This window comes from Gymnoscopelus microlampas (assembly GCF_963454915.1).
Source record: "Gymnoscopelus microlampas genome assembly, chromosome: 13".
Classification (NCBI taxonomy): domain Eukaryota; kingdom Metazoa; phylum Chordata; class Actinopteri; order Myctophiformes; family Myctophidae; genus Gymnoscopelus; species Gymnoscopelus microlampas.
The window spans coordinates 16493682-16619085 of NC_139950.1; the positions used below are offsets into that span (position 1 = coordinate 16493682).

General features: G+C 40.6%; 5 protein-coding genes across 10 annotated transcripts; all 5 read left to right on the plus strand.

Annotated features, from left to right (window-relative positions):
- The first annotated feature begins 8474 nt into the window (after window positions 1-8474).
- Window positions 8475-18184, plus strand: fas (Fas cell surface death receptor). Its single transcript, XM_084077272.1, has 9 exons — window positions 8475-8667; window positions 9737-9858; window positions 10876-11007; window positions 11946-12063; window positions 12452-12534; window positions 12732-12833; window positions 13622-13683; window positions 15036-15054; window positions 15142-18184. Exons 1-9 carry the CDS (start codon window positions 8609-8611, stop codon window positions 15432-15434), a joined length of 990 nt encoding a protein of 329 aa, XP_083933398.1. The 5' UTR covers window positions 8475-8608; the 3' UTR covers window positions 15435-18184.
- A 3821-nt stretch (window positions 18185-22005) lies between these two features.
- Window positions 22006-23283, plus strand: LOC311058999 (proteasomal ubiquitin receptor ADRM1-like; the record flags this gene model as incomplete). Its single annotated transcript, XM_084076569.1, has 1 exon — window positions 22006-23283. The coding sequence occupies one exon, from the start codon at window positions 22006-22008 to the stop codon at window positions 23281-23283; it is 1278 nt and encodes a 425-aa protein (XP_083932695.1).
- Window positions 23284-25661: 2378 nt separating this feature from the next.
- On the plus strand, window positions 25662-32783 carry itprip (inositol 1,4,5-trisphosphate receptor interacting protein). Its single transcript, XM_084077267.1, has 4 exons — window positions 25662-25802; window positions 29573-29868; window positions 30834-31208; window positions 31594-32783. Exons 2-4 carry the CDS (start codon window positions 29644-29646, stop codon window positions 32659-32661), a joined length of 1668 nt encoding a protein of 555 aa, XP_083933393.1. The 5' UTR covers window positions 25662-25802; window positions 29573-29643; the 3' UTR covers window positions 32662-32783.
- A 2432-nt stretch (window positions 32784-35215) lies between these two features.
- Window positions 35216-51434, plus strand: LOC311058833 (transcription termination factor 2-like). Its single transcript, XM_084076348.1, has 25 exons — window positions 35216-35244; window positions 35391-35459; window positions 37270-37341; window positions 38450-38555; window positions 39093-39179; window positions 39800-39869; window positions 40231-41136; window positions 42110-42230; window positions 43149-43322; window positions 43912-44063; window positions 44534-44615; window positions 44985-45089; window positions 45322-45472; window positions 45595-45700; window positions 46392-46576; window positions 46860-47013; window positions 47127-47218; window positions 47353-47438; window positions 47945-48084; window positions 48428-48607; window positions 49014-49072; window positions 49254-49407; window positions 50083-50165; window positions 50612-50686; window positions 50886-51434. The coding sequence occupies exons 3-25, from the start codon at window positions 37314-37316 to the stop codon at window positions 51028-51030; spliced, it is 3441 nt and encodes a 1146-aa protein (XP_083932474.1). The 5' UTR covers window positions 35216-35244; window positions 35391-35459; window positions 37270-37313; the 3' UTR covers window positions 51031-51434.
- Window positions 51435-52433: 999 nt separating this feature from the next.
- slka (STE20-like kinase a) lies at window positions 52434-97629 on the plus strand. 6 transcript variants are annotated; one of them, XM_084077255.1, is made up of 24 exons: window positions 52434-53073; window positions 60257-60421; window positions 66202-66250; window positions 68119-68268; window positions 70578-70650; window positions 72234-72428; window positions 74153-74234; window positions 74339-74470; window positions 74619-74850; window positions 75541-75740; window positions 76852-77077; window positions 77279-77589; window positions 77923-78306; window positions 79043-79173; window positions 80111-80234; window positions 80754-80933; window positions 84019-84111; window positions 85740-85811; window positions 87051-87180; window positions 88185-88309; window positions 88936-89127; window positions 90546-90671; window positions 91078-91191; window positions 91460-97629. In XM_084077255.1, the coding sequence occupies exons 1-24, from the start codon at window positions 52924-52926 to the stop codon at window positions 91607-91609; spliced, it is 3786 nt and encodes a 1261-aa protein (XP_083933381.1). In that variant the 5' UTR covers window positions 52434-52923; the 3' UTR covers window positions 91610-97629. The 6 variants fall into 6 exon arrangements, with proteins under 6 accessions (XP_083933381.1, XP_083933382.1, XP_083933383.1 ...); XM_084077256.1 differs by having other exon boundaries at window positions 77282-77589; XM_084077257.1 differs by having other exon boundaries at window positions 77306-77589.
- Window positions 97630-125404: the final 27775 nt, after the last annotated feature.

Here is a 125404-nt window from a genome sequence, read left to right on the forward strand (position 1 = left end):
GTGGTTAAGTGGTTATAGCTACACTGTAGCCTATAGCACTGTTATTCTGTGAATAGAATGTTATTTTGACCAATCTGTATGGTAGAGTATGTTAATACAATGATATGGTTGTATTTGGTCTCCCTTCTTCTATTGAGACATTTAGATCCTGCATGTGGTCAGGTTTGACCCCTGGTTGACAGGAGGTATTCTACCTGAAGGTCAAAATTATATTTCTCCCCTGAGCAAGCAAGCTGGCAGGCTCTATTAGCTCAGTGTTAAAAAAAATCTGCACTTTGCAGGGGAGAATCCATGGGTAGAACATGAAATTTACAGAGCGTATAGCTTTATTTTAAATAATGCACAGATAACATCACGTCTCTGTTGGGTGGAAACCAAATTTTGTCCAAAATTGTTACTCTTCAAGATTCAAATGAAAAAATAGCAAAAGTAGCAGATCTACAAGCTTGTAGGTCTGCTACTTTTGATGCTTTTGTGTGAAACTTTAGTATGATCAAGTAGGGCATTCATTTGACGAAAAAACACGAAAAGTTTAAATATGAAGATATGAAGGTTTCTGCCTGACAACAACGATCAGCTCTACTTAAATGAGCAGTGTAAACAGTTTGTCCTCTTTGTGTCCTATATTTATCCAGTTTGCTATGGTGCATGCTAAACCATTAGCAGTGTTTATGTTGAAGTGCACCGACTGAGATAACATTTCATCAGCTCAAAAAAGCACCATGCTGCCATAAATACTCACAGTGGGATCTGGGGACTCCCCCCCAAGGGTCCTAGAAAAGGGGTTCCAGGGGGTCCCCGGCTAAATTATTTAATATATAGCATCACAGGCGGGGGTGTTGAGCTGTAATGCAGATTTTAGATGTGTCATGGATATGTACTGTTTGACTGATGTTGTTTTGTTCTGTGTTTTTTTTAGATATTTGTTTTACTATTTTATTTAACCTGTATTTCCTGTATGTTTTGTTTTTTTTGGGTGATAATTCAATCTGTAATCTGCTATATATAGCATCACAATCAGTTTAAGGGTCCACTTTAACCCTATTTTATACTTCAGTTATCCAAAAAGTAGGCGATCTACAAGCTCACAACATGTCACAATGCCGACACGACACGTTGTGAGCGATCACCTATTTTTTCAACATTCTGATGTTTGGTGATAATTTTGAAATTCTTTGACACAAATGTTCTCTTATCCCAGCCACAAAATGTTTTGAGATGGGGGTCCATGGCCAAACATGGGGGGTCCTTGACATGAAGATGTTTGAGAACCACAGACTTACCAGCACACGATAAACCCACTGCTACACTTAACAAAGCAGCATGCAGATCAAAGAGTTGATTTGCCACAGTCAGGGTATTTCTTATAGACGGCTGATTCGACACAACAGCAGGTAAAAAGCTGGCAAACAGCTAGAGGGTGAAACATTTAATTCACTCACTGGTTTTGGCAAAACTTGATAATAAGGCAACTTTGCAAATTTTGTGTTAAATCCTCCCATAATGTAGCCTTCATCAGTCCTTCTGTGCAGAACAAAGCAGCATGGTGTTTGCTTATTCGCCGTGATGATGGCATCAAATCAACTTCTTCAATAATAGTCCAGGGGCCAACACTGATATTCAACACAAATTGGTACCACCTAAGGTGACCGTAAAGTTTTTGTATTTTTGTCTTCCTACATGTCTCTAGTTTATATTTTGGTATGATAACCCTTCCAATCTTGTAGCTTAATGGCAGTTATCACTACCTACCGGCTAATGTATCCGGTAGGAGACACAAAGTAGAATCTTTGTGTCTCCTACCCCGGGCATCAAATTATTGCGACAAAAAACAAATATATCCATGTATTCAAGGCTTCATGGGGTGTGCAATTGATAGAAAATAAATATTATTTTGGGTGAATTCCTCCTTTAAGTTTTTCAGGGGGACTCTCTACCCATTCAGCTATGACCACCCCAGACCGAAGGAGGGTCAACTTTTACAAGCTTATGGAAAGCAGTCTTTTTGCAAACACCAAAAATCTGAGAAGTTATCAATTGCACACCCCATGAAGCCTTGAATACATGGATATATTTTGTTTTTTTGTCGCAATAATTTGATGCCCGGGGTAGGAGACACAAAGATTCTACTTTGTGTCTCCTACCGGATACATTAGCCGGTAGGTAGTGATAACTGCCATTAAGCTACAAGATTGGAAGGGTTATCATACCAAAATATAAACTAGAGACATGTAGGAAGACAAAAATACAAAAACTTTACAGTCACCTTAGGTGGTACCAAAATATGGCCTGGCCCCTGGACTATAACAAGTGGATTGATGCTTTACAGCATCAATCCTGTACACTCTAGATCAGCAATTCCCAAGCTGTGGGCCGCGGCCCACTGGTGGGCCATGAGGGTATTGCGAGTGGACCCCCAAATAATTGTCAGTGTTTCCCAAACAATGGGTCGGGACCCATTTTTGGGTTGCAGACCAATTTTCATGGGTTGTCAGTAAATATCCCATAATTAGCGTTTCCTACAATTTTGTTAAAAAAGAATCCTAAACTTTTCTAAAGAATCAAACTTTTTTTTTTTTAAATAGTGACAATAGGGCTTGTTTGATTAATTAATCATGTATTTTTGTAAGTTTGGGTCCCCGGGATAAGACACTAAATGTATCTTTTGGGTCGTGAGCTGAAAAACAGTTTGAGAAGCCCTGTGCTAGAGAGACGGTCCATCATTTCCTTCTCCATGTTCTCTCTTCCTCCATGCAGCTGATTTCAGGAACAGATTATGAATTCAGGCTCAGGGGAGAGTCACTGATTCTCATTTCCTGTTGTGTGTGTGTTTAAAAGGGCCGTCCACACCAAGCACTGTAAATAATAACTGTTCGTCTCTGTTCGGCTGGAAACCTCATATGTCCAAAACTGACTTTTCAGCATTCAAATTCAAAAGTATCAACAGTAGCCGATCTACAAGCTTGAAACGCGCCGCTTCGCACCGCGTTTCGAGCTTGTGGATCTGCTACTGTTGATACTTTTGTGTGACGTTGTAGCATGATCAAGTAGGACATTCATTTACGAAAAACAACACAAAAAGTTGCACCAAAGGTGTTTGTTAGAACTAATAGTTATAGTCATATAGTTACTCTACACTACAGAGTATGGATGCTGGGGGTTCAAGTGGTTAAGGGCCTTCCACACACACTATATATAAAACACTATAAAATAGCAACCTGTGTTCCAATTGATCCAATGTAGTTAGCCTATTAGTCACAAGCTATTGTTAATGATTTTCATTTGCAAAAATAGCGGTTCCACAAGTGATTTTTGCACTTGTATCAGCTAATGTGTGACATTCTTGTACAACGAAGCAGGGCATTCATTTATGAAAAGTTTAAATATTATGGAGATATGAGGTTTCTGCCCGACAGCAACGTTATGTTCTTGTATGTGCATCTGCATGCCATGTGTCTGTGTCCTACATATCGCTGCTGTTGTCGGGCAGAAACCTCTTATCTCCATACTTGAACTTTTTGTCTTTTTTTCGTAAATGAACGCCCTACTTGATCATACTGCACACAAGAGCATAAAAAGTAGAAGATCCACAAGATCTGATACTTTTGATGCTTTTGAATTTGAATCCTGAAAAGTAACAGTTTTGAACATATGAGGTTTCCACCCGACAGAGTGTGTGTGTGTGTGTGTGTGTGTGTGTGTGTGTGTGTGTGTGTGTGTGTGTGTGTGTGTGTGTGTGTGTGTGTGTGTGTGTGTGTGTGTGTGTGCGTGCACGTAGTTAGATGAGCAGGTGATACGTGATTGAAAAGGTTAATATTTTCCGAGCTAGTAGGTGGGTGGTGATAGTTGTGTGTGTGCGTGCGTGTGCGTGTGGTTTTGTGTTGTGCCTTGCAATAGAGTGTTTATCTTTGTGTGTTTTCTGCGTGGGTGGATGAGAAAGAGAAAGAATCACCAACCCCAGAGAGAGGAGGAGGTAGAGAATGCAGAGAGGGGGGGAAAAGGCTTGCAGCTTTTTTTTTTTTGCAGAAAAGCGCAAAGAGAAACTGAAAAGTTGTGTTGTAACTAGTTCAAGGGTTCTCAAAGTGGGGTCCGGGAACCCACGGGGGTCTTTGACGGGGTTCCAATATTGCTAACAAAATTTGTTAAAGCTGCACTATATAACTTTCCTTTTCTACCCCGGATTTGAACCCTGTGCACGTGGCAAGCGCTGACATTTTTACCATTGAGCAGCAGTAATAGCCTGCATGCTTGCTCAGGGGAGAAACTTTGTGTCAGATCCTGTGTCTAGGTGAGACATGACCTTTGACACGATCTAAATGTCTCAATAGAAGAGCAGGGAGACAAAAAAAACACCCCAATTGTATAAGTTATATTGTATTAACATACTCTACAGATTGGACAAAATTACATTTTATTCATGAAAAAAAATTACATAGTGAGGCTTTAACTTGAAATATGTACATTATGCTCACGTTTACCTGCAGGCCTGGCTTAATGCCTTGGTTCTACTTCTCTTAAGAAGTTGCACTGTACAATTTAATTAATAACAAACCTCAAGGCGTTGAGAGCAGAAATATGAAGTGCTGGTGGAACGTAACTAAATACATTTACTCAAGTACTGTACTCAACTGGTACTTTTAATTGACTTGAGTATTTACATTTTTGGTCAGGGTATAAATGTAATCTTGACCATCAGGTCAAAAGTCGTGTCAGATCCTGTGTCTAGGTGAGACATGACCTTTGACATGATATAAATGGAAGAGCAGGGAGACAAACTTAACATATACTCTACCATACAGATTGGACAAAATTACATTTTATTCCATAGTGCCGCTTTAAGTAAAAAATATCGGAGTACTTTTTCAAACCACTGGAAGAAGTCAACCTCACGGAGAGCAGAACTATGGAGCGCTCCACTACAACGTGCATGATGACATTTTGAATGAATGAACACTCTGGAATCTACTTGAGGGGAAACGTTTCATCAGCTCCAGAATGTAATGTTGATCTACAGTGTGCTGCTGTGCACTTTTTCAGCTCTTCATAAAAAAAACATATTCAATGTCACTTTCCAAGTGACACTTTCACAAGAGTTTGTACATGTGCTGGTTTAGATCAGGGGTTCCCAGACAACTTTTTCAGCTCGAGAAGACCCAAAAGATGCATTTGATGATTTTGGTCCCAGGACCAAACGTGAATGATCCACTTAACCCATTCAATACAAATCTGTGTCATTTTAGCTCATAGCATGGCACTCGGTAGATCTGCTATTTTGGAAAAATCTTGAAAATGTGTGCAAATTATATATATATTTTTTACCTAAAAAACATTTCTACCAATTACCTGAATAACCCCGCCCCCCAGTAAAAAATCGCTATAACGATAGAAAGCAATAAATGTTTTTTTTAAAACACTCGTCTTTTAATTATCATCATTTAATACAAACTAAAAAAAGAACCCTTGTTGTAAAAAAAACAAAGTTGTCCTTTAAGTATTAAGTAGCCTTGGTAACCAACAGTTCCTAAGCCATAGGCCCACTGTAGTGGGCTATGGCAGTTTCTGTAGTGTGAGGCAGCTTGATGTAACTGATGCTTCGTTTCTTCTTGGTTCTTGGTTTACCTGTGATCCTATAGTTTACTGAGGCACTGCACTGTCTCTCTGCATTTGATGTGTGTGTGTGTGTGTGTGTGTGTGTGTGTGTGTGTGTGTGTGTGTGTGTGTGTGTGTGTGTGTGTGTGTGTGTGTGTGTGTGTGTGTGTGTGTGTGTGTGTGTGTGTGTTTACAGTATTGCTTCTTGTAAGTCGTTCTGGTTAAGAAGTGTCTGCAAATTATGCCTAAATTGTAAAGTACACCCCCTGGACATGATGCTAGTATGTGATTTATTTACCCCCCAATTCAACCCTTGATGCTAAGTGCCTAGCAGGAAGGCATTGGGGTCCCATATCTATATCTTTGGTAACCCGGATTGAACTCTGACTGCCCAGTCTCAGGACAGACACTCCAACCACAAGGCCACTGAGCTGGTTATGTTTGGCCTACCTTTGTTGATATCATAAGTGCTTTGTCCTGCTTTTCTTGAAGGTGAAGTTGCATCAGTCGGCATCAGTTGGTAAAATCCAGCTGATGCAACGGATCATATTCAATGGACATCAAAGGTAGATAGATGGTTTGGTCTGTTTTCGTGCATCAGTGTCCTCAGTTTACTTTTGATTACTCCTCTCAGCTTGGAAAATAATCTCTCCCCACTGACATATGGAATGGAAAGAGAAAGGGAAAGAGAGAGAGTGTGCAATGTCAACATTAGGAAATTAACTAAGTATATTTACTCACGTGCTGTACTGAAAAGTACCATTTCTGAAGTACTTTTACCTTCGGCCTACTTGAATATTTTTTATACATTATTTTTTTGTTGATAGTTTTTCTTTTTCTTCTCGCTACATCTCAGAAGCAAATATTTTACTTTTTACTCCACTACGATTAAGACTTTAGTTACAAGTTACTTTGCAGATTTGATTATTATTACAAAACAAGGAATCATACATTAGCCACTATTCTATACTATTGTCTACTACTAAGGGGTGAAATGCGATACACTTGCAAAAAACAACAAAATCCCACCACAGCTTTCATTCAAGTAAATTCATTTTCTCCCGCCAAAAACGCCTTTTTCTTGACTTTTTATGAAACACAAAAATCATTCTCTTGATGTTGATCAAACAAGCATGCTTGCCTGTGTGATGTTATGTGGGGTAAGAAGACATACATTTTTCTGGGAAGTGTTGCGGACAGAAAGGGACACCCCTGCACACGTAAGAGAGAGACTCGTATAGCATCTAGAAGCCTCATGTGCACATGCACTGCTTGAGGACATTCAGTGAAAGAATGGCTTCAATTGTATTCATTCTTATACTATTATGTGGTTCTTGTAGGCTTGTAGATCTGCTGAGATTTTCTAAAAAATCTTGAAAGTTTGTGAAAAATCAACAGAAATCTTGTATGGGGTCCCCTGGCACAAAACGCTTTCAGATGGGGCTCAAATACATATTAATTTGGGGGTCCTAGACATGAAAAAAGTTTGGGAACCAGTGTTATATAGAAGTGCTCTGAGGGCCATGAAGGGATCTCTAAACCAGTGGGAGGATGGAGCATCTTTAACCAATGTTTGGTATCCTCACATCACCGGTTTATTGGACAACCAAGAAGCCAATCACAGTGTGAAGATAAACCTGCTCTCTAGACTCCAGAACACTGGTTCTCAATGTCTGGTCCGGGGACCACCAGGGGTCCTGGTGGGGGTTAACTCCAAAGGTGGGCAAGAAATCTGAAATAATTTCTCCATTGACAAAAAAATTGATCATTCAAAATATGCTCCTCATTGACTTACATTGTATGGCAAGACCACTCTGCAGGCTCTTTTTCAGCCTGTAAACGAACACAAACAAAGCTGATTCAGACAATATATAGAACATCACAAACCCGGCCAGTAGGCCTACTGTTTGTTTTTTAAATAAAAATGTCAACTTCCTGTTAATTTTACTATTTGAAGATCCGGATCCAGATCCACGGATCCAGTCCGGGTTTTCTTCCTAATAAAAATAGCTAAATCAATGGAAGTTGACATTTTTATTTAAAAAACAAACAGTAGGCCTACTGGGTTTGAGTCTGAATCAACTCTGTTTGCGTTCGTTTACAGGCTAAACGAGCTCCTTCTGAGCCTCTTCACTGTATAATGCAAGTAAATGAGGAGCATATTTTGAATGATCAGTAGGCTCTATTCACAGCAGCCATATTATGAAGACATTCACAGGTGTTGCCAATGCTACTAATTAAGGCTCTGTTCCATTCTGGTCAAACAGAGTCAGGGTGCTGATATTGTTGCATGTTGGCTCACTGGAAACACTCTGCTAGACCAGTGGGTCTAAAGTTGGGGTCCAGGGACCCTCATGGGCTTCCAAATGGCCCCTTACGGGTGTGTAACTCGGGTCCATTTGGTTCCATTTGTACACTCTCAGAGTTATGGGGGTCGTGGAAACCACTGTGCTACACTAAATGGAACAGAGCCTTCATTAGTATCATTGGTAACACCTGTGATAAGGAAGTGTTAATTATGGCTGCTGTGCATAGAGCCAATGGAGAAGTTATTTTTGATTTCTTGTCGTTTGCCCTATGAGGCTAAACGGATAACAGGGACTTGTTTACATTGTGGTCCTATGTATTCAATTCATCAACATCAACACAATAATACATGTGATCAACAAATACAAACACAAGATGGGAAAACTACATTTACCTTGTGGTCTCCTGATAGGTGTTTTTTCAGGCCATGAGATAATCGCTGCTCTAGTCTAATGCCTTCAAAGCAGTCAGTGATCCTATACCGCCACCTAGTGGTTCGTTATGTACAGTGAGACCAGGGCCAGAGAAAAGAGGATCGTGAAATAATGTAGAAGAAGAAAGAAACGAAAGTAAACTCTCTTCCTCTTCCAACAAAACACTTTAAGCGTCACTTTGGAAAGTACTGTACTTTACTGTACTGTACTGTGTTGTTCTGTACCGTAGTGTAGTTTAGGAGTGTGTAAGTCATTTCCACCAGGTTTAACAGCAAACGATGTCTTTCTCATCCAACAACGTGTTACTTATGATGGTGTTGATCTGGTGTTGTGTATGGTGAGTAACATCTCTGATATATCTAAGCTGTGACTGTGATGTTGTTATAACCACTAATGTTATGGCAAAGGCGTTATTTTTAACACAGAAGTGTTGTCACCTTGATCATGTTGACAGATTTATAGGGTCATGACATTATAAGGCAAAATGATCGATCTTTATTTGGAAATCCAATATTATAATTACACTGTTATAAACCGTTTTGGGGACTGCGCACTCACACACGCACCCACGCTCACACGCACTTAAGTGTGAAGTGCAAGTGTAAAAACAAAAAAATGATATGCCACACCTGACACTTGAGTAAATAAATCAGTCAACAAAGCTATACACAGTAATTCTGCTTTTACTGTTCAATCAAAACCCGCCTCTTCAATATTGCTTTACTCAAATGCATGTTACTCAATTATTTGTGCTTTTTCCTAATTAAGTTGATTATTTTTGTTTTGCTTTCTCTCCCTTAAGCGACTTTGAATACCTAGAAAAGTGCTATGTCAATCTGAGATATATTATTATCATCATTATTATTTTTATTGTTATTATTAACAATGTATATAGCCTACACCATTGGTTCTCAGAGTGGGGTCCGGGGACCCCCAGGGGTCCTTGAGGGAGTCCCAGGGGGTCCCCAGCTAAATGATGGATAGTTAGGAACCAAATGGACCCTTATGGGTCTGTAACTCTGAGAGTGTACAAATGGAACCAAATGGACCCGTTAGGAACCAAATGGTTCCATTTGTACACTCTCAGAGTTAAATTTACATAGATTTTACAATATAAATTGAGGTCCCAGAGATAGAAATGTCATTAAATGGGGGTCCGTAGCCTAATGCATGTCAAACTGGGGGTACTTGTAATGAAAATGGTTGAGAATCACTGCTAGAGCCGTAAAAATCTTCTCTTATGGGGGTCCCTGGCATATCTCATCTAATGGGGCTCCGTGGGCTAATAAGTGTCAATTTGGGGGTCCTTGACATGAAAAGTTTGAGAACCACTGGCCTACAATCTCTCTCTCTCTCTCTCTCTCTCTCTCTCTCTCTCTCTCTCTCTCTCTCTCTCTCTCTCTCAGGACCCTGTCAGAATCAGGACCAGTATACAGCCCTTGGTCTCTGTCACGCGTCAAAAGGCAGCAGGCTTGTCAAGATGGAACCTATGATCATGATGGGAGGAAGTGTTGCAGCTGTGCTGCTGGTATGTGTGTGTTGGTCTTTCCCTAAAGACTTTCTTTTAGTTTTATTAGGTCTAATGTGACCTCATTCAATCAGCGTTGATGTTTATTGTAATATCACCATAATGCCAACCTGTTACATTCTGTCAACTCAACTCAAATCAACGTTTATTGTCACTTCACTGGTTTACAAAAAAAGTGGGTGAAATCCTTTGTCACAGAAGCTCCACTATTTTCAAGAAAGTGTAGAGAGTAAGAGAAAAACAGAAACACTGGTCGGATACTGTATCTCAATATGAGCAGTGTAAAATATATCGTTGCTGAAACCGCTTATCTCCATATTTAAACTTTTTGTGTTTTAATTTTGTGATTTAATATTAATTAATGCCGTAGTTGATCATACTACAGCGTCACACAAAAGTGTCAAAAGTAGCAGATCCACAAGCGCTTCGAGCTCGTAGAGCTGCTTCTTTTGCTATTTTTGAATTTGAATCCTGAAAAGTAACAGTTTTGGAAATTTCCACCCGACAGAGATGATATACATATGGTACATGATATTTACATAAGTTCTCTTCCTCTCTTTAACTTTCACTTCCTTTGACACTCAAAGCTGCCCTCACGTCTTTGTTTTCCACTACAGAAAAGACCTAATAGAAATGTTAGTTTATTGTTATTGTTGCTCGGTTCCAACCTTTTTAACCTCTTAAACCCTAGCATCCATATACTGAGGGAAATCTTTCGCAGAAAATAGGCGATCGACAAGCTCACAATGCGTTGCAACGCAACGTTCGCGTTGTTATCTTGTCGATCGGCTATTTTCAGCGAAAGCTTTCCCCACAATAACAGAAAACAGAACTGACCCTAGTATAGAGCCCTGCCGCTGGCCCTGAGGGCTCAACCATATGGGGTTTAAGTGGTTAAGCCCTACTTTATTCTTTGCAACACGCATTGTGATGCTTGTAGATTGGCTATTTGAGGAAAAAAATAATTCTGCTATAAAAAAATCTGCTATAATGAAGTTCTTCAATGTGTTTTCCCAGGTCAGCGGCTGAAGCAGCACTGCACTGATAGTGCAGAAAGAGTGTGTGAGTTGTGTGATACTGGGACATACAATCTGCACCCTAATCACAAGGATACCTGCGAACCCTGCACCTCCTGCTCACACGACAATGGTACTGTATACTGTATGCATGTGTTATTAGTGATTCTCAACCTGTGGGCTGTGAGGATATTGCAAGTGAGGATATTTCTACGATTTTAATGATAATAATAAATAACAAAATTAAAATAATGTTAAAGAAAATGTCATGCTATTTTTTTTTTTTAAACCTTGGACCTACCGATAAATAGGAACTTACAGGAGTAAAGTATACAACGTTACTACCATTGATCGGAGCCGTAACACAGCCGATTGATTGATCATTCAAATAAACATGCTCTAAAAAGGCACGTGGCCCACCCACCTCGAAAACGCTTTGGAGATTTTCAAGTGCGCCCTGATCCAGAAAAAGTTGGGAAGCGCTGATCTAGGTTTATCTGTGTTGTAGTTGGGAGACCAGGAAAGGATTCCTCACACATTTGATTGTGAGAAAATGTTGGGAAAATCTGTCTATCTTTCTACACTACACTAAAATCCTGAGTGTTATTTTAACTGTGAGAGATAGTTAGGGCTGTCAGTCACCATTGTGACATTTCACTTGACGATTAATTGTCACTCAAATAATTGCGATTAACAATGTAATTGCATTTTTGTCGTTAAACACTGGAACATGAATGAAAATTCCATCTCTGTTTGGCTTATAGGCGTTGAAGTTGCACAGGGCAAATTTGACAAATAACTTTTCTTGAAAACCTTAATAGTGGAAATAGCCGATGCGACGCGTTGTGAGCTTATAGATCTGCGATTTCCACTATTTTTGAAAATGTTTGAAGATGCGGTATATCAACATTTTTCAACATGGAAACGATTATGACGACTATGCAAAAATAATTGCGATAATTTCAAATAATTGTGATTAGGCGATTATGTGTGTATTGATTGTGAGATAGAGATAGTACAAATGAAAGCAAATGGCAGTGGATCTATTATGTTTTGTCCTTCTCTGTGCAGCCAATCTAGAGTTAGTGGAAGCCTGTACCCCCCTCAAGGATGCTGTATGTCGATGTAAACCGGATCACTACTGTGATAATGTCAGGGGAACATGTACCGTCTGTCACCTTTGTGATGAGTAAGTTCCTCTTCTCTGTTACCTGTCTGTCAGTCTGTCTGTCTGTCTGTCTGTCTGTCTGTCTGTCTGTCTGTCTGTCTGTCTGTCTGTCTGTCTGTACTTACATACAGTATGCAGCATGCATGAATTTTTGCTTTACTTAAAAATGTAATTGAACTCTTTATTTAACCAGTAATCTCACTGTGATTAGAAATCTCAAGATAGGGAGCGGCCTAAGAAACAAGTTTAGACACATGATATATAACACAGTTACATAGCATATAATACAACAAATACAGTGGAAAATAGTCATACCAGCATAATAATAGTCCAGAGCCATTAATGATTCATTCTATTGCCAAGTGTTTTACAAAAGGTAGCAAAAGAAAACTTGTTGTGTTTGTTCAAGTTGTGGTGGTGCTGAAAACATCAGAGTGGCCTGTTCATCGCCCAACAACACGGTTTGTTCTGACGAGAAGGAGAAGCCTCAAGGTAAGTTAAAACAAAAGTTGCATTCTTTTATTTTAATGTATTTAAGAGGGCTTCGGGGACAAAATACTAGCAGTTTATAATAGCAGTTTGAATCAAGTACATTTATAATTTCTGTATTTCTGGCTTTAATATTGTAATAATGTTTAATATTGTAGTGTGACATATATCTTTGTCTATTTACCATTTTTATCTTCCAGGTGGAACGAATGTGGCGCCGGCTATTATTGTCCTAATAGTCATACTTTTACTAGCAGGAATAGCTATTGGTGTACTCCTTTATAGAAGAAAGAATAACAAAGGTAATTGTGAGCACTTTTCAGTTACTATTATGCTACACCTAAAGTGACAGTAAGGAGGCACCAGAACCTCTTGGTTTCCTCACCTAAACATTAATAATACCAGCTGTCAAATCGTCTCTGTCAATGGAAACCTCATATGTCCAAAACTGTTACTTCTCAGGATTCAAATTCAGAAGTATCAAAAGTAGCAGATCTACAAGCTCTAAACGCGTCGCGCCGCGCTTCGAGCTTGTAGATCTGCTACTTTTGATGCTTTTGTGTGACGCTGTAGTAGGATGAAGTAGAGCTTAAATTTACGAAAAAAACACTAAAACTCATAATATGGAGATAAGAGGTTTCTGCCCGACAACAACGAAATATCCCTTCAGTAATTGGTTTTGCTCACATTCATAACACTGCTGTCGGGCGGAAACCTTGTATGTCCAAAACTGTTACTTTTCAGGGGAAATGGGGAGGGGAGTGGGGGGGGGGGGGGGGGCTTGTTCCATGTGTTCCAATGGTTATTAGTTACTCACAAGCTCTTGTTAATACTTTTCATTTTCATATAAAATAAAAGCCTGGTGTCCCTATTTTGGACATGTCATTATAGGTGAAAATATTCAGTATATTTGACATAGTATAAAATAGGGTATTAATTTATGAAGAAACATAAAGAGATGAAATATGTTGATACTGTGCAAGGTTTCTGCCCGCCAGTGATGATGTAATGACACTTCAAAGTACTCTATTCATTATGTCTAAGTATTTCCATGTGTATGTAATTTAACTTTGCATATCATTTGAAAAAGGACGCTTAACTCTACAAGAAGACGAAGGGACAGAGATGAAAGAGAGACAGGCTGAGCCTGAGGTGAGTTCTTCTCCAGGGCCATTGTAATGCTGTCTGTCCTTCATCATTCTATGACACCCAGAAGCCTCTGCGAGATTTAGACCAGAGGAAAAGATCTGAGCTCTCAGAAAAAAACTGGAGGAAAGGATGCAAAATTAAAAGAAACTTTAATGTGTTGCAGAGATTACAATTGCCAACATGTTTCGACCGGACCATTCATCAGGTCTTCATCAGGGCGAGAACTAAAATTTGTCTAAACATACAGACCCATTAGATGGTGTAAAATCACATGAACCATGCAAATGAACAGTCAATTAGTTACAATGAACACATCCAAAAACACTTGTGTGTGCATGAAAAACATACTGATTATAATCAGATAGGAACATGAGCATAACACATGGGCAATCAGTCAATTAACACATTAAGGAACTCACGTGAGCCTCTGCAAGATGTTGAACATTGAACCTGCTATTGACTATTATATAGTCACTATATAAACTAACCTCACACACTCAGCCTATGCTTATCTGCTTTTCAGACGTAGAATTGCCTCTTGTAAATACTTATTTTTGTCTCTCTCCTAATATTGGCATAGCTGGCCAGTTTTGTTCAAGGAGGTAGGTTAGTTATATTAATGCCTGGTGTCCTAGTAGTGAATGTGCTTGTGCTACTGCATGTATCTGTATCCATCATTCATTGAACTTATTACATGGCTTGAATACACAATTCTGATTGGTCAGTCAAGGCAGTCTGTTATACAGTTGCAAAGTATGCTATTGTGTATAACAGACCACTGTCCTGCCTGTTTACATTGCTATGGAAGCTTGTAAGTCCATTTTTACATCAATATTGTGTGCTAGGCCCGGACCGCTGGCCTAGCGGTCCAGGCACTTAGGCTGTGATGTAGCCTGACAGCGCATCGTGGGTTCGAGTCCCGTTCCTGACAATCTTTGCTGCCTCTCCCGGTTTCCTGTCCATCTCCACTTAGACTATCAATAAAGGCAGAAAAGCCCCAAAAATATCTATATTGTGTGTGAAAATATAGATTTTGTTTGTAAGTAGCCATGTAATAAGTGGTATAAAGTTAACTGTGGTCATTGTTGGCTCCATAGCTCCACGCTGTAGATCTGTGATTCTAGATGTATTGTAGATTGTAGATGCTTGTATCTTGAAGCTGATCTACAAGCTCACAAAACATTTAATCTCGATGCGAACTTGTGAGCTTGAAGATCATATGCTATTTTAGCATTTTTTCAAAACAAAACAACAACAAACAAACAAACAAACCCCCAAAACGATTGTTATCCCTTACATGTGTCAATCAACCTGTCTCACTTTTCTCAATTATTTTCTTCCCCTTTTTTTTGCAGGAAATTGAGCCTCTTACAGGTACGTAGAGTTCTTGATAGTTTTATATGCATCAGTGCATATGCACCACACCCAAGCTTTACCATTCGTTCTTCTTCTCTGGGTCAGGTTTGGATCTGTCTCGCCACCTCCCGGACATTGCAGAAGAGGTGGGATGGAAGGCTATGAGGGATCTGGCCCTCCGGAGCGGGATCTCACAACCTGCAATTGAATCTCATGAGCTGAACCATCCAACCGATTCTGGGGAAAGGACATTACAACTACTGGCACAGTGGGTGGAGAAGCAGGGTGCCAAAGCCCCAGAAACCCTGGTACGGCTGCTAAAAGACGGCAGCCAAAACGTAAAGGCAGAAAAGGTGATGGAAATAATTAAGAAGAATGCACTACCTGGGAACAACTAGGCTCTACCTCAACCAGGTAGAGCCTAAGTATGTACCTTGAGAACTTTAAAACTTACAATCCGGAACCTATTTTAGTGAATACATTTTCATTTTTAAACAATTTGTATGGTATGTTAAAACAATATAACTAGTACATCTGCAGTGGTTGGAGGTAGTCTTCCTCTCTTCCATTGATACATTTAGACCCTGCGTTAAGGCAGGCAGACTCTTTAGTCTTCGGTTGTGGTGAGATGAGAACACACGGCTGCCAAACAGATTGATTTGAACTGGATGTTTGAACATTGGGTTCTAATAGTAAGAAAGTGGATCATGGGGCGCCAATAGCCTAGTGGTCAAGGTGCATACCACATTTAGCCTCTAATCCGAGCCCGAGACCATTGTCATTCTCAACTGTACTATCCAATGAAGGCAGAGAAGCCTAAAAAAGAGAAAAGAAAGCGGATCATATCTCTCCAGTTCTCACATCTTTACGCTGGCTCCCTGTCTGTCAAATACTTGATATAGAAATGCTGTTGGTTTATAAAGCTCTGAAGGTTTTAGAGCCAAAATAGATTTTTGATATTGAGCTACTGAACCGCCCAGACCTCTCAGGTTGACTGGGAAAAGTCTTCTTTCTAAACCTAGAGTCAGAACTAAACATGTAGAAGAAGCGTTCTGTTTTCATGCACTGGAATAAACTCCCAGAAAGCTCAATGTTTTGTCTTGAGCTTGTTGTAATGTCAGTGGCGGAACAACTGAAAGCCGGGCCGGTAGGCACGGCCCACTGATCAGGCCCCCCGCCCTGCGCGCGTGTGTGTGTGCCCAGCCCGAAAATGTGCGGGTTTTGGGCGGATTGTGTTCGTTTTAGTGTTACTTTATTTCGGTTTTAGGGTTAGCGTGAGCTTCCAACAGTGTATTGGGGTGCCTCGAATATATTTGCAGTTCCATGTAAGCTGGTGAATCTCTGGGAAAGTTGGCGGCCGCGGAGAGGCAGAGAGGCGGAGCATGCAAAGTGCGTCTAATTCTAATAAAATAAAGGTCCATGTGATCTGACGGCCCGGGCCCGTAGGCGGCCACCTATCTGGCCTACCCGGACGCTCCGCCACTGTGTAATGTGCTACGAACAAACATGCCTTGCCTTGCCCTGTCTGGGTAGTGTGTGTCAACCATATAACCACTGGTTCACACTGGATCAACCCCCCCAGCCTCCTGTCCTGTCCCTCTACTACATTTTCCTCTGTCTAGATAAAAGCAAAAGATAATATGCATTTGAACATGTTGCTTTCTTGCTGTCTTGTCTATGAATTGTATGTTTGTGTTACAGTACCGGGCAACCATTCTTTGCCCATGAAACCGTTTGTATTATGCAACAATTATTACAGATGATAGCGTGATATAGGTTTAAGGCATTGGTTCTCAAACTTTTCAGGTCACGACCCCCAAAATAATGATATTTGAACTGGGGACCTGACAAGCACTTGAAATGTAGTTGAGGCATTTCATTTGTTTTGACTTGGTTTCACAGATAAATTATGTGAAAATAGCAGATCTTTGCGAGGCGTTGTGAGCTTGTAGATCGGCTATTTTCACAATTGTTGCCTCTTTCTTATATTATTTGACAATTTGGCCAATCTTTGACCCGTTTTTATTGTATAGTTTGTTGATTACTTTTGATGCAATAATGGTCTTTTTCTTTTCTTTCATTTTTTTGTTTTTGAGGTCTTAAAGTCCTTAAATTGTCACCTCACTGTCATATGGGGGACCCCCCCCCCTTCCCAAATCACGTGGGGACCCCCCTGGGGGTCCCAACCCACAGGCTGAGAACCACTGGTTTAAGGAATGGTTTTATGAGTTGTTTACAAATTTGAACAACTTTGGATTTTTTTTTACTAGAACCAACTCATGGTGGTTGTATGTTTACATCCACATCATATAATATAATATAATATATTTGACATGACTTTGAAGCTATTTCTCCAGGGGATTTAGCCTCATCTGTCCTTTTTCTCTTAGTCCCTCTTTGTTTGTTGTCTCCGCCAGGAGACATTGTTTTCACTTTCCGCCAGGAGACATAACATTGGTCAAGCCTCACGTGACACGTGACAATACGGTGAAATAGTGTGATCTGATTGGCTAGTGACGTATAGCGGCCTATAAATACATGTGTCACTTTGAAAGAGTCTTAGCCTCTTTCAAAGTGAGGTAAGACAGGAATAATCACGAAATGGCTGAGAAATGGCGGATACTGTAACAATTGGATAGGACACTTACACAGACAGGACAGATAGGACACTTACACAGACAGGACGGATAGGACACTTACATAGACAGGAGTGATAGGACACTTGTGTCATGTTACTATGACACAGTAACATGTTCTATTTTTTGTAAGAATTAGAACATTCCCAACATTCCCAACACAAGTCTGCTGGCGGAGACTTGTGCTCCGAGGAGCACTTTTTCTAGTTTTTTGTTTGTTTGTGATGTAAGAGGGTTTTTGAAGATTTTTTCATTTGTGCTATGAATGAAATTGTTTTGACTTGACTTAAGCTGTTGTTCTTGTTCTGTTGTATTTATATTTTTAACATGATTTCCCATGTACTATACAGTCCATGTTTCCTGTAGTATTTGGGTGCAAAATTGTCGAAGTGCCCCTTTAAAATCTGCTTCTAATGGTTGTAGCCATGACATGGAAATATATGAGTGTTATAGTGTTGTTTGTATAATATGGATGTTGTGCAAAGCTACAAATTAAAAAGACGTGAATGCTTCACACTCATTTTATTTTTTTAGATTAGCCAATTATTATTACCCAATTTAGTCGTTATGCCAATTAATTACTCCCTACATATTTCTGTGTTGCCACTGCTGTTTTACCCTACTCAGTGGTGGAAAAAGTACCTCATTTCTTTACTTAAGTAAAAGTATCAATACTGGAATGTAAAAACAAGTAAAAGTGGGCCTACATTAATCACACAAGGACGGTAGTCAAGTAATATCATAATCATAAAATCATAATTCAGGTCTGGTCTTTAAGGATGCTGAATACTATAAATTGCCTAAAAACTTTATACTACCAGCCAACTGCCAGAGTTAAAATAAACGGCAGTCTATCAGGAGTAATCAACCTGGAACGGGGATGCCGTCAAGGTTGTAACTTAAGCCCCGCCCTCTTTGCGCTATTTATAGAAGCACTAGCTCAGACAATAAGAGAAGATGACTCCATATCGGGGGTCTCACTTAACGGTAAAGAACACAAGATATGCCTTTACGCGGACGACGTGTTGGTCACACTTTCCGATCCTGATACCAGTCTACCAAAACTCATGAACTGTCTTGAAGAATATGGTTCATACTCTGGATACAAACTAAATGTAAACAAAACTCAAACCCTTTCCTTTAATTACTCACCCCACGAGAATATACGTAAAAAATATAACTTCAAATGGAACTCAGATGTTGTTAAATATTTGGGCATTAATATACCAAAAGATCTAGTCAACATTTATAAAGAAAACTATGACTCAATCACAAAAGAAATACAAAAGGATTTGGACAGATGGGTACCGGTGATATTTGGTATGTATGACCGAATAGAGACCATAAAAATGAACATTTTGCCACGATTGTTATTCCTATTTCAATCTCTACCTGTGGAAATCCCAAAGAAACAATTTGATAACTGGAATCGGATGATCTCCAGGTTCATTTGGAGAGGTCGGAAACCTAGGGTACGTTTCAAAACTTTACAACTACCGAAGGATAAGGGAGGCATGTCACTTCCTTGCCTGGAAGATTATTATAAAGCGGCACAACTAAGATACCTAGTCTGTTGGTGCAATAATGAATATGATGCAAGATGGAAAGACATAGAATTGGACCAACTGAACATCCCTCTCCAGGCCATACTGGGTGATAAAACTCTCATGAAGCAGCACACAAAAGAAATAAGCAATTGGACAAAGGTTCCCCTAAATATCTGGTTCAAAGAATGCAAAGTCCAAAAAATAGAAAGAGAGGCACGTTTATTAAAATGGGTGGCGTATGATAAAGACTTTACACCAGCACGGCTGGATTCTAGGTTTAAACGTTGGAATCGGTATGGTATTACAGCATACTGTCTGATCTCATCCAGTACAGGCTTGGAAAGCTTCCAATATCTCATTGATAACCACAACCTAGAAAAACAGGACTTCTACAGATATTTGCAGTTAAGGCATCATTTTGACAAAAACATAATGGCTGTGGGAAACAAAACAGACCTCATCAATATTTTCATTGATGCCTACAAAGGCATCACCACCAAAAAACTGGTATCAAGAATATATTCAGGTATACAGACAGCTAGGAACCACTCCACTTCCTATGTTAAACTTAAATGGGAAAAAGAAGCAGGCATAACCTTAACAGAGGAGGAATGGCTGAATATATGTGATATGATAACCACCACCACTAGTTCCGGCCTTTGGAGGGAGTTCTCATGGAAGAACATGATTAGGTTCTTTATTACCCCAAGGAGAAAATACTTACAAAATGGTACACCAGAATCGGGGAATTGTTGGAGAGACTGCAGTAATACAATGGCTGACCACTTCCATATATTCTGGGACTGTCCAGTAACCCAAAACTACTGGCTTGAGATTGTATCAGATATTAACGAAATAATGGGTTCTGAGCTTGAATGTACTTTTACCAAAATGTACCTGAGTAACATACCACCCGAATTTAGCACCGCAGACAAGTACCTTCTCAAAATATTATTGGTGGCCAGTAAGAAGGCTATAACCAGGAGGTGGCTCGACAAAAACCCACCAACAAAGGGGGAGTGGATAGCCATTGTACAGAACATATACGAAATGGAGAAACTCACATATTCTGTAAGACTCCGTATGGATACTTTTTGTAAATACTGGTTAAAATGGATATTACATATGAAAATAGTTCTGTGAAAGACCTGTAAAGAAGTGGGGTTTTTTGAATGTATATCTGTATGTATGTACAAGTATGTGAATCTGTACTATGCGTGGGGATACCTTGCTTGATTTAATACCTCTATGTTATATACTTTTTATTTTTGTACACTTTACTGCTTGTTTTTTATTTCTATGTATATCTCTCAACGAAAGGACTGAAGTTGCTTCAAATAAGGATCCCTCTCATTTCATCTGGACTGAATAGCCCTTAACATGAGAATGTTAACTTTGCCAGAAATGTACTAATTTAATTTAATGTATATGTGATGCCCAACATGACCTAACCTGCTCTAAGAAAAATAAAATAAAAAGAAAGTTTAAAAAAAAAAAGGATGCTGAATACGTTCTGATGTTGTTTAATAGACAGTTAATGGAGGCTTAAATGGGTGATTAATGATTACCTATTTAACTTTTGGTAGGCCTACCTAAGACTGAATATGCTGTCCGTGAATGATTTGTCTGAACATTTAAAAAAAAGAAGAAGCTTTTGTTAGATATATGCTTTTTTGGGTCACTGTGAATAGGCCTATGTGACCTTTGACCTATACATCAGTGGTTCTCAAAGTGGGTCCTGTGACCCCCAGAGGCCCTTGAGGGGGTTCCAAGGGGTCCCCAGCTAAATTATTGATTGTAACTTAGGAACCCTTACAGGTCTGTAACTCAGAGACCGTAGATGGAACCAAATTGACTTAGTTATGGGTCACTCTTAGTCCATGATTGTAGATCTCTGTAGAAGTCAGAGGGTTCGGGATGTTGAGGACAGCAGGGCTTCACCCTTGACCAGAGGTCAAAGCAGCTCTTATGGTACACACAGAGGCAAGCCAACCGGGCGATGGTCTCTCCCTGCACCAGATCCTCCAGACAGATACAGCACTCCCCGCTGTCTTTGCAGAGCACGTCTGTGTTGTGAGGCAGCGGGGGAGGTGTTACACAGCTCAACAGGTGGTCCTCAATCGTGCCCTCCGGGAAAGGCTTGGTGCAGAAAGGACAGGGCATGGTGGCATTGGCGGTGGTTGACAAGAGTATAGACCGATCCAAGCCTCTGACACCAGTGTTGGTGCTGGAAAATCTCTCTTCTCTTCTCTTCGATTCTCTCTTTTCGTCTCTTCTCCTCGCTTCTCTTCTCCTCTCCTCTCTTCTCCTCTCCTCTCTTTTCTCCTCTCTTCTCTTCTCTTCTCTCTTCTCCTCTCTTCTCCTCTCCTCTCTTTTCTCCTCTCTTCTCTTCTCTTCGATTCTCTCTTCTCTTCTCCTATCCCGTCCACTCATTTCTTGCTGGCTTTCACACTGACAGCTGCGACGGGTCCTTTACTGAACAAGGTCAGATTCCACCAATAAAGCAATGATGACAGTGAGCTTAACCAATCAGAGACGTCACAGTTACTGTGTAACGTCAAACACTGCAATGTCACCACTACGTCACAAGTTGTGGCGATGCATCGCTGACAGAGGGATCGCTATGAAAACGTGTAACTCCATAAATGGCATAGCTGGTGACGTCACATGCGTCACAAATTATCGGTATATATAATGGACCCCTGAGCACTTGCCAAGAATAAAATACCTTTATATTTTATGCTCAGCACTCTAGATTTTACCATTGTCAGTGTTGAGATTCAAACATGTCAGGCCCTCTCTTCCCCAGCTTAGTGTCGGGGTCCAGGGGACCCTCCAGTAGACATCTGGTGGAGTTCCGTGCTGGTAAAATGATGCAGAAGGGGGGAACTGTGTACCCCGACAAACGCAAAGGCCTGGTCTACGTGCAGCACTCGACCGACGACTCTCTCATCCACTTCTGCTGGAAGGACAGGAACACAGGCGACGTGGAGGACGATCTGATCATCTTCCCCGACGACTGTGAGTTCCAGAGGGTGGCCAAGTGCACCACGGGACGGGTCTACGTTCTCAAGTTCAAGACCGGGACCAAGAGGCTGTTCTTCTGGATGCAGGAGCCCAAGGTGGACAAGGACGAGGAGCACTGCCGCAAGGTCAACGAGTACATCCACAACCCTCCGGGGGCGCCGGGGGGCGGCGGGAGCCACGAGCTCTCTGCCCTCGGAGGGGAGGGCGTCCTGCAGAACTTCCTCGAAAACATGGACCCCAACCAGCTGATGCAGCTGATATCGACGGGGCAAGGCGGCCTGGCTCTGGGGGCTCTAGCAGGGCCCGGCGGCCTGGCCAGTCTGCTGGGCAGTGGAGGTCCAGCCTCCAGCAGCAGCAGCAGCAGCAGCAGCAGCAGCAGCTCCTCATCCTCGTCTCGCAGTGCGTCCGAGGCGGCCTCCCAGTCCTCGGGTGCCACTCCCTGGCTGAGCGTCCAGACCTCCACCTCTCCGCCTGCGGCTCCCACTGCCTCTTCTACCAGCTCCCCTACAGGAGGAGGCCTTACTCCCTCTCCACCCGCTGCCTTTCCCTTCGCCCAGAGCCCCAACACCCCCAACCAGCCCATCCAGCTCAGTGACCTGCAGAACATCCTGGCCACCATGAACAACAACGGCGGTTACGCTCCGGCGGCTGCCGCCGCAGGCGCCCAGGGATCGTCCGGGGTGGACCTGACCAGCGTGTGCACTCCGGAGATGATGGCTCCGATTCTGTGCAGCGCCGAGGTGCAACAGATCCTGCTGCCTCTCCTCCCGTCGGGGGAGTCTCTGCCGCAGAGCCCCGAGGAGATCAACGACACCTCGACGCCACAGTTCCAGCAGGCTATGAGCTTGTTCGCCGTGGCGCTGGCTTCGGGCCAGCTGGGTCCTCTGTTGGGTCAGTTTGGTCTTCCGCCGGAGGCCGTGGACGCCGCTAACAGAGGAGATCTGGATGCTTTTGCCAACGCTGTGGAGAACAGTAATAAGGGAGGGGCTTCTAAGGACAAGAAGGATGATGATGAGGACAACATGAGTCTGGATTAGGGCGCGATCCATCCAGTCTCAATATGCTCTCTGCTTCCTCTTAACTTTTAACTTTCTATTTCAGCGCTTCCCACTTTTATCTTGACACCCAGAATAGGAAAAAAATTAAAAAAATAGATTCTGAATACATTTTCAAAAATAGTGAAAATAACCAATGTTTTTTAATTATGAAAATCGTTCAAAGCTAAATCTTAAATTTAGAATTGTTACCCTCTTCTATTTTAACATGTCTGGAAATCTTAAAAAAACAACAGAAGAAGTAATTGTGGGATTTTTTTTTACCCAGAAATGGGTCATTATGATGATCATGATGACCCTAAGTTTGGGAAACGCTGTTCTATTTGTTTTCTCCCATCTCCTAAGGAAGTCTCCCGTTGCCCCAGAGCGCTCAGTATAGTGTTGCTGCCAACTCTACAAGATGTATTTGGCTGCAATAGGAATGCCGTCTGTTGGCAGTGGGCGCCATGTTGTTCTTTCTTTTCCACTAGAGACAGACAACACTGCAAACCGCTGACAGACTTACAAAGACATTGTAAACATTTCAAGTGGCCAGCCTGTGATGTCAATCATCTTTGACGTATCTATGAAAATGACTTCAAATTTGGGTAATGTTTTGGGCCCATTGTTGTCCATTATTATATTATAGTATTATTATTATTATTATTATTATTAAAGTGAAATATTTCAAAATGTACAGAGAACTTTGAGGAATCTGAGAGGCATTATAATCCAGGGTCTTCAACGCTTTTCAGGCCAAGGACCCTTAACTGGGAGAGAGATGAAGCAGGGACCCCCACTACATATTCTATACAATTGTGTTGCAGATTAAACTTTTTCATAGATGGCATAGATAGCTTCAGAGACTTATTTGACTGCACTATCAGAAGGATTTACTATTGCGTAAATGTATCTTTTTGTTAATGTATATTTTCAGACATTTAACCAATAACCACTTAAACCTTAATACTTAGTAAACTTGACCTTTGGCTCTGCACCTATTGGTCTGCTCTTTTTTCCCACTACACTATAATCTCTTAGCTGAAAATAGCTGATCTACAAGCTCACAACGTGTCGCTTTGTGTGATCTAATCTTGATAAAAGTTTGATAAAAGTCCTCACAGCTTGCAGATTTACCACAGAAGGACCAGATAAGAAAAATAACATTTTCTTGTAGTGTTGATTAACTGACATTTCACAGACTAAATTAATGTTGTAGATGTAGAGTAAACCTATGCCATGTATTTGCTTTAGGGCCACAAACCCCCATAAAACTCTACTGTCAAGAGAGTTACAGAACAAGTTACAGAACTCTAAATGTCCATTTGGTACCTATCAATACTTTAGCTGGGGACCCCCTAGGTGGATGGACCCTTATACGGGTCTGTAAAAATGGAACCAAGTGCACTCTCCGAGTTAAATAAATGAGGACAATGGACGCTTATGAACTTTCAATACATGTAGCCTACAAGAAATGATTAATGAATCAATTGAACATGATGTCATGTAAACATTTAGCTAGAAGCTAATTTCCATCCTAGTCCCACATAAAAACATAACATGACAAAAACAGAAAATATGACATACTGTACAATATACAACTACCCACAAATAAATATTTAAAGAATACCATAGGCTATAATTTAAGCCTAACTAACAACCTAAATACCTAAATACCCACTATAAAGTCTAATACCTAACCAATAGAATATCTAAAGCCTACTTTGACATATCTAAGACAAAATTTAAATTAAATAATTGAGGGCTGTGGCCTAGAATCAAACTGGGGGTCCTTGAATTTCAAAAGGTTGAGAATCACTGACCTAAAAAACACAGGACTGGTATAGTAGCCTAGTTAACAGTTGGCCAATAAATATTGGATAAAAAAGAGAAAAGTGTAATTCCAAATATGAACTGTGGGAGGCGTCAAGTCTGCAGTAAGAAGGAAGTGGACTGTGCTTATGGGCAGCGTTGCCATGTCTGCTTATTATAAGCGACTTTTAAGTGTTTTTTGGGCTTGTTTCTAAAAGTGTAGTTGTTTATTTGGTCTTGCTTCCTAATGTTATTTAAACCAGTGGTTCTCAAACCTTTTCATGTCAAGGACCCCCAAAATGAATATGTATTTGTCCGCGGACTCTCATCTGAAAATATTTTGAGCCAGAGACCCAGTCCCCAGTACAAGATTTGTTTATTTAAAATGTTTAATTTGTTCAAATTCAAAACGTATTCAATATTTTGTTTTAAAACAACGCGTTGTTGTGAGCTTGTAGATCTGCCTACCGGTGTCCAAGTCACTTCTTTGGGGCTGTTTTTGTAGACCTGGCTGCTTGTTTCTTTCGCAACATCTGGCAACACTGCACATGGGTGGAGAGAGAGGAGAGGAATGTGTGAAGTTCTGAGAACTTCTTGGTACTGGACAAGTATGCTGCTCCACCTACAGTGAAACAGTGATTCTTTCTGCTCAACTGTGGCGGGTGGTAAAACATCATGATCAGTCTAATCTCTCGAGCAACATCACAAGGGTAAGAACTCTTTTTATATAAACGTTCTTCCAAAAGTCATCCTCGGACTTATTTAAAATCCATCTATTTCAGCCTGTGAGCTGCTGTGCATGTTTGTCCAGAGTAGAACATTGTAACGCCTAGTTGTTCATGTTTACCTCATGAATCATCAGCCTAAAGGAGACTAGAGGAACATTATTATGTTCCATGATGACTAACTAACTATGTCTTTATTTTGTTTCTAAGACAACCAAGCATAGCAGCCACCCTATGGTTGGCATGTTTGTGATGATGATGACAAAACATCTCACCTCAGAAAAGATCATTGTTGTTGTTGGATCCTATTCATTCATTTACTTACTCTTTCTTGGAGTATGTTCCTACTCTCAATACTTTATACTTCTACTGCACTAGTACTACATCTCAGGCAAATATTGTACTTTTACTCAACTACAATTATTTGAGAATTTGAGTTACTAGTTACTTTGTAGATTTATATTACTAATTATTATTACAAAACATGCATTTACCACTTCAGCCCTATATATATATATATATATATATATATATATATATATATATATATATATATATATATATATATATATATATATATACTTCAGCTATGTATATCTGAAATGGGACATTATGCATAATGATTGCTTTTAACTTTTTGTACTTTAAGTATATATTGATGGCAAATTTGCCAATACTTTTGTACTTTTACTCAAGTACATGTTGAATACAGGAATTTTACTTTGATACTTTAGACAGTCTTGTATCAAGGCTAGGTTGACCAGAGCCATGCCATTACTGGGAAGCAGCCATGGGAGAGAACCAGAGAATGTTTGGTTTATTGCAATTGGCTCTTGTCTGTGTGGCCTCATGTACCCTCATGTGTCACTCTTCTGTTCCTGGAAGAGAAACCTCCACCATAAGAACTGCTCATTACAACAGGCCTATTACAAGCTTATAACGATGTATTCATCATTTCATGAAAAGCATCATCACAGCCCAATGCATAGGCTAGCAGTTGCAGTGGCAGAAAGTGTACTTAAGTACAATTTATGAGGTGCTTTTTCTTTACTTGAGTATCTCCAATTTTCAATACTTTATAGTATAGTGCTTCTACTCCACTACATCTCACAGGCAAATATTGTACTTTTTACTGTAGTCCAATTATTTGAAATCTTTAATTACAATTGTTACTTTGGCTATTTGAAAATAGCTGATCTACAAGCTCACAACAGGTCACATCACAGCGCGTTGTGAGCTTGTAGATCAGCCTTTATCAGCATTTAAAAAAAGAAAGTTTGACAAATTTCAGTACTTTTACTTTGGTACTGTAAGTATATATTTTATATAAAGTATTGGCATCAAAACTTTTTTTTTTTTTTTTTTTTTTGAATGCCAATACTTTTGCACTTTTACTCAAGTACAACTTTGAATACTGGCCTACTTGTGACAGAGTATTTCTGTATTGTGCTATTGATACTTTTACTCAAGTAAAATAAGTACTTCTTCCACCACTGCAAGGGTGTAATCTAATGCAAAGGCTAGCAGTTGTTTGTAGTGTTAACAGGAGGGAGGAGGAGGGACCTTCTTATGTCATTTCCTCCTTTTACAATAGCCTATATTGCACTATATATGGCTTTCCTTCTGAATATGAAACGTAATACAGGCGATGTTGACATTATCTCACTTATACACAGCTTTTGAGACCGATATAATCATCAATAATCTCATACTGAAATGACTGACCTCGTTGTTTTAGGCCAATAAGAAACAGAGGTGGAAAGTAACTTAAGTACATTTGCTCAAGTTTGAGGTACTTTTACTTTACTTGAGTATTACCATTTTTAAATACATTTTTACTCAAGTAAAAAAGGGGAGTTAGCTTCTTCCGGCCACTGATGAAATGTTAACAGGAAGTAAAATGTTGATAGGCATAAATTGTGCTTTGTGGGAACTTCTTGAACAGGGCTGGTTCCTTATTCTTCCTTCCTGTCATGCTGCGCAGTTTGATACGGGCACAAGAATGCGTCACACAGCCCACTGCCTCTATTTTTAGAGGCGAGGTCTACGCCCCCCCCCCCCCCCCCTTGACAGGGTGGAGAGAACTATACAGAAATAGCTAGACATTATTTTAATTCTGCAGTTTTTTTCCCACATACTTGGTAATAGCCGTGGGCATGGAAACCGTCAGTTCCGGAGCCATGTGGCCCATAGGTCAGGGGCCTACCTCCTGTTTCTGTAGCGTGAGGCAGCTTGATGTACCAGAAGTACACCCTCTGGACATGACTGTAGTATGTCACATGATGTACAACTACACCCTCTGGACAGGACTCTAGTACAGTGGTTCTCAACCAGTGGTCCTTCAGGGGGTTCCAGGTGGTCCCCAGCTAAATGATGGAAGAGTTGGTAACCAAATGGACCCTTATAGATCTTTAACTCTTGAAAGCGTAAAATGAAACCAAATGGACCCTTACGGGTCCAATTGGTTTCATTTAACACTCTCAAAGAGTTAAATTATTGTTAAACATCTGCATTACTTAATCAAAGAATTGTTATTTTGATCAATGTTTGTCTGTTATCTCTCCTATGGTACTAACATCAATACAGCATGGAATTGTGGACAAAATTGTATCCAACGATAACAAAATATACTAAGTCTTGGGTCTGAGAGTCTAAATCTCATCAAATGGTGGTCTGTGGCTCAAATGCCGAATAAATAATGGACCTTGACATGAAAAAAGTTGAAAACCACTGCTCTAGTATGTCACATGATGTACAGTACAAGTACTCTCTGGCCATGACACTAGTATGTCGCAGGGACTTATCCCCAATCCAACCCTTGATGCGGAGTGCCAAGCAGGGACGCATTGGGTCCCATTTTTATAGTCTTTGTTGAACTCCAACCTCCCAGTCTGAGGGTGGACACTCTTAACCACCAGGCCACTGAACTGGTGTACACATCTTTTTGTACATCGAGATAAATGTGTGTGACGCTGTACTATGATCAAGTAGGCCAGTGGTTTTCAACCTTTTTCGTGTCAAGGACCCCCAAATTGACACATATTAGCCCACAGACCCCCATTTGAAAAGACATGCCAGGGACTCAACCATTTAGGTTTATTGGGGGTCCCAATCTACACTGTATCATCATCATTAGTGTTCATTTAACTCTGAGAGTGTACAAATGGAACCAAACGGACCGTTAGGGTCCGTTTGGTTCCATTTGTACACTCTCAGAGTTACAGACACTAGACCATACCCGGTCGACGCATCCGTGGCGGGATATGCGCACATGATCTGGCAACCCGGGAGGCGACATTGTTTGACACATAAACGCTAATAAGAAGCTGAGATTTGATGAAATTGAAAAACGGGCTTCACAGTTGCGTTCAGATGGTAATGGTCAATGGCTGTGTGCAAAATCAGAGCAATTGGTCCAGCCAGTGAGGAGAACCGGGTGGTGACACCACTACAGACGGACACCACTACAGACAGACAGACAGAGGTTACTAGAATTATAGTATGATAAGGGTCAATTTGGTTCCTAATTTGGTTCCTAACTATTAATTTGGCTGGGGACCCCCTGGAAGCCCCTCAAGGACCACTGGTTGAAAACCCCTGAAGTAGGCCATTCATTTTACGAAAAAACACACAAAGTTTGAATATGGAGACAAGAGGTTTCTGCCCCGACAGTGACGATATAGGGTGTAGATATAGAAGTGTAAAAACAACACTTGAGTTGCACTGTAATGCCTACTTTCACTTTTGTTTTTCAGATACAGTACGTGTTGACCGTTGGGATTCCACGATGAGGCACCTCTTGGTCATGTAAAAAAGAAGCAGAAGCATGCAGGGAGCCATAGTGCGAGTGTGCATGGTGGTGGCGGCCGCCATCCTGAACCACCCGCTGCTCTCGCCTCAGGAGAACGCCACCCTCCCGGAGCAGGACCAGGAGCTCATCGCTCGCATGAAGGAGCACGAGGAGAAGCTGGAGAAGGAGCAGGCCCGCCTGGAGGCGGAGCTCGCTCTGCTGGACTCCAAGCAGCAGCAGCAGCAACAGGCATGGATTACAGTTTTCTGTCATTTTGGATTCCATAGAGTCCATCATGTCTTTCTCTTGGCTAACTCTTAGTTTTCTCTAAAGCAGGGGTAGGCAACCTTAGGCATGGGTGCCAACATTCATTGGCACGGGGGAGGGACTGGGGAGGGAGTCTGGGAGATCGGTGGGTTATTGAGTAATGATCATACATCTTGATGTGAAAGAAAATATTTCTAAAGAAGAAAAGGTTGTTATGTCCAATCCAATCCACTTTATTCATAGAGCACATTTAAAACAACAGTGTTGAACCAAAGTGCTGTACACTCAGTTATGTATCTATGGACAATCAAAATCAGTTGGAAATATAACATTTTGATGTGGTGTCAAATAAAAACTTAATGTTGATATGGCATCAAAAACATGACAACATGGCACTTCATGTCAAAAAGGTTGCCTACCCCTGCTCTAATGATTTATGCAGCCGATCTGCAAGCTCAACACTATGCTGTGCGACGCATTGTGAGCTTGTTGATAGGCTATTTTCATTATGCAACACGCCACACAAACAAGTATTGTATAAATCAGGCATAACCATAATAACCCATGTGGCAGGTAAAGTAAAGCCCTACAGTAATATTAGATATTATTTATGTTAAAATTAAAGAGTACTTGAATTGATCAAACTAGCAATAGAATACGTATTTAGAAGCATCTTCCATAAAAACCCAATGGTCTCTGATTTTTCATAAAAGTAAAGGTTAAAGACTCAATCTGCGATTTCTTCAGCAGATTGGCTGTATGTAGAACAGCAGTAACATAGGTTTAGAACGATAATACCAAGACATCATAAATCATTTTACATATCGTGCTAATTCGTTTAGGAGACAGAGTGCTAGTATTGGAGGACTCCTTTCACACTGTTCCACAAATCACAGATTGGAAGGAAAAAAAAACATTTGAGTCATCAGATTATTTTTCTTGCTTTAATCCAGGAGCAGGAGACGGACTCGGACTCGGACTCGGACTATGGCTGGTACTTCTGGAGCACCGTGTCCATGGTCATCTTCTTCACCATTGAAGTATGCAGGGTGGATCTGGCTGACATGGAGCACTGGCCCGTGGACGATGAAGACGGCACGAGTGGCTCCGGCAGCAGCAACAGCTCCAGGACTCTGGTCTTAGATAAAGGGGTCCTGAGCGGCTTCTGCGACCGATGCGTCCACACCGTGGCCCACGATAACTGGAGGGTGAAGGAGTTCGCGGAGGGCTTCACCGACGACCTGCTCGAGTCGCTGAGGAGCGTGTGCAACAGGGAGTCCGACATGGAGGTGGGCGACTTCGTGGGAGTCGGAAGCATGTTTGAGTCCTGGAAGGTGAGCTAGGCCTGTCACAATTGTTACACAGACGCCCTTTTGCAGTTATTTTGGGTAATCGTCAGATTTTTTTCCATTTATCTTTTAATGGAGTCTGCTGAAAATATTCAATCTACTAAATAGGTAATAGATCAGTTATTTCTGTTATTTAAAAAAAAATGGAAGGGTAAAATGATTAAGCATATTGCCTATTTTGGCCATAGTACATTGTTCATTTGGATTATTGGCAGTGGTCATTGTCATTTCTTTGTTTAAGTTATTTGTCACAGCTGGCCTGTGCAATTGTTGCTTACAAGAGCCTAAAAGGCAATTATTTACATGATAATTAATCATCATATCATTATCTTACTGCAAATGAATATTTCATGATCATCTCAACCCTAAGGTGAGCAAGCCGCTGACGTGTGACCTCATCGTGCCGTTCTCTCCGCCGGAGCCCTACTCCTTCCAGTTCCAGCTGTGGTGCAGTCCCTCCAGTGACATCATGCCCCCAGACACGCATGGCTACGGCAGGATCAAGGTGACGACAGCCAGGCCCGGGGAGAACGATGGTGTGTGCGTGTGCGGTTCCGTTGACCTGGGAGAGGACGTGCTTTGTCTCCTGCACAGCAAGACGAACGACCGGCCCAGAGCGACCCACAGCCCCGAGGAGCTGCTGTGCTCCAAAAACACCTCCTATTTAGCCAAAGATCAAGTCATGAAGTGGTTTCAGATTTCCGTCACCAAAGCGTGGGGGCGCGTCTCTCACAAGTACGAGTTCGAGCTCGCTTTTCGCAACCTTGACGCCGCCGGGGCTCTGAAGGTCCGGTTTCGCTCGGGCAAAGTCGTCGTGATGAACATCATCCCCGCCGTCCAGCTGGACGACACCGATGTTTACTTTGTCTCGCATTTCCCCTCGGACGGCAGCGGCGGCTCTCCGGACCCGTACTGGCCCCTCTCCTTCGCCGTGTACGAGAGGAACCTGCTCAAGCACGTGGCTAAAAGCCTGCCGCAGAATTCCTGTCACTTGCACTGTCTTCAGATCGTCACGTTCCTGCACAGAAAGCAGACGGGACTCACGGGAAAGAGCGCGCTGACAAACTACCACGTGAAGACCGCCGTGTTGCACCTGCTGTTGACCGAGAAGCCCTCTTCTCACTGGGGCGTTGAGAACGTGGAGCACAGGCTTCGGGACGTGCTCGGCTTCCTGCAGAGGAGCCTACAGGAGAAGAGACTGCATCACGCGGTGGTCGGGAACCGCCACTTGCCCGCGGAGATCCGCGTCCCCGAGGTGTTCCGGACGTCGGAGCCCGTCAACCTGTTCCGCTCTCTGGTGTTGCAGAGCGAGACTTACACGCACGCGGTCAGACATCTGCAGGAGATGCTGAGGAACGCGCCGGCGCTTTTACAAGAGTACACGCCTCCCTCACCCAATGGAGACGCCTTCCACAGACTACATCAAGGCCTACATTAGGCCTGATTTATACTTGGTTGCGCGCTGGTGTTGCATGGCCTGTAAATAGCGGATCTACAAGCTGCAATTGTGAGCTTGTAGATCTGCTATTTACGGAGCATGACACCGGCACACAACTAAGTATGAATCAGGCTTTAGGCACTGGTTGCTTTTGGATAGATCAGTGGTTCCCAAACTTTTGACATTTTTAGGGACCCCCATTTTGGTATGCATTAACGCCACGGACCCCCCCATCACTCAGAGTGTGTACAAATGGAACCAAATGGACCCGTAAGGGTCCATTTGGTTCCATTTGTACTCTCTCTGAGTTACAAACTTACAGTAGGCTATAAGGGTCTATTTGGCTCCTAGCTATCAACAATTCAGCTGGGGACTCCCTGGAACCCCTTCAAGGATCCCTTCGGGTCCCCGGTCCCCACTTTGAGAACCACTGGGATAGATGGCCTACTGTTGAGTAGGGAAATATTTACACACACGGCAGAGCATACCCCAAGCACTGAAATAAAATACAAAATGAGTTTATAGGCTAGCTATTTCTATTTTTAGATGTTAATATCGAGACATATCTTATGGTTTTGCTGCAGCAGGTTGACAAGGTAACCAAAGGGTTACTGCAAAGCTTAGAAGCGATACACCAAGCATCACATTTAACATATTAATTTTTGTTTGAATTATACTCTTATATATTTATATTTGGACGATATATAGTACATGCACATCCAGGCAGGTCCAGGACAGAAACACATAAGCAAAATGAAGAATAGATTTTTGTACATTTTGTAATCTATGCCTTCTTCAGTTGACCTTTATTTAAAGGAGGGGATGTCTGTTTTAGGAGCCACGCCTGTGCACTCTGTTTTTCAAATTGCATAATACTGTTACATAGTTTTGACATAAAAGACATTCCATAAGTGACACTGTTTTTGAAGGTTACAAATACTAGGGCTGGGTGATGTTGACTGACGATATTTTTGGACCACATATCGCATATCGGTATTGCATTGTGACGGTAATGTCTGTTTTCTTTATCATTTTTCAAACATAACTAATAAAAATGAGTGAAAACAGCAGATCTACAAGCTGCAACGCGTTGCCATCTGGTAGATCGGCTATTCTTCCACTATTTTGAATATACTTAAGTATTAAGTATTTGTATTAAGTGATTAAAACCAGGAAAAGACAACATTTACGCCATATCACAACATGCTAAATCCCTGACGATATGTACTGTACAGTAGTCGTATTGCCCAGCCCTAACAAAGAATACTGCTTCTTAACCCATTCAATCCGGTAACGCATCTCTGTCAGATGGGTGGGCCAAAGTATGCTTATTTTAATGATCATCAATCAATCCTTTGTGTTCCAGCTTAGATCAATGGAACTAACAGAGTATACGTTACATTCGTATTTATCTGTATCACAATGAAAGCTTGTTTTTCCAGTTTTAAAGAAAACATATGATATTTGTTAGTATATCGTCTCTGTCGGGTGGAAACCTCATGGCCAAAACTGTTACTTTTCAGGATTCAAATTCAAAGATAGCTAAAGTAGCAGATATACAAGCAAGACTGCAGATTTGCTACTTCTGATGCTTTTGTGTGACCTAGTATGAGATCAAGTGGGGCTGGCATTAATTTACGAAAAAACACAAAAAGTTAAGATATGGAGAGGAGAGTTTTCTGCCCGACAGCAACGATATATTATCAATAAAACCTTAGTGATTGGCTAATTATTTGAGGGCCCACAGGTTGGGAATGGCTGTTTTATAAGTTCCTATTACCAAACATACCTCTCATACTGTGCCTAAAATAAAAGGTTACTGTACAATGTCTCATTAGTTTGTGTTGTTTCTGATGCTGATCCATATTTGCAAACTGTTAATAAGCAGTGGTGTAAAGTAACTATGTAGTTACATTTACTCAAGTGCTGTACATATGTACAATGTTGAGGTATTTTTGCTTTACTGGAGTATTTCCAATTTTCAATAATTTTACTTCTACTCCACTACACCTCAAAGGAAAATATTGTACTTTTTACTCCACTAGAAGTATTTGAAAACTTTAGTTACTAGTTACTTTGTAGATTTTGATAATTATTACAAAACTACTTCAGACCTATATACTTTGGCAATTTGAAAATAGCCGATCTACAAGCTTACAACGGGTCGCTTTGGTTGTGAGCTTGTAGATCGGCTATTTTCAAAGGATTTTCATACATTTATACATTTGAAAACTTGTGAAATGGGGACCTTCTGCCTAATGAACACTTTTACCTTTGGTACTTTAAGTATATTTTGATGCCATTATTTTTGTACTTTTACTCAAGTAAATTTTGAATACCGGACTTGTACTTATAACAGAGTATTTCTACAATAGGGTATTGATACTTTTACTCAAGTAAAACATGTGAGTACTTCTTCACCATTGTCAATAAGGTATCCAATCAATCAATCAATCAATCAATCAATCAAGCCCGGAAGGAAGTGCGCGGAACTGCTTATTTAGTGCCTGTGTTGTTAGAGGGACACGTTAGTCGTTGCACACACCTGGGTTTAAGCGGGAGTAAATGTTTGTTTAGTTGCGGGTATGTTTATATTCTGTGTTTTCTTCTTTAAGACGTTTATCTTGGTTGTTACAGTGTGCAATACACACTGTGTATATTTACACTTATAGCTTGTGTGCTTGATGATGTGAACGCTTTATTTATGTTATATTTCATTATGTAAACAGTTCCCAGAACTTCTTACCAGTGGGTGGATGGTGAAGTGAAACAATAAGCCAGAAGTTAAAGGTCTAAAGGTGAGTCAATGGCAGTATGGCACTGATGGAAGAAGTACTCGCATGTTTTCCTTTTAAGTTAGAGCAGTGGTTCCCAAACTTTTTCGTGCCAAGGACCCCCAAATAGACACTTTTAGACTGCTGACCCCCATTTGAAAAGAAGCCAGGGACCCCCATAAGAGAAGATTTACGGCTCTCTAGCAGTGATTTCAACCATTTTAATTTCAAGGACCCCCAGTTTGACATGCATTAGGCTACGGACCCAAATGTAATGGCATGTATGTCTCTGGGACCCCAATTCATATTGTAAAATCAATGTTAATGTAACTCTGAGTGTACACATGGAACCAAATGGACCCGTTAGGGTCCATTTGGTTCCATTTGTACACTCTCAGAGTTTCAGACCCATAAGGGTCCATTTGGTCCCTGTCCATCATTTAGCTGGGGACCCCCTGGAACCCCCTTAAGTACCCCAGGGGGTCCCCGGACCCCACTTTGAGAACCAATGAGTTAGAGTATCAATACTGCAATAATCAAAATCTATAAAGTAACTATTAACTAAAGTTTTCAAATAATTGTAGTGGAGTAAAAAGTGTAATATTTGCCTCTGAGATGTAGTGGAGTAAAAGTGCTGAAAACTGGAAATACTCCAGTAAAAATAACTCAAGATTGTACTTAAGTGCTGTACTTGAGTAAATGTACTTCCTTTACACCACTGCTCGGTTGTACAGTGTGTATTTACACTTATAGTTGGGTTTGTGCTAGCTCTGGTTCAGAGCGTTAGTGAGTTCCCTCTAACGCTCTGGAAGACCCCTCGCTCTGGCCATGTACAAGGAATTCCACCTCGCCGCCAGCGCTCAACTATAGTGAAAATAAACTAAACCATTTCGCTACTTTGGGCAGAAAATAAAATATGTCAGCGAGACGGACATTATTTGTATTTACTCCACAGTGCCCTCTACAGATCTGGAGGATTTGGGGACTTACCATTAACCAAAATGTAGAGGGCACTGTGGAGTAAATACAAATAATGTCCGTCTCGCTGACATATTTTATTTTCTGCCCAAAAAGTGTATTTTACAGAGTAGGTGGGGTGCGATTAGGCGTGCGCAGTTGGAGAATAGACATTCAACAACCCAAAACAGCCTTTGCTTCGGTGAGTAGCGAAATGGTTTAGTTTATTTTCACTATAGTTGAGCGCTGGCGGCGCAGTGGAATTCCTTGTACATGACCAGAGCGAGGGGTCTTCCAGAGCGTTAGAGGGAACTCACTAACGCTCTGAACCAGAGCTAGGTTTGTGCTTGATGATGTGAATGCTTTGTTTTATATTTCATGATGAACCTTTATGCTGATAATTCAAACCCGAAAACGTTTCCTGCTTACATGTGATTGGTCAATGTAATATGAAATGACTACTAGTGTTGCCATGTCCCCTTATTATAAGCGACTTTGGGCTTGTTTTTCTGCAAAGTTGCTTGTAAAATATTGGTGTTAACTGTTTTTTGGTCTCGTTTCTAAAATATAGTTGCTTATTTGGCCTGTTAACTAATGTCGTTTAAACCAGTGGTTCTAAAACATCTAATGTCAAGGACCCCCAAATGAATATCCCCATCTGAAAATAATGTTATGACAGGGACCCCCATACAAGATTTGTGTAAATGTTTCAAAAAGGTTTTATCAAAACTTGTTCCAACATATTTTTTGGGGGAAATGGCAGTTCTACAAACTCACAACACGTCGCATTGGTCATTTTCAAATAGCCAATGGTATAGCCAGTTCACACTGCTTTTCGGCTTGTTTTCATAGACCTGGTTGCTTATTTCTCTCACAGAAGCTGGCAAGACTGACTGCGACAGCTGATAGAACAGGAGGATAATGGAAGAAGTTCTGTGTGATAAACATGGTAAGTAGATGAGAATGTTGTGTCTAGTTTTCCTTAATGGCATAATACATTTGGGAAATTAACCACCCTTTTAAAGTGGTGGTTTCTCAAACATTGCCAAATGACAAGGCAAGTTCTGTTTTCTGTGATTACTAATAGGCTGAAGCTAACCAATCTCTATCTGTGTATACCCTTTATGGTACCAGTGGTGTAAAGCAGTGGTTCTCAAACCTTTTCGTGTCAAGGACCCCCAGATTGACATTTGTTAGCCTGCGGACCCCCATTTGAAAAGATATGCCAGGGACCCCCATAAGAGAAGATTTTTACAGCTCTATACCATGATTCTCAACCATTTAAATTTCAAGGACCCCCTGTTTGACATGCATTAGGCTACGGACCCCCATTTGATGGCAATTCTATCTCTGGGACCCCGATTTTATATTGTAAAATCAATGTTAATTTAACTCTGAGAGTGTCAGAGTTACAGACCCATAAGGGTCTATTTGGTTCCTAATCTATCATTTAGCTGGGGACCCCCTGGAACTCTGTCAGGGACCCCTGGGGGTCCCCAGACCCCACTTTGAGAACCAATGGTGTAAAGTAACTAAGTACATGTACTCAAGTACATTTTTGAGGGATTCTTTACTTTACTGGAGCATTTCCAATGTTCAGTACTTTTGCTTCTCCACTATGTCTCAGTGGCAAATATTGTACTTTTACTCCACTACAATTAATTATTTGAAAACTTTAGTTACTTTGAAGGTTATTACAGAACATACATTAACCACTTTAACCCTATTTAGAGACTTACGAGCTCACAAGTGACGCGTTGTGAGCTTGTAGATCTGCTATTTTCAAAAGATCTTTATACATGACGAACTTGTGAAATGGGGCAAACTGCACATTTGCATAATGAGATATTTTACATTTGGTACATAAAGTATATTTTGATGCCAATACTTTTGTACTCTTACTCGGGTACATTTTGAACACAGACTTTTGCTTGTCACTGAGTATTTCTACATTGTGGTATTGATACTTTTACTTAAGTAAAACATGTCATGTCAGTACTACTTCCACCACTTTATATCACTTAATTAACATTGGAACCTTGTCAATGACTGTACAGGACGCCTGTGCATGTTGAAAACGGGCATCAGAGATGGATCCAGCAAAGGAAAAAGCTTCTATGTGTGCGTTGACAAGCAAGGTTGTGATTTCACACAAACTGCAAGGTATTAGCTTTTATTATTCCTCCTTGGCTAGGATATACCTACATTGTATTCATAGACTTCATATTACTAAATGTTTGTGTGACAGCAGTAGTTGTACAACGTTTTCATTCATTATTTAATGGAGTGAGACAGGAGGTTTTGGACTCTGCTGCTGCCAGAGTCCCTACCAATACCTAGCCTTGGATAAAGACTATCATAAATGTATTTCTTTGCTTTCGTATCATAAATACAAAAGCAAAAAAATACATCACCAATAGCAAGAAAGTGCAGCATATCACTCCAGTTCTTATATCTTTACAGCGTTTAAGAATTGATTTCAAAATACTACTGTTTTGTTTGTTTTTGAATCATTGAATGGTTTAGTGCTAAAATACATTTCTGTATTTCTGGTAACTTTTTCAACAAAACTGAAGTTAAATTGTATATCTTTTGTGAGTGGCAAAAGTGACAGTAATGACCAGCAGAGGCTGCTAAAAATCGTTATTTGTGGACCTGCATTCTTTAACTTTAACCTTTCATGTGCCTCCCTTCCTTTAGTGTGAAACCATCCCACTGCATAAACCATGAAGACTCCATGGTAGAACTTCAAGCTCTCACATGTGATCCGTGTGAACAGACCTACAGGTGTGTCTGCTTTGTTCTTATATCATTCTGAAGCATGGCTTAGAAAACGCAAGAGACAAGCACAATGGAATGTCAGAACAGCTCTGTGTGTAAGAGTTTACGGGGACACTGGATATGTGCTTGAACCAGCTCTGTTTTACAGAGGGTTATGAGTACCACCAATATTTTCACGCAGATGACACTGACTTATCCATTGACATAAATGTCTTTATGGCAATCCGTCCATTAGATTTTGAGATATCTTCTATGAAAGTGGAATGTTTGGCTTATGGGTGGTGCCATTGGGTCACAAAAATCAAGAGTTAATTTTTTTAATCTGTGTGTATATCCAAGTGGTTTGATTTTGGGTGTTCGCTATATTATTTGATTAATCAAACACATTAGAAAGTGATCCCAATGTTGTTTTTTAGTTTAGAATTACTCGAACTACAAATCTGATCCACTTGGACACCCACAATAAATCATTTGCATAAGAAGTTAGAGGTGCATAATGCCTGTATTGTATACATGTACAGTATGTATATGCACGTTTCTCTGAATATAAGTTGTGTGTGTGTGCGCCTGGATATGTGTTTGAATCATGTGGTTGTTCATGTGTAACACTGAAGCTGTCTTTACAGGTTATATTACCGTTGTGTTGTGTCGAAGAAGGCAGGAGTGAAGTGGTGTGGGAATGTTCCCTGGACTCCAGTAAGGCATTACTTGACTTTGCATTTATAGAATCAAGTATTTGTTCATCCCTCTGTAAATTCAAAGGGTCTCAGTTCAACTTCATCCTCTTAAGCAGAGCTTTTGAACATATACATTTCTGGTAAGAGTTTGACATATGGTTGAAGTAAAGTGAGCTTTCCATTGACTGCTCATACAGCCTTCATTGGTTAGATCAAGTAATATCCTTGTCATGAGTAATGCGACTGAAATCTGCATCTCACATATGCCTTTTAATATTGGCCTAATTGTTTCTCCCCTATTATTCCCTTATTTTAGTGTTTTCTTGATCACATCCTTGAAACCAACATTGACTAATGTCTGCTGTTTTCCCTCCTTGCAGCCAGAGAAGGAGAAACGGAACCCATTATCCGGCAGACCGCTTCAGCCCTCCTTCCTGCCAGAGGTTCGAAACCCTTTCAAGGCTGCGGAAAAGACGGACCACCCGGATTCTGTATGGAAGAAGATGATGAAGAAGATGACGGAGAAAAAAGCAAGGGAACAAGCAAGTGGGAGACTGACAGCAAGCCAGGAAAGCAGAAGTAAAGACTGCAATGGTAAAGAAGATGCACATAGCAAAATCGTTGAAGACGAGGACAGCGGGTGGTCGTACTCGTCAGATTCGTATAGAGGTAAACATCTTCCACCGGGAATGAAGGTAAAGAAAAGGGTTTCAAATGAGGAGAGAAACGTCTCCAAAGATGACAGTGAGAAAAACGTAGTTGGTGAAGTGAAAGAGAAAACTAAAGATGGCCATAGAGAGAGATGCCAAGAAACCAGGAACTATAGTACCGCTAGTGTCAAGTCCCCACACACCGACGGAGCATGCGAAATCCAACCGAATCCTGACAGGGCCTCCACCCAACAACCGACTGGTGCTATCGAAACCAGTCACAAGACAAAGGAGAGTGCTTCCAACTCCTCTCCTGTTGGTATCACTCAGGCAGGCCCTGAAGAAGACACCCGCACCTCCCTGTCTTCTGACAAACTCACAAAACCACATGCCACTCACTCCAAAGAACAAGATAAATCCAGATCTGACAATGCAAGCATTGGCGTTGATGATGACGACAATGATGTACTGTTGGTGTCAGTGAAGCCTGCCACTCAGAGGACTCCCCCGGTGGCTTCCGTGCAGAAGACCCTGACCACCTTCCCAGGGTTCCAGCAGTCTTCCCAGGTCAGAGGTCAACAGGAAGATCCCAGAGAGCTACACAGTCTGCTCTCAGCCCAGCTCAAACAGAAAAAGGTGAGGGATGGATGATTTTTGTGTGTTCAGTGGAAATCAAACATCTTCCTCTGTGTAGGTGGTCTACCAGATGGTGTAGTCCAGTGATCCTCAACCTTTTTGAATTTCTAGGCTCCAAAGTTTGATATGCATTAGGAGATTGACCCCCATGATTTTACTTATATCTCTTGAACCCCAATCTACATGGACCCTTTGGTTCCAAGTACGCTCTCAGAGTTACCGATCCATCCATAAGGGACCAGTAGGAGTGTCTGTATGCTCACTACAAAATGGGCTGTAATATGTGATGTCCCCGACAACAATATTGATACCTAACAGGGTCCAGGGGGTAATTTTAATCCATATTTATATGTTGGATTGGATATAATAAAATGGCAAGCTCACAAAAGATTGCTGTGCCGTGCTGCAACCTTGTACATCTGCTATTTTTTTTAAATGTATATATTTTAAATGCATCTTCTCCTCTGGGGGTCCCTGGCAAATGCATATGGATTTGGGGGTCCTTTTTACGAAAACGTTGGCAAACCACTGGTCTAGACCACCAAAACTGCAGAAGGCAGTGCAGGATATAAGACTGTTTTTGTGAGATAAGATAACTATGTATAATAGTGTAACTGTCATAGGTTCTGTGGCATCATAGAGGACCAGTGTGTAAATTGACTACTTCTTACTACTCACTGCTCTATTGAGATGCACAGGTCCATGTGTACATACCGTAACTGTTCTTTATCATTGAGATGCGCAGGTCCATATTGTTGCTGTAGAGCAGAAAAATCGCCTTATTTTAACTTATGTACCCCCCCCCTGTAAATGAATGCCCTACTTTGTCATACTACAGTGTCTCACAAAAGTAGCATTTATTATTTTGAATCCTGAAAAGTAACGGATTTGGACATACAGTAATGAGGTTTACACCCGACAGCAACAATATGTAACTATTCCTTTGTCTCTCTGTCTCTCTCCCCTCCAACAGGCCACTCTGTCTGTAGTGAATGTGTCTGCTTTGCCTGATAAGGGGGAGAGGCTGAAGAGTCAGGTCAAAGATCTGGAGGATGCACTGGAGTCTCTGAGCATCACCGCTGCCTCTCAACCTGGTAACACCTTCCAGCTGTACACCCGGATGTGGCATACCAGTGGTGCGCAAAGTGGGTTCTGGGGACCCCCAGGCATCCCTGGGTGGCTTCCAGGGGGCCCCTAGCAAAATGAGGAACAATTTAACCACTTTAATCCTAATTTGTATTTTGGCCATTTGAAAATGTTTGAACCATTTAGAAAAATCGAACATTTTGGCCACTTTGGAATAATTTAGGAATATATTTTATGGGGGTCCCTGGCAGAAAATATTTTGGATGGGGGTCCACGGCCAAATAGATATACATTTTCGGCCTTGACATGAATGTTGGCGAACCACTGTCGTATACCACCTGGAGTTATAGCCAACCCCCTGTCCCTCTTCATACTGTATATCGTTGCTGTCCGGCAGGAACCAGCTAACAACATTTTGACGCTTTTGCATTTCTTTCCATAAATCAGTGCTATTGAACACCCTTTACGTCTGTGTGTTGGTAAAACAAATATTGAACCAATGAAAAGTGATTCTGACAAAACCAGCTAACTCCATTGGATCCTCAAACATTCTGCTAAACCAGCTAAGTCCACCAAAGGGGGGTGGAGTTAGCTGGTTTTGCCGACTCCATGCTCCACCCCCTTTTGACCTCCAACCTCACTGTGAGCTTGGAGGTCCATTCAGCTGTTCTTCAATGATCAATCATCAATGATGAACAAAACCTCCTAACTCCACTTTTTTTTTTTTTTTAATTTCCTGAAAAATGAACATTTTGGAGTTAGCTATTTTCTGCCATACAGCAGAGATATATATTATATATATATAATATACCCTGCAAAACTGCATAAAAACTATAGTTTTGTTGAAGTTACCTCAGAGATGTGTGCCAGCGATAGCTGTTATTGCTACCAGTATTAGCTTTCTCAAAGGAATTTCACCCTTCCAGAGTCCCCGAGCGGAGCTAGTGGTGGCGATGCCAAGCCAGCGGCCCCTCCCTGCCAGAGCAACCCGTTCAGTCGGCAGGGGGGCACAGTCCTCCTGCCGTACCCTCCAGCCTCAGGCCCTCTCCACCTACAGGCCTCGGGCAGCTCTAGCCAGGGTTACAGCCACATGAACGGAGGTAATGAACACACTGTACAAAGAATATTGTCATGTATGCAGCTTCTTACAGGTGCTTTTATATAAAGTTTTCTCTCTGTTAAGGAGACACCTTAAAGTACCATACAGAGAGTCTGGCATGTTCAGCCCATTGACAATGACTGGCAGTAATGTCAACAATACCGTCAGTCATTGTCAGAGTCCCGACCATTTTCCAAAGCATACTGTAGTTTGCCACTGGATTCCATTAATTTCAGTACAGTATGACTCAAAACCTGCTTGAGACAGCAATCGAACACCATTACATTTCTCTTTAAGTTATGTCTGTAAGTTATGTTGTTTTTTTTATTACATTTTGAAACACGGATTTGTTCAAATGTATTTCTGAACAAAATTCAAACATTGATTACTTGATGTTTAGACGACATTAACTCAATTATTCAGGCGAGACAAGTGAATGACTCTGAGTAATTCAAGACATGACTCAATTGTACTACAAAGTAGCGTGTCAGTAAAAGTGAGTGAACAATTGATTCAATGGGTGATGCTAAATCATTGCCTTAAATTTGAAACTCATCTGCCAATTAAAATGTTTTTCTTGTGGTTTACAGCACAGTCGGCAGCATTCTACGGGGGGAGGATGACTGATGACCGCATGCTGGCTGTGAAGAACGCCACCTCGGAGGCCATCGACCACCTACACAAGTCCATGGAGTCCTGTCCTGGTCCGGAAACGGAGGTCTCAGACCCCAAGGGAATCAAGGTTAGGATGTCACATAGTTAGATAGGAATCCCTCCCACTTATTTAGATAAGCGTTTCCCAAAGATAGGGTTGTGACCCGTTTTGGGTGCTGAGTCTGACCCATTTTTATGAATCGCATAATTTTTTTCTACGTTTCCTACTAAAAAGAAGGAATAACTGAAGAGTTTTGCTGGTGGTGATTCATAATGTATTTTTGTAAGATTGGGTACTGTGGACTGTGGAGACACCACATTTCTCAGTTTTTCTCGAGCTGAAAAAGTTTGGGAACTCCTGCGTTAGATGTGTTGGTTTGTTAAGAATACCACTCAGTCAGTTGGTTCCTGTTTTGTTTTCCTTTGTTTATTCATTGTTTTAAATCTACTGTATATGTATCCTGATGCGTACTCAACCACACTGTTAGGCAGCTGCTGACGTTCTCTTGTGTTTTAATGGTTCATGTACATGACTCTGTGTTGTGATTGGTTGACCAGGTGACTCTCTTGGCCCACCAGAGGCAAGCTTTAGCCTGGTTGCTATGGAGAGAAAACCAGAAACCCTCTGGAGGAATTCTGGGTAAGATTAATCTTTTTTATCTATTTGCTCCATTTGAGTCATGAGCCTTCCCTCCTACATGCTGCCTGGCTGTGTATCATAAATATTAAGGGGGAACTTCTCATTTACTTTTGTAAAAGAGAAACTGGGGACATTATGCAAAAAAGGCATTAAATACCTTATCATGTATGTCTTGCATGATCATTCTATCTGGAGTCAGATGATTGTTGTCTACATGTGGGTGGGTCATTCTTTGGTTGAACTTGTAACTAATCTTCTCTAGATGAGAAAATAAGCCAAATTCATGTGTTTCTTATGACATTGGTGATCATTTTTGCTCAATAAATGTGCATGCTTCCTCCCGATACATTCTCCTCGACCTGCCTTTAGCGGATGACATGGGTCTAGGGAAGACCCTGACCATCATCGCGCTCATCCTGGCCCAGAAGAAGACAAAAGAGGACAAAAAACTGGACAGCTGGATATCTAAGAATGGTTGGCATCTATACTGTACACACACAGTAGATATATCTAACCTAACTACCCTAGTCAGGTAGATGACATGATACCTGATATAATGGAACATATACACCAGGTTGAGAAATAAATTGTAAAAGCTAATCAACATTGAGCCGCACGGTTATTGAAAAATAATGCACTGTGCTACAGAGGCAAAGTTTACTGGCATCTGTTTGTTTTTTAAATGATTTAAAACACTATTTTCTAGACTCCGGTCTGGTGGTCTCCACGGGCACTCTCATCATTTGCCCCGCCTCCCTGGTTCACCATTGGAAGAACGAGATTGACAGACACGTCAAGACAGGAAAACTGAGTGTATATTTGTACCATGGGCCCAACCGGCAGAGGAGCGCCAGAGTGTAAGCGCACACACACACGTGCATGCTTTTTTTGGACTATATGTTCCCCGTAAATAATAATTAATAATTCTATAAACTATTATGATTAGTGGTATTATTGAGTTCTTCTGTGTGTTCCTCAGGCTGGCTAACCATGATGTGGTGGTGACCACATATAGTCTGGTGTCCAAGGAGATCCCCGTGCAGAAGGAGGATGCTGAGCAACCCACCAAGGATTCAGACAGAGTGGTACGCAGACTCAAGAAACATCACTAACAATCAAGTTGTTATACATCTTCTGGAGCTGAAATGCCACGCTGACTTTGCTGCCAGTAGGCACCATAACGTTTTAGTGCCTCTAGTGGCGCTGCTCTAAGGAGCTCTGTCTGTCCACCACTTTGGTATAGGGTACATATCAAAAAAAAAAAAAAGATTACATCCTAGATTGCCATGTAATGTTTAACTTCATGAACCCCAGACAATGGTCAATTGGTAACCCAATACCCTTTTGGTCTAGCCTCTAGCGCTACCCTTGCACACAAATTGTCTAAAATTGAAATGGACAGATGAACCCAATTGATTTTGGTGACCCTGTGGCCATTACACTTTCCCTTTGGCCAACATTTTCAGTTTAATGAGTGTAATGAGTGTATACATGCAAAGTGTCATCAAGTCTGAACATGAAAAAAGCACGAGACTGAATGTATGAATGATGTTTTTACATGAAATTGTTTCCTTTTTATTGGACTGGACAGTTAAGAATGGCAGAATTGAGTGAATGAAGAGACTGAATTTTTGCTTTGTTGAGATGCAACAGTGAAAAGAGACGGAACTATAGACAGGGGAGGAATGACATGATGCACCACCATCCCTCAACCAGAAATCGGACTTGAGACACATTAACTGAACCCTAACAAACTTTTGTGTTCGATTTTTGTAGCCGTCAAATGCGGGTCCTCTGCTGCGTGTGGCTTGGGCCCGCGTGGTTCTTGATGAGGCACACAACATCAAGAACCCCAAGGCTCAGCAATCGCAGGCTGCATGCAGGCTCAGAGCCCAGGCTCGCTGGGCCGTCACTGGAACCCCCATCCAAAACAATCTGCTGGACATGTACTCCCTGCTTAAGTAAGAGAACATGTCTGTCATTTGGGTGAAACCAGTTTGCCTGTCTTGATGTGAATAAAAACATTAAGTGCCTGAATTGTGCATTTTCGTCTCGCTATTCCTATTTTGTATTGCCACATTAATTCTGAGTTATTCTCTCGTATAAACCTTGCAATTTGGGCCTTTTTATTCAATGGTGGAAATTATCATGAATTGTTTCTTACATTTAGGTTAATTAAAATGTTTACCCATGATGCATTACTCAAACTTAATCTCTCTCACATTCCCTGTGTCTCTCTGCCAGGTTCTTGCGTTGTTCTCCGTTTGACGAGTACAAGCTGTGGAAGGCTCAGGTAGACAACGGCTCTAAGAGAGGAGGGGAGAGACTCAATCTCCTAACCAAGAGTCTCCTGCTCAGACGCATGAAAGACCAACGGGACTCCTCAGGAAAACCACTGGTACACACACACACACACACGCACCCCCCTTAACAATATTAATGATAAGTATGAGAAAAGGAACACTTGAGAACCGTTGTTGGTGCTGACTGAAGGTACTGTATGTGCTGCAGGTGAACCTTCCTGACCGGACCTGTGAGGTTCACCGTGTCAAACTGTCAGAGGATGAGCAGGCTGTTTACAATGTGGTCTTCGCACGGTCAAGGTGTGACACACAATTATTTGTAATAAACAATCATGAATTGAAGTTAAGAAAGTAATAGAACCCCCATACCTTGTGTGTGTGAGGCATTCTATGGACATCAGTGTTGGTTAAAAATGCATGTTCTTCTTGTCCAGGTCCACTCTGCAAAACTACCTCAACAGACACGAGGGAAATGACGTGAATAAAGGAAGTACTTCCACTTCCAATCCCTTCGACAAAGGTGAGATATCAGACGGTTTATCGCTGCGGTTGAGCACTGAGATCGATGCAGACTCTCCAATGACTTTAGCTCCAAACAGAGGAATCTGGGCGTGCAACAGTTATTTGATCGAATCAATTTAATCAGCTTTCTAAAATGGCTAAATAGCCAGTCCACAAGCTCGCTAATTTTGTGACAATCATGGATAACAAAGTAGAAAATATGTCTTAAGTGTACATTTTTTGATGTATAAATAAATATACGCATGTGTGTGTGTATGTATATGTGTGTGTGTATGTATATATATATATATATATATATGTATATATATATATATATATATATATATATATATATATATATAAAATGCTTCTCAATTAATCATAAAAGTAATTGATGGAATTGGTAAGAAGATAATTAATAGTTACAGCCCTGTAGGAATTTATAACTGGCACTAATTACAAGGCAAGATTGTTGAGTTGAGGCACTAAATTCAGTTCTTTTTTGTATGTGTCTGTCCATCTCAGTGGCCCAGGAGTTTGGTCTAACCCAGTCAGAGTCTGCAGTGACATCATCGTCCCAGCAGGCCGCCAGCACTGGTGTTCACATCCTGTCTCTGTTGCTGCGCCTCCGACAGTGCTGCTGTCACGTCTCACTGCTCAAGAAGGTGCACTATATCGGGCAGACTGATATATCCGTCATTTTTTGACTGTTTTGACTACATCGTTAATGGCAATTATGCAGCCGATGTGTCCTGATTTTTAACCACTTTCACCCTGGTGTCCCTATTTTGGGCATATCTTATGTAAACATAAGCTTTCAAAGAATTTAAAAAAATGCATATCTACAAGTTCACAACACATGGTAACGTGACAATGTGTTCTCTCACACCACACGCATAGTGGCACCACTTTGCATTCAAGTTGTCTGATGAAACACTGCTATGCAATTAGTTAGTTGACTGATTCTGATTTAATCTCATTAACTGTCACTCCCCTTCTTCTCCCCAGACTCTGGACCAAACTGAACTGCAGGGTGATGGCATAATACTGTCCCTAGAGGAGCAGCTCAATGCTCTGTGCCTCTCCTCCAGTCCCTCATCATCCGATCCAGACCATAAAGACACTGTGTCGCTCAATGGCAGCCGCTTTCCCGCCCAGCTCTTTGAGAGCACCTCTGACAGCACCAAGGTCTGTGCCTAGCTGCTGTCATTGTACTTGCGTAGCTTTGAAGCTGCAATCCTTAGGATTTATGACCGAGGGCTGAAATTTCTACTGCTGAGCTAAGACGGAATGCCCGTTTGGGCAGAGGAAATATTGCACTTTGAGCTTAAAGCAATACCTCTTGTGAACTAGTAGTGTTCCTACCCTACCACACAATCTATATGTCTCAGTGGAAGAGCAGGGATACCACCCCCAGCCAGTTGTGTTAGTTGTATTATATTAACATACTCTACTATACCGATTGGTCAAACGTTTTATTCACTAAATAACATTTGGGAGGATTGCAGCTGTATTGGCAAGACTTAGAACTTAAAAAATAAATAAAAATTAACTCATGAGGATAAATGTCTTATGTGTTAATCTTTCAAACCAGATCTCTGCTGTTATGACTGCACTCAAGGACATCAAACAGAAAAGCAATGATCAAAAAAGGTAACCCCTAAAAGTACCTAAAATATATCATGCTCATTGACGCTGTAGTGGTTCTTCACCTCCAGAACCACACACTTGTTGGCCTGGGATCGAATTCCACTAGTGCCATCTGTGTCTTCACTAAGCTATCTCCCTCAATGTGTTTCTACACACATACTGTATTTGTGTGTGTTTCCTCCAGCGTGATCGTGTCACAGTGGACAAGCATGCTTCAGATTGTGGCGGTCCATCTACAGAAGCTGGGTCTGAGTTACGGGGTCATCGACGGCTCCGTGCCCCCAAAAAAGCGCATGGACCTGGTTGAGGAGTTCAATACCAACCCTAAAGGACCACAGGTAGCCCTAGTTTACACACTCTCTAAATGTTTTAGCAGAGGTTAGGGTAGTATGGTTAGTAGGCGGCCATCGATCATGCCTGCCATTACATTAAAGTAGATTTATTTTTATTTTAAAGATTGGATATATAAAGGGATATTATTGTCTCCGCCAGGCCGAAGGCACGCCCGAGACTATGTTTTTTTGGCACTCTGGGCTTTGGAGTGAACATTGACGTGTTTTGTTTCATTGGCAATGAATGAATTAACATTGCCCTATTATTGCACCACCAGGAGGCAGATTGTTTTGCAAAACTTTTTTTAAATATTACTCCACAAATTGTGTCCAAACATCACGCAAATCAGTACACATTATCTCTATAGTCAAGTGATCAAGACGGATACATCCGATTTTCTATATTCCATCCTAATTGACAAATTCAGAATATTGCTGGCCCACAATAACCTACCTGACCTGGCGGAGACCTGTGCTCTGAGGAGCACTTTTTCTAGTTGTAAATGAATTCCTATGATTTGCATGTAACAGGCTTAGTTGTAGACAGACGACAGGCAAGGTTTTGGGTCAAAATACACTTTATTTCCTTGCTGTTATAGAATGTGATATAGAAGGTGTCTCTCACCCCACAGTGCATTTTTGTTATATTTAAACAAGTTTCTGGGGTTGGTTTTCTCCAAGGTGATGCTGGTTTCTCTTTGTGCTGGAGGTGTGGGGCTCAACCTCATTGGGGGAAACCACCTTTTCCTCATCGACATGCACTGGTGAGACACAAACAGACACACACACACACAGACACAGAGAAAGCGAGTAATTGCTTGCCAGTAATAGTACTGGCAAGCAATTCCCAGGATTAATTTTATTTTGGCTGGTGTGTTTGACAGCTACAAGCGAAGGTGGGGACATTTCAGAATGGTAAAAAAAAACTAACCCCAGGCCTGAGGTCAGTTTAGTTAAAATTCAGCCGGCTACGTCAATTGAGAAACTGAAATGACACATGCTCAAATGTTTGAAATACATTTACTTGAGTAATTGAGTTTAATTCTTACTGTCTCACATATACAATACAAATTGGTATAATGAAAATTGCAGGTAATTTATATTCTGTCACAATTGTCAACATGAACTAACACAGAACAGATCAACTCAGGTCCGATATAACATTATTTAAAAGGTGAGCTAAGCCCGGAACTCATTGTCTGTTTGACAGGAACCCAGCCTTGGAGGACCAGGCATGCGACCGCATTTACAGAGTGGGACAACGCAAAGACGTTACCATTCACAGGTAAAATATTGAATACATGAGTCCTCACAGGCAACGTAAATTACCTCACATGTGTGTTTGCAGTGTACTCACAAACGAATCGCAGATCACATACCAAATCCCAGGGGCTTCTATATTAGCTCCTTTTATGTACATTTCCCCTGACAAATGAATAAATAAATACATGTGAATTTAAGTTCTCCTGTGTTTTTGTGCTCAGGTTTGTGTGTGAGGGCACAGTGGAGGACAAGATTTCCATCCTACAGGGGAAGAAAAAGGAGCTGGCCCAGAAAGTCCTCTCTGGAACGGGAAGTTCCGTCACCAAGCTCTCCCTGGCTGACCTCAGGGTCATCTTTGGGCTTTGAGGCGATGTTGGTAGAAGACCCTGTCACACTGCAGATAACCAATACACCAACATAGCCTGTGCAAAGTTGATGCATCACACTAACGGATAAATATCAGCTATAGCCATCAGTGAATGTCAACTTCTTTGCAGGTAGCATTTTCTGCTCTGTCTGCTATTTCCATACTAGTTCCATACTGTATAGTGTAGCACAGTGGTTCTTTTTAATGTATTTTTGCAGTCCCATCTTACTGCAAAAAGGGAAACACAATTCCATGTCTGAGCTATAATCTTAATTGTAGCGTTTTTGCCCAGTCTATAAGTATTTTGTAAATGTTCTTAGTATTTTGTAAATGTTCTTAAATTGTAAATGTTTTTAAATGTTCAAAGATGAACCAGCCCATATAATAAAGCCTTTTAAACGTGCTTTTTGTATTTGTCATTATATCTGCACATTTATTTTATTGGTAAAGCCTGAAAAGCAAACATTTGTGTTCCCATGTGGAATGCAAACAACACAATTAAATGAACGCAGTTGTATCAAAATCTTTTTTCTCCCACCTCATAGCTGACTTGTTATGCATTCATATCCATGTAAACACTTTTAAAATATTACTTTGGGTTAGGGTTTCATGTTTCAATATATCTCGTTTTCAATTATAAAAATGTTAAAATTCACTCATTACATTTCCTATAATGAAGACAATGGATGATGTTATCAAGCTATAATAGACAGTCATTTATTTTTCATAAACCCACACTTTATTTTACTCCTAATAGCAAATGCAACTGAGGACAAGTTTCTCTCACACTCAAACATGAAGACATTGAATTTTAACAATTTGGGGAGAATTGAGCCACACTTCTCTGCTGGGTCAAATTTGACCCTTAACACCACAGATGTCTTTATTTATTTTTTTGAGACCATCAGAATGAACTAAAACGGTGGTAATTCATTTTGTTGCGTTAAAATAGCTGTGTCTGAGGATATGAAGCCTTAATTGTTCCAATAAAGAAATATAAAGGGTACGTTTTACCTATTTAAACTTGAAAAGAGTCAAAAATCTCTATACTATTCTGTAATCACTGATATTGCAGTGTTTGTTCAGACTATATATACCATACTATCTATATACACACACGCACACACACGCACACGAGCAAGCTAGTGGCATATTCACGCCACAAGATAGAGCCATCGGGTCAATAGCGGGCAGCAGTGAACAGATGGAGAGGAGGAGGAGGGAGTAGAACATCATTGGCTGAACAGATGGAGAGGAGGAGGGAGTAGAAGCAGTGGAACATCATTGGCTGAACAGATGGAGAGGAGGAGGGAGTAGAAGCAGTGGAGCATCATTGGCTGAGCTGCTCTTTGAGGGGAGTTGTCAGGATACAGATACCGCTAACTTCTTCTCTGGACCGGTTGGGGGGCCGAGCCTTACACAGCCTAACTAGCCGAGGCGTGCGAGAGAGAAACCTTTAAAGACTTGGTCCCTTTTCTCCAGCACTGAGGGCACTTCACTACAATGGCGGCTTGTTGCGTGTTACCAAGGATGTGAGAATATAACAACAACAACGATGATGATGATCACCGTCTAATGAATTCTCCTCAGACGGGTTCAAAAGGCACTCAGACAATGTGTGCCGCCGCTACACGGTTACTTTGTATCATCTGCGTCTAGGCGAGCTGCGTTACAATGTTACCACTTTCGTGTAATAATAACCACAGAGGATGATGTTTTCTCGCTACTAGTAGCCGCTTGGACACTGCGTTTTTGGACGATCAGAGTCAGAGGAGGCTACGTTTTTCTTGGCGGAAATAACGTGAGTCGAGGAGGAGGAGGAGGAGAAGGAGGACGCCACATCTAAACAGCTCTCCTCTCACTCCGTAAAGAGAGAAGGACAGATCATCATCATGTCTTTCTTCAATTTTCGGAAGATGTTCAAGCTGGGCCCGGACAGGAGGAAGAAGCAGTATGAGCATGTCCACAGGGACGTCAACCCAGAGGACTTCTGGGACATCATAGGAGAGCTGGGAGACGGAGCCTTTGGCAAAGTCTTCAAGGTAATGTCAACACAACATGGAACTAGGCCTCCTCCTACAGGAACTCCGAGAGAGGGTGTACAAATGGAACCAAATTTGGTTGCATTTGTACACCCTCTCTCAAAGTCTTCAAGGTAACAACACAACATGGAACTATAATAGGCCTCCTCCTGTCTCTTAAATCTAACCCAGAGAGGGTCCATTTGGTCCCATTTGTACACCCTCTCTCAAAGTCCTCAAGGTAACAACACAACATGGAACTATAGGCCTCCTCCTGTCCAGACACTATACACGTCTTCTTTTGATTGAATACTACATTAACATGGTTATTAACAGTACAAAGTCTTGAAGGTAACATTAACACAACACTACATGGAACTATACAGGCCTCCTACAGTCTCCAGTCACTATACCGTCTTCTTTTGATTGAATACTCCATTACAGTGGTGTTCAACCCTTTTCTTACCAAGGTCCATTATTTATTCTGCATTATAAGCCACGGATTTCACCATTTGATGAGATTTAGACTCTCAGACCCTAATATTTTGTCCACAATTCCATGCTGTGTTGACATGGTACCAATAGGAGAGATAACAGTGAAACGTTGATCAAAATAACAATTCTTCTGCATTCTCAGACTTCAGACTTCTTGTCAATTAAGTAATGCAGATGTTTTAACAATAATTTTAACTCTTGAGAGTGTAAAATGAAACCAAATGGCTCTATAAGGTGGTCCATTTGGTTACCAACTCCATCATTTAGTTGGGGATCACCTGGAACCCCCTCAAGGACCACTGGTGGCCCCCGGACCACTGGTTGAGAACCACTACTCTATTAACATTATTAACAGTACAGGTATAGTCCAGTCAAAGGTTATTCTAAAAAGCCCCAGGGGCTTGTTTCCATTGTGGTCCATAATATTGAACTCAATTCATGGGTTATACATATAATACTGACAATACAAAACAATTCACTACAAAACAGTGGAATAAAGCTCAGTAGGCCTAGAATGATAAGGTATATTTACAGAGAAAGGACCTTAATCCACACAAAATGCAATGTAGGTATGATATATATAGGTATATGGATTTAAAAAATCTATGTTTCATGCATGGCTAAATAATATTAATCAACATATTTCTGTAGCATGTATACACTAAAGTTAGTAGTATTCTTAAATCTACTCCGAGAGGGTGTACAAATGGAACTAAATGGACCATAGCAGGGCCATTTGGTTCCATTGTGCACACCCTCTTGGAGTTACAAATGTATTATTAGTGTGTGTGTGTGTGTGTGTGTGTGTGTGTGTGTGTGTGTGTGTGTGTGTGTGTGTCTGTGTGAATGGCCTCGATTATATGGGTTATTATGGCTTTAGGGTCATAAAGCCATATCTCATGACTTCTAGGCAGTTCTAGAGAAACAGTGATAACACTGGCTCCATAAATCATAATTTCAGTCTAACGTGTTATCTGACATTTTATTAATAACAAATGGCAGCCATTTCATTAGAAATAGCCACTTTGGCTATGGCAACTCATTGCATGTTAACCATCTTCCTGATTAGCATCTTTAGGAAATTAGAGGGAGGGACTATTATTAGCTGGCCTGTTATTTTATTCATTAAACGTGTCTCGGGGGCATTCCTGTTTCATTATGTTCTGACTCGAGTCTGGGGCTTAATTCCACTTTCAACTGTCAGTTGGAGAAGTTAGGAATTATGACTTTGACTTTGTCATTCAGTTGGAGCCGGCCTTGGTTGGTCAACATTGAGGCATTGTAGGTGTGGCGTGCTTTCAGAAAGTAAACATTGGGAATGGGAGCCACCACCTCAACCTACGACAAGTTTATCAAATATAATATACGGTAATAAGGTTCATGACCGCACACGCTCACCCAACAGGCTACGGGTGTGTGTGGGGCTGGCTGGAGAGGACAATGACTCTGATCACAAGCAGCACACACAAAAATACGATAAACCAGACAATTGTGTACTCGCAGTCTTATTGAATATTGTTTTTAACCCATTAAAGACCAGAGGCCGATTCTACAAATGCCTTCGAAATCAGTATTCACAATTTTTAAAGAATGTTCAGAAAAAGCAGATGTACAAGCTTGCAGCGCAGCAAGAAGTGATGCGCTGTGAGCTTGTATATCTGCTGTTTTTGAATAGCCAATGCAAAAATCTAAAATGACACGGATGCTTTCCTGGTTTCCTAGCAACCCCAACTTTAACAAAAATGGCTTATTCAATAAGACTGTCCAGGTACCTTATTTGCATGGAGAATGGCAAGCAGAGGATGTTTCTATGTCATGCATCAATGTATGAGTGTGTATTTGTAAGCAGGTGGAGGCGGTGCGTTTCATTGTTATGGTGATGAGTTGCAGTAAACACACAGGTGTCTGTCAGCCAGCTTGAGATTTTGCATCCTTTGATTGAATACTTTTATTAACCGTTTGCAAAAAGCACAGCGGTACTGTACAGTTATACAATAATGCTACAAGGATAACGCAAAACGCTGAGGGCTTGTTTCCATTGTGGTCCTGTGTGTTTTCAATTCATCAAGACTTATAAGACACACAATACAATGCTATACATGAAATCATTAAGACTAGGAGCAGTAAAAGTGTATTTACAGAAAAAACAGTTTTGGCAAGCTAGACGACTTGTCTAGGTCCAGTTGTAAATCGCAAGCGGGTGCTCTTTTATGTTGGTTTTGAAGGAGGGTAGGGAGTCGAACGTTTTGATGCCTGGGTGTCTTTTTGATGCCTGGGTGTAGGGGCATTCCACATTTTGGTGGCATAATAGTAGAACGAATTCATCCCCATGTTTGTGCCCAATCTGGGGGGAATGAGATCAGTGGAGCTCCCTCTGGTGTTGTGCCCTTGGGCGTTACTCCTCTTTGGAAGTAGTCTGACAGTAGTCTGACAGGTACATGGACACCATGGTACATGTTCCTTGAGTACCTTGAAAACCAGTCCCATTGCAAGCTGCTGTCCTACCCTGAGCCATCCCACCCTAGCATAATGAGCAGCGGTTAGGTTAGTCCTAGGAGTAAGGTTTAGTAGTAACCTGATCCATTTGTTTTGAGAGGTCTGAAGTTTTGCTTTTAATGCCTTCATTCTACATGCTGCTGTTGGTTGAATGATGAAGTGGGTGTCAAATGTTAAATGTTCTGTTGTTAAATTTACACCCTAGGACTATAATAAACCTATGCTCATTGAGGAATGTAGCCCTTCTGTGCCTTGCACTTAATTTGTTTGATGTGTGTTGTTTAATAATTCATATCATATGAAACAGCACTTCTGTTTAAGTCCGTGCAGTGGCTGCTGCAGACTCAGAGATCAGATCATGCTGTGTTTGCTACGGTTGTTTCCAGGATATCCAGTGATCAAAATAATGCGGCTGAATCGCCAGAAATCTTCATTTGTTGGTCTTCATTAGTTGATTAGCAAGCAGTGATGAAAGCCAAGTGAATATCGATGCCTTCCGACTAAGGTTGTAGATGCAGTGTCTGACCAACAGCATTCTCTCTCTCTTTCACGAAAGGATTACATTAAGTAGGACCAGACCGGTATATTGGGCATTTTTTTTGACTTTTTGATGACCTCTGTATCATTATTAGGGTTGGGATCCTTTAGGATTTTAACAATTCTGGTTTGATTCCAGTTCCTCAATGTTGTTATGCAGCCAATGGATCATTATGCAGCCAATGGGTGCAACACAGAGATTCAGTGCATCCTCCACAGACACAGATATTCGAGGTTTTTCGGTTCTAGGAATCTGTTGGTCTGACCAAATTCCTTGCCACTTGGCACTGCAACCCCCTGCCCCCCCACCCCGGATCCGGGAACCCCCATGCCAAGTTTGAGGTCAATCGGTCAGACAGCTCCTGAGTTATGCCCGGAACAGGCAGGCAGGCAGCCAGACAGATTCTGTTAAAGGAGTAGTTCACCCAAAAATTACTATCTATAAATTACACACGCCATGAAGCCTTGAATTCATCGAGATTTTTTTGTTTTTGTCGCATTCCTGAGCCAATATTTCAATTTGATGACGGGTCATCGGGCAATATGAGACTTTTTGAGTCTCTGAGTCTCCTACCAGAGACTCCACCGGTCATCAAACTATTGGCTTAGGAATGCGACAAAAACAAAAAATCACCATGAATTCAATGCTTCATGGGGTGTGTAATTGATAGAAAATAAGTAATTATTGGGGTGAACTACTCATTTTTAATGTATTGATAGATTTGCTCAATTGAAAGTGTTTCATCAGTTTCACATGCTGAGATGTAGTGTTAAATCAAGGCGTAGTGGCTTTATTAGGCATCTGGGCTATGAGAGAGATTACACACACACACACACACACACACACACACACACACACACACACACACACACACACACACACACACACACACACACACACACACACACACACACACACAGGCGTTGTACTCTATGCCTTCAAGAGCAGAAGTGGGTGTGAATGCTGAGGCGTGACAGTGAAAGCTAATAGAAACTGCTGATCTAATGTTACACATGCTGTAGTCTTAATACTCACACAGCCAGCTAGCTCGCATAGTTAGTTAGTAGGATATATGAAAAGTGTAACGTCAAATAATGTTACACAATGCTTACAAATAATGTATTGACATTTATGACAGCTGGATTTGTGAAGGGGTGGGAAATTGAACATATATCAAAACCAACATTTAATAAAATTGAATAAACCGACTTAATCTTGCTCATGTAGGGTAATCGAATGATTCTAATAGATTTGATTTATAGTTGACTTCATCGATTGGTCTGACTTAACCACTTAATCCCTGCATTATAGTATACTTCATTATTGCTGCACATCTGATCTGAGTGCAAACGACACACAGGTTTTCGGTGTTGCATGAAAACTTTATTCACAAGAGAACACCATACTGTACATTTGTAGCATAGACCTTGTCGGAGAACTTTTAGGGCAGTGTAAAAAAAAAAGGGTATAAAATAATCATTCATTAATCTTAAAGGTAAGTGATTTGCTTTGTTTAAAATAAGTGTTAAATGGCTCTATATTCTGATAGTACTTATTGCTATAGAGTGTTTGTTCAGTAACAGGGGTCTCCATGTCCCTCCAGCTCTTTATTAAACACAAAATGTATTTTCAGGTCGGGATACCTATTTTATCCAATCAAGATAGAGAACTCAGTCAGGATACAGATTAAACAAGCGAAATTGGTAGTGATGACAGACGCAAAGAAACGAGCATCCAAAATTGGAACTGGAACATTATAAATAAACACTGATAAATGGGTACTCTCTCCTGATTGGCTGACATGTTATCACCTACCTGAAAATGTATTTTCTGTTTGTTAAGGAGCTGGAGAGACGGGGATACCCCTGTTACTGAACAAACATTCTATATAGCAATGAGTACTATCAGAAAATAGTGATTTAACCTGTTAACAAAAACCTTTGTTTTAACCAAAACATTTCACTTACCCTACCTTTTTTAATTGAGGCAAAAGCTTGAAATAATCGTGATATTGATTTGGACTCATAATGCCCAGTCCTAGGTCTGGTGTAGCTACTGTCACACCCCTGTTTTATCTGAGGAGATGACGCCACTATCGCCCAGGCCGCCTGGGCGATAGTGGCGTCATCTAGCACACAGTCAGAGCGAGACAGGGTGTGTGTCTGTGTAAATATAGAGCTTGACACACTCTGCACTTGTTGGTGTTAAACATTCCTGTCTCCCTTTTCCACCAAACTCCCTGAGATTTTGTCTGTACTGTATCCATAAACGTTGAGAAACTGGGCGGGCTGAAAATAACTGCACCGTCCCTTGTTTTGTCAGAGGAAGTGTGGCACGGAAAACGTGCCCATCGACCCATTAACCTCTTCCTTTTCAGCTTCACCCCAGTGCGTATGGAAAGCATGCGTCGTTAATTTCATGGGGAAATTACGTTTTCAGCTTCATCTAGGCTAGCTGATTGCTGTCCAAGTGAGACAGTCAGACTAACTTGAGCGCAGGGGGTAGCCGTTATGGGTCAAGTGTCTTGCTCAGGGACACCTCGACATATTGCCGGGGCTCGCACCTGGGACCTTTTTGTTTCCCAGGCAGCCTCTCTACCCATTCAGCTATAATTACTATGAGATTGCTGGAGTGTTTGTTCGGTAACGGGGGTTTCCCTGTCTCTCCAGCTCTTTAGTGAGAGGTCAGGATACCAATTTTATCCAACCGGGAGAGATCCATACAGGATAAATGCCTGAAATTGGAAGTGATGAAACGGACAAAATTGGAATTGGGACAATATAACATTGAGGCTGATAAATGGGTTCTCTCGCTTGACTGAAATTTTTGACTCACCTGGACATTTATTTTCTGTTTATTAAAGAGCTGGAGAGACTGGGGAGCCCTGTTATTGAACACACACTCAATGATTACTATCAGAATATAGTTTTAACCTTTTAACCAAAAAAACATGTTGTGTTTACTATAACTATACTTGTCAAGTTTTAGCTTAGAAGTGAAGATAAAGTGATATACGGAAAGCAATAAAAGAACGAGAGAACTAGATCACTCGGCAAATGATGACTTTTTCTGTTTACTGTAAGTTAACTTGATCACTGCTTGGCATTTCAAGCTTTCTTCTGCCATTTCTATTTGGAAACGCAAAATCACATTTGAAATGTATCTACAGTACACAGACCAATGTGACCTTTTAGAAGATTGCCTCCGGCTGCACAAGCCGTAAAGCACTATTTATTTCTCCAACTCTACAATGGCTCTGGCCTTTCCTTGAAATTATTATTGATGTATGTTCTGTTACAGTAGCCACTGCATAGGGCCCTCGCTGGTGAAGGGAGAACCCAAATCATTTGGTAACACAGCCCAGTCATTTCATAGAAGTTTTCTGATTTATAACTTATCTCTTTGTTGTGATATTTATTATGGGTGCCACAGTTAAAAATAAAATTGATTAATAATCAATCCCTATTTTTGACATGTCATTATAGCCTAAAAGTTTAAAAACATTTTAAACGATTTAAAAAATAGTGAAATTAGCAGATCTTGTAGATCTGCTATTCTCACTTTTTGCACAACACTGTTGTGCAACAAAGTATAAAATGGCACTTAATCAATTTGCTGATGCAGTATATATATAAAAGAACATGTAGCCCTAATATTTATGGTATCTGTTTTCAGGCTCAGAACAAGCAGAATGGCACCCTGGCTGCTGCCAAGGTGATAGATACTAAGACGGAGGAGGAGTTGGAGGATTACATGGTGGAGATTGAAATCCTGGCCTCCTGTGATCATCACCGCATTGTCAGGCTGCTGGATGCCTTCTACTATGAAAGCAAACTATGGGTGAGTTAGTAGCTTCCCCACGGGGAGAGATGGCCTTCTCTGTTGTGGTCAGCTGGGAGTGGATTTGGATCAGTGTTTACCCCCAACCTGGGGTCCGGGACACCAAAGATCACAAGGGGGGCACGAGGCCATGTCTGTTTATGGAGGGGTAACCGGAACACTCGCCCCAAAACACACTTGCCCGCATTTATTTCGCGGACCGCTCACCCCCAATGGTTTTAGTTTTCTAGTATTTGTTTGTACTGAGGTTAAGGTTAGGAATAAGACGTCATGAAGTTCATTGTCAGTTTAGCTCCGAAGAGTAGGCGAAGGCAAATGTAACCAAATGGACGAGTTCCCGGAATTTTATTAATCAACTATAAGCACTAAGTAGCTCTGGATAAAGACCAGATTGTAAATGTTTAAGTTTAAGGTAAGTTTAAGTTTAAGGGAAATTCAAGCTTAGCCTACTGAACTCTATAGTGAAAGTAATAAGAACTACATTAAACATTGCATTTCAATAAACATAATTTAGTAATAAGGAAGTCAGAAGAAATAGTGAACATATTAGATTAGATATTATAAACATAGAGCTCTTCACCGGTTCAAAATGACAGATCCAAACTCTAATGGATCCCTGAAACTGGTTCGGAGATCCAAGTAGCCGAAAAGAAAGACGCACCCAGACGGCACCCATTATTTTATGGACCCGAACGAATCTAAAATGCTGTTCTAACACAGTAGGCGAGATGTCAGCTATACTCCATATGAAATGTAGCCTAACTGTAGCAGCCTACAATAAGAGACAGTCACCTCGACGAATAAGGAATCCATGATCACACGGAGGTTTGATGTGCTTTGTGCGTGCGCTCCCGGCTCTCACTTTAACTAGCCTACTGTATATTTGCGCTGCAGTAATCTGATGCCTGGTCAGTCAGTCTATCATAGCAGCACTTGATTCTTGCAGCCCGAGCCCCACGGGCATGCTTCTTCTCACACTGACAGCCAGCATACAAAGAACAACTTGTTGTGTATTCGCTTGTCTCGCACCTAGTTGATCGAGTTGAGAGAGCAACTGCACGTAGCCAGTAACAGAACGGTTATGGCAAGCATGCAGCCAATACGCAACAATTGCGCAACACAATGGGGAAAGTGGGGTGCTAGACTAGCACCGTTTTTTTTTATTATTATAAATAAATAGACCAGCGGTCGGCGAGATCGACAAGTCGATTGCTAAACAGTGGGGGGACATTCAGGCCCTTCTGACCCCCCCGGTATCTACAGTATGCCACAGTCTACTTCAGCCTGTATGTTGTCAATGTGATATCAGTCCAACCTGTTATAGAAAACATTTTACAAGCTCACAATGCGTTGCATTGTGACGTGTTGTGAGAAGTAACCACGAGAAGTACATAGGGCTTCAGTGGTTAACCCCACTTGCATGTCTTGGTGGATTTTGTCAGGTGTAAGAAGGGGGGGCTCCAAGGAATGTTTTTTTGAAAGCCACTGGTTTGGATGACAGAATCTTAAGGGTGCATTTACACCTAATTGTATGCATTTTAATGGTATCCAGTTCACCTACAATTCTATCCGATCCTAACAGGCCCTTCATATGCTACGGCCAGGTGCACAGTAAATATGAGCCAAAGATAGACAACTGCAATCAATGGATGGCAGTCGCACAGCAACACACATTTGTGTGCGGCCACAGACACACACGTTATTAATGATTACACAATAACCCACTCTGCCATTCAGTGTCATGTTGTTACGCAACAGCCTGTTGTAAATCTACCATTCATATTGTGGGTATGGTCAAACACCGGTTGTTTTAACAGTAGACCTGTTAAACCGCAGGAGCAAATACACCATAAGCCTACAGTACATTATATGCCTCCCCATTTCAACTGTTGCCCATGCTTCCTATGTCTAGCAGCGGCGTCAGGATACCAATGCGTGACAAGCTCACAATGCGTTGAGCTTGTCGATTTGCTATTTTCTGTGAAAGCTTTCCCCACAATACGGATGCTGGGGTTTAAGTGGTTTAAGTTACTTTCCAGCACTGGGAGAGGAGGAGGCCCCATAACAATGAGGTCCCAGCAGGAGGTGGTGTCTTGTGACCTCTGTGGACTGTTACATGTATGGTGAAGATAATGGAGGCCAGCTAGTGGCTGGAGAAAGTGGCAGTGAATAATTCAGAGCTGCGTTATGCATGCTGCTATGCTACGGCCTATTCCTCCGGGCTCTGAGTGGCATGACCAATGTGGTCCTGTCACAATTATTACATAATCCCTTGATCTCCATTATTTGAGATAAATCGCAATTAATTTGCATAATCGTCAGTAGGGATGTCCGATTTTATCGGCCTCCCGATATTATCGGCCGATATTAGCATAAAAATTGATATCGGGAAAATATCGGTATCGGTTTTTGAAAAAAAAAAAAAAAAATTTTTTTTTTTTTTTTTTTTTTTTGCTTTATAAATAAGTTACAGGAGTTCTTACTGTATATGGTGTGTGTGATATGAAATTTGAGCTTACCCTAATCACAATAATCCCCGCATATATCGGTATCGGTTGATATCGGTATCGGTAATTAAGAGTTGGACAATATCGGTATATCGGTTATCGGTAAAAAAGCCAATATCGGACAACCCTAATCGTCAGAATTGTTTCCATTCATCTGTATAAATTCATCTGTTGAAATATTTTCATAAATTCATTGGTTGAAATATTTTCATAAATTAATCTGTTAAAATATTTTTGTACATTTTCAAACGTGTTGGAACATTTTTGGGAAATTTCAAATGGCTGATCTAATGCGTTGTGAGCTTGTACATCTACTATTTCTGCATTTAAAAAAAAAAAAAAAATGGTAAAGTCTGTCTGTTGGGTTTTATAAATATCTAACCTATGAAAAATATTAACAAGAGTTTCTCACTAATAATAACTACATCGGATCCATTGTAACAGTATTTTCTTTTTTCTTGATTTCCTGAAAAGTGATATTATTGGACATACCGAAAACAGCCGATCTACAAGCTCCCAACACATCAGACGCGTTGTAAGCTTGTAGATCTGGTGGTATTGGTTAGTTATTTTAAAATGAAACTGAAAGAGTAATGGAAGTGTTAAAACTAGCAATAGATTATATTAAAGAGTGTTTGAATTAGTCAAACTAGCTATAGAATGCATGTTCAGAAACAGCTTCCATAAAACCCTAATGATCTCTCAGATAAAAGCAAAGGTTAAAGCCTCAATCTGTGATTTCTTCAACTGGAACATAGATAGGTTTAGAAAAATGTGAAGAAAACATCATAAATCTACGTGTTGTGCTAATTGTTTAGGAAACACTCAGTTTCACAAATCACAGATTGGGACATTGGGCCTAACAAAAGTTGTCAGTCATGAGATTCAATTTTTCTTTAAACCATGAGGACAGGGTCTCAGTCGTAGCTGCCATTGATTTTCTTTTCTAACATCTGATACCTCAAACCACAACTTAAGGGCTGGCAAAGCCAATAGAGATGATGAGATGGTGGTTTTGTACATTACATCAGCTATTGTTTCCGAGGTCAGTCAGTCACTGGGTGGTTTGACTGTCTCACTAACGCCATTAGCTCATGGTGTTGGATTCATCTAATGCACTGCAGCTGTCCAGGGATAAGTCAAATGCAGTTAAGCTACTGAAATTCAGACACTCTGCACTGATATACATCAGGTCACCTCGTTCACATGGTTCACAAATGAATTATGTTCACTTGAGAGTGAACCCTAACCTTTTTAATTTCAAGGACCCTCCCCAGTTTGATGTGCATTATTAGGCCACGGAGTCCCGACCCTCTTTTGATATGATTTCCTTTCTCTGGGATCCAAATCTACATGACACTTTGCGAGCTTGTTTACAAAGCCTAAAAGGCAAACAGAAATGTATATTTCTGTGTAAAAAAATGTATATTTTGATTGATATGTTCCAATGTACAACCCCAAAAGCACAATTAAATCATGAATCGCAATTAGTTGAATGATAATTAAATGTCAAGTCAAATGTCATGATCGTGACAGCCCGGAATGTTAACAGATACTGTTGAAGAAATTACTCCTTTTTGAAGGCCGAGTTCACGGCAGGTAAATGCAGTATGCGCATATTGATGTTTTAACTTGGTATTGTCTGCTAAACATACAGTAGTGCTACTGTAGGCAAAACAAGGAAATCCTTTTTCACTAGAATGTGTGATGAAATGAGCAGGATGTGACTCATTCTCGTCAGATTTTTTTTATTACACAAATCACATTTCCCCCGCAGGTCAAATGGAGCCAACATGAAAAGGAAGTCATTTCACCTCAAACCCTCCGGCTGCTATTTGGCTGCATGTTTTGAGTGAACTTGAAGCAGCAACGCATTGTTTTTAATAATTAAAATAACTTAAAAAATGGGGCTCAAGTGGTTAATCTGGTTTTATATTCAATTAAATCGGTTAGTTTGATTAATTGTAGCAGCCCTATAGTTTATATAGTATATCGTCTAGTGCTGTCGGGTGAAAACCTCATATGTCCAAAACTCTTACTTTTCAGCATTCAAATGAAAAAGTAGCAGATCTACAAGCTTAAAGGGGTCACTTTGCGCCCCGTTTCCCGCCCCATTTCGAGCTTGCAAATCTGCTTGTTATGGTTTTTAATTGAATCATTGGTCCCACCATTCACAAAGGGGCCACCTGGTGCTTGGTGCTACATCAGTCAGTAGTAGTAAAATCAGCTGCTCACCTGCATGGGAATATTATGAATGAAATGAAGAGGGGTGAGCGGGGGGATGTCCAACTTTGCTGACCGTTATACGCTTTGCTTTATGTTAAATGATGCCGGTAAAATGAACAGTTTATATTATTTCATGATTTTTATTAAAAATGTTTAGTAGCCAATTATAATTTTTACCCATTTTTCTCCCCAATTTAGTCGTTATGCCAATTGATTCCTCCCCACACACATTTCTGTGTTGTCACTGCTGTTGTATCCTACTGACCAGTGAGGAGCCCCCACCGGGAGGACGTAGAGCTTGTGTCCTACTCCTCCCGCCCAACACTCCCTGCTGACAGGTGCCACCCCTAGCCCGTAGGAGTACATGCAGTGACAATTATCACCCTCCCAGCCCGGCTTCCCTTCCCAGAACACGGGCCAATTATGTTCATGTAGATGCTCGACAAAGCCGGATGCACCATGGTGGATTCAAACCCACAACCTCCGCGGTGGTGGGCAGGCACTTTACTTCTGCGCCACCCGAGTGCAATTCATTTCACGATTTATTGACAACCAGCGTCTGGCAGGTAAACGTTTCCCCGACTTAGCCCCTCAGCGACTAACAGTTTGTTTTGATAGTCGCCGCACAGCGAGACATTTAGCAGATGCTCTTTTCCAGAGCAGCTTACAAACTACAAGGATGGAGCACAAGCCACAAGGCTAACAACACAACACGATAAGTGGCCGAGTAACTGGAGCACCGTGAAAAGGCTCCACACTCTCACTGCTGCCTTTCTGTGTGGAAACTGAAGTCAGTATGGCCTGAACACCGTTCGCATGTTGATTCTGACAGAAGGGAATTGGGTTGTGAGCTTGTAGATCTGCTATTTTCAAATGGCTGAAGTCTATATAGGGTTCAAGTGGTTAAATGGATTTGGATGCTGTATTATGCAATTTACCTGGGGACCCCCAGGAACCCCGCCAAGCGCAAAAAGTTTGAGAGACAAATATGGAGGTTTCTGCCCGACAACAGCAATATTATTATTTACTTTTGTCTTGTGTCTACAGATTCTGATCGAGTTCTGTGCGGGCGGGGCAGTGGATGCTGTCATGCTGGGTAAGTCCCCAACCAAACGCTTCATAGAAACAACCCCAGAAAAGAATGTCAAAGCTCTGGAGGTTTTCATTTCTCTTTTCATTTCGTCCTCCAGAAACGTCCTCTCTCTCCCTGTCTCTCTCTCTGTGTGTGGTTGTTCTTTTTCCTTCTCCCCAGTTGGAGAGAGCAGGCCAGCTGTATAATTATGTTGGCTCATATTTCCAGGAGTGGTTAGCCCACTTCTAATAGCTCAGCACTTTCTTTGTGTTGTTTGTAAGCTTTGGAGAAACACCTCGCCACTTGTTCCAAGTAACTAATATACCGTTGACCTACAGTACCCCACTGGTTCTCCACGCAGAGTCCCGAGACCACCAGGGGTCCAAGTGTGTACAAATGAGTGTTTCATTTGCGTTATGAGTTTGTGGATCGGGTATTTTCCAAATGACTGATTTCAGTGATTTGGATTCCATAGAAGTCAGCATGTCTTCTACGCATGTTGTGCAGCAAAAATAGCATATCTACAAGCTCACAATGCGTCACAGACGCATTGTGAGCTTGTAGATAGGCCATTTTTGGTTATTAATTTAAGATTGGAACATTTGAAGTGTTCTATGTTCAGAAGCATTTTCCATCAAATCTAATAGTCTTGTGATATTTCATATACAGTAAAAGCAAATATTAAAGTCTCAATCTGTGATTTATTCACCTGGTTGGGAGTATGTAGAACAGCAGGATTACCAAAACATCATAATTGTACATATTGTTCATTGTTTAGGAAACGGCGCTAGTGTGTGTGTGGGAGGGGAGGGGGGGTCTCCTTTCACACTGTTTCCCAAATAGGACTTGGTCATACAAATATTTTCAATCGTGAGATTTTATTTAGCTTTAATCCATGCATGTGACATATAGCTATAACATTATTTAAATACTGGGGAGACCCCCCCCCCCCCCCAGAACCCTCTCGAGAACCCCTGGGGGTCCCCACTCTGATAAGCGCTGCCATAAAGAGTTCTTCTTGGAGAATGCTGAGGGAGCCTGCATGATCCCCTGTAGCGATTTTTATTTCCACCCAGATGGTCCAGTCATACATTACATTCAGACTGGTGCAAGGCCACTGGTGTCTGCCAGTTGCCATGGGAAACCATGAATACATCTCTTTAAGCCGCTATGCCCAGATGACCCGCTCCGCTTATCTATTTTAAAACTGCAGCACATGAAATAAGAAAAAAAAAGAAACCCTTCATGTAGCTTCAAAGATGCTGACTTGAAGTCATCTTGTGCATATAATCCCTGTCGGGCAGAAGCCTTGTATCTGCTTATCGTAAATTAATGGCCTATTTTTGTCTCATCGTGGCGCGTTTTGAGCTTGCAGATCTGCTATTTTAGTTATTTTTAAAAATATTTTTAAAGTTATAGTGCTGTATGCATAATTTGGCTTATTGAAGCACTTGTCCTTGCCTTGACGACCATGCGGTCTTATGCAAAAGGTTAAAATGTCATTTAGATAGCATGTTATGTAGACAGATGTGCCAGGTTCATTAATTGACCTGGCATTTTTTATATTATAATGTTTTAGAGTCTATACTGATGATAGGTTCTTGGTTTACCTATGATACTGAGGTACTACACTGTGTCTATGTCTATATATTTGATGTATTCCCTTCTGTTTATCTTGCTTACTGTAAATCGTTCTGGATCAAGAGCGTCTGCTAAATGCCTAAATTGTAAATTGTGTGCCTGTGGCTTTTACAAATATATCGAAACAATGATTGAAAATAATTAACAAGACCTGTGACTAAATAATAACTGCATTGGATCCATTAGAGAACAGGTTATTTTTTCTTTCTTTCTCCTTTTTCTGAAAATGATGTATTGTAATGCATCCACAGAACTGGAGAGGCCGCTGACGGAAGCCCAGATCCGCGTGGTGTGCAGGCAGACCCTGGAGGCCTTGGCTTACCTCCACGAGAACAAGGTCATCCACCGAGACCTGAAGGCTGGGAACATCCTCCTCACCATGGATGGAGATGTCAAACTGGGTAATGGGCTCTCTTGTTTCTTTCTCTTTTCTCTTCTGCTCTCACTCTACCTCTATCCCAGGGTTCTTCAGCGTTTTTCTAGACCAAGGACCCCATTAGCGAGAGAGAGATGAAGCCGGAAGTTTTCTACAATATATAACGGGGGGGGGGACGTTATATATTGTATAAAACTGTGTTGCCGATTAAACTTTTTCATAGATAGCTTTGTAGACTTGTTTGACACACATTTTGAACCCTCAATACTTAAGTCAATTTGAGCGTTGGCTCACTTGGCCTGCTCTTTTTCCCTCTACACCATCTGTCTTTTTCCCTCTACACCATCTCTCAGAAAGTAGCCGATCTGCTATTGTCGGCTAATGTTCCCCAACACAAAGATTTGGCGGACCCCCAATAGTAACTCTGAGGAGCCTCTAGGAGTCCCATAGCCCCTGTCAAAGACCCCTGCTTCTATCCTCTTGTCACAGAATACTACAAAATGTGCGCACAGAAAAAAAAATATTTCACCCACTTCTTTACACCTGTAAACCTGTGATGTGACAATGATGCTGATTCTGATTCTCCTCTTCTCTACATCACTACTGTACCACGACACACTGTCAAATCTTCAGTGTTCATTTTTAAAGGTGGAGGAGTAAGAGAATCACAATGAAGTGAGCAGACAAAATTGGAACTGGAAATTGAAGACGATAAATAGGGATGTCCGATATTATCGGCCTCCCGATATTATCGGCCGATATTAGCATAAAAATTTATATCGGGAAAATATCGGTATCGGTTTTTGAAGTTTTTTTTTTTTTTTGCTTTATAAATAAGTTACAGGAGTTCTTACTGTATATGGTGTGTGTGATATGAAATTTGAGCTTACCCTAATCACAATAATCCCCGCATATATCGGTATCGGTTGATATCGGTATCGGTAATTAAGAGTTGGACAATATCGGTATATCGGTTATCGGTAAAAAAGCCAATATCGGACAACCCTAACGATAAATCTGTGCTCTTCTGTGATTGGCTGAAATTGGCAAACAATCTGAAAATGTTCAGTATTTTCAAGTGGGTGTCTGTGGCCTAATGCGTATTAAACTGTGGGGGTCCTTGAAGTCTTACGTGTTGAGAATCACTGATTTAAGATAATAATAAGAAGGTAATAACAAGAGACATGGGTGCTGCAGTGCATTCTGTGCTCGCGTACAACCAAGAGTGAGTCAGATGCTCATCTGGTGTTATGCAGAGCCAACTTCAACACACTCATGTTCCCAGTAAATTGCTCTTAACACATTCAACCACCAGTGGCAACTTGACAATAGGTCAATAGATCAGAGCTGCTGCTATTAAAAAAAAAAACTTTTGCACATTTTGAAACATGAGTCCTTTTCTTTGGTACTGAAAGTATGTGTTGATACCAATACTTATGTACTTTGACTCAATTAAAATGTTGAATAACTAAGGGCCTTTTACTTTTATATATATTTAGAATATTGTTGTATTGATACTTCTACTGAAGTAAAAAGAAAATCAGTACTTTTTCTACCACTGTCAACCACAAAGGAGAAGAGCAAGCAGTCCTCACTTGTGTTTATATTTCAGTCAAGTTGTTTATGCTGGACATTGGAAGCATAATATTATACATGTTCCAACATTTAATGTGTTTACTGTGAGACAGAGTAGCTTGGCATCTGTATAGCTGTAGACTTTCTGATGATTCATGTTAATGTAAGTAGGCAGAGGCTCATTAATGAGGCGTCCTGCATAGCAGTAATTAGAAAGCAGTCACTCGGAACTTAATAAAAAATGTCACAGTGCCAAATCTCATGCTCACGTGATACTGTGAGAAACGGACGGAAATAGTTACACAGGTAGGGCTGTCACGATTATGACATTTTACTTCAATAATTCAGGAGAGAGTGCTCATTTATCAGCTTGAATTTTATAGTGTTCCAATTTTGTCTGCTCCCTCCTTTGTGTCATCACATCACTTCCAATTTCACGTCACATCACTGTATCCTGTTCTCTCAGATCTCTCTCCTGATTGTTTAAAATTCTTGTCCCGACCTGAAAATGCATTTTCTGTTTACTAAAGAGGTGGGGAGACACCTGTTACCGAGCTCTTACTGCACATTTTACAGGCTTACCACAGCACTATTCAGGCATGTTTCCTGTGACTACATTGTGGCAGTTGGAGATATGCTATATGTTATTTTACATTAAAATTTGACTACCCCTTATTGCCTTTATTGTGTGACTCAAATGTATTGATGGTTCAGATTAAATCAGATTAGTTGACTTTGTGGATCTCTCTCTGCTTTCAGCTGACTTTGGCGTCTCGGCCAGAAACACCAAGACATTCCAGAGAAGAGACTCTTTCATTGGGACTCCCTATTGGTGAGTCATGTAGTGCCCTATTGGTGAGTCATGTAGTGGTTCTCAAAGTGGGGTCCAGGGACTTGAGGGGGGTTCCAGGGGGGGTTCCAGGGGGTCCCCAGCTAAATTATAGATTTTTAGGAACCCAATGGACCCTTACAGGTAGGGCTATCACGATTATGAACTTTTACTTGACGATTAATTGTCACTCAATTGTGATTAACGATTTAATTGATTACGATTTAATAACGACTTAAACAAAAGTTGCACAGGGCAGATATAACAAATGAGACATATTTAATGACTTTATACTTGTTTAAAAAAACGTTAATAGTGAAAATAGACGATCTACAAGCTCACACCGTTGTGAGCTTGTAGATAGGCTATTTCCGCTATTTCGGAACATATTTGAAAACATTTTAACATGGAAACGATTTATACAAAATAATTGCGCTTATCTAAAAGAATTGCGATAAGGCGATTATGTAATAATTGTGTCAGGCCTACTTGCCTGTAACTCAGAGAGTGTACTTATGGAACCAAATGGACCAAATGGTCAACCTAGGTCCCTGGGCTAATGCATACCAGACTGACATCAACTCTTTTCCATTCCATGCCTGATCCTGATCTGAATGAAATGAATGCTGATGATCTGAGTGATGTCTCACACAGCCGCTGGGCAGGCAGTCTTCTGTCTGTGTGGTGACACCATAATTGTTATTGAATGAGGCGTGACGGAAATGGCTCTTTCAATGCCGAATGCATTTGAGTGATCTGTAACCTCTGCTGCAAACAGACAAAAGCTATACTTTAGTTCAGAGACAGCTGAAAATACACACACGCGCGCGCGCGCACACGCACACGCACACGCACACACCAACCTACCATCCTACCATCCTAAGAGACAACATACAAACCCACATCCTGGAAGCACATACATAAAAGTTTTTTTGTACGCTCATTTATCTGCAGACTTGATCTGTTCTGATGTTGCAGCTCACACTCAAACTCCCAACAATGTGCTCATGTACTCCAGCAGACTGAGACCAAATGTCAGAACAATATACCACTATGGCACTGTAATGTGCAAATATTATTTTATTTTTATGTTTAGTTTTCACCGTTACTATACTTAAACCCCAGCATCCGTATTGTTGGGAAAGCTTTTGCAAAAAATAGCAGATCAAGTGTAGAGCCCTGAGGGACTCCGCTCAACCATATGGGTTTTAAGTGGTTAAAATATAAAACAAATGTGAACCCATAGTCATATTGTACATTGTATCGCTATCGAGAGATTTGGCACAGGCACGTGCACCCCCACTCCAGTAGCACCTAGACATATTTTGTCCTTTAGGAGACATACATATTTACATATTGTCGCTGTCGGGCAGAAACCTCTTGTCTCCATATTCTACCTTTTTTCGTAAGTTAATGCCCTACTTCAGGGGTTCTCAAACTTTTTTATACCACGACCCCATATTTTATGGGATTTATTTTGAAAAGTATCAGTTTTGGACATTATTGTACAAACTGGTTCCATTTACATTGTGCTAATTCCCGTCATTTCCTGTGTTCAAAAACTCAAACCACTTCCATTGTCCCAGGATGGCTCCGGAGGTGGTGATGTGCGAAACGTCCAAGGACCGCCCCTACGACTACAAGGCCGACATCTGGTCCCTGGGGGTCACCCTGATCGAGCTGGCACAGATCGAGCCGCCCAACCACGAGATGAACCCCATGAGAGTGCTGCTGAAAATAGCCAAGGCAGAGCCGCCCACACTGATGCAGCCGTCACGATGGTGAGATGATGACATGATACCGCTGATGATAGCCAGAGAACAGGTGGAGCAGTGAGATATGTTGGCTTGTTGACTGTGAATTTAGGATGATGAATTGAAGGATGGCTTGTTAACCCATTCAATCCGGAAACGCATCTGTGTCACTTTGGATTTCTTTGGCTATTCAAAAATAGCAGATATACAAGCTCATACATTTTTTACTCAAATCTTTGCTTCTGGGGGTCCCTGCAACAAAATATTCCGTGGCCAAATGCATATAATTTTGGGTGGTCCTTGACATGAAAAAAGTTTGTGTGTGTGTGTGTATATATATATATATATATATATATATATATATATATATATATATATATATATATATATATATATATATATATATATATATATATATATATTGTAACTGTTAGAAGACATTTGTAGAATCTCCAGAGGCAAAGATTTGAGTTGAAAATGTTTGCTTAAAAAATATATTCAAAGATTTGCGAAAATATGCAAGATTATTTCCTGTCATCTGCTTTATTAAGACGACTAGCTTGGCTGAAACAACTTTAACATGGTTCTAGTAACGATTCAACGTCAGATTACTTAACAAACATTATAGCCTTGATTGTTGTCAGAATATAGAGCTATGTAACACGTGTTCTAATCCCCCCAAAACTTTAAAAGATGCTAGAGTTATGAATACATAAATGGCTTGACTAAACTTCGCCTAACTTTTCAAATGCAGTCTCACACTTTACTTCCACTGCCGGTTCTGTCGGCTTCCACTGGTTCTGAACGTCGGGTCCGGAGAGCAACAGCGGACCCACTGGGTCCATTTTGGTTTTATTTGCACACTCTCACTTAGAACAGCGCTATGGTGAGGATGAATGAGGAATTCTCAAAAAGCTCTGTGAGTGACGCCTGATGGACAATCTTGGAAGCTGTGAAATGCTCCTTAGGGCTTCTTCCAGGTGATGAAGCTCTGTTGGATGTTTCCCCTTGTAGCCAGAGGAGGAAGCCTTTCCAGGCAAGCCTCATCACTGCTTTGTGGACGAGCATGTGCTGCTCTGTTGTACTTTCTACCTTCTATCACATGAGCTACTGACCCTGAGAGTTACAGACTCATAAGGGTTCATTTGGACCCCTGGTGTTGGTCTCCGGACACGACGGTGAGAACCAGAGATGTAATCCTCGGCCTGCCCTGTGCAAGGTTTTATAAATGTCTTTAAAAGAATTGAGATATTGTGACGGAACGCTCCGGTACCTTCCGTTCATTTGCACAGCAACTTCCTGGTTTGTGTTGGCAGTCACAGGGACGGTGGAATTGCCAATTTTTTTTTTATTGCGATATGTCTATGATATTCATGTTGCCATATTTGGTAACATTTTTAGAAATGCATAAATCGCTGAAGTCGGTAGTTTACCGTGGTCTGAAGCACTAATGCCCTACTTGATCATACTACAGTTTGATTATGATGAGAAAGAAAACAAACCAATCTATTTTATTAGAGCGGCGGTGCCGCGTTTCAAGCTTGTAGATCTACTGTAATACTTTTGCTATTTTTGAATTTGAATCCTGAAATGTTGGGTCTCTTCCCAGCTAGTTGTCCGTGGAACACCAGCCTGGGGAGGCGACCAGTAGGCATCATGGACGACTGAGATTCTTTCCCTTCGGAGTTCAGTCTGGTTCACATACATTCGATTAATATATTGATTGATTTATTTTATTTTCTAATTGGCAGGTCACCTGAATTCAGCGACTTCCTTCGGAGGGCGTTAGATAAGAATGTGGACAACAGGTGGAGCACAGCACAGCTGCTACAGGTGAGTTTACCTGCTGTTACAAACGGCATTTATTTTTCTTATCTGCCTTCAAAGAAAAGGATGGCAGTCTTTATGGTCCATTGTGTGTCTGTCTGCCCACGCAGCATCCCTTTGTCTGCAACGTAGTCGAGAACAGACCTGTGAGAGAGCTGATCGCCGAGGCCAAAGCAGAAGTCACAGAGGAGATTGAAGAAGCCAAATATGAAGAAGAGGAAGAGGAGGCAGATGTAACTCAGGTATGGATGGAGGGCTATCTATACCACGGGTAGTTCCCACCTTGCATTGTGATTCGGGCTGGGCAATTAACCGACAATATATTTAAAACGACCCCCATCACTTAATATTCTGGCGTTGTGCTCTTTTTTTAACCTCCTGTTGGTTCAGGTGACACCCGGTCACAAGCGGGCACCCTCAGATGCCAGCGTGGCCAGCAGCGAGGACGTCCCTGTTGCCTCCTCCTCCGTGGCTCTGGAGGCCGTCACGGAGAAGACGGAGGACCAGTGGTCCAGCGATAAGCTCTCTGACGAAGGCCTGGGGACCAGCGAGGCAGACCGGGCCGAGGAGGACAAACTCAACGAGGTGTCCGACTCCAGCAACGAAGACTTGGCCACAGCAGGTAGGCCAGGCTGTCACATTTTAGGTGACGATTAATTAGAATCCTGCACTCTGTCTTCACTCAAAGAGTCTCTCTATGCACAGCAGTATAATGTGAAGAAATTGGGCCTCTTCCTTACTTCCTTCACAGATGTTATTCATTTAGTGTAGCACAGTGGTTCTCAAACCTTCGACTTTCAAAGACCCCCATAACTCTGAGAGTGTACAAACGGGTCCATTTGGTTCCATTTGTACACTCTCAGAGTTACACTCACGTAACTCGCCATTTGGAGCTTGTAGATCTGCTACTGTATTAGATCCACTATTTATTTTAAAGCTGCACTATGTAACTTTCCTCTTCTACCCCGGATTTGAACCCGGTTTCCTGCCAAAAATCTATTTAATTCTGGCCATCAGGTAAAAATTTGTGTCAGATCCTGTGTCTAGGTGAGACATGACCATTGACCTGATCTAATGTCTCAATAGAAGAGCAGGGAGACAAAATACAACCACCCCAATTGTATAAGTTGTATTGTATTAATAACTCTACCACACAGATTGGACAAAATTACATTTTATTCATATAAAAAAAAGTTACATAGTTTAATTTCTGAAAATGTTTGAAAATGAATGAACATTTTTCAACAGATGAATTCATACAGATTAATGGAAACGATTTGTGACGGTTATTTTATGTAATGAATTGTGACAGACCTGGCCACAGGACCACCAGAACCCACCGAGGAGGAGTCACTCTCAAAGGAGCCCACCGAGCCTAAGCCCGGCGAGAGCCATCTGGAGGAGACCCCTGCTGGCCTGGTGGTGTCACAACCAGAAGAGGCATCACATACACCAGCTGCCCAACAAGACTCTGTGACAGTTAGTCAAGAAACGGGGGAGGAGGAAAAGGAGGTAATTGAAGCCTGTGTTGATTTTTATTTCGTTTTTGTCATAGTCTTTTGAATAAAATTCCATATTCATACAGTCATATTTTAGTAATCTGAAAGGTTTTAGTTATTGTCTAGTTTCAGTCGACTAAATGTCATAAGATTATAGTCGACTAAATCTACAGTTTATTTAGTTGACTAAAATGTATTTTGGCAGGCCTTGATGGCATCGTAATGGCTGATTTTTCACTTGGTTGCATGCTGAAAATAGCAGATCTACAAGCAACACATTGTGAGCTTGTAGATCTGCTATTTTCAGAGCGCAACACCCGAGCGCAACCAAACATAAAATGACTTGTCTTTTAGTTCTACTGGATCTCTTCTCCCCTAGTCCCTCCCTAGCATTTTAGTCTAGTTTTTATTTGTTGACGAAATTGTCTTTTGTTTTAGTCATCATAGCTTAGTTTTTATTTCGTTTTTATTTGGTTTCCATCAGTGAAAAAAGATAGTCGTCGATTATTTTTCGTCATAGTTTTAGCTGACAGAATCAACACTGATTGAAGCTCGACTGAACAAGATATGGCCGCTATGCATGCAGACACATCTTGGTCACTGTCATAGTTTTCTTAGATTTTTTTTTGTTTTCTTAGATTTGTTTTTCTCGACCACAAATGTTAAGAATGTGGCATGTTGTTTGGACAGATGTTAGATTCATTGTTTACCTAGTATCCTACAGTTTCAAATGTACAGAATGTTGTTTAGACCAGTGGTTCTCAAAGTGGGGTCTGTGGGTTCCCCAGCAAAGTTAGTAAATATAGTCACAATCATTCTAACCACTTTATCCATTTATACTTTGGCTATTAAGACATATTTTTGGGGAAAAACCTTGAAAATGATTGGAAAATTGTTATTTTTTTATTTATTTTTTACAAATCTTCTCTTCTGGAGGTCCCTGATACAAAACATTTTCAGGATGGGGTCCGTGGCCAAATGCATATCAATTTGGGGGTCCTTGACACAAAAACATTTGAGAAGCACTCGTTTAGATCTGGTTTACCCGGTCTCAAGGCTAAGATACACTGTTACATTGCTCTGGACAAGAGCGTCTTGATAAATGCCTTAAATTGTAATTGTAGGTGCAAGTTGGGGGAATGGAAGACAAGTCTTCTGGAGTAACGGGACACATGGAACCTGAAGAGGCCAAAGTAAAGGATGAAGAGGAAGAAAAAGAAGCAAGCACTGAAGACTCTGACATGCCTGTCCAACCTGCTGAATGCACAGACTCAGGGGAGCCACCACAAGTTGTACCAGAAGAACCAGGTTTCATCTCAGAAGGGACTACTGCAACGGAACAGTGCACAGGTATGTATGTAATGTATGTGTTTCTTGACAGTACTTTTGATATGGGTAAACTATTATCATATAGTAATACGCTTCCAAAAATAATTAAGCCTGTGGCCTTCTAAACGTTTCCCGCACACAATGTTTAAGTATTCCTTTTCTGTTTTTAACTCTTGTGTGTGTGTGTGTGTGTGTGTGTGTGTGTGTGTGTGTGTGTGTTAGTAGACAAAACTCAAAACTCAACTCCAGAGTGCACTGGACCGCCTGAGGTGATGTCTACACAGGAGACCGTAGAGGACAGGTCGTCACTCGTAGGTGAAAATGGCCCACATGCAAACGCAGAGACTGGAACAGAATCGAAGGTTGATGCTGATGCGAGTGTAAACGGAGCCACAGACGTCAGGTTAGATGCTGCAGAGCGTTCAACTGAGGACACGCTGGAGGAGAAGACCCAAGAGGCTGAACCTGGAGCGGAAACGGAGGAGAAGGTCCCCCAGGAGGAAGCAGAGAAGCAGACTGCACACGATGCACAGGTACATTGACCAGACGTCCCGCTTTCAAGTCCCCGACACACATCTCTACAACATTCTCTACCAAATTGCCCCGGTTTTCACCACAATTAATATATTAACACTTGTTTTGAGCTATTACATAGCACTTGGCACACCTAGCTATCACTAGGTGTGCTAAGATAATTGTCCCCCATCCTGATGAAAACATCAGGTGAAAAAATGAAAGGTAAAAATAGCAGATATACAAGCCCACATGTGTTGTGAGCTTGTAGATCAGCTATTTTTGCAACAAGAAAAATGTAAACATTTTATTTAAGTTTAGGTTTTTTGAAAATATGATCATACTATGCGCAGGCCAGCGAGGAGGCTGAACCAGAGAAACGGACGGGAGCTGAACCCACAAACGGAGTCGATGAGGAAGCCAAGGCGACCTCTGCGGTTTCGGAGACGCCGGACATTCCCGAGATGGCCCTCGACGAGATAGAGGAGGACAAAATGGCTGCTGCCGCCGGAGAGGAAAGCTCCGTTCAGGATACCGTCTCTGTCCCCGAGAGTGAAGCAGAGTCGGAAACCAAGACATGGGAACATGGAAGCCCTGCGGTGGCGGTCAAGCCAGACATAGAGAAGGACTCGGACTCCGGGAGCAGCTCTGCTGCAGACAGCAACAGCTATGACCTCAACCTGTCCATATCCAGCTTCCTGTCCAAGAGTAAAGAGCCCGGTTCAATGTCTGTACAGGTAATACCATTTTCTTAACAACATACACTTAAAATATTAAACAGAGCAAAATGTTATAGTTTGATTTTTGTTTTGTTTTTGCAGTTACGGTACGTTTTAACAGCGGGCGACTCTCGGGCGATCGCCGGGCGATGCACTATATGTCTATGAGAGCCGGCGATAGGGCGAAGTGGGCGGGGGGGCGATGAAAGATGGATTTTCTTTATCTTTTGGACGATGTCGCCCGAAGATCGCCCGAGAGTCGCCCGCTGTTAAAACGTACTGTAAGTCTTAGTTTTTGTTTTATTGCAGGTAAAAATGGTAGATTTAGAAAGATACGTCACCCTAATTGTAGCCACTGTGGCAAAATTGTACACAAATGGCATACAAATAGTCTCCTAAGTGGGCAAATCTCACGAACGTCCTATGTGTACTGTGGATAGATCTCGCGAGAGTGTGTTGCTGGAACAAAGAAAGGTCGATAATACGTTTTTTTCTCCTGATTTGTCTCTCTGAAAAAAGCTAAGTGTCAAAATGTTCTGAATATTGTGTGGCTTGTGGCGATTGGGTTCAATATTTAGTTCAGTGACCATGGGGATAAAGACTGCATCAGAAACTGTGTTCATGTTCAGTTCTCCCATTGGAATTAAGACTCCAACTTAATTCCGGTCTCCTAAAAAGGCAGCCGCCTACGTCACACAGATACGGGAATTAACCGGAGATGGCTTGTCTTTCTATTTTGTTGTCTTGGTTGCAGGATATGAAACGACAGAAGAAGACTCTGAAAAAGACCCGCAAGTTCATGGTGGATGGCGTGGAGGTCAGCGTGACCACGTCGAAGATTGTCACGGACAGCGACCTCAAGAACGAGGAGATGAGGTTCTTGAGGTAGGACCCGCCCCTAGGGCTGTCACGATTATGACATAATCGCAATTATTCATAATAATAATCATAATTATTTTGCATAATTGTCAAATGTTCATACATTTTCAAACATTTCAGTTAGACCCTTCAGCTCAGGAACAACCATTTACCATTTTATGCGTTCAGATTGGCGGTGTGACTCTGCTCCTGTGATACTACAGACACAGAATTTGACGCGTTGTAAGCTTGTAGATCAGCTATGTATTCATTTTTTTCAATCTTTTTGAAAGTATTAAATATGTCAGTCATTTTTTGTCATAGCTGCCCTGTGCAATGTTTTTATAACGAAGCCTAAAAGGCAAACAGAAATATTTTTTTTATTCATGCGTTCCAATGTTCAATGCCAAAAATACAATTCAATCGTTAATTGCAATTATTTGTATGAGAATTAATCGTCAACTTACATTTTGTAATTGTGACAAAGCCCTACCCAGTCCCCCTGGCCTGCCTAATTATGGAACGTGACCCATTTAACACGCTAGCCTCAAATAGTTCCCTGTTAACTTCACAACTCCCACAGATTCTTACCGGTGGCAGAGGGCCCATGATGGATGCCTCATATTATTATTACTGACGTCAACGTTCCATGTATTCCATTTCATTAAAGACACCGGGAACACACCGCACTTGTTACGACAAGTGCTGTCTGTTTTGTTTCCGTTGTTGTCATGATCTAATGTTCAGTCATGTTTTACTGTCAACTCTGTATTTATTTAGCCGGCGATTCATAAACTACAGATCTGAACTGGTACTTTAAAAAAAGGGAAAACTAAACCACTTTTTGTTTCATAACGAATGGAATTCTGTTTCCCCACAACGCCTTCAGTTAACTGTAATCTCTGTTGGGTGGAAACCTCATATGTCCAAAACTGTACTTTTTGTTTGTTGTGCACCTCCTCAGGCGCCAGGAGCTGCGGGAGCTGCGTCTCCTGCAGAAGGAGGAGCAGAGGGCTCAGCAGCAGCTCAGCAACAAGCTGCAGCAGCAGAGAGAGCAGATCTACCGGCGCTTCGAACAGGAGACCACCGTGAGTCAGAGGGGCAGGGAATTAGCCCAGTGATTCTCAAACCTTTTTAAAGACTTAATGAAATGGGGAAAAAAAAGTTTTTAACACTTTTGGAGGTCATAATGAGGACATTCCTAACAATAGATTTCAATCTTAATTTCTATCTTAATTACTTCTTGTCAAATGCCAACGTACTGTGTGTGCACATCAGCAAGCTCTTATGAATAATTATAAATCATAATTACATTCACCTATGTGACTCCCATTGCTCATGTTCCTCGGACCTGATTTAAATTTCATCACGTCTTTAATTTCAAGGATCCTCAGTATGGTATCCATTAGGGCCACAGATCCCCCCCTCTATAACTCAAAGTGCACACATGGAACCAAATGGACCCTTATGGGTCCATTTGGTTCCAACAATATCATAAGTGGCCTTTTCCAATGCGACGCTGCCACTACTACCCAGAAATACATTTTTGGTTGTGTTGATGTCCTGATGATTCGGCCTATTAATCCATTTGATCTATTATGGATTAGGGGAAGAAGCGTCAGTACGACCTGGAGGTGGAGAACCTGGAGAGGAAGCAGAAGCAGACCATCGAGCGTCTGGAACAGGACCACACCAACCGGCTGCGGGACGAGGCCAAGCGCATCAAGGCCGAGCAGGACAAGGAGCTGTCCAAGTTCCAGAACATGCTCAAGAACCGCAAGAAAGAGGTAAGGAACAAGCTCCGCTAATATGGGATTTCTTAAAAGGCCAATTTGCTTGCTTGGAGCGACAAAGTGGCTGAAAGTGACGTCTAAACCAGTAGGTTCTGAAACTGATAGGACCCCTATCTGAAAATGTTTTGTGCCAGCGACCCCCAGAAGAGACGTTTTATGTTAAGAAAATTCAAAATTATTCCAAACATTTTCTAGATTTTTCAAAGAATTTCAAAAAATTAGATGCGCTGTGAGCTTGTAGATCTGCTATTTTTGAATAGCCAACAAATGCATGGATAATGTGGTTAAAATAGCATTGTGATGCTTTATTAACTACTTTTGCCCGGACCCCACTTTGAGAATCAATGGTCCAAATGACAAAGAAATGTGTCGCAATGTCGCGTCCCCCCTGGGAAAAATTAAAGGTCACAGACGCTTCCTAAAATGTCACTTACTCTAAACCATGGAGGTGCGTGACGAGACACGTTCACATTTTTTGTTTACATTTTCTGGCGAGGCTGTCAGTGAGTCGCAGACAGGAAGAATGCTCAAATCTCAGAACCACGTAGCGTGACGCCTCGTTCGACACTTGTCACTCCAAGCATGAATTGTCCTTTTAAGGGTTGCTTTGCATGGGATTCTCTGCGAAAGTGCCTTTTATTGGGTGTCTTGCTGGTGGAGGTCGGGCTGGCAAGTACTAGACGCCAAAATGTTATTTGCTTGTGCGCAGGTGCTGGGCTCAGCTATGACATGCTGTAGGATGCCATATGAATTCCATTCCATACTTAACATTGTCTTGCTGTGTACTGCTAATGATAGTAATTGACAGATGGTTCTATCCCTCCCTAGCTGCTGCTGCTAACTCCTTGTTGTTTAATTCATTATTGATCTTCCCTGAGGGCGGTGGTTGCTTTCCAAATGGCCTTGTGTGCTACTTAATCCATTTATTTCTGTTGAACCGTATAGATGAAAGTACCATCATAAGGAAAAGTGGCAGGGGTGCAACTATCCATTATTTTCTTAGCGATTATTCTATCAAGTATTAATTAATCAAGTAATCATTTTACTATTTTTAATATTCTTTTTATTTTTATGTATTAACAAATTGATTAACCACTTAATCGTAATTCTTTTCTTTGTCGCAAAATGTGTCATGCAAAAAATATTTTAGTTTTTTACTTGAAGCCTACTGTATAATTCATTACATGCCCAAAATCAATTATTACCGTAATCAATTAATTTATGAAATGATCAATTCTTCTTTTTTTAATAATCGATCAGTTGGATTAGCCCTAGATGCATGCTCATAATGCGAGTTCACTCCATAATGCAAAAATATTTGTGATAATTTAGATCCTGTGCTCTTTTCCGGTCTCCAGCAGCAGCGTTCTTTATTCTGCTTCACAGCCTGTACTCGCTTTTTCTTGTCGTTTTGGAAGTACAGTCAGGTGTGACTTCCTGACTGTACCATGCATTTTCCTCTATTTCGCTTCATGCCAGCAGTAGCGTGTTATTGTGCATGCATTGTACTGCCTGAGTACTGTAGTCATTGTGCTTCTGGCTTAAATGGTCTTGGAGCAGTGGTTCTCAAACATTTTAATTTCAAGGACCCCCAGTTTAGTATGCATTAGGACCTCCATAACTCTTGTGTGTGCAAATGACGGGTCCATTTGGTTCCATTTGTACACACTGAGCGTTACAGATCTGTAAGGGTCCATTTGGTTCCTAACTATCAATAACATAGCTGGGAAACCCCCTCAAGGACCCCTGGGAGACCCCGGACCCCCACTTTGAGAACCACTGGCTCAGAATTCCTGAGCATTACGGGTAATATGCTCTATCTTAGCTGGTGAAGGGTGGCCTGCTTTAGTTGTTGTTATTATTGTACTGTGTTGCTCACTGTTAAAAGAGGTGATGAGCCAATGATAAGATGCATATTTAGTCTTATTTAGTTAAATGTTATTGTCTTTGTGAGGAACCATAAATGTTTTTAAAAATAGATACAAGATGTCTTAATGTGTGTGTAACTAACCTTGTCTCCTGTATGAGTGTGTGTGAGTTGGATCTGGTGATGGGGCTTTGGTGAGATTACAGTGTGACTTTTGGGCTTCAGAAAATGAGTAACTATGATGGAAAAGTGAGAGATTTGTAACCAAACTTTCATTCATTTTGTGATCGATCAATTAAAAGGTCAATTGGAATAATTCAGTCATGAGTTGTTGAACTGTCTTAGACACATTCCACGCAAGTTACTCTACTTTTCTTAAAGCACCACTTCACCCATTTTCAATCGTGTAATATACTTGGTCCTCTAATATAATTGATCCTCACTATTGCTCAGTATAAGATGGCACCACTTCTGTCTAACTCACTCTGTCTCAGGGCTGTGGTGGACAGTTCAGAAACCTGCCTACCATTGACATCCTCGGTAGGCAGGTTTGGTCATTTCAAACTTGTTTTTTTTTATTTATTTTACGAACAATGGCTTCCGTTTCAGGATGCAAACTTTCTATGAAGAGAAGGGCTGTAGTTGCTATTAGCTTGGAATCCACTTTGAGGATGTCATTGGTAGGCAGGTTTATGAACTGTCCACAGCGGACCAATGGGACACAGAGCCAGTAGACAGAATTGGTGCCCGCTTGTAATGAGCATTTAGTTAGGATCAATTATATGAGGATAAGGTTGAAAATGGGTGAAGTGCTCCTTCAAGTGCTGTGGGACTTAATTGAAGGTAAGGGAGACTAACGCGTTTGCCATGCAACTACTGAAAGTGATTGTTGTCTTCATGAAAACAGCTCAATCTAACTCATGTGATTCAAGCTGTGGGATCTCTGGCTTCCGATAAATTCTGAAAGGCTGCTAATCAAAACGACTAGCGTTTCCTCCTAATGGCATCAAATGCCAGTCTATGGGAACCAAGCATGTGATGTTCTAATCAAACTGTGGCTTTGGGATTCCAGGTTCTTTTCCTCTTAATCTCAAGACAAATCCCTGCATGCCTTTCCAATACTATATGTATTTTTGGCTGACTTTAATAGCTTTTTCGGGGAAAAACTAAACTAAACAAAACTACAGCATCTAGTGTCTGCACGCACTTCAGGTAAAACAGGAAGTTGGATCGTCACCAAAACACTTGAGAAAAGAGCTCATGAAACGCTTAAAGGAGGATCTATCGCTCATTAAGAGTGCCGAGGTAAACCTTTGTTCTGTGACGTTTTTCTAACTTGTCTCTTTCTTTCCATCAGCGGTTCTCAAACATTTTATTTGGCGGCAGACCCCCCATCTACAAAGAAAGTGTCCCAGACCCCCATAAGAGGAGATTTGTGTTTTTGTAAAACAAAAATATATATATAGTATTCTAAAACTTTCACAACTTTTCAAGATTTGTCCCGATTTTTCAAAAATAGTAGATATACAAGCTCACAACGCGTTGCACCGCGGCACGTTGTGAGCTTGTAGATCGGCTATTTTTAAATAAACAAAGTATAACATACGGTTAATGTGGTTATGATGCTTTACCCACTTTGAGAACCACTGCTTTACCTTATCCAGTTTTTATATTCTTACTTCCTGACTCACAGGCTGTGCTCATGGGCTTTACAGTATATGCTTATAACTCATACACTCACACTCATATATTGTACCAATGTACGGTATACACAAGCACAAAAATACTCCTTCTTCATGAACCACATACCTGTACCCAAAGCCCTCTGCAAAACGTGATGTGGAAAAAGGCCTCTTTCTGTCTGGACATCAACAGTTTGCATGATAAACTACTTCTTCTAGGAGCCGAGCTAGCATGGAAAGCAGTTTTAACGTTCTACGCAGGCTGTATTAAAGCCCCAAATAATGCAGGAGTTTCCGGCGGGCCACTCTTGTGCATGAGAATACGAGAAGAGCATGATTACTAATTCATTGCCTTCATCGTCGTATTATTTCACCTGGACCGTGACTTCAGGTGCTTCAACCCAACATGATCTCATTAAGAAACGTACAATGGATACTAATGGCTTAAAAGTACATATCGTTGCTGAAAAGAGAAACCTCTTTTCTCCATATTTTTCTCCAATTTACATTGTTTGAATATGTAATATGTGTACTGTGCAACTAGTATGTTACTTATGGCGAGACATTACAGACCACATTGTACGTTTCCTAACGACAGGCTTGTCAACCATATGAAATCAAACGTCCCTAGACTGAGGGCGAACATTTGGCAAAAATATCAGATCTATAAGCCGAGCTTGTAGATCTGCTATTTTCGGCAAAGAGTTTTGATGTAGAGGGGAAAAAGAGCGGGCCTAGTAGGCTAAAGCACCATGGGGGACTCCGGTCAATGAGGTATATAGGGTTTAAGTGGTTAAGCCTGAGTTATATTTAGTTGTGCGAACGTGTTGCGGTGCTTGTAGATCTGCTATTTTTGGTGTGCGCACACACCTGCACACCAAGTGTTTTAAATCAGGCTTAAAACTACTAGAACTCTCTATACTTAGTTGAACATATCCAATGGGCCTTATACTCCGCTACCCCAAGGCCTACACTAACATTTTCTTTTGCCGAAAGCTCACAAGTGAGCTTGTAGTTCTGCTATTTTTGCCGAATGTACACCCCAGAAGAGGAACGCGAGGGTTCAAGTTGTTAACTCACCATTGCAGCACTCCCAAAGTGAACAAGGTCCATCTCAGAAGATAGTCAGGGGGAAATGGTATCGGTGTGTGTGTGTGTGTGTCCTAATAGCCTGTCCCCTCCAGTGTGTGTCGTTGTGTGTTCCTCCCTGATCAGGTTGAATGTTGTGCGCGTTGTGCTCTCCATTCACAGGCAGTGGCCCAGGTTATGATTCAGTCTTTTCAGTTGTCTTCATGTGCACTGTTCAACGCACAGATGCAGGATGTAAGTTCCCCCCCCTCACCACCACCACCCCCCCACCCACCCCGTATCTCTGTATCAGGCCCATACTTAAGCCTAATTCATACTTTGTCACAGTCGCCATAAAGTAACCAATTTTCACGGTATAAACACGGCAAGCGACACCATCGTGTAGTCCCAACAGTTAATCGAGCTTATGAATTTAATTGACTCTGAAAATGTGTCGATAATCGAACATTTTATGAAATAATCAATTGATCCCTATTTTGGACATGTCGATTTTTTTTTAAATTCTGGCAGATCTACCAGCTCATCTACAAGCTAGTCTGTTTAATGAAGAATAAAATGTGGCTTACGTGTGATTAATTGTTGAGATATCCTTTATTTTTAAATATATTTCTCCATTATCCACAATTGATGAAGTAATCAATAGAATAATCGCTAAGAAAATAATCAATAGTTGCAGCCCTGCTGTTGTGCGACAAAGTATGAATTGGGTTTTTTACATGTTTTTTCTCTAAAGAAATTGGATACCTTTACGAGCAACACATGCAAGCATGGGTGGTGTTTTGTTTGTTTGTTTAGTTTTTTGCAGTGTTGTCAATGTATTTGTACAGTGGTCTTCTACTACCCTTGTCCTGTCACAACCCCAACACCGTGGACCGTACAGGCTACAGTCATGCACAATACAGTCACGCACAAACAACTGCGGAGAGACAAAATATATTTTAAAAAAAAGATAGGCTGACAACGTAAAAAAATCCAGGCACATTGCAGTCCGATGTTCGGTGTACCTGTGAATGTCAATGTAGATGTTAGAAAATACAATGAATCTACTGTAAGTCTTGGTATCTTGTTGTTAACTATTCTCTCTGTCTCTCTCTCTCCATCTTCATTTTGGTTCACTGCCATCCATGATTTCTTGACTGTCTCTTCTTCCTGACTCCAGTTCTGATGATGTGATATCTCTGTTTTGATGATATCTCTGTTTTGATGATGTGATGATATCTCTGTTTTGATGATGTGATGATATCTCTGTAGTGAAGTGTGGTGTTGAACTTTAGTCGCGGCTGAGCCGTTCTTGTTGACAGTATACCTTTTATAAATTATATTTGTGGCACATTGTGGCTCTCTGTCTCTTTCTCCCTCTCTCTGTCTCTTTCTACCTCTCTCTCATCCTGCTGTCCCAGACTCTACCTGTTCATTGTGCATCCTTTCACAAGTGTTCTAAATGGCCTCTCCTTCTCTTTCTGGCTCCATCAGGAGCAGGAGTTCTTGCAGAAGCAGCAGTTGGAGCTGGATGGAGCCCTGAAGAAGATCATCCAGCAGCACAAGGTGGAGATCGCCACCATCGAGAAGGACTGCCTCAACCACAAGCAGCAGCTACTGAGAGGTACTGTAGGAGGAGACCTGCTGAGGCCTTCTCACATGATGACTTATTGACCTTTATTTAATCAGGGAAAGCCATTGAGAGCACGTTCTCTTTTGCAAGGACGCCCTGAGTACAACATGATCACAACATATACAAAAAACAACACCACCATTTTTAATAAAGTGCAATATAGTGAACAATTTTAAAACATCATAATACAAATACGTAGTAAGTAGTACCCTAAATGTCTCTATAGAGTTTATTCCATTTGGTTGGGGTATAAAAGATGAAGGCAGTCTTTGTTCACTGTTCATTCTTGGAGTGACAAACAATGTGTGTCTGTGAGCGTGTTAGATGTCCCGTAGTTTTTGGTTCTAGAAGATAAATACAATGGGAGCTTGCCACACAGGGCCTTTATAAATAAATAAAACACAATGTTGTTCTCTACGAATGGCGAGAGCCGGAACCAATGCCGGAATTTGGAGAGAGAACAAAAAGTGAAAAACTTCAATTAGAAATATTTTGATTTTTTTTTTTTTTTTTGATTAAAACATTTCAGAACATTTAACTTAAAGCAAACAAATGAATGGAAATACCAAATAATGGTCGAGACCGTCTGTGCCTGACTCTGGTGACGCCAGACCAACACAGCATGCACATCTAGGGCTGTCATCACTTGAATGCCTCAGACCCCTCGTCACCAAGCCAACATGCATGTGCATGTCCACTCACTCCAGACTCTGTGTGAGTGTGTATGTCTCCCAAGCCTAGTAGAATTTGAGATATAGACAGTCTACAATTCGAAAATTAGTATTAGACATTTAGAAGTTCTGTGTTAGTTAGGCCTGATTTATACTTAGTTGCACGCTGGTACACCAAAACATTTCTGATCTACAACCGGCACGACGCATTGTGAGATCTGCTATTTTTCGGTTTTAGGCTTACAATGAAAATTGCAAAAAAATAAGTAAAAATTGCATTCATAAAATCGCTGTCCTAGTAATACATACGTGTGTGGGTTATAGCTCGAGAGGCCGCTATGTGGGAGCTGGAAGAGCGCCACCTGCAGGAAAAACACCAGCAACTGAAACAGCAACTCAAAGACCAGTACTTTATGCAGAGACACCAGCTGTTAAAGAGACATGAAAAGGTAAAACGCTTCGACCTGAGAAGACATGTTCATCATGCAAAGTTGTATAGTTAGTGATATTTGTTGGATAAAGAATTTGTTAAATATCTCTATATTCTGATGGTAAACATTGCTATATTTGTTCAGTAACAGGTGTCTCCCCGTCTCTCCAGCTCTTTGAACAGACAAAATTGGAATTGGAACAAAAAATCTTTTGAAGCTGGTAAATTGGTTCTCTTTCCTGACTGGATGAAATTGATCACCTACCTGAAACCCACCGTTTTAAAGAGCTGGGGAGATGACAGGGAGACCCCTGTTACTGAACACGCACTCCGTGGCATTGATTACTATCAGAATAGAGCCTTAACATTTTAAAAACAACAACAAAAGAAATAAGCTTTCATTTAACCAAAAACATATCACTTTTCGTCTTACACCCGATTTGTACTTGGTTGAGCAACGCTGTGAGCTTGAAGATAGGCTGTTGTCAGCGCGCAGCTAAATCAACTCATAGAATGCCTCTAAGGAAATAAACCTGGCAAGTTCATTAACATGCGTGTCAACAAACGTGCATGCGTGTGCATCTGTTTGTGTGCTTGCTTATGTTTTGCGTGTGTGCGTGCGTGGATGTGCTGTCTATGTTGTAGGAGATGGAACAGATGCATCGCTACAACCAGCGTCTGATAGAGGACATGAAGAGCAGACAGACGCAGGAGAGAGGTCGCCTGCCCAAGATCCAGCGCAGCGAGGCCAAGACGCGCATGGCCATGTTCAAGAAGAGCCTGCGCATCACCGCCGCCCCCGGCACCCCGGAACAGGAACGCGAGAAGATCAAACATGTAAATGCACCCCACACATACAGTATATGCATATGGATTAAAGTTCTCAGTCGCCATGACTGATTTCAGTCATTTGGATTCCATAGAACTCAGAATCTCTTCTATGGAAGCATGTTGCGCAGCGAAAATAGCCGATCTTCAAGCTCTCAATGCGTCTGTAACACAATGAGAGCTTGTAGATAGGCCATTTTTGGTTATTATTTTAAAGATTTGAAGTGAAGTGGTCAAACTAGCAATTCAGCAGTTCAGAAGCATCTTCCATGACATCTTAATATAGTCTCGGATATTTCATATAAAAGCAAAGGTTAAAGCCTCAATCGGTGATTTCTTCACCCGGTTGGCTGTATGTAAAACAGCAGGAACAATATTACTAAAACATCATCATTTTATTTTACATAATGTGTTAATTGTTCAGGAATCAGTGCTAGTGTGGGGGGGGGGACTCCTTTCATACTGTTTCACAAATCGCACATTAAGAATTAGTCATACAAACATTTTCAGTAGTTTTTCTCAAGTAAAAAGATGAATACAGGCTTTTTTCTTCTGGTATGGTTTTGTGGTATCGCTACTTTTGAAGTAAAACAAGTATGACCTAAGTCATAATAAAGCCGCATGGCAGGCTTTTTTGGCCCCAATCTTTTCATACACCTGATTACTTGTTTTTTGGATTGCTTGTTTCTCTCGCCAAACCTGGCAACATTAGCCTTAGCGTCGCAGATTAACGCTCGAATGTTTTTTATATAAGTGGTGGCAACATTTTGTGACACCACACGGGTCTTCCCAACAATAGCTGAGATTGAAGTCAGTGTGAACATGGGCAAATAATAACTTAATAGCCAAACTAGGTCTAATGAAGCACGCTAGCATTTAGGCTAACCCTCCTGGCTGAAGCCGTCTCCCTTTCTCTCTCTCTCTGCTGTGTAACTCTGTGCGTTGCCTTGTTGTGATGTGTGTTCGTCCATGCTGGCCCCTAATATGGTCTGCTTCCGGGTGGTTCAACCTAACTAACAATGAGGATCGTTCTGATTGGATCCCTTCCCAACTAGTCCTTCAAAAAGAGTAATTCTGATTGGATCTCTTCTCCATTCGTCCCGCCCTAACATTTTCGTCTCGTCTAATTCGTTGACTAACGTGTCCATTACATTTTCGTCTCCCCATTGGCTTAAAAGGGGGTCTTAAAAGGGGGGAAGTGTGATGGACAGCCAGGACAGCCAATGACACTCAGGTGTCGACACTTTTCACTCGGGTGTCGACTAGGACTAGTGCTGTTTACAGAGCCGCTCGCTAGCGCATGCGGCTAAAAAAAATCGGAATACTTCTCACACCACTGGATAGGTCATTGCTGTGTGTGTGTGTGTGTGGGGGGTTGGGTCCTTGCAGTGCACTTTGCCTCATATATGTGTGTGTGTGCAATGCAGTTTGGCTCTCAGGAGGACAAGAGGCAGAAGAGCGAGAGGCTGAACCAGCACCAGAAACATGAGAACCAGATGAGAGACCTGCAGCTGCAGTGTGACTCCAACATCAGAGAACTGCAACAGCTACAGGTGAGCTCATCTCACACACACACACACACACACACACACACACACACACACACACACACACACACACACACACACACACACACACACACACACACACACACACACACACACACACACACACACACACAGTGTAAATCCAACAGCAGAGAACTCTTAACAGCTACAGGTGCGCTCACCACACACACACACACACACACACACACACACACACACACACACACACACACACACACACACACACAGTGTGTGACTCAGATAACTGCAACAGCTACCCCTTCAGGGTGATTAGACCCTGACGCGATTGGGGTTTATTTCTCAATTGCTTATCCCTTGCTTAACGGACACCCCACACCAGTTTAACTGTGGCCGCGGTATAAATTGTGGCGATGCATATCCTGTCTTTCAGAATGAGAAGTGCCACGTGCTGATCGAGCACGAGACCCAGAAACTGAAGGAGTTGGACGAGGAGCACGTCCAGGAGATCAAGGAGTGGAGAGAGAAACTCAGGCCCAGGAAGAAAGTAAGACAGTGCCTTTAATGTTTACTGAATTCCAATGTCCTCAAATGTATAACGTGTTTCTTTTGTTTAGTGTCTTATGTAAAAGCGGCATTCAATTGCCTCGATTACTATCAGAATATAGAGAATATAGAGCAGAATATTAACCTTTTCACACAAAAAGTCATTTTTATTTTAACCAAGAAATATCACTTACTCTCTTAGCTTTTAATCAGCAGTGCTTTGTGGGAGTGGATTGGTGAAATGTGTGTGTGTCTGGTGCCCTCTGCAGGCATTGGAGGAGGAATTCACCCGGAAGCTGCAGGAACAGGAGGTGTTCTTCAGGATGAGCGGCGAGTCAGAATGCCTTAACCCCACCGCCCAGAGCAGAGTGTCCAAGTTCTACCCCATCCCCAACATGCACAACTCTGGCAACTTATAGCCAGGTTTTCTCTTAGTTTTTTTCCCAGTCTATTCCAGTGTTTCTCAAACTTTTTTTCCATTTCAAGGACCCCCAGTCTGATCTGTATTAGGCCAGTGGTTCTCAAACTGGGGGAAAATAGCCGATCTACTTGTAGTTCAGCTATTTTTACAATATTTATCTGTGGAACCGAGTCAAACTAAATGCCTCAACTCCTACAATTCCAAGTGCTTGTCAGGTGGCCCCAGACAGGGGCCACCAGAGAGGTCTACATTGTAAAATCCTCAGTGTTAATTTAACTCAGACAGTGTAAAAATTGTATTGTATTATTAATTGCTCCAAAAGGTTGGGAACCACTGGTCTATACTAAAGAGCGCGCACATGCAAAACACACCCCACAGTGGTCATAGACTCTCTCTAGTGGTGGTGCGGTGGCGAGGGGCTTATGAGGGTGATTGCTTTTTTTTGTTGCATTTATATAGTGCTTTTATCCAAAGCGCTTCTGACCGTCACTGCAAAAATTGGATGCTTATAATTTGTCTGCACTGCTTTTTGAGTACGCCGTCGACAAGTGTGATGTGCCTCGATTCCAGTAGGCTGCACAACGTGCACTCATGCGCATAACACCCCCCCCCCCCCCCCCCCCACAGCTACACTCGCTTTATCGCTGCTTACACTCCACTAAACATAGTCCAAAGGATGACGCTTAATGTGCACTTAATGTGTGCGTGAACATGTTTGAACGTTTAAAGGTAGGTTAAGTGAGATTATTTTGGTTAAAACAAAAAAGTTGTTTGCTAAAAAGTCAAGGCTCTATATTATGGATAGCTATCATTACTATAGTGTTTGTTCATGACCTCTTGTATGAGTTCTCTCTTCTGATTGGATGAAGTTGGTTTCCTGACCTGAAAATGTATTTACCTGTTTACTCTAGAGCTGGAGAGACTGGGAGACCCCCGTTATATGGAACAAATATGCTAGCTATAGCAATGAGTAGTATCAGAATATAGAGCTATTTACCACTTATTTGAACACAAAACATATCACTTGACACTCCCTTTAGTAGCCAAGACAAATGTAGGTTTTGTTTATTAATTTCAAGTACAGCCTGCTACAGAATGAATGTTCTCCAGTGCCTAATAATATTTAAAGTTTTCCTCCAGGCTATAGAAAATGCAATGTCCCACTAACGCCTAGTTTATACCAGTGGTGGAAAAAGTACTCAAGCGTTTTACTAAAGTAAAAGTATCAATACTGCAATGTAGAAACACTCTGTTACAAGTAATGTCCGATAATCAAAATTTACTTGAGTAAAATCACAAAAGTATTGGCATCAAAAATGTACTTAAAAGTACCAAAAGAGACGTGGAGAGGAAAGTACCAAAAGTAAAAAGTCATTATGCAGAATGTCCCGTTTCACAAGATATCATAATTATGTCTAAAATGTATAAAAAATGTTTTGAAGATGGCAGATCTACAAGCTCACAATGCGTCGCAAGCTTGTTGATTGGCTATTTTCAAATGGCCGAAACGAATATAATATGGGCACTGTATGTTTTGTGATCATAATCAAAATAAGTAACTAGTAACTAAAGTTTTCATATAATTGTAGTGGAGTAGAAGTAAAAGTATTGAAAATTGGAAATACTCCAGTAAAGTAAAAATACCTCAAACCTTTAGTACAGTACTTGAGTAAATGTACTTAGTTACTTTACACCACTGGTTTATACTCGTATGGCGGTGGCATGCGACGTGAAAAAAAGCCGATCTACAATCGCCGCAATGTGATGCATTGTGAACTGTTTTCGGCGTGCCGGAACACCATTGTACGACTCTATTTTCTTTTTTTATGAGAGAGACATCTCCGTATGTCAACACGTCGTGTGCTGTCAAGGATTACTTGAAATGATTTCTCATAAAGCCGGTGCTTCAGCCACCGGCGGCGGGGTGACTTTTTAGCAGGATGCTGGTCTGACAGTTATGGGTCTTTTCCACTACAAGAACTTAAGTGAACTGTGCCGTGAGGAACCAAGAACTGAGTTCTGAGTGGGAACCCAGAATCAGAAATTATACATTCAAATTGTTTTAGAAATATAGCCCAAAAACAAGCTTACAAGTTTGTGAGCTTGTAGATTACGTTTTTTTTTTTTAAATGTTATGACGTACCTCCCCTTCAGGGGTGGTTCTGGTTATGTTGGAAATGTAAACAAAAAAAATAAACACCACAGAACTTGACGGGTTCTGGAAAGTTTCAGGTTATAAAAGGTTCTGGGTTAACCTTTCAAAGTGGAAAAGAGCCAATTAGTGAAGAGTGAGAGAGGGAAAAAAAATAGAAAATATTTGTAGGGCTTTCGTATGGTTGTGTGGTTGGTTTCCCGTCCCCCGGTATCTAATGTTGTCATAGGAGCACGTGGGAAGGCTCTGTGTTGTTATTATAATACAATGGAATGTATAACGTCTTGTAAAGGATGCGCTGACATAGGAGCCGTCCGTGTCCACAGAACGCCTTTTATGAGCAGAGGAGAGCGCTTCGGATAACGTCGCTGTCTGGCAGAAACCTCTTATCTACATATTTTAACTTTTTGTGTTTTTCGTAAATTAACGCCCTGCTTGATCATACTACAGCGTCACACAAAAGCTTCAAATTTGAGCTTGTCGATCTGCTACTTTTTAAATTATAATCCTGAAAAGTAACAGTTTTGGACATGAGGTTTCCACCCGACAGACAATAACATGTCCAGAGCGCTCGCACAGAGCATTTATTCACACCCGCAACGTTTGTGTCATTTGCACTCCAGCCTGTTTTTACCATAGAAATGCATGGCAGCTCATAAAATGCTTTCTGCGGACACTGGGCCCTAAGATGTTTGTATTTCTATGTTTGTATGAAGTGAAGTTGAATACTGTGGTAAACATACATTTAGGCTAGTAAGGCTAGTATACAATCTTGCCACGGATGAGTGGCGATTGAGAGAGAGAGGGGGAAAAAAATCTATTGCTGTTGTTAGTTTTTCTCTTCTTATGCTGTAACCCCCACAACAACACACGTTCCCCCTGCCTGTATGCTGTTATCACATGGGCTATACCCTGTTACTTCTTACTTATTCACCTTTGGGAGTTTATGCTGACCAATGTTGCCATAAATATTTTCTTTGGGGCACGTGGTTTCATAAGGTGTGTGTGTGTGTGTGCTTGCGTGTGTGCTTGTATGTGTGACGGAAAGCAACCGTATATTGAAGGAATGTAAAGCTGTTAATTTGCACTGTTTATGAGCTACATGAAGCTGAGATATGCAGTAGTGATACTATCTATCCTGTGATTCGTGACGGTGAGGGAGAATAACGTTTAAATGTCTTCGTTTCAAGCCACTCTGGTCTTAAGCCATCTTTACAAATAGAAATGCACGTATAGAATGAACATCTCTACTCACAGTTGCTTCCATGTCGAACACGGACGAGGAAGTAATCAGTCCATGGCAATGACGGTAGAGCAACAGATAAGGAGGGAGAGCTTTTTATATTTACATATCGTTACTTTTGAGGATTCAAATAAAAAAATGCTAGTTTTTTTTATACTTTTGTGTGACGCTGCAGTATGATCAAGTAGGGTATTAATTTACGAAAAAAGAAAGTCAAAATATGGAGTAAAGGGTTTTCTGCCTGATGGCGACGATGTAGTCCGTATCTAAAACAGTTTCTTTTTTCATATAATTACATGTAAATTACTTATGACAAGTTGAGGAGGAAGCTGCTGGATGTACACTGTATTGACAGTACTTGGTGATACATTATTGGCCTCTAAATGTACATTGCAAATGTCTAGCATTTAAAATATACAGATATACTGTATTTGCAATGCTCTGGAAGCCTCTCTACTGTAAAAGGTTAAATCTGTATTAATGATTATCTAAGTTTTCTTTGTATTTGAGTGTTTAGGTGAGTTTACCAGGTTGGGACTTCTTCCACTCCTGACATCACAAAACTGCTCAACTAAATGTTTGGGGGGCTGTTCAAATACCTTTTCCAACATTTAAGAGAATGTCAAATTACAATATAAGTTGTTTTCCCCCCTCATTTGAATAGCCAGTATTTAAAATTATCTGTTGCCCTGCCTATAAGTGTCATTGAGTACCCCCCCCCCCCCCCCCCACCCCCAGTAAAGTACTGTAGGTGGCTGTGAACCCAGAAGTACAGCGCTTATCATGACCTAGCTATACTTTTATATCTATGATCTTACCTAAGATGATTCTAACTCCAAATTGACTGAATTGTTTGAACAATTTGCATGTCTGTTTGTTTTTTAATTTGTAATTTTTCTTTGTGATTAAAAATACTCCCTTATGATTATTTTATGATGGCATTTAGTTTTCTAACATGTAAACATGATATTAAATGCTGTAATCGGGGGCACGGTGGCGCAGTCGGTAGCGCTGTCGCCTCACAGCTAGAAGGTCCTGGGTTCAATTCCCGCCAGGGACGCTGTGGGCGCTGCCGCTGGGGGCGTGTCTTCTCCTCCGCTTCACCAGCGCCCATACCCTAGGTGGGGTTGGCGAAAGGGCCTACTCTGTGTGGAGTTTGCATGTTCTCCCCGTGTCTCCTAGGGTAGTTATTACCCTCACAAAAACATGTAGTAATCCTGGTCACTATACTGCCTCCCCCTGGTCAGCCGGGGCGCCTGATGGAGGGGAAGGGAACTGGTTGGAATAACGTGTTCCTTCCACGCGCTACGTCCAACCAGGGAAACTCCCCCCTGTCAGGTGACAAGAAGGTCAGTTGGCTCTCATGCATTGAAGGAGGCATGAGCTCGGCCCTGGCCTCCCTAGGCTGGTGGGGGGAGTGTAGTGCCCAGGATCACTTAGCAAATTGGCACCGGGTGAAAAAAGGGTTACAAAATCGCGGGATAAAAATTATAAGTAAAAAAAATAAAAAATAAATGCTGTAATCACCCTTTTGCTGATTTTTGGCTCTTGTTGAGTCCAGTTCGAGAGGTATATGATGCAGTAAAGTCTGTTTTAAGCACGGTTTTCTACTTTGTCGCACCACGAAAACAGCCAATCTACAAGCTCACAATGCAACGCGTTTAGATTATCTTTTTGACACCGCCATATGATGGTCTATAAATTAACCACTTAAACCCCATATGGTTGAGCGGAGTCCCTCAGGGCTCTATGCTAGGTTGTTGTCTGTTATTGTGGGAAAAGCTTTCGCTGAAAATAGCCAATCGACAAGCTCACTCACAACACGTCACAAGCATTATACTACATAGGACGGTGTCACTTGCCGAGAAGAACTGATCGTAACGCTAACGGCGCTTAGCGATGTGATGTCAGTCAAGATCAGTTCTCGTGGGCAAGCGGCGTGTCGTGCGACGGATGGCTCATGAGCGGGTTCCATTTTCTGAAGGAGATGCATCATTATTGCATTATGTTTTGCGACCACATATCGGTGCATGTCATACTACAGTATATAGTTTGTGCATGCCTTCTTGGTATGCTAAACGTTAACTTGCAACTTGGTGAATGCTGTTTTCCCACAAACCTGTGACAACATGGTCTGTGATGCTGGATTTGTATTGGGGATGTTGAAAACCATATCGTTGTTGTCGGGCAGAAACCTCCTATGTCCATATTATAACTTTTTTTAAATTAACGCAGTATTTTGATCATACTACAGCGTCACTCAAAAGCAGCAGATCTGCAAGCTCGAAAACGTGGCGTGAAGTGATGCGTTTTGAGCTTGTCGATCTGCTACTTATGCAATTTTTTTTTTAATCCTGAAAAGTAACAATTAAACATGGTCAAGGTTTGACCCGACAGACAATATACTGTAGTGTATGAGCTACATCATAGACTCTCCAAATCCATTTATTTTTTATTTTTGTTAGGTTATAAAAAATGTGATGGATGGATTGGATGATTTCGCCCATTCTACCACAATTAATAATCATATGCATTTTTGAGGTCAGATAAAAATGTATTTAAGCTGTCTTTATATAGTATATATATTATACTTTTTGTTGTAAATAAAACATTTAACTGTATATTGGAGTCAAAATATATTTATTTGAGTGGTTTTCAAATCTATCAGGTCAACAGTTGATCAAAGCACACATGTCCTAGGAAGATGTAAAATATTTGTGTGACTGGGACAATTTATTCCAACGCTTAATAGTATAAACAAAACATGTCAATTTCAGTGCTATCTCATTAAAAAAAAATACGCATTCCGATCACAGTCATTTCCAAGTAAATTTTAAGTCCTCCAGTAACCTACAAATAAAATTACATTTTCTTTTCTCAAACAAACCTTGCATGCAAATGATTAATATAAAACAGTAAGCAATATGGTCTTAACAGTAATATCCCTGACAGGTGAAAAGAGCACAGTTGAGAATCTGGTGATTCCCCGATTCATACTTGAACCTCATTTTGTTGTACTGTGGGGCTAATGACAGATTCTGACTCATTCTGAATTACAGAATTACATTTGTGCATACAGTAATTAACCACATTAGCCCTGGCGTCCTATCTTCGGAAAAAAAAAAAATTCAAACGTTGCCATAATTACTTTTTTTGGTAAACATTTTCCAAAAATTGCCAATCTACAAGTACAGTAGCTTGGCTATTTTCGCTATTCATCCCATGACAAAGTATATAGGGCTTAAGTGGTTAAAGAACAATTATATTGTAGGCTTTCATGGTGTACTGAACATGATTTTCGCATAACATTTTCTTACCGGTGCGGCAGTTCCTGGCCAAACAGAAAACCGGTGCATTTCCGTTTTCCGGCCGGATGACGTCATTTTCGCGGGAATGGCTACCCTAGCCACCGTTTCAATAGAACATAGTTTATAAAAGGCTTTCGGGATGGTGAAATTCATGGAGTGGGTGTTGTGAAACATTTGCCACTCACAAAATATGTACAATTTAACTTAAGTTTTGTTGAAAAAGTTACCTAGTATTACTTTAAGAAATAGTGAAAATAGTTGATATACTATACAAGTGTCGCAATGCAACACGCTGATAGTATATTTTCACTATTTAATGGGGCTTAAAGTGGTTAATTCATCATGTATTTTGGTAAGATTGGGTCCCACATTTCTGAAGGTTTGGGAACCACTGGTGTAACCAACCTATTTTGGTTTTAACACTAATAGGTAGGGTAAGTGATTTGCAATTATTCAAATAATTGCAAAATGGGTCAGATTCATCTGGAGTGAGAAAGAAATCGGTGTGATTAATATGCAAGGCACGTTTTATTTTTTATAGCACATGTATGCAACACATAATACACTAATAATTTAATTTAGAAATACTAAAAAAGTTAAAAAATAAGGTTTTGTAAACGACAATTACACAGGACATATATGAGAAATAACTTCAATATACAAAGAAAAATATATATAATAGTGGAAAAATAGCAGATCTACAAGTTCACAACGCATTGCATCGCGACATACGTTGTGAGCTTGTAGATCTGCTATGAAAATAATGGACATGGTTGCAGCCCCTACCTGCATCCCTCTTCTGCAGGTGGTGTGTCGGGATGGTCCAGCTACTACCACCAGATGGTGCAGGTAGACCCAGGCCTGGAAGCCCTGGTGTACCTGGCCTCCCTGCTTCACCTGGAAACAAGCACCACACGTCACAACACTCTCTTTTTCTACCCTTTTTCATTTCAAGAACCAACACTTTGATAATGTCGCTGTCGGGCAGAAACCTCATATCTCCATATTTTAACATTTTGTGTTTTTTTTGTTGTTGTAAATTAACGTCTTACTTGATCATACTACGAAAAAAACACAAAGTTAAAATATGGAGATATGAGGTTTCTTTCAGTAGTGCCATGAGCCGTTATCAGGGCAGGAATTTCATGGAGGCCATGGCTGCTCTAGCCCTCAGTTTGGCCTTCCGCCCACAGTGGCCTTGAAGAACAGAGTTTCTGCAGATCTGCAGTTCTCTGGGAGTTTGTTCCAGATATGTGGTGTTAGTTAGTTAGTGTCAAGGCCCCCCGTCCCCCCTACTGTGCCTACTGTGCTTAAAGAAATATCCTCGTTTTAAGCGAGGTGAACACATTTACACCCATTTAGCTGTTAACAAGAAGCTGAGGTCAGAACCGACACAGAGGGTTAAATAGAAGCTATGGCCAGAGCCGTTAAGGTTTAAGTTAGTTGCTAACAAGATGAATAAATTATGGTCAGAAGGAACTAACATGTTTAAATTCCAGCAGCAGATGTTTGGCAGACATGCTCTCGCTCTCGCTCTCTCTGGGAGTTGGGTGGAACTTTTTCTAACATTGACTGCAGCTTTGGTTTCTCCTTGTTTTTATTTTCTTCAAGACTAGGTAAGACTACCGTTTTTCTCTTTGTGTAAAGCCAATTTAAATGAAATGTAAGATGTATTGATAACAAAAAGAGGTCAATGACAGGAATTACTCAGATTTAGGGTAAATATTTTCCACATACAGTATGTAATAGAGTTCACCATAAAGGTTGAATACAATACAAATATGGCGTACATGTTAAATGTATTGCATGCAAAAAGACACAATAATAATAGAATAAAACATCACAGTATTGAGAGTGTTAGCTATTTTTATCCATTTTGATCCCCTTTTCAATCCTTCCTTATTGATCCCACTATTGATCCTTTTATATTATTGGTAGTTGTTGCTGGCAAATTTGTCAAATGTTAAACATATTCATTAGTATGGGCTATCTATCATTAAACAGAAGTTCTTGCAGATCAGGTAATGTATGTACTGTCACTTTAAAAGCCTAATTTATACTTTGTCGCCTAGATATACAAGCTCACAACTCGTGGCATCGCACCTCGCTGTGAGCTTGTAGATCAAAGATGAAGACAAAGGGTTAAATAGAAGCTGTGGTCAAAACAGGCAGAGTTAAATAGTTGACAGTTACTGTAGTTTTGGCAGAGATGTAATGACTTGTGTAATATGTTTATGAGGGCGAGTCTCTCTCACGCTTTCTCAGAATTACCTCTGGCCTACAGATATCTCCATTTCCCCCTGAACGAACCAATCAATGTTAGGGTCTGAACATCCAATAAATACAAGGTGTCAATGACATCATGCTTGTTGTCTTCAGAGTCTGGACTTCACAATGAGGGCTGCTTTGCTTCTTTTCCTGTTCTGTCTGGCTGAGGCTGATGACCTCCGCTATGAGGTCAAGGCGCTGTTCCAACAGCTGAAGAGCAACCTGGAAGGACAAACTGCAGGTTAGGATGTTTACCTTTCAAACACTAATGTCTTTCTTTTGTGACACTTTTTAAGTTGCTTGGATCAATATTTAGATATTACGCCGTGTTTTTTCAATTACTTCATTTGTTTTGCATATTTTTTTGAATGAAAAAAATAAATGAAAAAAGGAATTGAAAAAACATTGGAACCAGAAGCAGAGACGTGTGTTTTCAATGAGTCCAACATTCATTAGAAGAACAATATCAGTCACTAGAAGCAGAGATGTGTGTTTTAATGAGTCTAACATTCATTAGAAGGACATATATCAGTCACCAGAAGCAGATACGTGTGTTTTAATGAGTCCAACATTCATTAGAAGAACAATATCAGTCACTAGAAGCAGAGACGTGTATTTTCAATGAATCTAACATGGTTAACACATAGAGTGCCAGAGGTTTTTTAAAACCGGGTACAGCCAGTGCCAGCGTATTTAACGATTTTTTTTTCAATCGTTAAAATTGTCTCTTTTTTTTCTTTCTGTGATCACCGTCCTCACGGTGATCCCCTCATTACACACACAGGGGTCTCGTAGAATCGAGAAGAAAAAAAAAGAAAACATTCGGTAATCCGTTCTATAGTTGCAGCCAGTTGAAAATATTTTAGTTTAAAGGAGCTACACCATGAATTTAAAAAATAATAATAATATTTGATATCATATTGTTTATGTCCCTCAAACGTTTTTCAAAAGGTTTGAGCCTAAATCAAGCCTCAGATATACTCATTCCAACTAACTTCTCTCTGGCTTATAAAGCACTTTCACCTGCAATACCACATTGTCCTGTTTGGCACGGGGCGCTATTGAGCCAGTTTGTATGCATGATATGTCCTGGTTCTGTGTGGAAAAAGTACAAAAAAAAAAATAAGAAAACATTTTAATTTTTTTTTTTTTTTTTTTTTAATTTGGGGATTTTTTTTTTTGGTTAGAACTGAAAAACGGGAGGAATTGTTCCCAGACGTAGGGTGGGGGAACAAATCTGACGGACTGTTTTCAGACCAATTTACATAAAAACCACAGATAGCCTATGAAAGCCTGCATGCTCGAAGTCGGGTATTTGTTGGAACAGAAGAGAGGTGGGGGAGACCAAAAACACACAAAAATGAAGAAAAAGTTAACATTCATGGTGTAGACCCTTTAAAATTAACATAATATTATGTTTTGCCAAAAATACATAGTAAAAAAAGAAAGTACACAGGAGCCGAGATACAGGCCTTTAAAGTAATAAGTTAACCAGGAAGTGGATGGGGAGTCTAAATCTTCGAAAAATGATATCTCCTGGTGCTGTGAAGGAAAACAAAACAAAAACAAAAAAAAAATATATATATATATATATATATATATATATTTTCGGCCAGGGCCGTTTTTGGCACTCAATGTGTAATGTAGTTTGAAGTTAAAATGGGTTTGTATGGGCAGTGGGCGTGTCTGATTAAAACAAAATGAATATCAAATATCTATATACTGAATCAAGCAACTTATAAAGTGTCCGGGTTGAAACACAAAAGCCTGAGTAGACGTTAAATGACCCCAAACATGTTTGAAAGTGAAATATATCTTTAAGAGGCTACATGTTTGTTGGGCAGAACGTGACTTAAAAATTCAGAAGTTGTAAACATACAAACTGGAATGTGTCTCAAATGTTTCATCATTTCACCAGTGGTGTAAAGTAACTAAATACATTTACTCAATTACTGTACTGTAATTTTGAGGTATGTTTTACTTCACTGGAGTATTTCCAATGTTCAATAGTTTTACTTCTACTTCACTACATCTCAGAGGCAAATATTGTACTTTTTACTCCACTACAATTATTTGTTAGTTACTAGTTACTTTGTAGATTTTGATTATTATTACAACGGGACATTCTGCATAAGGAGTACTTTCTACTTTTGGTACTAATTTTGATGCCAATACTTTTGTACTTTTAAGTAATTAAAAGTACATTTTGAATCAGTTTTCTCTGTGATTATTATTATATATATTTTTTCTAGATATGGCTTCCAGACTGTCTGCAAGTGAAACCAAGATAGAAGAGCTCCAGAGACACAAAGCAGGTATTTAGAATATTCTATAAAACACCAACAGTCTGATGCTGTCAAGAATGATATTCCTCAGATAAACATAGAAACTACAAATAAACACATTTGAAAGTACTAATCTAAGTTTATTTTAATCAGTATCTAGTTAAGGTAGGGTAAGGGATATTATTTGGTTAAAATTAAAAGGTTTTTGTTAAAAGATTAAAGCTCTATCTGATGGTAATTATTATAATAATAATAATAATAAACTTTATTTTTATAGCACCTTTCATGACATGACATGCAGCTCAAAGTGCTTTACAGAGCAAGAATACAATGGAACATATCTAGGCAGGCAGTCATAGAGGTATAAGGTGCCAGACCATTTAGAGCTTTATAAACTAGTAAAATAATTTAAGAATCAAACCTAAAAACAACCGGGAGCCAGTGTAGTGAAGCTAGAACTGGAGTTATTATGTTCTCTCATCTTAGTTTTAGTTAAAACTCTGGCTGCCGCATTTTGAACAAGTTGTAATCTGTCAGTTGTTTTCTTTGGCAGGCCAGAGTAAAGTTTATTGCAGTAATCAAGCCGAGAGAAAACAAAAGCATGGATCAACGTTTTTGCATCGACTAACACAGATAGGCTCTAATTCGCGCAATATTTCTAATATGAAAGAAAGCAATCTTGGTAACATGATTAATGTGTGTATCAAAATTCAATTCAGAATCAATAATAACCCCCAGGTTCTTTACTGTAGTGTTACTTTCTACAGTCAGGTTACCAAGTCTACTTATTATTGATTCTCTCTGCTCACGAGAACCAATTATGAGAACTTCAGTTTTATCCTCATTTAGCTTAAGAAAGTTCTTGTTCATCCAGCATTTTATACTGGACAGACCGGTAAACACCGGGTCTAGAGCACAGGGGTCGTCTGGAGCTACAGTACAGAGATATATAGCTGGGTATCATCAGCATAGAAATGGAAATTCAGATCGGTGATGAGTTCTCCCAGCGGCAGTATATACAGGGAGAACAATAAAGGACCAATAATTGAGCCCTGTGAAATACCAGAACAGATGTCGTGTTTGCCTGAATCAAAGTCAGCTAGACTGACAAAATAGCTTCTGCCTGTTAGGTAGGAGTAAAACCAAGACAAGGCCGTGCCTGACAAACCAATCCAGTACTCCAGGCGTTGTATTAGAATTGTGTAATCAATTGTGTCAAAAGCAGCCGTTAAATCAAGGAGTAGGAGAATGGATACATTTTTGTCGTCAGCGGACACCCTAAGATCATTAATTACTTTTACAAGTGCTGCTTCTGTGCTATGACCTTTCCTGAAGCCAGATTGGAATTTGTTATGAACCTTATTGTTCTGTAAAAACACATCCAGTTGATGAAAGATCTTTCTAAGACCAGATTGGAATTTGTTATGAACCTTATTGTTCTGTAAAAACACAGTTTTTTCCAGTTGATGGAAGTTTTTTCTAAGACCTCGCCCAGAAAAGGTAGATTAGAAATGGGTCTATAATTACCCAGCACAGAGGGATCAAGGTTTTCAATGAGTCTGGAAAGACGCCTGATTGTAGAGACTGTTTACAAGGATAGGATAGGATATATCCAATCACACTGTCTAAAACCTCTTTGAGAAAAGGGGCGGGGATAGCGTCCAGTGAACAGGAAGATGATGTCATCTGTGATTTGGTTTTGCGGAGTTCCTCTTCATTAATTGCACAGAATGATATTATTTATTATTACATTTAATAAATGTACATTTAATGTAACGGCACAATTATATAGTCTCGTCACTCCTGAGATCACTTGTGTTTCATTTGGAGAGGATTGATCCCCCCCAAAATCATGTTTTTGCATCAAACGGGGACATTTTGTGCATTTGTGGGGCCCCCTATGGATCAGAGTGGAAATGCTTTTGGGGATTCGTTGAGTAAACCACCCTTGAGATTCAAATTTGGGATTGACCGGACGCTTCGTTCATGATTTTTGGCATTTTTTGTAAAACAGGCCCCTCCCACTAACTTTGGAAGCTAATTACGGACGGACGGTAAGGACTATCAAAATGCTGTTTGGATATGTTTATCGCATGGGTCAGAGATCATGTGTACCGATTTTTGTGAAATTTGGACAAAATACGTGGGAGAAGGAGCTAAAAGTGTGTTTTGAAGAAAATAAACTGTGGGAGAAATAGCGCGGCAAAATAAAGTTTATCTAGAAAGAATAATAAAGTCAGAAGAGTACTGTAGTCTGGTTGCCCTGTTAGGGCAACCACACTAACTAGAAAGGACTCAGAGCCGATCCTTGATGTATGCCCACTCCCACCTTGAACCCGTCCATCACTCGAAACACACTCCTCACCACTGTCATGCTGTCTTCGTACATATTAATATCCTACACCATTCTGACATACTTCACTGCCACTGCTGACTTCCTCATGCAACACCACACTTCCTCTCTTGGCACCCTATCATATGCGTTTTTTAGTTCCACAAAGACACAGTGTAACTCCTTCTGTCCTTCTTTATACTTCTCCTTCAACACTCTCAGGGTGAACAGTGTGTCTGTGATTCTCTTCCTTGTCATAAACCCATACTGCTGCTCTCTAATTTTCACCTCTCCTCTTAGCCTAGCTTCCACTACTCTCTCCCAAAGCTTCATGATGTGGCTCATCAGCTTTATACCTCTGTAGTTACTACAACTCTACATCCCCCTTGTTCTTGAACATCGGTACCAGTATGTTACTGAACAGTCTAGTGAGGGAACTCTACTGCTGTCTCTCCTAAACATTTCCACACCTCCACGGGTATGTCATTTGGACCTCCTGCCCTCCCTTTTTTCATCCTCCTCATAGATGCCCTCATTTCATCCTTCCCACCCCCTTCCCATCTCCGTCTTCTTTCACTTGCTCTTAATGTTCAGAAATGGCTGCCAAGTTCACTGCCAGCGAGACCCAGGTGGACATCCTCAAAGCCAGACTGACTAGCAGTGACAACCAGGTCCAACTCCTTCAAATCAGACTGAGCAGCACTGACCACCAGGTCCAAGTCCTCCAGACCAAGCTGAGCAGTATGGAGGCCTTGAATAAAGAAAGTGGAGGTAATTAGAACACAATGATGATCAGTGTATTTAATTTAATGTTAATTACCTGTGTGAGTATTTGTGATTGATTTCATATGAATGTTGTATTGATTTCAGCCCACCTTGCGAACAGCGTTTTCCTAGGGAGTTGAAGGCAAGGGGTCAGGGGGGCGGGTGGGGAGAGAGTCAGCGCACAGAAGTCAAAGCACAGACGGCTGTGTTGTTGACGGACAACGGATGCACGCTTATGAGAAACAACAAGGGTGCCCCCTGCCCCCTTGCCTTCAACTCCCTAGGAAAACGCTGTTTGCTGGATAGACCCAAGCGCAGGAACTGATGAGTAAGCACTGTATGTTTAGTAAACATATGTTGACTTAACACTGATGCTGTTAACATTATATTCATTATGTTTAGTAAACATATTGTAGCCCCTTTGACCCCTAATGATTTATGGGCAGGGCCCCTACGTTCTTTTAACTTAAAAGTACCTACTGTAGCTTTTTTAAACTTTCAATATAAGCTCGAGTTCCCTTACTAACTAATTACCATGAAATCACCAGTTTTTAACCTTTTTAGCTTAAACCTTTTTTTTTTTTTTTTTTTAAATACTTTTTATCCCGCGATTTTTGTAACCCATTTTTTTCACCCGGTGTCAATTTCCTAAGTGATCCTGGGCGCTACACCAGCCCTACACCAGCGCTACACCAGTCACCCACAGCCAGGGAGGCCAGGGCCGAGCTCATGCTTCCTTCAGTGCATGAGAGCCAACTGACCTTCTTGTCACCTGACAGGGGGGAGTTTCCCTGGTTGGACGTAGCGTGTGGAAGGAACACGTTATTTCAACCAGTTCCCTTCCCCTCCATCAGGCGCCCCGGCTGTCATGGGGGAGGCGGTATAGCAACCAGGATTACTACATGTTTTTGTGAGGGTATTAACTACCCTAGGAGACACGGGGAGAACATGCAAACTCCACACAGAGTGGGCCCTTTCGCCAACCCCAGCTTAAACCTTTTAAAATGTACACCTTATCATGAAATCCTTAATTAAGCAAGTAAACAAACAACAAGATGTCTTTTGTAATTTTACTTAAAAATGAATTAAAATAAAATGAGATGAGATGAGAGTTTTTTTGTGCAATACAGAATCACTTTCAGGAAAATGACATTGATTGATAACTCATGCCCTGCACCTGTGTCCAATCACACACACACACACACACACACACACACACACACACACACACACACACACACACACACACACACACACACACACACACACACACACAGACCCATCCCTCCCTTCAATTAAGTAAAATAAAACCCTTTACAGTAACAGGTAAAATAAAACATTACAGATAAATAAAAGGTAAGTATACATTTCTTTTTCTCAAACAGTAAACATGAAAGTAAACCAAAACGTAATATACCCATACCCAAAATTACAATATGTTGACTTAACATTGATGCTGTTAAAACATTATATTCATTATGTTTAGTAAACATATGTTGACTTAACACTGATGCTGTTCAAACATTATATTATATTCATATGTATATCATTCATTATGTTAACTCATTCCCTGCCAGACTTATTTCTGGCTGTGTTTGCCCACTGCCAACGAATTAGTGTTTTTTTATAACTTTAAAATTTTCATCGCAAGTCCAATCGTTTATAAACAGTCAGTCAGTCAGTGATATTTATTTGTTAAAATAAGTGTTAAATTTATATATTCTTACTTTATATTCTGATACTAGTTTGTTCAGTAACAGGGTTCTCCCCGTCCCTCCAGCTCTTGATTAAACCGGAGACCAATTTTATCCAATCAGGAGAGAGAACTCACACAGGACACAGGATAAACAAGTGAAATTGGAAGTGATGACACAAAGAAAATGAGCAGACTCCCTGTTGAGAGACATGTATGTGATAAATGTCATCACTTGGTAGTCAAATCCTAACAGGATCTGATATGGAACAGAAAATGTATGATTTAAATGATGTAGACCCGGAGTCATGTATTTAATTATGTTGGTGACACTTGTAAATACTATACTGATGATCAAGTCAAGGACGATGTTGAACTGGGTAATTCATTTTCACTTATTCATTTTAGTTCCACAAGTATGTATGCAAACTTTTCGGAGATCAGGGATTATTTGGATACATTTTAGAGAAAATTTAAGGTGATTGCTTTATCTGAGACGTGGTTGAAAGAAAAGAGGGGTTTCGATTTTCATTTGGAGGGTTATGAATTATTTTTAGCGGTGCCAACCGCTCTATACGAGGCTTTGACTCGGTGTCTGTGTGTCTGTCTGTCTGTGTGTCTGTGTGTCTGTGTGTATGAGCCCGGGATGAGCACGGCAAAGAAGCAACACATACAAACACACGCACACACACACACACACACACACACACACACACACACACACAGACTTGGAGATTGCCTATGCCATCTCTCCTCTCATTTGCCACACGTGCCACCGGTTATCAAACAGGGGTCCAGGGACCCTCAGGGACGTCCGCCCGTATGAGCACGGGATGAGCACGGGATTTTAAACAGCTATAACTCCAGTTTGCAGCATGCCACCAAGTCCAAATTTGGTATGTGGACTTAGACCACCAATACGGGCCGAGCATGAATTGCTCAAGCCCCGCCCCCTCTGTCTGCCCATTGGCTGGGCTTTAAACAGCCATTATTCCAGTTTGCAGCATGCTACCAAGTACAAATTTGGTAAGTGGACTCAGACCACCAATAGGGACGAACTGAAATGAGTTAAGCCGCACCCCAAAGGCACCGCTTCCTTCACACAGGGTGTGATTTTTTACTAATAGTGCTAACAGGAGGGGTGGGGGTGTCGCCCTGTTTGTTGATAAACAGTGACCTGAGGTGTAGAGTGGTTACAATATGACGACTAAAATTGATGATTTAATGGAATGTTTAACGGTGGAAATAGAAGGGAAGAGAAACATCGTAGTCATGTGTGTATACAGAACACCTGGGTCTAATGTAGAAATGTTCAAAGAAAATCTGGAAGAATTAATGAATGGGTTAAATGAAAACAAGACGTGTTTAATTTGTGCAGACACTAACATAGACCTTATTAATGCATTGAAACATAAAGCTACATCACATTTTTCGGATGCATTATATAGCAGAGGGTTCTACACATTAATCACCAAGCCCAGTCGAATTATGACGACTAGTGCGACATTGATTGACAACATTTTTAATTAATAACAACATTAATAATAAATGACATAAGAATGAAGCTGAATTGAATGAAGCTTTGACTATAGAGATTGTCATCATCATCTGACATTGTTCTGTTCCAGGAATCCCAGGCGCACCTGGACCGCCCGGACCACCTGGACCTCCTGGACGGACAGGTAACACAGAAAATTTTATAACACCATGGAAAATACGATCATTTACCTGTATTTGTAACATTCAATAGTCAAATAAAGTTTTTAACAATAAACAATGAGCTTTGACTATAGAGATTGTCATCATCATCTGACATTGTTCTGTTCCAGGAATCCCAGGCGCACCTGGACCGCCCGGACCACCTGTACCTCCTGGACGGACAGGTAACACAGAACATTTTATTACACCATGGAAAATACGATCATTTACCTGTATTTGTAACATTCAATAGTCAAATAAAGTTGTTAACAATAAACAATTGTTATAGATACGTGAGGGTTAGAACAGAGGAATCAATAAATAAGTTCAGAAATAAATGAAAAGTGGGAAGGAGTGTATACAGAGGAGTTAAATGTGGCATATGAATCCTTTTTGAATGGTTTTCTATCGCATTATAGATAAATATTGCCCAATAAGACAATGCAAAAGTAATAGTAGTTATAGTAAAAACCCTTGGATAACAAGAAAGGTCTACAAAATGCAGGCAAAAAGAAAAACAAACTTTATAGAGACTTTATGAAATGTCGAACAAAAACTGCTGAAAACAAATACAAGGTGTACAAAAATAAATTGACAATCATAATGAGACAAGCGAAGAAGGAATACTATAACAAGAGGCTGGAAGAAAAATAAAATAATCTTAAGGGGACTTGGACATTTTTAAATCAGGTAATAGGGAATAAAAATGCGTCCACAGATTTGCGTACTTATTAATAATGATAATAAGAGAGTCATAGAAAATATGAATGAAGTGGTAAATTAATTTCATTTGTTTTTCGTTAATGTTGGGCCAAGTCTGGCTAATTCTATTCCACAACATGATGGGCAAAACGATGGTGAATGGGAAGGGGGAAGTATAATGCAGTCCATGTATCTAGGAGAAGTGAGTGAAAATGAAATTGAATCTATTGTAGCAAAATCAAAGAACAAGACATCAACTGATAGTGATGGGATAGACATGATCATTGTGAAAAAAGACCATTGACTGTATAATTAAACATTTTAGTTACATCTATAATCTTTCTTTTAGTACAGGGGTTTTTCCAGACAGGATGAAAACAAAGGTCATTCCACTTTTTAAGAGTGGAGACAAACATGATTTTACTAATTTTAGACCACTTTCGTTGCTTTCCCAGTTTTCAAAAGTGCTTGAAAAGCTGTATGTACAGAGATTAGATTCTTTTATTGAAAAGAATAACCTGCTGAGTGACTAACTGCTCCTTTTCATTTATGGAATATGTAAAAAAATATATATATATATTAATGTGATCATGTAAACCATAATTGAAATAAATAAAATGAAATGAAATATATATAAAATATTTTGCTGTTTTAACCAAATATCACTTACCCTAACATTAAACGGATAGTTCACCCCCAAAATTACTTTTTGTCCATCGATTAGTCACCCCATGGAGACTTGAATTCATGGATATTGTTTAGTTTTTGTCTCAATCCTAAGCCAATAATTTGATGACCGGCAGCGGTTCCGGTAGGAGACACAAAGAGTATCCTTTGTCTCCTCTACCAGTCCGCTTTATTTATTTGAATCGTTACGTGCCTGGTTTATAAGTATCAAGTTGAGTGTTTCATGATGTGTGCCCCTTGACTTACTTGACTGCTACTTGAGACTTGACAGAAAATCGATCAGATTTTAAGCTTATTTAGCTTAAGCTTGTTTCCAGAAGAAAGCTGTTTTAAATGTGTCACTTACACACACCTAGTTTAGCTCACTTTGCACACAGATCTGCTTTGTTTGGATGTGTGTCGGCCTTAACAGTGGTCAGACAATTAGATAACAACTGGGGCACAACTATTGAATAATTTTGTTAAGGACTACCCCCAATCATGTGGATTTCAGAATCCACATGGGAACAACGTAGCTTCAAAGACTTTCAGACTTCATTTGGCCAGACTTATTATGCGCTTATTGGTCGGATCTGCGGTGTGACATATTTCAAACATCTGAAATACATTTGAAACTTGATTTGGACTTGTACTGAAGGACTAAAATACTGCTCTGTATTTACTGTAAGTCTGTTCTGTTATATGCTGATTCAACGCATCCTCACCCCCAAGAAGTCAAACCTTTGACTGGAAGGGGCGGCTGAAACGGCACATGTTGACTAGGGGGGATTATGAGTTACTGAAGCGGACTTGAGCCACAAGAGGCACTGCCGAGCGAGCCGTCAGGCGAGCGAGTCGCCGTGCCGATCGTTGCGAAGACGCCGCACCTCTATCGTTTTAACTGTTTAGCGGACCCTTTAGCGGTCACCCTTTTACGCCTTGAGTTTGAAGTCACGATAGGCCGTTTGGGAGTGTGCTGGCTGATTCCTGGCTGTCTCCAGACTTGAATGAAGCTTTGACTATAGAGATCATCTGACATTGTTCTGTTCCAGGAATCCCAGGCGCACCTGGACCACCCGGACCACCTGGACCTCCTGGAGGGACAGGTAACACAGAACATTTTATTACACCATGGAAAATACTAATTTCTGAGGTGGAAACCTCATTATGTCCAAAACTGTTACTTTTCAGGATTAAAATTCAAAATTAGCAAAAGTAGCAGGTCGACAAGCTCAAAACACTTTGCGTTGTGAGCTTGTGGATCTGCTACTTTTGATGACACTGTAGTATGATCAAGTATGGTATTCATTTACGAATAAACACAAAAGTTAAAATATGGAGATGAGAGGTTTCTGCCCGACAACAACAAAATGCCGCTATGCTCTGTGTAGGACATCAGTAAAAGATCTTAGCACTGAGTACAGTATAGGATATATTTAATTCTAATGTGGACTTTTCTTCAAACAGGAGATTCCATGGCGGGACCACAAGGTACTGTAGGCCTAAATCTCACAACCATTCCATTTTGAAGACACTTACACACACATGACCCACATCAGTGTTTCCCAACCTACAGTACGGTCCGGGCCCCTTGAAAGATTGAACTAGAGCAGGTGTCCGAAACCTAGTAGCTCAGACTTAGTTAATAAATATGAAACGGAAGTGGGGAGGAGACTTCACATCCGCTTTATCGCTTACTCATCAAAAGAGCTTCCAGGCTCCAGACTGTATGACCGGAAGCATTTGAAAATTGTGTGAGGCAACAGTCTGGCAACACAAGACTCATTTCCGATAATTTCCACACTGATAATAGTGACATCTAGTGGCCGTGATTGATACTACAACAATTCTGCATTATTCTGAATGTTGTGTTAATATTCTGCGGCGTGCCTACTATTCCGTGGACTGCCCAGCATTCAGCAGAAATTTCCACAACCGCAGAATTGCAAAATCCTACTTAAAACTCTTAAGATGAGGATTTTCTGAAACATCTATGGAGTAAATTAATGGGAAATTCACTTCCGAAAACTAGGCTTGCATTTTATGCAGAACCATTATAATTGGGGCTGGCATAGCTGAATCGTTATGAGCAGGAGTCCCCAGTTGCCCCAGTTTCGATTCCAGGCCTGACCATCAATGTGTTAAATATGACCGGTCAAGAGTCCATTTCCCTTTTCATTTCTTTTTTTTATCAGCTTGTCATACTATCTGAATGGGAATGGGAATCTCAGGTCATCAGGCAGTTTTTTCAGACGTCAGGACCATAGTGATTAACAGCACCTACTCCAGGTTTACATTTGATTCTAGGTACAGTTACAGTACGAGACCAGTCAGTGTCTGATCTGAGAGCTCTGGTTGGTTTATACTTTATAGAGATGTATTCAGGAGCTAAACCATTAAGGGCTTTGTAAACAAAACAAAATGTAACCTTGAAATCAATTCTGTATTGTATCAGGAGTCATTGAAGTGATCTAAGTATGAGAGTCATTTTGTTCAGTGAACGCTCTGGTTGCAGCATTTTGAAGGAGTTGGAGACGTCCTATTAGTCTTTTTGGGGAAGTATATTGAAGAGGACATTGCAGTAATCTAACTCTACAACCAACTATGGTATGGCATGTCAGATGGTGTGGTGTGGTGTGGTGAAGCTTTGACTAGAGATTGACATCATCTGATGATATTGTTCTGTTCCAGGAATCCCAGGGGCACCTGGACCACTCGGACCACCTGGACCTCCTGGTCCTGGACCTGGAGGTAACACAGAACATTATTTATTACACCATGAAAAATACTAATTTCGGTGTCCAAAACTGATTAAAATTCAAAAATAGCAAAAGTAGCAGATCTACAAGCTCAAAACGCACCAGTAACAGGGTTCTCCCCATCCCTCCAGCTCTTGATTAAACAGAAAATGCATTTTCAGGTAGGCACACCAATTTTATCCAATCAAGAGAGAGAACTCACACAGGACATAGGATAAACAAATGAAATTGGAAGTGATGACACAAAGAAATGAGCAAACAAAATTGGAACTGGAACACTATAAAAATGAAGCTGATACATGGGTACTCTCTCCTGATTGGCTGAATATTGGCCTCCCACCTGAAAATGTATTTTCTGTTTGTTAAAGATCTCGAGAGACAGGGAGACTCCTGTTATTGAACGAATATAGTGCTTTATTTTTTTTTTACCAAATAATATTTGGTAAGTGATATCATTTACCAAAGTAAGTGATATTATCACTTACCCTACCTTCTAAAGGCATAGTTCACCCCCAAAATGACTTTTTTTCTATCGATTAGTCACCCCTTGGAGACTTGAATTCATGGATATTGTTTAGTTTTTGTCGCATTCCTAAGCCAATAATGTGATGACCGGCAGCGGTTCCGGTAGGAGACACAAAGAGTCTCCTTTGTGTCTCCTACCGGAAGCGCTGCCTACTGGTCCGCTGGTCACTGTACAGTATGTGTCAGGGTGCCCGCGCGGGGACTTCTTTCTTCTACATTAGAAGAGTTAGGACGTGACATTCTAATACAGCCAGATTACCCAACCTTGGCACCGGCCACAGTGGCGCACCTCGCTAATCATTAGACCCCCAATCCACTACCACTGGTACAGTCTAGGTTCGACTCCTGCTTGGGACAATTCGGTTGTTAAGACGTGACGTTGCGGCCCGCTAGAATAACTTCCGGGTCCAAGTGTGTATTTTCCCAATATGCGCAGTGCTGTGTCCCTTGCTGTTTTAACAGATCTGAGACAAAAATAACGACTAAAGTGTCATTCTACCGCTTTCTTGGCAACGACAAAAAGAAGAGGAAATTGTTTTTTTAATATATATATATATATATATATATATATATATATATATATATATATATATATATATATATATATATATATATATATATATATATATAAATAAATATAAAAAATATATATTATAATGTTAATAATAATAATAAATACATTTAAATATAAATACATATATTAGCGTGCTTTTTACTGTCTATGGTATTAGCATTAACACCCTTATTAACCCTCAATGGTTAATTTCTGAAAAAGGAGGTTATTGCAAAAAGATTTACGGGTTCCAACATGTTTGTTTACAATGAAGAGTGGACGGCGCTGGTGCCTTTTGGACCCGGACGTGGCGTCGGACTACAAAATGACATCAGACTTAAGAACCGAATACTTTTTCAAACAACCGTGGACTACTTTTTTTCGCGATAAAGTATAGTTTTGGACCGGACCACGACGGAGATTTATGGAATGTTTGAATTTTATTTGAACTTTTTTGAAAAAGAGAGAGAGAAAATTCTAGGAAAGGTTACAAAACTAAATTGCAATACTGTATTAACTCCCAACCCATAAAAAAAACATACAAGCTTAGGAAACTGGTCTAAATCAAAGCCAGATCATGCTGTTATTTCTTTTTTTTGGTTAGTCAAGTATAGACCCTTGCCGCTAAGGAATGATGAGAATTTCAGCCACAATTACTGTATATACGGTAGATTCTTCAAGGCATCGTGCTAACAAAAAACATGTTCTAATAGTGTCAACAACAAGGGTCCTATAACAGATAAACTGAAAAATGATTAACTTGAGAGTGTGCTGGCTAATTCTTGGCTGTCTCCAGACTTGAATGAAGCTTCGACTAGAGATTGTCACCATCATCTGATATTGTTCTGTTCCAGGATTGCCAGGGGCAGATGGAGCACCCGGACCACCTGGACCTCCTGGTGGACCACCTGGACATACAGGTAACACAGAACATTATTTATTACACCATGAAAAATACTAATTTTGGTGTCCAAAACTGATTAAAATTCAAAAACAGCAAAAGTAGCAGATCGACAAGCTCAAAACGCGCCAGTAACAGGGTTCTCCCCATCCCTCCAGCTCTTGATTAAACAGAAAATGCATTTTCAGGTCGGGACACCAATTTTATCCAATCAAGAGAGAGAACTCACACAGGACATAGGATAAACAAATGAAATTGGAAGTGATGACACAATGAAATGAGCAAACAAAATTGGAACTGTAACACTATAAAAAATGGAGCTGATAAATGGGTACTCGCTCCTGATTGGCTGAATATTGGCCTCCCACCTGAAAATGTATTTTCTGTTTGTTAAAGATCTGGAGAGACAGGGAGACTCCTGTTATTGAACAGATATAGTGCTTTAATTTTTATTTTATTTTTATTTTAAGTGACATTTGGTAAGTGGTAAGTGATATTAAGTGATATTATCACTTACCCTACCTTCTAAAGGGATAGTTCACCCCCAAAATGTTTTTTTTTTCTATCGATTAGTCACCCCATGGGGACTTGAATTCATGGATATTGTTCAGTTTTTGTCGCATTCCTAAGCCAATAATGTGATGAGCGGCACCCGTTCCGGTAGGAGACACAAAGAGTCTCCTTTGTGTCTCCTACCGGAACCGCTGCCTACTGGGCCGCTGGTCACTGTACAGTATGTGTCAGGGTGCCCGCGCGGGGACTTCTTTCTTCTACATTAGAAGAGTTAGGACGTGACATTCTAATACAGCCAGAATACCCAACATTGGCACCGGCCACAGTGGCGCACCTCGCTAATCATTAGACCCCCAATCCACTACCACTGGTAGTCTAGGTTCCACTCCTGCTTGGGACAATTCGGTTGTTAAGACGTGACGTTGCTATATATATATATATATATATATATATATATATATAAAAATAAATATAAAAAATATATATTATAATGTTAATAATAAATAAATATAAATACATATATTAGCCAACTTTTTACTGTGTATGATAATAGCATTAAGACCCTTATTAACCCTCAATGGTTCATTTCTGAAAAAGGGGGTTATTGCAAAAAGATTTACGGGTTCCAACATGTTTGTTTACAATGAAGAGTGGACGGCGCTGGTGCCTTTTGGACCCGGACCTGACGTCGGACTACAAAATGACGTCAGACTTAAGAACCGAATACTTTTTCAAACAACCACGGACTACTTTTTTTTTGCGATAAAGTATAGTTTTGGACCGGACCGCGACGGAGATTTATGGAATGTTTGAATTTTATTTGAACTTTTTTGAAAAAGAGAGAGAGAAAATTCTAGGAAAGGTTACAAAACTAAATTGCAATACTGTATTAACTCCCAACCCATTAAAAAAACATACAAGCTTGGGAAACTGGTCTAAATCAAAGCCAGATCATGCTGTTATTTCTTTTTTTTGGTTAGTCAAGTATAGACCCTTGCCGCTAAGGAATGATGAGAATTTCAGCCACAATTACTGTATAATATACGGTAGATTCTTCAAGGCATCGTGCTAACAAAAAACGTGTTCTAATAGTGTCAACAACAATGGTCCTATAACAGATAAACTGAAAAATGATTAACTTGAGAGTGTGCTGGCTAATTCTTGGCTGTCTCCAGACTTGAATGAAGCTTCGACTAGAGATTGTCATCATCATCTGATATTGTTCTGTTCCAGGACCCCAAGGGTTCAATGGAGCACCCGGACCTCCTGGTGACACAGGTAACACAGAACATTATTTATTACATCATGAAAAATACTAATTTTGGTGTCCAAAACTGATTAAAATTCAACAATAGCAAAAGTAGTAGATCGACAAGCTCAAAACGCGCCAGTAACAGGGTTCTCCCCATCCCTCCAGCTCTTGATTAAACAGAAAATACATTTTCAGGTCGGGACACCAATTTTATCCAATGAAGAGAGAGAACTCACACAGGACATAGAATAAAAAAATGAAATTGGAACTGATGACACAAAGAAATGAGCAAACAAAATTGGAACTGGAACACTATAAAAATGAAGCTGATGAATGGGTACTCTCTCCTGATTGGCTTAATATTGGCCTCCCACCTGAAAATGTATTTTCTGTTTGTTAAAGATCTGGAGAGACGGGGAGACTCCTGTTATTGAACGAATATAGTGCTTTAATTTTTTTTTTTTTTTTTTAAGTGATATTTGGTAAGTGGTAAGTGATATTAAGTGATATTATCACTTACCCTACATTCTAAAGGGATAGTTCACCCCCAAAATGATATTTTTTCTATCGATTAGTCACCCCATGGGGACTTGAATTCATGGATATTGTTCAGTTTTTGTCACATTCCTAAGCCAATAATGTGATGAGCGGCACCGGTTCCGGTAGGAGACACAAAGAGTCTCCTTTGTGTCTCCTACCGAAACCGATGCCTACTGGTCCGCTGGTCACTGTACAGTATGTGTTAGGGTACCCGCACGGGGACTTCTTTCTTCTACATTAGAAGAGTTAGGACGTGACATTCTAATACAGCCAGAATACCCAACCTTGGCACCGGCCACAGTGGCGCACCTCGCTAATCATTAGACTCCCAATCCACTACCACTGGTAGTCTAGGTTCCACTCCTGCTTGGGACAATTCGGTTGTTAAGACGTGACGTTGCGACCCGATAGAATAACTTCAGGCTCCAAGTGTGTATTTTCCCAATATGCGCAGTGCTGTGTCCCTTGCTGTTTTAACAGATCTGAGACAAAAATAACGACTAAAGTGTCATTCTACCGCTTTCCAGGCAACGACAAAAACAAAAGGAAATCTTTTTTATATACATCTATATATATATATATATATATATATATATATATATATATATATATATATATATATATATATATATATATATATATATATATATATATATATAAATAAATATATATTATAATGTTAATAATAATAATAAATAAATATAAATACATATATTAGCCTACTTTTTACTGTCTATGATATTAGCATTAAGACCCTTATTAACCCTCAATGGTTCATTTCTGAAAAATCACACCTGTGTGAAGGTAGCGGCGCCTTTGATACATTTTGTCATCAATAAGTGTTTATAATGTGTTTATAGCCACGTGTCACGTGAAGCTTGACCAATCACTTTGTTGACGTGTCTGACCAATCAGAACGTTGACGCAAAAGCCAGGTATAGAGCAGGATCGCGCCGCTAAAAAGGAGGTTATTGCAAAAAGATTTACGGGTTCCAACATGTTTGTTTACAATGAAGAGTGGACGGCACTGGTGCCTTTTGGACCCGGACGTGACGTCGGACTACAAAATGACATCAGACTTAAGAACCGAATACTTTTTCAAACAACCGTGGACTACTTTTTTTTCGCGATAAAGTATAGTTTTGGACGGGACCACGATGGAGATTTATGGAATGTTTGAATTTTATTTGAACTTTTTTGAAAAAGAGAGAGAGAAAATTCTAGGAAAGGTTACAAAACTAAATTACAATACTGTATTAACTCCCAACCCATAAAAAACATACAAGCTTGGGAAACTGGTCTAAATTAAAAGCCAGATCATGCTGTTATTTCTTTTTTTTTGGTTAGTCAAGTATAGACCCTTGCCGCTAAGGAATGATGAGAATTTCAGCCACAATTATATACGGTAGATTCTTCAAGGCATCGTGCTAACAAAAAACGTGTTCTAATAGTGTCAACAACAATGGTCCTATAACAGATAAACTGAAAAATGATTAACTTGAGAGTGTGCTGGCTAATTCTTGGCTGTCTCCAGACTTGAATGAAGCTTCGACTAGAGATTGTCATCATCATCTGATATTGTTCTGTTCCAGGACCCCAAGGGTTCAATGGAGCACCCGGACCACCTGGACCTCCTGGTGACACAGGTAACACAGAACATTATTTATTACACCATGAAAAATACTAATTTTGGTGTCCAAAACTGATTAAAATTCAACAATAGCAAAAGTAGTAGATCGACAAGCTCAAAACGCGCCAGTAACAGGGTTCTCCCCATCCCTCCAGCTCTTGATTAAACAGAAAATACATTTTCAGGTCGGGACACCAATTTTATCCAATGAAGAGAGAGAACTCACACAGGACATAGAATAAAAAAATGAAATTGGAAGTGATGACACAAAGAAATGAGCAAACAAAATTGGAACTGGAACACTATAAAAATGAAGCTGATGAATGGGTACTCTCTCCTGATTGGCTTAATATTGGCCTCCCACCTGAAAATGTATTTTCTGTTTGTTAAAGATCTGGAGAGACGGGGAGACTCCTGTTATTGAACGAATATAGTGCTTTAATTTTTTTTTTTTTTTTTTTAAGTGATATTTGGTAAGTGGTAAGTGATATTAAGTGATATTATCACTTACCCTACATTCTAAAGGGATAGTTCACCCCCAAAATGATATTTTTTCTATCGATTAGTCACCCCATGGGGACTTGAATTCATGGATATTGTTCAGTTTTTGTCACATTCCTAAGCCAATAATGTGATGAGCGGCACCGGTTCCGGTAGGAGACACAAAGAGTCTCCTTTGTGTCTCCTACCGAAACCGATGCCTACTGGTCCGCTGGTCACTGTACAGTATGTGTTAGGGTACCCGCACGGGGACTTCTTTCTTCTACATTAGAAGAGTTAGGACGTGACATTCTAATACAGCCAGAATACCCAACCTTGGCACCGGCCACAGTGGCGCACCTCGCTAATCATTAGACTCCCAATCCACTACCACTGGTAGTCTAGGTTCCACTCCTGCTTGGGACAATTCGGTTGTTAAGACGTGACGTTGCGACCCGATAGAATAACTTCAGGCTCCAAGTGTGTATTTTCCCAATATGCGCAGTGCTGTGTCCCTTGCTGTTTTAACAGATCTGAGACAAAAATAACGACTAAAGTGTCATTCTACCGCTTTCCAGGCAACGACAAAAACAAAAGGAAATCTTTTTTTATATACATCTATATATAAATATATATATATATATATATATATATATATATATATATATATATAAATATATATATATTATAATGTTAATAATAATAATAAATAAATATAAATACATATATTAGCCTACTTTTTACTGTCTATGATATTAGCATTAAGACCCTTATTAACCCTCAATGGTTCATTTCTGAAAAAACACACCTGTGTGAAGGTAGCGGCGCCTTTGATACATTTTGTCATCAATAAGTGTTTATAATGTGTTTATAGCCACGTGTCACGTGAAGCTTGACCAATCACTTTGTTGACGTGTCTGACCAATCAGAACGTTGACGCAAAAGCCAGGTATAGAGCAGGATCGCGCCGCTAAAAAGGAGGTTATTGCAAAAAGATTTACGGGTTCCAACATGTTTGTTTACAATGAAGAGTGGACGGCACTGGTGCCTTTTGGACCCGGACGTGACGTCGGACTACAAAATGACATCAGACTTAAGAACCGAATACTTTTTCAAACAACCGTGGACTACTTTTTTTTCGCGATAAAGTATAGTTTTGGACGGGACCACGACGGAGATTTATGGAATGTTTGAATTTTATTTGAACTTTTTTGAAAAAGAGAGAGAGAAAATTCTAGGAAAGGTTACAAAACTAAATTACAATACTGTATTAACTCCCAACCCATAAAAAAACCTACAAGCTTGGGAAACTGGTCTAAATTAAAAGCCAGATCATGCTGTTATTTCTTTTTTTTTGGTTAGTCAAGTATAGACCCTTGCCGCTAAGGAATGATGAGAATTTCAGCCACAATTATATACGGTAGATTCTTCAAGGCATCGTGCTAACAAAAAACATGTTCTAATAGTGTCAACAACAATGGTCCTATAACAGATAAACTGAAAAATGATTAACTTGAGAGTGTGCTGGCTAATTCTTGTCTGTCTCCAGACTTAAATGAAGCTTTGACTAGAGATTGTCATCATCATCTGATATTGTTCTGTTCCAGGATCCCCAGGGCTCCGTGGAACACCCGGGGAACCCGGACGTCCTGGACGTCCAGGTGACAGAGGTAACACAGAACATTATTTATTACACCATGAAAAATACTAATTTCGGTGTCCAAAACTGATTAAAATTCAAAAATAGCAAAAGTAGCAGATCGACAAGCTCAAAACACCCATTAGATAATGTTGGTATATCAAACTTACAAAAAAATGCATTATTAATTAATCTCCCCTATTGAAAACATCTACAAGATCACAACATGACGACTTGTTGTGAGCTAGCTTGTAGATCGGATATTTTCCCTATTTTGGGGAATTTCTGGAATGTTCGAATTTTATTTGAACTTTTTTGAAAAAGAGAGAGAGAAAATTCTAGGAAAGGTTACAAAACTAAATTGCAATACTGTATTAACTCCCAATCCATAAAAAACATACAAGCTTGGGAAACTGGTCTAAATCAAAGCCAGATCATGCTGTTATTTCTTTTTTTTGGTTAGTCAAGTATAGACCCTTGCCGCTAAGGAATGATGAGAATTTCAGCCACAATTATATACGGTAGATTCTTCAAGGCATCGTGCTAACAAAAAACATGTTCTAATAGTGTCAACAACAATTGTCCTATAACAGATAAACTGAAAAATGATTAACTTGAGAGTGTGCTGGCTGATTCTTGTCTGTCTCCAGACTTAAATGAAGCTTCGACTAGAGATTGTCATCATCATCTGACATTGTTCTGTTCCAGGATCCCCAGGGCTCCGTGGAACACCCGGGGAACCCGGACGTCCTGGACGTCCAGGTGACACAGGTAACACAGAACATTATTTATTACACCATGAAAAATACTAATTTCGGTGTCCAAAACTGATTAAAATTCAAAAATAGCAAAAGTAGCAGATCGACAAGCTCAAAACACCCATTAGATAATGTTGGTATATCAAACTTACAATAATGCATTATTAATTAATCTCCCCTATTGAAAACATCTACAAGATCACAACATGACGACTTGTTGTGAGCTAGCTTGTAGATCGGATATTTTCACTATTTTGGGGAATTTCTGGAATGTTCGAATTTTATTTGAACTTTTTTGAATAAGAGAGAGAGAAAATTCTAGGAAAGGTTCCAAAACTAAATTGCAATACTGTATTAACTCCCAATCCATAAAAAACATACAAGCTTGGGAAACTGGTCTAAATCAAAGCCAGATCATGCTGTTATTTCTTTTTTTTGGTTAGTCAAGTATAGACCCTTGCCGCTAAGGAATGATGAGAATTTCAGCCACAATTATATACGGTAGATTCTTCAAGGCATCGTGCTAACAAAAAACATGTTCTAATAGTGTCAACTTGCATTTTAAGCAGAACCATTATAATTGGGGCTGGCATAGCTGAATCGTTATGAGCAGGAGTCCCCAGTTGCCCCAGTTTCGATTCCAGGCCTGACCATCAATGTGTTAAATATGACCGGTCAAGAGTCCATTTCCCTTTTCATTTCTTTTTTTTTATCAGCTTGCCATACTATCTGAATGGGAATGGGAATCTCAGGTCATCAGGCAGTTTTTTCAGACGTCAGGACCATAGTGATTAACAGCACCTACTCCAGGTTTACATTTGATTCTAGGTACAGTTACAGTACGAGACCAGTCAGTGTCTGATCTGAGAGCTCTGGTTGGTTTATACTTTATAGAGATGTATTCAGGAGCTAAACCATTAAGGGCTTTGTAAACAAAACAAAATGTAACCTTGAAATCAATTCTGTATTGTATCAGGAGTCATTGAAGTGATCTAAGTATGAGAGTCATTTTGTTCAGTGAACGCTCTGGTTGCAGCATTTTGAAGGAGTTGGAGACGTCCTATTAGTCTTTTTGGGGAAGTATATTGAAGAGGACGTTGCAGTAATCTAACTCTACAACCAACTATGGTATGGCATGTCAGATGGTGTGGAGTGGTGTGGTGAAGCTTCGACTAGAGATTGACATCATCTGATGATATTGTTCTGTTCCAGGAATCCCAGGGGCACCTGGACCACTCGGACCACCTGGACGTCCTGGTCCTGGACCTGGAGGTAACACAGAACATTATTTATTACTCCATGAAAAATACTAATTTCGGTGTCCAAAACTGATTAAATTTCAAAAATAGCAAAAGTAGCAGATCGACAAGCTCAAACCCGCCAGTAACAGGGTTCTCCCCATCTCTCCAGCTCTTGATTAAACAGAAAATGCATTTTCAGGTAGGCACACCAATTTTATCCAATCAAGAGAGAGAACTCACACAGGACATAGGATAAACAAATGAAATTGGAAGTGATGACACAAAGAAATGAGCAAACAAAATTGGAACTGGAACACTATAAAAATGAAGCTGATAAATGGGTACTCTCTCCTGATTGGCTGAATATTGGCCTCCCACCTGAAAATGTATTTTCTGTTTGTTAAAGATCTCGAGAGACAGGGAGACTCCTGTTATTGAACGAATATAGTGCTTTATTTTATTTTTATTTTTTCTACCAAATAATATTTGGTAAGTGATATCATTTACCTAAGTAAGTGATATTATCACTTACCCTACCTTCTAAAGGGATAGTTCACCCCCAAAATGACTTTTTTTCTATCGATTAGTCACCCCTTGGAGACTTGAATTCATGGATATTGTTTAGTTTTTGTCGCATTCCTAAGCCAATAATGTGATGACCGGCAGCGGTTCCGGTAGGAGACACAAAGAGTCTCCTTTGTGTCTCCTACCGGAAGCGCTGCCTACTGGTCCGCTGGTCACTGTACAGTATGTGTCAGGGTGCCCGCGCGGGGACTTCTTTCTTCTACATTAGAAGAGTTAGGACGTGACATTCTAATACAGCCAGAATACCCAATCTTGGCACCGGCCACAGTGGCGTACCTCGCTAATCATTAGATCCCCAATCCACTACTACTGGTAGTCTAAGTTCGACTCCTGCTTGGGACAATTCGGTTGTTAAGACGTGACGTTGCGACCCGCTAGAATAACTTCCGGGTCCAAGTGTGTATTTTCCCAATATGCGCAGTGCTGTGTCCCTTGCTGTTTTAACAGATCTGAGACAAAAATAACGACTAAAGTGTCATTCTACCGCTTTCCTGGCAACGACAAAAAGAAGAGGAAATCGTTTTTGTAATATACATCTATATATATATATATATATATATATATATATATATATATATATATATATATATATATATATATATATATATATATATATATATATATATATATATATATATATATAAATAAATAAATATAAAAAATATATATTATAATGTTAATAATAATAATAAATACATTTAAATATAAATACATATATTAGCGTGCTTTTTACTGTCTATGGTATTAGCATTAACACCCTTATTAACCCTCAATGGTTCATTTCTGAAAAAGGAGGTTATTGCAAAAAGATTTACGGGTTCCAACATGTTTGTTTACAATGAAGAGTGGACGGCGCTGGTGCCTTTTGGACCCGGACGTGGCGTCGGACTACAAAAGGACATCAGACTTAAGAACCGAATACTTTTTCAAACAACCGTGGACTACTTTTTTTTCGCGATAAAGTATAGTTTTGGACCGGACCACGACGGAGATTTATGGAATGTTTGAATTTTATTTGAACTTTTTTGAAAAAGAGAGAGAGAAAATTCTAGGAAAGGTTACAAAACTAAATTGCAATACTATGTTAACTCCCAACCCATAAAAAAAACATACAAGCTTGGGAAACTGGTCTAAATCAAAGCCAGATCATGCTGTTATTTTTTTTTTTTGGTTAGTCAAGTATAGACCCTTGCCGCTAAGGAATGATGAGAATTTCAGCCACAATTACTGTATATACGGTAGATTCTTCAAGGCATCGTGCTAACAAAAAACGTGTTCTAATAGTGTCAACAACAATGGTCCTAT

Excerpts from the sequence above, each read along its gene's own strand:
- fas (XM_084077272.1), top strand. The coding sequence starts at position 8,609 with ATGTCTTTCTCATCCAACAACGTGTTACTTATGATGGTGTTGATCTGG. Across the intron at positions 9,859-10,875 it reads GTGTTGCAGCTGTGCTGCTG|GTCAGCGGCTGAAGCAGCAC; the intron begins GTATGTGTGTGT and ends GTGTTTTCCCAG. Across the intron at positions 11,008-11,945 it reads CTCCTGCTCACACGACAATG|CCAATCTAGAGTTAGTGGAA; the intron begins GTACTGTATACT and ends TTCTCTGTGCAG.
- itprip (XM_084077267.1), top strand. The coding sequence starts at position 29,644 with ATGCAGGGAGCCATAGTGCGAGTGTGCATGGTGGTGGCGGCCGCCATC. Across the intron at positions 29,869-30,833 it reads AGCAACAGGCATGGATTACA|GAGACGGACTCGGACTCGGA; the intron begins GTTTTCTGTCAT and ends ATCCAGGAGCAG. Across the intron at positions 31,209-31,593 it reads GCATGTTTGAGTCCTGGAAG|GTGAGCAAGCCGCTGACGTG; the intron begins GTGAGCTAGGCC and ends CTCAACCCTAAG.
- LOC311058833 (XM_084076348.1), top strand. The coding sequence starts at position 37,314 with ATGGAAGAAGTTCTGTGTGATAAACATG. Across the intron at positions 43,323-43,911 it reads TTACAGCCACATGAACGGAG|CACAGTCGGCAGCATTCTAC; the intron begins GTAATGAACACA and ends TGTGGTTTACAG. Across the intron at positions 44,064-44,533 it reads CAGACCCCAAGGGAATCAAG|GTGACTCTCTTGGCCCACCA; the intron begins GTTAGGATGTCA and ends TTGGTTGACCAG.
- slka (XM_084077255.1), top strand. The coding sequence starts at position 52,924 with ATGTCTTTCTTCAATTTTCGGAAGATGTTCAAGCTGGGCCCGGACAGG. Across the intron at positions 74,235-74,338 it reads GCACAGCACAGCTGCTACAG|CATCCCTTTGTCTGCAACGT; the intron begins GTGAGTTTACCT and ends CTGCCCACGCAG. Across the intron at positions 84,112-85,739 it reads CGCTCATTAAGAGTGCCGAG|GCAGTGGCCCAGGTTATGAT; the intron begins GTAAACCTTTGT and ends CTCCATTCACAG.